The sequence below is a fragment of the Taudactylus pleione genome, unplaced genomic scaffold, assembly GCF_031769625.1.
Source record: "Taudactylus pleione unplaced genomic scaffold, aTauple2 ptg000305l, whole genome shotgun sequence".
NCBI lineage: Eukaryota > Metazoa > Chordata > Amphibia > Anura > Myobatrachidae > Taudactylus > Taudactylus pleione.
The window spans coordinates 3,922,163-4,066,341 of NW_028284706.1; the positions used below are offsets into that span (position 1 = coordinate 3,922,163).

A 144,179-nucleotide genomic window follows, 5' to 3' on the forward strand; every position below is an offset into this window, starting at 1 on the left:
AGGTCTTAATCCAATCAATCCTGAACACATGATCCAACTTCTCCTTGAAAAAAAACAAAAAAAAAAAACAAGAGGGGTGCTCCGTCTGGATCCAATCCTGGAGAATGGTTTTCCTACCAGCTGCTCTGATTACCAACAGTAATTTCTTACTTCCCCTAGTAAATCTCAGAGTAATGGAAAAAAAAACAAATACTGTCTACTTGGAACCAAAGGGAACATAATTCACCAGTTGATTTTCAACGTGATTCTGTACCAATAGCCAGAAGCGTCTAAAGGACACTCCCATAGACAATGAAAGAGATATGCCTCATTATGAGAACATTTTGGACAGTAATGATATTCTGAGAGCCCCTTCAAGAAGTGTCTCCTTTATGAGAGGTATGTATAAAGGAGAATATGGAGAAATTCAGGGAACATGCTGGATGGTAGACATTTACAAGAACAAAAAGAATGAACCATTGAGAATAGAAAGGGAGAGGAAATGATGCAGCCACTCCCCTGCTGTGCTTACCCCACGGGGATGCACATATTATGCTTATATTTGTGGGTCTGCTTCTCTAGGTGCAACACAGAGACCCACACTACAGGTTTTCCTGATTGACTCTCCACTACAACTGGTAGCTGTTCACCCCTCCTCAGCATGCTCTCACAGCCATGAATATGCTGACATTTGTAGCTATACAAGTGCCAGGATTCTCAGGAAGCTTTAGACCAGGGATTCCCAACTGCGGTCCTCAGGGCACACTAACAGTCCAGGTTTCAAGCATAGTCATACTTGAGCACAAATGTCTTAATTAGTACCTCGGTTATTTTGATTTAACCATCTTTGCTCAAGTGTGGATTTCAATAAATCCTGGACTGTAAGTGTGCCTTGAGGACTGAGGTTGGAAAACACTGCTTTAGGCAGTCAGGGATTGTTGGGACCAGAGATATGTGTATAAATTGTAATCAACTCTCTAGCTGTAGGTTCTCCGTTTAAAGTATCAGCAGGCCAGCCTAGATTATGGGAATACTAGAAAGTATGGGATTACGGCAGACTTATAGTGAGTACTACATTTGGAAGTACTAAAGTGTTAAATGATGGTAATACAGTAGCAGATTATTAAACTACTACAGTAAAGTAGTAAATTATTCCTTGCCTGGAATCGGTATGTAATGCTGGCTGTCGGGATGCCTACTGTCAAAACACCGACAGCAGCATCCTGAAGGTTGGCATTTCGACAGGGGTCGGGTAAGTATACTTACCCTCCCCCTAACCCTTCCTTCTTGTAGCCCAAGTCTCCCAGTTAGTGCCTAAACCTGTTTCCCCCCTTCATGCCTAAACATAACCCCTCCCCCTTCTAGTGCCTAACCCTTACACCCCCCCCCCCTCTCCAGTGGTGCCTGACATTAACCATCCCCCCTAGGGGTGCCTAACCCTAACCTTCCCCCCAAAACCTAACCCCGCTATGCTTTCTAAACCTAACCCTCCCCGGCTAACACTAACAGCGCCCCGGCTTACCTGCATTCGGGCTGTCGTCCTCCTGGATTCCGGCGTCGGGTTTAAGATAGGCATCGGTATTTCGACACCTATCTTAAGTTCCTTGTCAGGCTTCCAGCATCGGGATTGAGACCGGCGGCATCGCAGACGCCAGTCTCATAACTACATCCCCCCTGCCTATCTGAAAGTTGTATTGTTCTTTGGACAGAGTATGCAGCCTCTCATGCAAAGTTCTAAGGTGACAGTCTTTGCCCAGAAGTTACAGTAGGTGTTACATACCTGTCTGATATTCTAAAAATAATATCTTAAAATTATTTTCCTAAAATACAAGCAATTAACATTAGTATACAATATGTATAAACACACTTTTTGTACATAAAACAATATGCTTCAAAGTAGTTTATTTAACAGAGATTAACAAAATAACCATTTTACATCTAGAATAAATACAGATTCCAGGTGCAACCATGTGGGGAAAGTTCTGTAAACATGTTTAAGAAATGTGCCTCATTGTCTTTGCAAATGTTCATGGCTTTAGACACTATTAGTTGTCACTTAAGGCACAATGCATTCGTATTAAGCCATGGTTTCCATCTCCATGCATTGCAGCCACATGGTACAGCAATCTAGCACATAAGAGAAAACATTCTGTGGTACAAACCACAATCCTTAATGTTCCAGTCACTGTGTAATACAATTGTCACCCATATCTTGTGCATAACAATCACTAATGGTGGTGCGTAGTTCCTCAATGTCTCTCTTTAACTGGACAACTCCATTCAGATATCTGTCAAGAGAGAATAAGTCCAGTGTCTCCTCCTGATCATCCAGAATGGGACCAGCTATGGAGAACAAATATATATGAATTAGTTATTTCTCTATTGTATCCATATTAAAAGATATAAAAACAGTAATTGGCTTACTCGGTCAATCACCTCTACAAAGAACATATCAAAATTAGATGGAGACAAGTTTCAACATAGGAGATAAGGGATAGGTTGTTCTACTCAACTATTTTATTTTTTTTCCCTTTAGGCCAAAACAATTAAGTTGAAAGTATGTAGAAGGATTGCTGCAATAGGTTATCATCAGAGCAAATGCAAAACAGGATCATCTGATAGCCTCAGTTAGCCAATATAGCCCATGTGATTAGAGTTTACCAGCAAAAGCATAAACAAGATTATACTCTTAATTTCTCATGCCTAAAATGATTGACTCACAGTGTATTCCCAGTAACATGGACAGGTTGGGGTCTGCACCCTGTACTCTCTGACTCAGCAGACTGCAGATTGATCTCAGATCCTTCTGGCAATGATTCATCTCTTTATATAGGGTGAAAAGTTGACTGGTTTCCACCTCTGCAGGCTGTGCCTTAACAGAAGCAAGATGCAACTTCTCCTGCAGTGTGACATTGCGCTCCATCAGCTCCTGGTTTTGTACGGCCAACTGAAAGAAGAAAATACTTGTAAAATTGCAACAAGTATAGAGTGCAAAACAGTATTCATACTGTATTTCCATTACAAGACGACCTCTGATGAAACTGCCCCTTCACACAGGCAGAGAAACAGGTCAGGACGATTATCCTCCAGAATTTTTAACATTTGACTCCGTTCCTGAAAGAATTTGTGATCTGCGATCTCATTGCAAAGCCAGGTCACTGTGATTGCCGTAGCTGTGGGTGGTCTCCCACATCTTTGCGAGCGGCTAGAGAAAAAAAAAAAAAAAGACACCCACAGACCTCGTGAACGGCCAACGGCTGCAAACGGGTCTGAATCAGGGCCTGTTTCCCAACTTTTTACCTTGAATTAAAGATTTTCCTTATCTTTTGGCAGGAGGTGCGAAAAAAAAAAGAAGTTAATTTCCTCTGATAAATCAATGCAAGTTTAGAATTGGATTGCAAATGTAATTCATCGTGCGAGTTCACCGTGAGAACGGCTTGCAGGACCCAATTCACACCTAAATGGATTGAGCCCAAGTGTTGCACTTAAAGTTATATATAAAAAATAGGATACTTGCCTCTTTCACCGCTGCCTTTAACTGTTGCAGAGCAGCTTCTTTTTGTTGAGATTCTTCCTTTAAGGCCTGTCCCGTACCCTCTTCTTGAGAAACCTGCTCTTCCAAATCCTGCCATGATTTATCACAAGCAATGATACAAAGAAAACACATTACAATAGAATATTGCTTATGTGTCCATCCGTACATATCTAAGAGCACGGAAATGCATTACTTCTGTCTCTGCATACTAGGAGCAAAATATATTAATTGGTCTTATACAGATAGAAATGAACACATCACAAAAAAACATTTAACAAGTACAAGAAGCAAAATATCAGTTATGGATAATGACTGAGAAACGCAATATACATTTTAGAACTTTTTTGGAATAATAAAGATATATAAAGAGCTTATAAAATGGCTAACACCTTAAGAATGTAACAAAATAGGAAGCTTCTTATGGGCTTATTTCAAAAACTGTATTCAAAAATACAAAATTGTAAATAATTTACATAGGCAGCACAACTGGTTTTAAATATGGTGACACAATGCCAGTACCAGTTTGTACTGACAAGACCACAGTGTATCAAGGAAAATGCGTTTAAAACGCATTATTAAAAATATGTATCTAAAGTGGCACATCCGGTTTCATGTGGTTTATATAAAATTTCCCAGCACTTATTTGTGAGCAAGCACTAAAACTTCTAAATAGAAGGAAGCCAATTGGACAGGTGGATGAAGAACATAAGTGAAAATACAGGGTAGACTGCTTACTAGACTAACAAGAGGAAGGAGTTAGAGTGTGTGCTTGGTATCTTGGTATGTTTTTTATAAACTTGCACAATTACTTATTTTATCCCTGTGTAAAGAGTTTGTTTGGAAGGGGCATCCAATCAGAAGCACAAATAATTGTTCTGTATTCCTAAAACAAACTTAACGCATCTGTAGGCAGTGCTGCGCATGCGCTGGTTTTACAGATGTAACAGCGCATGCGCAGCACTGTTTCCAGATGCGATAAGGTAGTGTAGGCAGGGAAAAGTATCTATTTCCCGAAAAGCTGTCATCGCAAAAATGACAGCTTTTTGGAATAGATAGATACTTATGGAGAGGTGGAATGATGAATTCCACCTATAATTAGCTAGAACTCCATGCGAGTTCTAAACCTAATTATCTCCATCGAATTTTTAGGTTTAATGAATAGGCCCCTCTGTCCTGAATACATATACTGTGATTGCCATCACCATTTAATAAATGGATGGTAATACCAGCTCTTGATATGAAACAGTGATATAACCTTTGGCAGGAAAAATGGCATGGCTTTCATCACTACTTTATTTTCAAACATATTCACACAAGTTTTTTTGGACCATGGTGCCTGAAACACTAAAACTCTTCTTACATATGTAATGGCCACTAGACACAGTACTTTTAGGGGCATATGTATCAAAGCTTGATGCGAGATAAAATAGTGAAATATATAGCACCAACCAATCAGCTCCAAAATATCATTTCTTAAACACAGCCTGTAAATTGTAAGTTAGAAGCTGATTGGTTGGTGATATATATCTCACAATTTTATCTCACATCAAGCTGTGATACATATGCCCCTTAGTGTCATCCAAGGCAAATGTCCCTAAACATTCAAAGATCTAAGGTACTAATTCAATAATTAGTGATGTGCTGCCAAAAGCAGATAGCCGCCTATTATAGTAGAGTCAACATCACAAGTTTTCCTGCGCACCTCTATGGAAGTGCAAGAAAATATTTGCAATGTTGCTGCCCACAATTTCTGGAACAGCACATCATGGCCGAGCCTCTAATTGAATTGACATTTACAAATGTGCCCTTATACATCTTTGCTGCAGTTGCGCTGAAAAGACCCTCTTGGCGCGCCAGGTCCAGTGAGACTCTGCTAGTGCCAGTCATCTTTTTTCCCAAAAGTGCGCCAAGACGCAATGTGACGTGTCTAGGACGCACCAGCAGAGACTGCAGATTAATTTGATATGGGACACTTGTATGTGTGTGCGATTAAGTCTCTGAATCTGCATACGAAGTGCTACAATGTAACGGCCGCAGCGTTTATCATTCATTCATTCTGTTGTGGTTCATATACAGACTCCGGTGCACACAGATATACAAGTGTCACATATCAAATTAATCAGCATAGTCTGCTGGTGCCTACCAGTCATATCGCATTTTGAAAAAAAAAGACGCCCAACACTCCACTGGACCTGGAGCTCACTCACACCATGAAAGTCGAGCTGCGTGACGTATTGAGGCTAGATGTATGAGGGCACATCTGTAAGTGTGGATAAAGCAAGCCCCATACAGAGTCCATCCTGCAAAAAAAATTAGATTACTACAAGCTGCCACTTTATTGGTGAAAGGTTAAACCCTGGGAATAATGGCTTAGATGAGAAGGTAACACTGATTTTCCCTGCGCCATACCCAGGTTATTGTAAAATGTAGGTGCTGTAGAAAAAAAATATAATAAATATTATTCTGGGGACTTCCGGTGGGCGCTGCATTGAGCATGGCCACAGTTTAAACCTGCTCCGTCTTCACCATCTCCATCTACCTCCATCGGCTTCAGGTTTCAGCTATTCAAAAGCTGCTATTCAAAGCTGTGCTGTGCATCCTACATACACCCCAGATCAGTTCTACATCTTTGGAGAGGTGGTGCGGGGCTATTCCATCTCCACCGGAGTCCGGCCCAGTAACGGGACCTAGGTGCGGCTGCTGCATTCCATCTTCCCGCGTAATTGTCAGGACCTGTTGCAGATCATTGGAGTTACTCGCAGGAAAAGCACATCCTTTGCCTGGCGTGTGACATTTGCTACCTGCTCTGGTGATCCTGTTGTTCCAGCCCAGTTAACCCTTGCTCAGGCACCCATTGTGAGGATTACATTGTGACTCAGGGGGCGGTTTTTGGCGGACCTTTGTACTTTATCTGCAGATCCTGGTGCTTGCAGCTTTGCCCGTGGTGTCATCGGCTTGTACTATTCCCTACCCCTTCCAGGACACCCTTCCTGCGGGAGTGCTTCCTCTGATGTGAACCTGCGGCCAGGCTTTCCCTTCCTCTCCACCTCCGTGGAAGCAGTGAAAGACAACATCAGGCTTGATGGTGCGATCATTCTAGTGGCGCTGAGACTGGATATTGTCCTGATCCTGTGTCCGTGGGACCCTGTGTCACCTGCCGAGGCTGAGCCGTGACGGTTAAACTCCCGGGGAACTTCACTGTTGCCTCCATATTAGTGTGCCTCATCGTACGGATATCGCCTCCTTCACCTCACTGGAGCGGTGGCTTTGGCAGTGTCTCTCCCCAGTTTGTTCTTTATCCCCTTCCCTTGCCCCCAATCTTAGGGGCATATGTATCAAAGCTTGATGCAAGATAAAATTGTGACATATATATCACCAATCAGCTCCAAACTATCATTTCTTAAACACAGCCTGCAAAATGTAAGTTAGAAGCTGATTAGTCGTTTTTCACAGGTGGACTGCACACTGGTCCCATAGCAATAGGCTTATCTGGTCACATTTCAGATAAGGCTTTATCATTTATTTCTGTACCATGTGTATTCTCCCTGTATTTGTATTTTTCTCCATGCTACTTTAGAATATACAGCCACTATTTAGTGATATTAATAGCTACCACCTTATATCCTTTCTAACTTAGATTGTAGACTATATTATGTTATAGTTTATTGTCTATGTTCATTCTACTAACGAGTAACAGAGCGGATTTGAGAAGTTGAAAGTTTTAAGGCTGTCTTTCCAATGGCTCAGTTCCTATCTTAGTATATCTATAATTGGGTGTTCTCTGCCATCTAGTGGTTGAAACATATTGCAGTGTCCTGGGCTTATTCATTTTATTCAGTTCTTTGAAAAAGTTCCCACTGCTGCTGTAATGTGATCTCTCATTATTTAAAGGGGGCCAGCTTATTGGGACCTATATTATGTGAATGGTCTATTTTTTGTTATCTCTGCCTGAGATACCTCACATATACTACTAGTAACCTGTATTATTTTGTATTGCATATTCTGCATTGAGTATGGATAAATATGTAGACAAAGTCATGCTGCCTAAACAGTCAGCTTCCTCCAATACAACTGTGAGACAAAAGGCTTGATAACGCAGGGATATGTGGATGGACATGTTCCTTCAGCATGCTTATGTTACTTTCTTTTTTTACAGTGTAATTTAGAGTATATAGAAATAATTAGAAATATATAAATTAGTTGTGTGAGTTGCAGAAGACTGCATTTGTTGAATGGCCTCAGGCCTAGAGAGGATAAGGCCTTGTTTATTATTTTAGCAATAAGATTAAAATGTGTCAGTGTGTACAGAATGGCAGATAGCAAGTCTCAGTTTTTATAAACAAAAAGAGTTAGATCAAGATAGCCTTTGTTTGCAACATGGGAACAGAAAGATAACTCCGAATAGTGTCAATATTATGGTTAAGACACCCATAACCAATTAAGGCTAGCACGTATGAATATTAAATAAATTAATAAATTAATATTCCCCATTGAATTAACTGGAGCTATAACCAGAATGAAGTTTAAAAACTCACCAGAGAAAGAGGGAGGGGGGAGCAGTCGGAAAAGAGAGCACACAACGAGGGTCTGGGGGTGCTGGTGCCGATGCTATACGTATGTATGAAATTGGCTGACTGGTATTTCTGCACTGGGTGTCACAAATTTATTTTACAAGTATTCCCTACTGCTGCTGATCTAATCCAAGTGTTTTTGTAGTAACTCTGCATTGGCAAAATACATGTATAATTAAGCTGTCTTTAAATAAAAGCATTGTCAATTATTTTAGAATCTGTATTTGTGTGAATTATTTAATTTCTCTTTGTGATGGAACATATCACGTTATCAGGCTACTTCCCAGAAGTCTGCCCCCTCCTCCCCTACTCACCCTGATCCTGAAACCTCTGATGCTCCAACAACTTCTCCACGCCCCCTAACTGCAAAGGAGATCTTTGACTTTGATGCCTCTTATGGATAAACTATTTGATGATCTCCAATCCCGTTTAGAAGCAGGCCTGGCTAGAATAGACTCCCATGCGTCTCACATCACTGCTTTAGAGATCAGACTCAGTGATGCAGAAGATCGCATCGAAAAGTGCCAGACCAATGTAGATTCTCAATCCAGGTTCTCTCAATTACTCCAAGATAAGATCGATGACTTGGAAAATAGATCACGCCGCAATAACCTGCAGTTCATGGGGATCCCTGAGTCAGTCACTAGGGATAACCTGTCTTCCCTCCTCACTACCAATATTCCCACAGTTTTGGGCATAATGAGGGAGATTGAGGTATCGCATATTAAGAGGGCTCATAGAATAAGTATGGAACGAGAGGGTGCATGACAAATCTCCCGTCCTATCATGGGGCGAAATTCAATTCAACGCGATGTTGAATAGCCGCAGGAGGGAGTTCCCGCAGCTATTCAATACACCGCACTGTTTGGGCGCGCTAAGGATTTCTTCTCGCACCCCCCTGGGGACACGAGGAGAAATCCGACCAAAGTGCCGGGCACGCAGCTGTTTTTCTGCTTAGCGCGGCGCTAACAGCTGTGCGCCCGGCACTTTGGTCAGAGAATGCTGGTTAACTCGCTTTAACACCCTTAAGGTGCGATAACCGTCATTCTCCGACCACATAGCACACTGAATTGAATAGCGCCGGGAGCTTGCTCCCGGCGCTATTCAATTCGCGTTGAATTGAATTGCCCCCATAGCTAGATATCTAGATTACAGGACCAAAGAAAAAATTCTCTCTGCATACCGCAGGTTACGTGAATTGCTAATTGATGGGAGCAAAATACTTATTTTTCAGGATTTTTCGGCAATGGTTACCTAGAAACATAAGGAGTTTTCAGAGCTTTGTATAGATGATGCCACTGTATGCATAGCTCTACGGTATCTCTATTTTGAAGGGGCTCACTCCTTGGGCAGGGGAATTATTCTCTTTGGCCTTCTCCTGATGGCTGGCCTCCCCCATCTCCCCCTTTTTCAGGCATTACTTCAGCCTGGTAATCTAAGTATTTCATTTTAATTTATTTTTGGTGCGCACCTTTAGACCTAGATGGAGCCCAGTCTTTTTGGTTTCTAGGAAAAATTTTGAAAAGGGTGTTGTGAGCCATATGTTTCTATTTTAAGATTACACATTTGTTTCATATTTTTCTTTTACTGCCAGATGTGCTATTTGTTGCGAACGTCAGATGGAGCACAGAAGCTTTGAATTCGTGGGAGGTCATCGACCTTTTCTATTTGAACATATACTGCTGGTCAGCCTGTCCCTCAAGGGGGGGCGAGTAGTCATGTCGTCTAAAGGCGGGTATCCACTACACGAGAAAAATGAACAATTGAGCAATTACGACATCGATAATTAATTTTGCAGTAAATATGCCGGCAACGACCAGCGATGCTCGCTCCCGATGGACGTTGTCGGCATTTGTCATCATCTGAACATGCAGGCCAACCTGTCAATATCGACAAGTTGTGCATGTTCGGCAATGAGGGAGGTTGCCTGCACTGAATGACATATGATTCAGTGTGGGCACATTATCCACTGCAAAGGATGATGAACGATTACAATGTTGTAATCGTACAGTGGTTACACTCTCGTGTAGTGGATACGCACCTTAACACATCCTTACCCTCTGGTCCCTTTGCTCCCCAAACTGCTCAAAATGGTCCCCTAGAATGTTGGCGGAGAACACCTGTCAAACGCAAAAGGGTAACGCACCTTAGAAATCCGTCCAGACATAGTATTTCTCCAGGAGACCCATTGGCTTTCAACTGGGGAGAATACTTTACGAGCAGCCTAAATAGGCTCTTGTGCCTCGGCTTCTTTTCATAAAAAAAAAACAAGAGGTGTGGCAATTCTTTTTAAGAATCTCCCTTTTACGATCTCCCTTTTACTAATCTTTCACGGATAACTGATCCTGACAGGCGCTTTATAATACTAGATGTAGAGGTGTTTGATGTGCGCCATACACTTGGAAATTTATATGCCCCTAATGTAGGTGCCCATTCCTTAATACAAGACCTTTCTAATGTTCTCTCCTAATTTTACTTTTATTTTAGGGGGGGGGGGGGGGGGGGAATTTTAATATGGTAGATGACCCATTGCTAGATAAACGTCCTCCTGTTTTACGGCTATTGAATACACATTGGAGGTCCCTTCACTCCCTTAAAAATAATTGTACATTTATCGGATCCTTAGAAATTGTTAAACCCTACTGATAAAATGTACACTTTACACTCTATGGTTCATAGGTCTTTTTCTCATATTGACAATTTACTGATCTCAGATGAATTAGTCACCCATTTAGCATCTGTAGACATCTCTGACCATGCCCCAGTCTCTATCGCAATTACGCACCCTCATATTCACCACACGGATCACATTTGGAGATTTCATCATTATTTAACTTAATCAGATGATTTTAAGCCTCATCTGATATATCACTGGACAAACTATGTAGATGATAACTTGGCACACTGGGACAATCCTGTTCTTTATTGGGATGCCTCTAAGGCTGTTGAGAGGCCACATTATCAGCTACGTAGCACGCAAATAGAAAGAAACTGCAGCTACATATAAATCCCTACAAGCTGCTGTATCAGTCATTTCAGGCCTATTCTGCCAATCCTACAGATGAAGCCTTGAAGACTTACAAACAGGCCTGTCAAAATTTAGAAACTTATTTAGCAACTCAGGCAGAGCCATGGACATTGTTAGAAATAAATACTATCAATGGGGTAATAAGCCTGGGAAACTGCTGGCTAATATGTCTCCCAGACAACGCAACTCTGTGGTAGCCTTAAAACACCCCACAACAGTGCAGATTATGACTAACTCCCTGAACATTGCCTCCCAGTTTCAATTGTATTACAAAAAACTTGTTTCACTCTGTGCCAAATGACCCTGATTTACAAACAAAACTATTACACAAAGCTAATTTACCTGGCTTGACCTCCTCTTAGCAAGAGGCTCTAGCGTGAGAAATAATGGAGATTCATGCGGTCATTACAGGCCTCCCCCCTAATAAGTCTCCTGGCCCAGACTGTTTGTCTGGAGAATAGTATGGATTATTACACTCTCATATTCTCTCTAACTTGAATTTTATAATTCCATCCATAAATTGGGTTCTCCATATCCTACTTTTAATGAAGCGCATACGACACTAATTCCGAAACCTGGTAAGGATCCCAGTCTACTGTGTTCGTATAGACCTATTGTCTTGTTAAACGTAGACTATAAACTTCTAGCCAAAATTATGGCCTTCAGGCTTCAGACAATTCTTCCCTCAATCCTAACCATCAGCTTGGCTTTGTGAGAGGGCATCATGCTGTGAAGGGTAAATGGACTGCACTTTCGGCAATGATTGCCTTTGGCTATTGAGTTTAGATGCTCACAAAGGCTTTGATATGATTTTGTGGTCTCACTTGTTCAAAATACTGGAGATGCAAGGATTTGAGGCAGATTTTATTAATCTCATACGCTATCTTTATCATGACCCATTTACTTCCCTGCTGGTGAATGGCATGGTAGGGGATCGGTTTTGTCTGGAGAGGGGTACACATTAAGGGAGAAAGGGGGTAGCCCTATTATTTAATCTGGCATTAGACCCCTGCTGCGGCTTCAAGATTTGCCATCATTTCAGGAAATTAAGATAGGTCGTCGTGAAATAAAATTAACGGCATTCACAGACGACATTCTTTTATTTATAGCTAACCCCATGCAATCACTTTCGGAAATATTTTATCGGATTGCCTGCTTTGGCACTATTTTTGGCTTCCAGATAAATGTAGGAAAATCCACTGAATTATTGTTTCAGGATCGCTCTGTCCGTCCACAATGGGCTGTTCACCTTCTGTTGCAGTGGGCTAAATCAGAATGACCCTATCTAGGCAGTAACCTACCTAAAAACCCCTCTGAATTATATGCATTAAATGTGGGTAAAGCCATCCGATCTCTAACTGATGATATGCAGCAATGGGAACACCTCCCACTGTCCTACAGACGAGTCCACATACATCTAGCCTCCTGGCGCGTTAGACAGCACTTCAAGGCGCGCCATACCATGGTGTGACTCAGTAGCGCCGAGCATCCGTTTGTGCGTCTTTTTACCTTCAAATGCATCTTATTCGCACAATGATGCGAATAGATAGCACAAGCAGCTTCTGCTGATTAAAATGATAGGTATGCTGCATATGTTCTTTGTGTGACTGCAGGTGTATCTGCATGCTAAACACTACGTTACTGTGTTACAGCCGCTGACACTAACATAGTGTTTAGCATGCAGATACACCCGCACTCGCTCAGAGAACTTAGGCATGCTGCATATCATTTTAATCAGCAGAAGCTGCTTGTGCTACCTATTCACATTGTTGTGCAAATAAGGCGCATTTGAAGGTAAAAAGATGCACAAAAAAACACTCAGCACTACCTAGTCACACTGAGCTCTTGCGTTGTGTGTGGCGAGACTTGTAGCGCACGGAGGATAGATGTATGTGGGCACATCTGTACCTTGGCCTTGCTAATCTGGTTAAAATGATCTAATTTCCCCGCTTAATATACCCTTTACATTCCCTTCCAATTATTTTAACTAAAGCAGATGTCCAACGGATCAATGCTGTGTTCTGCAAATTTGGAAAGGTGGAAGATCCCTCATCGCACTGCGTAAACGGTCTCAGCCTAAATCCAATGGTGGTATTCATTTTCCAGATGTAGCAACTTATAATTATGCAGTATTATTGCGTCATTTACGCATCATTTATGCTTTCTAGGGGATACTGCTTTGATGTGCGTAAGAAGGTTGAATGAATTTATCCTTCCGTCCTTGAGGCTAAAAGTATCTTCCCTCAGAATACTTATGCATCAGGATAGCTAGTTTTTCTACAAAAAAGATCCCTTCATACAGAAAATGACAAGCTGCATTTAAGACTGCCTACCCTTTGACAACTTCTTGCTCCCTGATAAGTAGCTTCATCTAATTCTGCACACTTCCAGTGACACCGCCACTTGGTCTGACCATGCTCCAATTACTTTGACATTACAGATGTCTCATCACCACTCTAAAATGTACCAGGCGCTTGCATGAGCAGCTTCTCCCTGAACTGCAGGCCTCAGCTTGACAGATTATTTTGAGGAGTCCCCTGAGATGTCCAATATCAGTTAGACTTTTCTTCTCAAAAAATAATAAGGTGTGTCCCAAACAATTAAGTTTGCAAAGACTCCAGAGTCCCTGGAATTGGCACATAAGGCCTCCCTGTCAAGAGCAGATCTTGTGTAGCTGACTGCGAAGATGGTGGAGCTCAACAAATTGCTTAACGGTAAAATCAAACTGGTCCATCTTTGCAGAAATAGTTTCTTTCAGTAGGATAACCCAGGGAGGTTGTTGGCGAGAGAATGCCGTGCCCTATAATTAAAGATGCCAGTGGCCGAGAATGCAAATTAATTTCAGACGTAGTCTCAGCATTTAATTCTGATTATATCAAGCTATATCATTTGACTGACACTAAGGGCCAGATTCAGAGCCGCTCGCAAAAACCGAGCGCTTGCTCTGAATCAGGGCGGCCGCTTTGTTTTAAATAACCCGGCCTTCTGGCCACTCGTTAAGCTGTGGGTTACCACCCACAGCTTAAGCGAGCGGCCAGGTGACGGTCGCGACCATCGGGCTTGCGACGAGATCCTTGTGGTAAGGTCTCGTCTGCCGCAAGCCCCAGTGAGCTTCCGGCTCTAATAGAGCCGGAAACTCACTACTGACATCAGTGGTGATGTCAGTAGGGCCGCCCACAAACATCAGGCGTTCCTTCAGGAACATTTCCGCTTGTCCAGCCACCCCCCCACCCAGCCTACAAAACGGGGTGAGCTGTCGATCAACATCGACAGCCGCCCCGTTTGTAGCGTGCCCCGGAGTGAGAGAATTTCTCTCTCGCTACGGGGCTTGCGCTCGCCGCGTGTGCGCAATGCCCCACCATCGACCCGCTTGCGAGCGTGTCTGAATCAGGCCCTAAGTTCCCAAGGCCGTAACCACCTTTCAAGAGAAGGTTTCAAAATATTTTCAAGACATGGCCTATCTGACTTTTTCAGAGGAAGATTGGGCAATCAATCCATAACCTTTTGCCATCACTGATCTGGAAGATGCTTTGAAGTCCACACCCATGGGGAAGAACCCGGGCCCGCATGGTTTTACTAGTGTTTACTATAAGACTTTCCGGAACATACCCCTTTCCAAGATGCTTTTTAGCATTTAATAAGATTGATGATAAACATGTTTTTTCAAGTCATTCACTTGATTCACAGATTACCGTTATCCACAAAGAGGGAAAAGATCCAAGCTCAGTGTCCCAGTTAAAGGCCAATCTCGCTCCTCAACACAGATATGAAGCTCTTTGCCAAGCTCATTGCCAAGCTCATTGCCAAAAGACTTAAGACTCTCCTGCCCATGCTTGACCATTCTGACCAGGTAGGGTTTGTGCCGGGATGCGAACCACCACCACTAAGGTCATTGCTCTTATGCATATGGCTTCGATGAACCATACCTAGCTGCCTTATTGTCAACTGATGCCGGAAAGGCGTTTGATAGGATACAGTGACTTTTTATGAATGGGCTCTTTACACATTTAGGATTTGGTACGACCTCTTCATACAATTCTAGACCCTTTATGCGCCTCCTTCAGCCACAGTAAAAAAAATTGAGCACTTTCTGAATCGGTGAATATCAGCAATAACACCCGACAGGACTGTTATCACCTATTATATTTGTACTATGTATGGAAGCCCTGGTCCAGGCGATTAAACGAAACTGATGACATCCGATTGGCGATTGTGAATATAAGGTAGCATTGTTCACTGATGACCTTTTAGCCATCTTGACTATACTGATTGTGTCTATCCCTAACTAATGCTGTTGCTGTTAATTTGAAGGCATCTCAGTAGAAAGTCTGAAATCCTCTTTTGCATTCCTCCTAGTATGCTTCTAACCTTAAATATGTAGACATCACATTCAATTGTGCTTCTTTCCCCTATCAGAAAATCCACCTGGCTGCCTATCCTTCCCATCAGTTGCCATTTGAAACAACTTGCGAAGACAAACATTATTTGGTAACACTGATTTCCCTCCAGGTATGTCCACCTCCTCCTACCACCCTTGTATATGGGTGGGGATCTTACATGTCGACTACATGGTCTCTGTCTGAACCTTAGATCTGGCCTTATCCTCACATTAAAAACGTTTTAATATGAGTCCAACCATTCACGGACCTTGTCATAGGCCCCTGTCTTTGAATTATTTTGTTTAGCCCCCACTAGCCCTGCTCATTTTCTTTCCTAAAGTTATAAGCTTCTGATTGAAGATACTTTCTATTTTTCCCCCCAAGATCACTACAGACTAGAAGCAGGACCTCAATCTCCAGCTGGATCCAAGGGATTGGCATAAAATGTCCAAACCACATTTTCCTGTTCGTGAGCTACTCTTTCAGCGAAACGCAGTTCAAAGTGATATTGTGCTGGTGTAGATACCTTAGCGTGCTTGCACAAATGTTCCCTGGCGTCCCTAACACCTGTTTGAGATGCAACACTGCCATAGACATCCTTCTTCACATTTGGTGGGACTACCCAGCCCTACGTCCCTTCTGGCACTCCGTCCTGAGAAAATCAATGGAGATGATGGGACAAGATGTTACTACAGACCCATTCTTCTGGATCCTAAATAAGATTGGGGGCTCTATATCTCTCTATAGGAATTAATTCCTTAATTATGTAAACAGTGCAGCCAAGGCTGTTATTCCAGTCCACAGGAGGTCCACTTCACCACCAGTCACAAAAGTTTGGTTTACTAGACTTGATCATTATATGGCCACCTTCTTATGCTGGCCACTGACAAACATGTAGACTTTAGTACCATCTAGTGCTCTTGGTTAATATTTAAAGAATCTAAAAGTTATACTACTGAATGCAACAGACTTCCTGCACCTACCTGCCCATTGCACCTTTGATTATGGTAACTTCTGTCATTAGCTATTTCTGTCTTTCGGTATCTCAACTTCCGCCTTAGATTGGTGCTTACTACCCCCCCCCCCCCCATGCCATATTCCAATTTCTAGTGTTTCTTTGCCTTGTTACTTTTTGTCCACTCTACTTTTGGTTAGTTGTGTTTTGTGTGTACAAAAACTAACATTTATGGCCTGGGCCCCCGACTACATTGCCAGCTTTAAAACTTCCTCGAGATTTACACCCATTTTAATATTGGATTGTATCCTTGTTTTCTCATGTTTTATGTTTTCTGTCTTGCCATGTTTAGAGTTATATTTTTTCTGTTCCGTGTATATTTCCCAAATTAGGCTAAATAAAAACATATTTCGCAAAAAAAGACTGACTACTAGGGAAGTAGCAAAAGGTAACGTTACAGTAGAGATGGCTGAAGAAGCAATGTTGTCCAAAGAGGCCTCACGCAAGTAGTCAGTGACCCTTTGCATAATACTTGGCATCTTTAGTAGGTATCTGCAATTCCCCTTGCCATAACCTAAGATCTCTAGACGCTTTGGCAAATAGAATGTCATGTATTTTTTGGTAAAGAATTTAATTTTCATGGGGTCTTCAATAGACATCCCTCCTCCTAGAGGTGCAGAAGTAGTTCAGATGCATCTTTTTTATGGTGCATACACACGGTCAGATTTTTCTTCAGATCTGAACGATAACGATTTAAAAAATCGTTCATATCTGAAGGAAAATCTGACATATCTGTCAGATGAACGATTTGAACGATACGCGTTCCCGATGGTCAGATAACGATATCTGACATCTGATGTGTTTGCAGTCAGACTTGGACAATTCCATTCATTTTAATGCAGTCAAAAATCGTTCAAATCTTTGGTAAAATCGTTCATCTGACAAATCTGACCGTGTGTATGCTCCATTAGGGAGCATCGTCTATTTCAATACAGCCTTATAAAAAAGTTCCATATGTTCCAATTTTTAGCACATGATGGATATTGCTCAAATTGTGTCCACTCTTTATCTAGTAAATATGCAGGAAAACCCTGTATTTGTGGCTAGGCTCCTCAGGCAGGTATTCTTGCACAGATGTGACTAACAGTAAAACCTAAAGGCATTCCACTTGATCTAGTAAAACATTTCTAGATATTTCTTTCAATCTCTCCACATTCTGAATATCTGAAGAATTTCTTTACCTAATTGGAACATTCAGGGGCTAATTCTGGGTCAGAAGCAGTCACATTCGTGAGTTTATTGCTGGTCGCCCTTCTGCAACTTTATACAAATGCGCCACTAAGCCCTTCCCTGGTGTACATCCGTGCTTCAGTATGTGCAATGACTTTAGATACACCATTGAAACTTCTACCAGCCCTATGGCAAATGCAGTTTCTCCATCCAAGTATTGCCTCCTATGTGGGTGGTTGAGTGTCTGTGCATGCAATTACTTTCACCAACACACCTGTGACGCCCATACCGCCATAAGGCAATGTACGCGCTAAGTCATCTCCCTGTCACCGCCCACTACATTTTCAAAATACTTCTGACACCAAGCTTCTCCCGTGCACCTCAAACGCAAATCTGACTCAATCAGGCGCCCGGTCTCTTCTTCTGCCTGTGGTGAAGACCTGGATCTTTAATCCCTTTATAATTTAATGAATACATACATCATCCAGCAAATAAACTCCTTAAAGAGATCTGGAGGCTGAACTTTTACAGGTCGGTTAGCTCAGTAAACACACATGGGTACACATTTTCCTCCTGGTCTTAAAGAATTGTTATATGACATGCAGTACATTCCTTCTAGGAAGATGGCCTTTTTTTCAGAACCTCCATCGGACTAAGAAACGCAGTCTATTACTATCTTTATGTCCAATATGCATAAAAGAAGGCCCCCTAACTTTTATTGGCTTACGGGAAGTGGGGTGCACATTTGTTTTTTTGGGCTCCAGCTGCCTTGGTATTGTGGCTTCCGTGTGAGACTGTAATCCAGAAACTAAACAGCAGTAGTTCCGATTTCTTCTATAAGCCCGGCCTGTCCGCTATAAGGCTTGCACACATGCACAGAAGAAATGGTTTCCTGAGCCATAGATTCAAATCCTTTTTTGCTGCCAGGAACATCTGTTAACTTGGCATACTGAAAGCGCTCGGGGAGCCAACCCATCCATTGGTTAAATAATATAAAATGTCTTATTTAAAGAGAGAGAAGGTAAATGTGTTTTCTTAGCACAAAGCAAACAAAAAACAATACCTGCCTGCACTAACTGGCAATCCGCAGATTAGCACAAATAGTGTTGTTTTGAAAGGTGCTCTAGAAACTTAAGGTATGATTTAAGCTAAAAACAGTTACAGTGTGTGAAACTGTATATGCCTGACATAAGCAGGGACAAGAGAGTTGTAGGGAGAACCATCACTAATTCATCTAATACTCACTTACCTTCACTTGATTGTACATCTGCTCCATCTTTTTCTTTTGGCTTTCAACCACCTACAAATTAAACAAATGTGAGTATGCGACAAGCTTTATCTGGCGAATGTCCAATAAAGGGGATATTCTACCTTTTTCAAGCATTCTTGCTCCTTATGTAGAGTGTTCACTTCTTGATGTAAAATGTCTGCCTCTTCAGTAAGGCGCTTTTCCTCCTCTCTCCAATATGTGGTTTCCAACTTCTTTAGTTCCTTCTGCAAGCTGCAATGGAAAGCTTGGCGTTGAAAACTTGGCAAAAGTAAAATTCTCAAATATTATTATACTGTATATTACACTCCATTATATGCTTTTCCAATGGGTACCTTTCAATAGTATTTAAATACTCCTGTCCTCTGAGTTTCTCTGCCGCAAGCTGTGCATCATTTTCCTTGCAGTTTGCTCTCGCTTCCCCCAGTTTTCTCTCCAGATCACTCATTTGCTCCTGCAGGAGGCAGTTCTTCTCATGCAGTTCTTTTATCTGGAGGAAACAATGTGTTTCTTAAAGGACAACTATCTCAACTTAAATGACAAACTTATGAGGTTGTTTTTATTTCCCAAATCACTGAACATAAATTGTACACCACTGCTTCCAACCACCCTGTTGTGCTGTGAAGAAAAACTGTTGCACCACTTGTAAAGGGGAGCCCACCTTCAGTTATGTGTGCAAGTGTGGCTGACCAGTTTAATGTGCTCACAAATAAAATCGGTTAGAAAAAAATTTGTCTTCATCAAGTGAAATGCATGCTCAATCAGTTTCAGGTCAGGGAATTGACTTGGCCATTGCATAACATTCCACTTTTTAGCCTTAAAAACTCTTTGGTTGCTTTTGCAGTATGCTTCGGATCATTGTCCATCTGCACTGTGAAGCGCCGTCCAATGAGTTCTGAAGCATTTGACTGAATATGAGCATATAATATTGCCCGAAACACTTCAGAATTCATTCTGCTGCTTTTGTCAGCAGTCACATCATCAATAAATACAAGGGATCCAGTTCCATTGGCAGCCATACATGCCCACGCCATGACACTGCCACCACCATGCTTCATTGATGAGGTGGTATGTTTTGGATCACGAGCAGTTCCTTTCCTTCTCCATACTCTTCTCTTCCCATCACTCTGGTACAAGTTGATCTTTGTCTCATCTGTCCATAGGATGTTGTTCCAGAACTGTAACGACTTTTTTAGATGTGGTTTGGCAAACTCTAATCTGGTCTTCCTGTTTTTGTGGCTCACCAATGGTTTACATCTTGTGGTGAACCCTCTATATTCACTCTTGTGTAGTCTTATCTTGATTGTTGATTTTTACACATATACACCTACCTCCTGGAAAGTGTTCTTGATTTGGCCAACTGTTGTCAAGGGGTTTTTCTTCACCAGGGAAATAATCCTTCTGTCATCCACCACAGTTGTTTTCCGTGGTCTACCAGGTCTTTTTGTGTTGCTGAGCTCTCCGATGCTTTCTTTCTTTTTAAGAATGTTCCAAACAGTTGATTTGTCCACACCTAATGTTTTTGCTATCTCTCTGATGGGTTTGTTTTGATTTCTCAGCCAAATGATGGCTTGCTTCACTGATAGTGACAGCTCTTTGGATCTCATATTGAGAGTCGACAGCAACTGATTCCAAATGCAAATGTCACACCTAGAATCAACTCCAGACCTTTTACCTGCTTAATTGATAATGAAATAACGAGGGAATAGCCCACACCTGTCCATGAAATAGGTTTTGAGTTGAAAGTCCCATTACTTTTGGCCCCTTAAAAAGTGGGAGGCACATATAGAAAACCGTTGTAATTCCTACACTGTTCACCTGATTTGGATGTAATTACCCTCAAATTAAATCTGAAAGTCTGCAGTTAAAGCACATCTTGTTTATTTCATTTCAAAGCCATTGTGGTGGTGAATAGAGGCCAAAATATGAAAAGTCTGTCAATGTCCCAATATTTATGCACCTGACTGTAACTACACATTTGTATTTAAGACAGCCAATGGGGAAAACTAATACCCCTTTTCCACCTAAATTCCGGGTCTGACCCGGAGTTGGAACAAAGTTCCTATCCGGATCAGACCCGGAATTTTGCCGGCGCCGACTCGGGATAATCCCGAGTCAGCCCCGCTCACTCCGCAGTCGGGTCTGCATAGACCCGGCTTTTGAGAGTGAAAGCGGTCGCTTGGAGATGACGTCATCTCCAAGCGCCACTGAAGCCGGACCAATCGGACGGCTAGCAGCGCACTCCAGGTCATTGTGACCCGGAGTGCGCTGTTCTCACAGCAGGGTTTCACGGGCTACGCCCGTGTTAAACCCTGCAAGTTACCTGGGTTGGATTGCCGGGTCACTCGACCCGGCGATCCAACTCTCTCCCCTTTTACACCAATGAGCTGCCCGGGTTAACCCTTCAAAAACCCGGGTTTTAGCTCCGGTGTAAAAGGGGTATAAGTAAGAATAAACAAAAAGTACTACAGCACAACTAGTCTTGTGGCCTGGAGATCTATTACTAATCGGGGAAGTCCTTAATCTGAAAAATCTATGCTGGTTTGAAAAAAAACAAAAAAAACTTTGACAGTGGCTTAAAGACACAGATATTGTGAGAAACACCAAACCTCAATTAGTATTCGGTTTTATGGTTTCATTTATTGAAGTACAGCCAAAACAAAGTTAATGCTTTTGGTGTGGAGGAGCAGCAAGCTGCAGTACACAGAGTGGGAGAGATTACCTCCTGGAGCTGCCGCTGGTGGTCCTGCACAGTGGGGAGATCAGCCAGGTATCGCTCCAGTGTCTCAATCCTTTGCTGCTTTTCTTTATTCTGTTCTGCTTCTTTCTGACATTTCTTTTTCAAGGAATTAATATGCCGCTCTCTTCCTTTTACCTGCCACAGACAGTCATTACTATACTTTCAGAGCAAACATTTTTTTAGGTTTTTGGACTGGCAAGAACTTTTTGGAAAAATGAGACAAGCCCTTTGGAAGAATGTATAATATAAACTCACTCGCTCCTCCTGCTTTTTCAGTTCCTCTGTGTGCTTTTGGGCTGCCTCCTTCATAGCCTCTCTCAAGCCTCTACTCTCAGCCTCCTGCGAGCACAATTTCTTCTCCAACTCTGCTTTTTCTTGGTTAGACGAATCAGTCTTATCTGCAAACTGAGCTCGCAGGAATGTAACCTCCCGTTGCAGATCCTGAAAACACAGATTAAATGAGCATCCTAAGGTCTGGTTTATAGAAACCGAGGAAGGAGGTAGAGTTTACTGCTCTTAAACAATTACCTGCAACCTGATCATACACATGTCATTGTAAGGACTGGATTGGCTCAACAATGTGCTGTGTATCTGCACCTCACTCTGCCTTAGTCTCTGTTCCAGTTGTGAAATGTGTTGTCGCTGCCTGCAATCAGAATTATACATAGGCTCCTTTAACTTTGTTATTTTTAGTTTCCCATATACAGTGCAGCAAGGATGTTTTTGACAAAAATACATATTTTAAGTTTAAAGTTATTTTTAAAATAAGAGATCATCTACTAAGTTTTAAAAATATCCACACTTCTTTGATTCTGTAAAACAGTAATGGATTAACAAATATATAGATTTAATACCCAAGTAGATCAACAAATACATTCAATAGCAAAACATATACCACTACATAAATTGCAGGATCACGTTTGGCATTTAATGGCATACTCCTATAGATTGTAAGCTTGCGAGCAGGGCCTTTCTACCTATATATCTGTCTGTTATTACCCAGTTTTGTTCTATCAATGTTGACAATTGTAAAGCGCAACGGAATATGCTGCGCTATATAAGAAACTGTTAATAAATAAATAAATACTACCATGAAAAAAAAGTTCTTTCTATATTAAAAATTTAAGTGAATAATAAAATTTCTGATAAATTAAAAAATGTAAATTTATACTCACCCCTGTACCAGTGGCCACCCGTAACACTTCTCTCCTGCCCAATACCACTGGGCGCTATATAGCAGCAAATCAGGCAGGGAGAGAGAGCAAAGACTGCTGTGCTTCTATATAGCGGCCAGCTGCAGTGGGAGGAAATAAGTGTTATGGGCGATCACCCCTGCCCTGTGCTCTCTACCAATCTGCAATCCGTAAGTGCAGGATTACTGTGGGCCTCTTTTAGAGCTAGGAGCAGAACAAATAAAGTGTGCACATTTGCATCTGGATAAACCATGTTGTGAGGCAATAGGTGTAAATGCAATATATTGGCTGCTTTTGCACGTAGTACAACTTTATTTTTACACTGCAAGAGATGAGCTAGGACATGTCCGCTCTGAACTGTAAGTCTATCCACACATTTTAAACTCTCCTGTCCAGTGCAACATGCATAACTAGGATTTTTGTACTTACTGAAGGATGACCCACAGTATGAAGAGACTAAAGTATAAATAAGTAACAGCCACAAAGCTCGCAATACCACCAACAGATGCCCACAAACCTGGGAAAATAGAGGTACTGGACACTGAAAATCCAGCAAGGTAAGTTACTCAATAACAGACTAGAAAAAATATGGTCAAGAGTCCAGAAAAATCCTGTCAGAGTGAACAACAGGAGTAATGGACCAAACTATCAGCCACCATACAAGTATACGAAAGCAAACAGTGCAGGTTCCTGAATGAAGAAGCTCCAAAAGTTGGCAACCAATTTGAGAAGCTGGAATCCACCACCACACCTATCAGTAAGAGCAATGGCAACAGCAAACAGTAAACCGAAGGATAACGAACCAAACATAATTAAGCCGCAAATAGACCACTGCCAAGACCTAATTTGATGATATATACACACTAAGCAATGAAGACGCCTTTGTACAAAAGGATGTTGTAGTAGGGCATAGAATCCCTCCTGAAGTGGAGAGATATACCCAAACCCTAGTGGTCCATAACGCTATCAAGTCCCCCAATATACCCTATGTTGGAGCCAAATATCAGAGTAGCCAAGGCTCCCACTCCAGAAACCACTTGGATCAGGCTCTTTGCTAAGGTACCCTAGAGAATGGCTGAGACTCAACTCTAGACCTCTTGGTAATGAGGGACTAACATGAAAGAGCCTGCCAGACCATAATGTGGGTCCCAGAACAGAACAGTCACAACCAGCCTACCTGGATGACCAACTCCAGAAAACCAAGGTTAGCGCCACCCCAGTCTCAGCAGAGAGCATCCCAGAGAATTACACTAGAACAGTTTACCAATCCCTGTTGCTGAAGAGAAACCCCAGAAAACTAACCACTGTATGCAAAGTGGAGCCTACAAGGAGTACAACCGACAAGATCTCCAAGCGGAACAAGTACACAGAGGAACTGCAGGATGGATGGCTTTGACAAGGACCAACAAAGAAATGGACATCCCAACAGGGATCGACCATGGCTCTGTTCAGCCACCCCAGCTGAAAGGCCACTTAGAAGTCCCAATGGAAAGAACGTTTCAGGGTCATTAGGTCATAAACTATGGGTCCCCTGGAAAAAGCCCACAATAAGCAGACGTGCTTCAAATCAGGCTATATTTAAACAACTTTGTTGCAGTCGTGCAAAAATCCCCTGATGACGTGCCAGGTACCGTGAGACACTGCTAGCACTTGGCGTTTTTTTTTGCCAAAAACGCATCTAAGTCGCAATACGATATGACTAGGACGCACCATCAGACTGTTCTAATTAATTTTATATGCAACACTTTTAGATTTGTGTGTGACAGAGTCTCTGAATCTGTATACGAAGTGCTACAATGTAGAGGTCGCAGCTTTTTCATACCAAGTTCCGCACTTCATATACAGACTACGGTGCACACAGATATACAAATGTCATATCAAATTAATCAGCACAGGCTGTTGGTGCGTCCTAGTCACATCGCATTGCAAGTTAGATCCATTGTCAGCAAAAGACAAAAAAAAAAAAAAAAAGATGCCCAGAGCTAGCAGAGTTGCATGGGACCTGGCGGCTCACTCGCACCAGGCAAGCCGCGCTTTGTGGCGTATTGAGGCTAGATGCATAAGGACACATCTGTAACAAAAACCGGTACCATCCCGAGATTCCTGGACAGAACAGGAGAGACTGACATGCAGAGTCCTTGCCACTGCCAAATCAGATCCACTACACAGGAGATAACCCACAACTGCAAATTTGTTGTGGTACCAGGACCACCGCTGATGAGTAAAGAACACAGAACCCTGACATAGCCCCTCTTCCCCCAAAAAAGGAGGAAAACCAAGGTTTAGAAATTACAATCTATGTATGTTGGCCTAGGCATTGGGGGGAGGGGGGGAGTAGGATCTAAGCACTCATAGCCCAGGAACATTAGTCCCCTAAGGACGATAACAGAGAACATTCTGGGCTATATCCCAAAGGATATACACATGGCTCAAACCAGTCCATTGTACGACAGATCACTATGAAAAAAAACCTATCCAGGGCAGCCCCAAATCCAGATGTGTCCCCAGCTTCAGTATCTCGGTAGGTGCTGCAATCCTTTTGACAGCATCTCAGGTACACTGTAAAGAGTCAAAGGCAAAAACACTCCTGCAATTCAAAGTCCAGCTTTGGGCAAGACTACCCCCTCCTGCCACAGGACAAGGACAGTATGAGGAGTAGAACATTCTAAACACTCTACTCGTTGAAGTAGGAAAAACAATATCGGCCAGGAAAAAGCAGGACAAACATCAGGGTACTTGAACAAAAGTTGCCTTTTACGATCAGACCCTCCACAGAGAATACATTCGGTCATACCCAGGTAGGCCTGAAGAATAGGAAAGGCCCCATGATACTGGTCTTCCCACGTGTTTTCAAACCCTTAGCTTGTCCAGCAATGGAGAGAATGTCACAATAAAATCTCACCCAATAGGCAAAAGAGGCTGTCCAAATAGTAGGGCATCTAAAAAGGTATCCTGGGAAATTTACTGGGTCACTTCAGTGTCTGAATTTTGGGGAGGACCTACTGTCCTCCTACAATAGGAGAGGCAATGTTAAAGACACCACTAGGGAAATGTGGCAGACAACCACCCAGATCATCTGGATAACTTCCCTGCTTGCACTGACCATTGCTGCAGCATGCCGAAAAAGCACCCCAACAAGTTTGTTGAGATAACTTTAGGCATGTCTCTCCTGTGGCCATCAGGTTACTTCCAGGTAGTTAATAAATTCACGCCTACATATAAGAAAGGTAAAGTCACAGTTAGAGACAACCCATGATCTCAAAACAGACTGCATCATCTGTTAAAAAATAGGACCAAAAAGAATAGCTGTACCCTCAAAAACAGCACAGTCTGACTCTTTACACCATCTGCTCGCGAGTGAACCCAGAGTGGAAGAAAGGACCAGAGATCCCATTATTCTATACGGTTGTGACACAAACAAAGTCATGCCTTATTAAGAGAAAAACCACACCAGACTAGACAGATTATAAACTCTGTATAGGTGAGATAGCACTGGTAATACTTAAAAGAACAATATAAATGCACCCCCAATAATAAAGTGGTTGTCTTTTATACTCAGACTTCCAATTAGGTTCCATGATGTTTAAAGAATCATATATATTTATAGACGTTTTTGCTGAGCCCCTCTTTCTTTGGATTCTCATACGATGTATTTTATATGGAAAACAAAACACAGAGGAGGAACTGGTATTACATAAAGTGGTTAATTAATATCTGTAGGAAATTTTGCTTGAATAGTTAGATGGACGTCGTACCCACTCACAATAAAACAAAAATGTGAGATAAAGTATATATAAAAGGTATCTTTACATCCTGTGGCGGACTTCCGTCAAGACAACAATTTAGATGCGCTTTTATCCACAATCGGGACGAGGGTCACAACAGCTTATATAACTTTTCCCACAATCAAATCAAGGGTCAAAAGTGCTGTACGGAGAGTCTTCCATAACAGAAGTAGAAATCAAGTACCCTTACTTACTTCACCCATGTGAATTAGAACAACGCATACTTACATACCGTACATTCTTAGGTGCTATGCACACTTGTGCATCACCTACAGAATGTCAGGACAGACTCTGTCGAAGCTCCCACAATTAGATCTTGCACAAACCACATTACATAGACTCCCTAAACTGGCCAACTTCCAGACATGAAAATGTAGAAGAATCAGTGACAACCCCCACTGTAAAAAGCAATCATGACCCCCAAAACTGAGGTCTGTTAGCCTTCATGCTTAAAAGACTCGCTGATTCCGAACATTTTCGTGACGGACTCACGGAATAGAGATTGTACAACATGTGGATTTCCGTGATCACCCTGACACCAGCAGAACAGGAAGTTGGGGCAATCCATTGCAGATGTAGAGGCTCCATTACCAAAAGGGTTTGGCTGCAAACAAGGAGCCCAGTTATGTGGAGGAGATGGGAGAGGTTATGTGCAGCAGGCAAAAGATCATACTGTGACAATAACCATAGTCAGGTACTGGTATGCAGAGTATACGGTGAAAGAACCACAGACAGGTACTGGAATACACTGTGCAATAACCACAACATTGTAGAAGCTAATGTGGGCCATTCATCTGCGGCCTGATTCCCTGTTCTGCCAATCCGATAGGTGGTGATCAAAAACACAGATCAGTGGACATTGATCGGCCATCAGTCTGGGAATTTCAACATTTTAAAAATCCCTGACTCCCCAATTCTGGCCATTTTTGGGTCGGAAATGGGGAATAGAAATTGTCCAACATGTTGGATTTCTCTGATCTCCCGTTGTCGGCAGAACGGAGAATTGCCCGGATACAGGCTAGATGTATGGGCCTGATAATACTCAGCAGCTGCAGAGCAGTGAAGACTGTGTGGCAGTAGCTGCACAGCCTGTTGAGTAGGGTCCCTTGTCCACAGTAGTTGCAAGGAATGGCGTTTTCCATACCTCCTTGCCAAAGGGACTGTCCTGGACTCTTCCTCTACAGTGGGGAGTTGTGTTTCAGAACAAGATCCACCCCTGGGAAAGTAACCAGGGTGATCTTTCCCAGTAGGACAATCACCCGGCATCGCCCGCTTCACGGGCTGCCTGTGGTGCACTCACATGTGAAAGAGGAGAGCCACCGCCAGAACACCACAAGATGATGTCCGCCATTCTGGACTCCACAGTTGCCATCATCCTCTAGAAGAGTGACAGCGCTGGCCAGTCCCTCTGTCAGGAGAAAGCCTACCAGAGTACCAGAAGAGTGAATCTTGTTCACTCCACTGCAGGTCAGCGCACACTCTGAGGATTGTCGCACTCCAGGTCTCACAGTGGTGGCTGCCACCTGCCTTAGAAGAGCAGAACACATGTATCTCACGATAAAGAAGAGGTAAATCAAACATAAAACTAGAAAAAAAAAGCCCAACTCCTAAGGGCACTTAAAACACTGAAAGACAAGGGACTGAGAGTCGCAGAGGGGAGGAGCTTCTCTCTTAAAGCTATAGTTTGTATTAAAGGCCAACTCCTTCAGTCCCCTCAAGCAACCCCATGGCGAGCAATGTCCCCCAGATTGAATGAGTTATAAATTGTACCTTATAGCTGGATTACCACTCTTCGTTAAGTACTGTGGGCCCGATTCACTATGGATCTCAATTCTGCTTGTACGAACACAGCGCAGTTGCTAATATTAGAGGTGCCATTTAAAGGTTTGCATTCACATTGCGAACACAGGCAGACATAAGTACGCCCACTTCCCCTTACATCCGTATACTAGGGCAACATAGCGAAATAATCGGTAACATCGGACCCATATACACACTTGCACAACCATCTTGCACCTTACTCAGAAATTGCTAACAGCCATGCACGCTATCAGTGCTATGGCTGCTTATGGACACAGTGGCTAATTTATGCATGCCCCTGCAATGGCGTTCGTCCAACCAAACCCCCACCCACCCCCCCATCACCACCCACAAACGGCACTTCTTGTCAATCACTGTACTCTGGGTCTGCGTACCCTATGCAATCGCAGTTCGGAGCGCTTTTGCTAGTTTGCCCACTGCGATGCATACACAGAACGCAACTATCGACCCATTGCGTGCGTATAAGTAACTGCGTTACCTGCTGAATCAGGCCTTGTGTCTACAGAATTCTTCTACAGCAGGCAATTTATGTAATATGACTTGGCACACCTTTTATTTATTACTGCCATAACATATGTGATCATGAAAAAGACAACCACCATTTTCAAAACATCAATCCAAGTCTGGAGTACAGTCGTTGATTTCTAATATAGTTACGGATACTAGGGTATTCCTTCAGCCAGAGCAGAAAACTTATACTAACAACCTTGGGGAATGACTGATCCAATAAAGGATTGATAAGGGTTTGACACAAGCCACCTATCAAGGGTTATGTTCTGAAATTCAATTGCTACAGTGTGAGGGCAGCAAAGAAATTGTGATCTTACTCATTGGCACATTTATTTTCTTTAAATTATTTTGTTTACAAGCAGTGGAACAGCCATCTATGGGGAGCCAGACTTCATACTACATAATAGAACAGAGAGTATGTATGACATCAGTGATGATATTTTGCTGGAATTTTATTAAAACACTTTGTCAACTACTATTTTAGTAGTTCATTTTAAAAAGTAGAAGTAGCTATACACAGTGCCAAACAGCAGCTGTAAAAAGTGAATACAATCCTGGGATACATATAAAAGGGGATATACACATTTAATGCAAACACAGTATTACCATTATGTAAGCCAATAATCAGACCACTGTTTGAATATGAGGTACAGGTTTGGGCACATCACTGTGACAAGGACCTACTGTAGGTGAATTATAGATGGTGGTTAACCTCCCTAAAGGCAATAGAACGGTTACATCATAAAGAGGCTAGAAAGACTAGGTTTGTTTATATTGGAAAAGTAGCTAAAAAGCAAAGCAGCATAGTTTCAGGCATACTAGGCTTGATAAAGGACAGAAGTTCGTGTTCGTCCTAGAGGGGCACAGGGGCTGGGTGCCTTGATGCAAAAATAAGAGTTATGGTATAACATACCTTTGTTAACTCTTTCTTCGAGGTCCATGGGGTCCACAGCTGAAACGTTGGGGTATAAGATCCAGTCACCAAATAGTTAAAACGAGCTCTCTGCTCCCAGGATGCACCGGGTCCCTCTTTCATATATCCCGCCCCCGGCCATAGGTAGCCAGTTTGTTACCAAGCTCAAGCAGGCGAGAAAAAAAAAAAAAGCAAAAAGAAAGAAGAACCAATGCTCTCTAGACCATTCTCTCATAGAGAAAGGAAATATAGACACACCCCAAAACCACAGGTGCATCAGGGTGGGTGTTCTGTGGACCCCATGGACCTCGAAGAAAAAGTTAAACTTTCTTCTTTGGGGTCCACAGCTGATACGTTGGGGATATCCCAAAGCACTAACCCCTAAGGGCGGGGACGCTCCTGTGTCTCGGAAGAGAGGAGAATCTTACGCCCGAAGGAGGCATCCTGAGAGGCGAAGGTGTCAAATGCGTAGAACTTGACAAAAGTATGGACGTAAGACCATGTGGCTGCCCTGCACAACTGTTCAGAAGAGGCGCCCCGACGGGCCGCCCATGAAGGTCCCACTGACCGAGTAGATGCGCCGTTACAGATTCCGGCACCACCAGGTTCGCCTGTGCGTATGCCTGAGAAATTGCCATCCGAATCCACCTGGCCAGTGTCTGCTTATTGGCTGGATAGCCACGCTTATGGCAACCATAATGTACAAACAGGGAATCAGACTTCCTTAAGCTGTTGGTGCGCTCCACATAAATCCGCAGCGCACGGACAACATCCAAGGAAGCCTCACCTACCGAAAGGCTTGTGTTCTGAAAAGCTGGGACCACAATCTCTTCATTCATATGGAACTTAGATACCACTTTTGGAAGGTATCCCGCTCTAGTACAAAGTACCGCTCTATCTTGATGAAAAATTAGAAAGGGAGAGCGGTAAGACAGTGCAGCTAGATCAGAGACCCTGCGCGCAGATGCAATAGCGAGAAGAAACATGGTCTTCGCTGTCAACCATTTGAGGTCTACCGACTTCAAAGGCTCAAACGGTGAAGCGTGTAAGGCCCTGATAACTAACGACAAATTCCACGGGGCCACCGGGGAAACAAAGGGAGGCTGAACCCTTAGCACCCCTTGAAAAAACATCCTCACATCTGGCATTAGAGCGATCTTCCGATGAAACCAAACCGAAAAGGGCCGAAACCTGCACCCTCAAGGTGGCCAAGCGGAGCCCCTTTTCCAAACCAGTCTGAAGAAAAGTAAGCAATCTAGAGACCCGAAAACCCTCCGGTTCATATTTCCTCAGTTCACACAACTGAAAGAATGAGTGCCAAATCCTATAGTAAATCCGGGCTGAGGCTGGCTTACGCGCCTTCAACATTGTCTGCATCACAGACTCAGAAAACCCTTTCCTCCTCAAGATGGAGGCTCAAGAGCCATGCCGTCAAAGATAGTTGAGGCAGAGAAGGGTACCAGCAGGGACCCTGTATTAACAGACCCTGTATTAACCCTACCACAAGGGTCTCGTCGCAAGCCCGATGGTCGCGATGGTCTTGACCATCGCGACCATCTTCCTGGCCGCTCGCTATAGCTGTGGGTGGTCACCCACAGCTATGCGAGCGGCCAGGAGGCCGCTCCAAAATTAGGAAGGACGGCCCTGATTCAGAGCGAGCGCTCTGTAAGAGCGTCCGGCTCTGAATCAGGGCCTCAGTTCCAAAATATTTATGGATAGACTACTTTCTGCCTCTGTCCATTTCCCTTGAAACGTGTGTAAACCAGTCATCGCTCCCCAGCCCTGAAGACTGGCATCGGTCTTGAGAGGTGCCCAATCCAACACCCAAAATGGGCGACCCTGACTGAGATGACTTGTTCGCAACCACCATGACAGGGATAACTGAACCTCCGGAGAGAGATTAAGTATCTGGGACTTTATTGCACGGAAATCTTTGTCCTTACCCTGTGGCCTAAAAACCCGAAAGGACGACCGTCTAGATGCGGCCACCGTAGCCACAATTGTGTCCAATTCTGCCCCAAAAAGAATACCTCCCGTAAATGGAAGGGATTCTAGTGCCTTTTTGGATCCCGCATCCGCCTTCCAGTCTTTCAACCACAGGACTCTGCGTGCGACCACCGAAACCGCCGATGCTTTGGAAGAAAGTATACCAGCGTCTAATACCGCGTCTCCCAGATAAGACGCTGCTTCCTTCACAAAGGAAATAATCTCCGGCTGTTCCTTATATGCATCTGGCAAAGACTCTGCCAATGTTTTCATCCATTCTTCAATGCCTTGGAGACCCAAGCTGTAGCCATAGCTGGATGAGTGGCCATTCCTGATAGCGAGAAAATTGCTTTAAGACAACCTTCCAGCATTCTATCCGTGGCATCTTTAAGTGAGGATGCAGATGGAATAGGTAGAGTGGTACCAGTTGTGCCACATGCGCATCAACAGATGGCGGAATTTCCCATTTTGCACATTCCTCTGACGGAAAAGGGTACAAGAACGCCACCCTTTTCGAAGGATGGATTTTCCTACCTGGACAACCCCATGCTTCCCCCACAAGCTCAGACAAATGTTCTGACTTGGGGAACTCCGCCTTGACTACCTTCTGGCGTTTAAACACCGGCGCCTTTCTACGCGGGGGCTCCCCTTCCTCAATATTCAGCACAGACTTGACTGTCCTAATCAAAATGGGGACGTCAGCAACTGAAAAGTGATCCTCATATTCTTCGGAGATAGACTCCTGAGAGGAATCATGTACCTCCTCCTCTTCTGAGGATGTACTGGAGTACTCACCCCCTCTGTTGCCCGGCCTGTATGAGAAGCCGAACGCCGTCTGGTCTTTGGCTGCATTGGTCTGGCGGCCTACAGCAGTTGCTGAAAAGCTGCTGAGGACGATGCCAAGCCTCGACCAGCACACATGTCCATCCATGATGGAAACAGAGGGCATAACCATAGGGGGCTGCATCTGCTGAGGGTATCCCCAAACTGGGGGTGCCGGCGCAGCCAAAAGCTCCGCCACTTGTGCCATAATCTGGGAAAAAGAAGCCATGGGGTTTCTGGTCCAGAGGCCGGTAAACTCGATTGTTGCGGGGACTGCAGTTACCACACAATCCATTCTGTATAAAATCCTGTGGGTATAATCCTGCCTTGCAGGCCATACAGGATACCAGCACAGGGGCTTCTGCCACCTGTCTTACAGACTCCTTAGACATAATATTACTCTTTTATGTCAAGTTTCTGAGAACACATGTGATTACTGATTCAACCCAAATAGAGCAGAGGGGTCAGGGGAGAAATACAGCAGTGATAGGTTACACACTGACAGTTATTCAGGCATAAAAGGCAGTACCATACACAGCAATTCAAATCACATGCAATGCATAAAACACCCTTATGAGCATATGCAATATTAAGCTCTTGTCACTACGAACAGCCCTAGGCTTAGTAGGATAGAGAGCACTGTAAAAACCTGTTCACCGTAGGAGAGGTATACAGGGAGACTGATCCAGCCTATGTGGTGTACACACCAAACAGGAAACAAATGGCTACCTATGGCCGGGGGCAGGGTATATAAAGGAGGGACCCGAAGCATCCTGGGAGCAGAGAGCTCATTTTAACTGTTTGGTGACCAGATCTTATACCCCAACGTATCAGCTGTGGACCCCGAAGAAGAAAGGGCACTTTTGTGCGTGCCTTCAGGAGTATGTCCTTGTGACGCACCCCATAACATCACTGTGGGGGCGTCCCCAACACTTACGGAAATGCTGGGCTGCCCCCAAGTGCTCGTGCAGTGTGAACATATCAATTCATCTGGCGGTGATTGTTTCATTGTAACCCATGCGGGACACTGTGGCCTGCGGGTGGTGACAGCACCTGGTAGGCCGACTCAGTGGAGGGAGGGCCCCATAAGGGCATGGCACATTTTACCATTTTTAAATCTGGCAGGGCATGGCGGCCCGCTAAAACAGCCTAGCAGCCAAAACATTGCCACTTTGTTTAGTTAATATACTATAAGCCTAATAAACAGTTTGTTATTTTCTGAACTTTTGGAGTGTAAGCATCTTTATCTGATATAGATCTTTAGCCATCTATTTATAAATAGTATTCTATTGTCCAATCAGCATGGGTAGGTGTTGTTTACACTGAGGTTAGTTGAGCGGTGGAATTCCTTACCACATGTGATGGTGATAGCAAATTCCCTAATTAAATTTAAAACTGGAATACATTTTGTACCCAAAAGAACCCCGTAGATACAATTAGGAAATTATATCATGAGGCTGACTCATCTTGGGATTACACTATATCAATATATGGTCCAAAGGGACAGCCCCACATGAGGCGTACAGAAAAAAAAATATTAACTGGTAACACTAATTAACTGAAACTAATAAAGAAAGCTCTCAAGTTAAATGAAGCTATTATGTAGAGCAACTAACTCCAACACAATAAAACCAAAAATACTGAATTCTGTGCAGAAATGTATATATTCTGAAACCAAAAGCTTACAGACTGAATGCATACTTTAAAGGTTTGATAATGGAGGATTTACATACACTTTTGTGCACAGCATAATAGAACGTTCCAAAAAGTAGCTTTCTGAAAGTCATCGCTTTCTGGTACATCCATAAAATAATGCAATAGTGCACAATTTACTTGGCCACCTAACAGGAATAACATACTTTAGGTTTATTGATCCAAATGTGTTCAAGACAGGTTTTATGTTGTATCATATTACATGAACACTATTCACCTCAGACATGCATATAACATTCCCTAAACACCATTTCCCATCCCACCTCTCCAACAGCATCTCCTTTTCCAGAATAGTCTCACTAGCCTTCAAAGCTCTCTCCCACTCATTTGGAACCTGGTGAAGTCCCACAGGATACGCAGGGGTTGTGGAGAAGTCTCTCTCAAGCTAAAAAAAAATTGGATATACAGTGAATGAATAATTTCAGAGAAAGGAATGATATGGGCAAGTTTAGATTACAGTATCCAAGAGTGCAGACGTCTACATTTGCCCTTTATTATATCAATTTGGATTCTAAAGCTGGGTACTACAGACCTAAAAGATATATCTGCAGATCGACTGATCTGCAGAAGGTTGTTCATACACACTGAACAACCATCATCTGGCCGGGGGTCACTTCTCGCCCTCCTGCCTGCAGTCTCTGCAGCATGTGTACAGGCGGTCAGCTGACAGCCCTTATACACAGCACGATGAGCAGATATATCTGCTATCAGCTGTGCTCCACAGCCAATGCGATATGTCTGTGAATGACATCGTTCACAGACATATCGCTGGTACACATTGGCTGACGCACACACGATATATTAGCTGATCAATTGATCGCCCAATATATCTGCCAGTGTGTACCCAGCGTTAGCGTTGCTAGATCAAATGCAATCTATAAAGTTACCTGCAGTTTCTCCATCCTCAGTCTCAAGTGCTCTGTATACTGTTGCTGTTGGAGCTTCCAGGCACTGTATTCAGCCCCTGGTTGCAGACTGTATGTATCTGGTCTCCACCCCTGACTCCGGAGATTTGTGGAGGCCAGGGTCACAGTCCTGCAAGTGTGATCCCTTCTTCCAAATTCCGTGCTCTCAGGAAGGCTTCTGTATGGTTCAGTCTCTGAGTTTATGGTTCCTGTAGGGACATCGTTTCTACTCTCTGGGCAGAAGGCATTTAGCAGAGCAGATTGGTTCAAAGTAGGTTCAATATTGGGCGTTTCAAACCTCCTATTGTCTTCAACTGTGGAGGGGTCGGACATTGGTAGAAAGGGAAAACTACATAAAGCAGATTCTGTAGAAATAGGGTCTTTTACATGTATTTGCATGTTACTGGAAGAGGATGCCAAGGTGGAAGGTACAACATGAGCTGTGGGGATGGTGACCTGTCTTCTAATTGGCTGAAAAGAAGTACTACCGCTGGCATTGCATAAGCCTACAAAGATAGAGTTAAATACAATTAATGATATAAACATGTATATTGTGTCAAGCAAAAGGACAGACAATAATAAATATAACAAAGATACATTTTCTGTTAATCCTTATAACTTGTGCCATTTTTAAATGCCAGGGTTCATGCACTATACTGAACTGACTTATATAACCCATCTCAAAAGGATTAAAGTTGCTGTATGCTTACAGACAACCGCTCTGTAAGCCAATATGTCCACCCCTCCTGCATGAAACCTGACAAATCACCTAAGAACTTGCAATTTATCTGAGAATGCAGGTACAGAACAGCAACTGAAATGTTCATATGTTAAGCATGAACAATAAATGCTAATCGGAAAAACTAAGTGCAATGAAGAAATGTTTCCACCACAATCTCCAAAACACAGCTCTTAAGACAATGAATAAAAAAGCATCCTATAAATGAAGACATTCAAACAGGTCTGCTGTCTCTGTACAAATGTCATTTTTGCATGGGTATTACCGGTGTAACTAGTGTTAAAAAAGCAGTCCAGGGAAACCTGGATATATGGGAGTCCACAGCCATATTCTTGCATTACTGGATCCATCTAACTTTAACACTGTGTTTGGTGCTGTGCAAGACTGGCACACTATGTTGTAACACAAATTTGTGCTTCATGAAGCACAAGTGAGTTTCAGGATTTTTGGTTGGATTAGAGGCTTTGGGCCTGATTCAGAGCCGTTCGCTATTTGCGGTCGTTCGTTCAAAAACAAGGGGTGGCTATTCAAATGATCCGTTCGCAAATTGTAGTCTGTTCACGCCTCTAAGTCTGAACGAGCGAGCAAAAAATACGCTCGTTTATTTGTTAAAAACGCCCCCTGGCCGCTCGCATCCTACGTCATGTCCGCTATTTATTAGATTAATCGAGTACATCGACCAGCGTATGAACTGCTCGCTATTCTTGTGGTTGGTGTTTGCTACCACAAATTTGCGAGCAGTTCTGGCTATAAAATAACCCAGTGACGTGGTCAATGACGCTGCTGAATTAATTATGCACACCCATAATACGCCCGTTTTGACCTTTAAGCACGCCTGCGTTCGGATCTCCACTCATTTTCAAGCACCTTCCCCTGTTACCACCCACATACGCCTCATTCTGTCACTCAAAATAGCAGGCACTCGCTATATAGCGTACAAACGATTTTTGGCCGCACTGACTGGTTCGCGCATGCGTACTAAAAACCGTACGCATGCGCAGATGTGCAAACATCGCTCGGAACGAGCGTACTGCCGCTAACGAGCGGCTCTGAATGAGGGCCTTTATTTTGAGACCTGCATTTTTTCCCTTTTCATTTTTATACATGCAAAAAATAGACAATTCAATAAATAAATAAATAGATGCACTTGTGTGACTTTGCCACCTTCTTTCCCAAATGAACAACTGATCTTATTCTGCAAAAACGAAAAAGGAAGAGTGACTGCGCTACGCCTAGAAGTTGATATAATATAGGTTGCAGAGGAAATATTAGAAGCCCCACCTGGCTTCATTTGAAACAATAAAAAAATATATATATATATATCAGCACATACCTTGTCTTAAACTAAATAAAGGATAAAATGCAAATCTGTTTATTGAACTTCTATAGGTTTAATTAAGGAAAAGGGTGTATACAACCATCAATATATGAACAAATAAATAATTCATAGCACTTGCTATCGGTAGTCCTATAGGTAGTCTGTTATAGTTGTGCAAGCTGATACTGGTATACACGCACACTACAACAAAAAAAAAAAAAGTATATAATATAAAAGGCTATTTCAGTTAAAATCCAGGTATTGGAGAGTATGGAGAATCTGCCCTGGCATTTTACTTCCCCTTAGGCTTCTTATATAGTGTTCACTCTAGGTCCGGCGCCGAACCTAGAGATAGGGCACATTTGAAAAGTGGGAGTGTCTAAGACACGTCCTCTTTTTGTCACTCTTGGGGGCTTGCCCGGCACATTTGGACATACCGGGCTGCCCCCAAGCGCTGCCATCAGTGTGAATGCACATGCGCCCAGCATCCATTCACCGGAGGTGACCACTACACTGCAGTTTTCCCCGCCCGCAGGACACGGCGACCCACGGGTGGGGACGGCACCCGCAAACTGTTTCAGCGCCGCGCCGGAGGGCAGGGTGCTTTTTGCCCTTTAGAAATAGGGCAGGGCGCGGCGCCCCACTAAAACAGCCCAGCGAGAACACTATTATAACCATACATAAGCATCCCAAATCGTAAACATAAAGTGTGCGTAAAGTATGGATAAGGTGCAGCATGTAATCTTGTAAATCTGCTTGTTACTTACGATAGTTCTCTCCCTGAGAGCTAGCTTATTTTTCTGATGCAAATAATGTTCAATGTTTATAAAGTGCTTCATACAGTCAACATAGCTGTGCTGAGAAACAGTTCTTTCAATCAGTTGAACCTCCTGGTATGTGCGGGAATCCACGTGTAGTATAGATAAGGTACACTGTCAATAGTATATTTTCATACCTTACTGCTAATAGTCAACGCTGATTGTGTATGGAACCCTCACTCCTAAGCTATGGGCCCGGGTGGCTTCCGTGTCTGCCAGCAGACTCTACCGTACAATCGTGTAAACAATTCACGGTCTGTGCGGGATCCAAATCGATAAATCTGTGATCTACGCGTTTCGCCTAGCGTGGCTTCCTTATATACCACTCTACTTCCTCTTTGACCTGGCTCCCTCCTGCCCCACCAAAGCTTGCCTGCACCAGCCTTTTCCCTCCTAGACCCTCTGCAATCAGGTTGCCACCATCTACACTTAACAGAATGTCCATACTAAACTCACAGTTAAGTTGAAGGGTCACTTTTTCCTATTCATCCTACTTGACCTCTCTGCTTTCAATAGTGGACTACCCTCTCCTCCTGCACAACCTCCACTCCCTTAAGTTTTGCAGCACTGTTCTACTTTTAAAAAATGTTCCTTCAATGCCTCTTATTTTGATATATTTACCACTCCCTCCTTCAGGACCGCTCATACATCAAGCATCACTACGCCACGCAGCGCGACTTGCCTGGCGTGAATGAGCTGCCAGGTCCTGTGCAACTCTGCTAGCGCTGGGTGTCATTTCTTGCCAAAAATGTGTCGAAGTCGCAAAGCACCAGCAGACTGTGTTGATTAATTTGATAAGCAACACGTGTATATATATGTGCACCTAAGTCTGTAAATGAAGCACAATGGAACTTGGAATGAAATAAGCTGAGGCTGCTACATTGTAGCACTTCCTACAGTCGCACACACATATACAAGTGTAGCATATGAAATGACTCAGCACAGACTGATGGTACTTAGACGCATTTTTGGCAAAAAAAAGATGCAAACAAGACGTCTGGTGCTTGTAGAGTCTAACTTGAGCTAGTGCACTGAGAGAGGCTTTTTAGCACAACTGCAGCAAAGATGTAGAAGGACACATCTGTATAGATGACACCAGAATCCACTTCTAAAGCCTAAACAATAGATCCCAAACTCGGTCCGTAAGGCACCTTAACAAGACAGGTTTTCAGGACATCTATGCTTGAGCAGAAAAAACAAATCGTAGAAAATACGGTCAGATTATCGAGAATGCCCACACACTGATTGATATCAGGACCTTTATGTCAATATCTTCTGCCAAGTCTGACCAATTCGATAATCGAAGGAAAGCGTTTTTCGGCGAAATGCTCATGCCTACACAATAAAACAGGCCAATCAACCGATAATTGCATAGTGTGCACCTAGCTTTAGACTACTCTTGTGCTCACTTATGGAATTCCCTAACCCATGATTAGAATCCCCAGCAACCATCATTCTTTCAAAACCCATCTCTTCACAATAGCCTATCATCCTGCCAACTTATACAATTGGTCTAAAAATGTGAATGCAACTTGAAACATCTGAACGAGAATCATTTAATATATAACAGTGGCAATCATTTGTAAATAATGTTTCTTGCAACTTTAGTGTATTGCTCTTAAATGGATTTTAATGTATAGCTTTAATGCGTTTTGCTCCTTTTTATAAACCCAGCTAGATAAGTACATCAGTTTTGCAATTGCTCACCATCACTGCTGTTGGCTGAAGGTACAAAAAGAAAAAAAATGGAGGAAGTCAGAGAGTACTGGCCAAACTCCTGCTTAATATGTGAATCGTAACTTGACTACTATAAAGACAGAAGATCCAATGGCCATCTCTACTACACACCTACCTGAATAGTTGCTTTAACAGATACGACAGGTTGGGTTCTGCACAGATGAAAACGTCTCTCCTCCCTGCCAGGATTACTGTGGGTTTCGAGGCAAAATTCCAATAACTGTGGTCTTGTTGGTAGGGTGCCCCAACCAAAAACTATGCAGCAAGGTGTGCTTAACTACAGATGTGTCCACATACATCTATTCTCCATGCACTACAAGTTGCGTTACACATAACAAGTGAGTGCCATGTGGCTTGGTAGTGCTGAGTGTCTTCTCGTGCGACTTTACCTTCAGATGCGTCTTATTCACACAATGATACAAATAGGAGTAGGCTGCTAGGCCGTTTAGGCTGCTAGGTGTTTAGATGCTGAAGTGTTTAGATCTCAAGTGTACTGAGCATTTAAAATCAAAATTAGCGTTATACCAGCGTTCTTGTTAGCTGAGAAGTGACTGCCATCTTTCATCCCACAGGTAAATTGTCCACTGACTACTTCCTTCATATGCAACTGATCTATGTTTCATAGCATAACAGCAATTACATTGCATAGGTAATATTAGTTGCTGTAAGTTGTTTTAAAATTGTAGTATGTTTTTTAAATTAAATGGAATTAGAGTGATATACTGACCTCACTATGCACAGATTTAATTAGCACCTTCTGCTGAGGGTGGAGGGCTGTTTGCTAGGGGGTGGGGGTAAATCAGCATGCACATGTTTGTAGCCTTATATATTCAGTTCAGAGTAGGCTGCTAGGCATTTAGATGCTGAAGTGTTTAGATCTCAAGTGTACTGAGCATTTAAAATCAAAATTAGCGTTATACCAGCGTTAAACCAAAGGAAACCAAACTACAAGCCAGCAAAACACGGATGGACTACACTCAAGCTATTCAGTGAGTCAACATAAACATCAAACTACCTCCTGCAGTCTGCATAACCTGCACTCTTTACAATGATCTCCCTGGTTTGGACACTGCAAAACTTTTCTCCTTAGCTGCAGCATCAAGAATTTAAATTTCTGTTTCTGAAACACATCTGAATGCACATCCCAAACAATGTCATTTGCCTTATATACACATGATTGCCCTGTCTAAATGTACTTCTTACCAGTGTATTATTTACTATTATTCATTTGACTTTTATTTCTCCTACACTACTTACCTACTCTCTTCCACTACCTCACTGCCATAATACACTGCCTAATTGTCTACCTCCCCTCTAATACCTGCATCCTCTGCTGTGCTTCCCTGCCTACAGTACCACCTATTTGCTCACTTGTCATCCTTTGCTCTCCGTCAACCCTGTGTCAGCCACTATGCCGCCTCACCCCATACCAACCATCTCCACCAGCTTACACCTTCCCCTTAGATCTAGCCCACACCCTCTCACACACAACCCAGACAATCTCATCCACATATCCCCCGTCCCCTCCCTCCCATTTTCCTGTGCCCTCTGGAATACCAGATCCGTCTGCAATAAACTGCCCGCTATCCATGACCTCTTTATTTCCCACTCTTTACATCTTCTCGTTATCACTGAAACCTGGCTCTCCTCCTCTGACACCGCCTCCCCTGCTGCGCTCTCCTATGGGGGCCTTTCCTTCACCCACTCTGTCAGACCTGACAACCGCCAAGGTGGTGGATTTGGCACCCTCTTATCCCCAAACTGCACCTTTCGCATTATCCCACCTGAGCCCTTCCTTTCTTTCTCCACCTTTGAGGTCCACTCTATCAGTCTCGTCGACCCCATTCATCTCCGTGTTGCAGTCATCTACCGTCCCCCCAGGCTCCCCCACCCAATTCCTTGACAACTTTGCCGCCTGGATTCCCCACTTCCTCTCTGCTGACCTCCCCTCTATAATCCTTGGTGACTAACATCCCTATTGACATCACAAATCCTGCATCCACCAATCTTCTTGCCCTCTCCTCCTCCTTTGGACTTTCTCAATGGACCTCCGCTGCTACCCACTGCCTCGGCCACTCCCTTGACCTCGTCTTCACCCATCTGTGTGTTCTCTCTGACTTCTCCAACTCTACCTTCCCCCTCTCTGACCACCATCTACTCTCCTTCACTCTCTCAAGTTCTCTACTCCTCCCCTCACCCAGAGCCACCATCACCAGACGCAATCTTGAGTCTCTCGACCCTGCTGTCCTGTCTTCCTCATTTGATACTCTCCTTTCACCTCTATCAACCATGGCCTGCCCTAATCAGGCAGCCTCCTTCTACAAGATCACCCTCATTTCTAAACTTGACTCCGTTGCCCCCTCCTCCTTTGTCCCCCTCAGTCAGTCCAAACCCCAGCCCTGGCACTCCAAACTGACCCGGTTTCTCCAAAAATGCTCGCGCACAGCCGAGCGCCTCTGGAGGAAATCTCGCTCTTTGGCGGACTTCCTTCACTTCAAGCTTGTCCTCTCTTCCTACAGCTCGGCCCTCTCCCTCGCCAAGCAATCCTTCTTCCAGTCGCTCATCTCCTCTCAGTCCTCCAATCCCCACCGCCTCTTTGGTACTTTCAACACTCTCCTCCGCCCCCCACCTCCACCCCTTCCATCCTCCCTCACTGCATTTGACTTTGCCTCCTTCTTCTCTTCCAAAAATTGAGGCAATTCGTCACAGTATATCCTCCAATCTCCCTGCTGCAACCCCACCTCCCCCACCATCCGCAGCCCCCGGCCACCCCATCTTGTGCTCCTTCAGCCCCACCACGGGTGATTAGGTCCACTCCCTAACTTGTCCTCTCCCCCCTCCACCTGCCCCCTTGACCCCCTCCCTTCTCGCCTTCTACGCTCCCTCTCCTCCACTGCCTGCTCCCACCTTGTTCACTTTTCAACTGATCTCTGTCCACCGGCATCTTTCCCTCATTGTTCAAACATGCTCTTGTCACACCTATTCTTAAAAAACCCAACTTCGACCCGTCCTCACCTGCCAATTACCGCCCCATTTCTCTTCTCCCTTTTGCCTTCAAACTACTTGAGCGGCTTGTCTACAGCCACATCACCAGCTATCTCTCTGACAACTCCATCCTTGATCCTCTCCAATCTGGCTTTCGCCGTCACTCCACTGAAACTGCCCTGGCCAAAGTCACCAATGACCTACTTGCAGCCAAATCCAGGGGCCACTTCTCTCTGCTCATCCTCCTGGACCTCTCTGCAGCCTTTGACACCGTGGATCATACTCTCCTCCTTCGCACCCTTCAGACATTTGGCATCTCTAACACAGTCCTTGCCTGGTTCACTTCTTACCTCACCAACCGCTCCTTCTCTGTGTCTTCCTCCGGCTCCACCTCCCCCCCCTTCCCGTTGGTGTCCCACAGGGTTCTGTCCTGGGCCCACTGCTCTTCTCCCTGTACACTTCTAAACTAGAACTCATCAGCTCATTTGGCCTCCAATACCACCTCTATGCCGATGACACACAACTATACCTCTCCTCTCCTGAACTCTCCCCTTCTGTCCTCTCTCAGGTAACCAGTTGCCTCTCCGCCATCTCTTCCTGGATGTCCGAGCGCTCTCTGAAGCTCAACATGGACAAAACTGAACTCATCATCTTTCCCCCTAATAGAGTCTCCACTCCAACCAATCTCGCTATCACTGTTGACAACACAATCATCTCCCCTGTCCCCCAACTTCGCTGCTTGGGTGTCACCCTTGACTCCACTCTCTCCTTCACACCCCACATTCAATCTCTGGCTCAATCCTGTCGACTCCAGCTACGCAACATCGCTCGTATTAGGCCTTTCCTCTCCCAGAATGCTACCAAACTGATTATTAATTCACTAATCATTTCTCGGCTTGACTACTGCAACCTTCTCCTTACTGGCCTCCCACATTGCCATCTTGCTCCCCTCCAGTCTGTTCTCAATGCTGCAGCTAGACTTATCTTCCTCTCCCGCCGTTCCACTTCTGCCAAAACCTGCACTGGCTCCCATTCCCCTACAGAATCCTCTTCAAACTCCTCACCTTCACATAGCCCTCTCTTACTCTACTGCTCCCTACATCTCAAACCTCATCTCCTTACATACTCCCTCCCGCTCACTTCGGTCTGCCAATGACTGTTACCTCTCCTCCACCCTGGTTACTTCATCTCATGCTCGTGTCCAAGATTTTGCCCGTGCAGCCCCCCTCCACTGGAATGAGCTCCCTTGCTCGATTACGCTCTCCCCAACCTTGCAGAGCTTCAAACATGCACTGAAAACCCACCTGTTCATCAAAGCGTACCCTTCCAACACATAACCACGTCACCAAGTCTCTGTCCCTCCTGCCTCAGCCATCTCTACCTCGCCTACTTCCTGCACTCAGGTCCCCCTCTACACACTCTTGCCTCATATCATCTGTCAGTCTCCCCTCTCCCCTAGATTGTAAGCTCCTAGAAGCAGGGTCCTCCTCCCCACTGTCTCACAGCCTTCTTCTCTAGCAGTTCTATGACAGCCTTCACCTTCCCAGCTGTATTGTGTATGGAGAATTGTGTTGCTATTTGTTACTTGTGCTCTGTTTATAAGTTGGTTACTGTATTGTAATGTAATGTTCTGTGTACCCTTTACTGTATGTACGGCGCTGTGGACCTCTTGTGGCGCCCTATAAATAAAATGTAATAATAATAGGATGCACATGCAGCTTCTGCTGATTAAAATGATACGCACCATACTTATGTTCTGTGTGTGACTGCGAGTGTATCTGCATACGAAATGCTACGTCAGCGGCTGCAACACTTTAATGTACCATTTCGAACGCAGATACACCTGCAGTTGCACACAGAATATAGGCATGCTGCATATCATTTTAATCAGCAGAAACTGCTTGTGCTAATAAAATGAATTTGAAGCATAAAAAGTTGCACAAAAAAAGATGCTTGGTACTACGAGTCACGGCATGGCTCAATTAGAAGGCTGTTTAATTTGCAAGGAGGCTAGATGTATGAGGACCCATCTGTAGCAGTGGTTGTACATGCTACATACAAGATAAGTCGAGTGTTTATTATGAATGCTCATGTGAGCACATTCTCTACTGAGATTGATGTACGCTCATGCGAGAGATTTGTAAGCCGTGTAGGAAGGCACTATGAATCAATGGACACATGGAAAGCACCTGTGTGACCTTAACTCACCTGGTTCAGTTTCACAACAGAAATTTTCTTCTGGGAAGCGACCACCATTTTTGATCATTTGAGCTACAGCAACTCGACGAAGGGATTTTCCTGACACTTGAGGAGTCTGCCAATCTGTGTACGAAGAACTCCCAGTATGTTGAGGTCCAGTGGCTGCACCAAAAGAAAACAGAGAGAACCTACAAAGACACGACTAAGATCCTATCACAATGGACAAATGAATGTGTGAGAGCAAATAGGGGTGGGGTTCAAACTCACTGACCCCCTGCCTCCCTTCAGATTTTACTACTTGTAACAAGTTGTAATAATGGTACAGGATTGATTCATAGGGAACCAGACAGATATATGACAGCAGTATTTCTCTGTCCCATGTATATGTCCTCAGTGTTCTCCACAGAATTAATTTCCAGCCGGGTGGCATCAAGAAGTAGCCGGGTGGGGACCTTCGCAATTAGGCATGCGCCACGAAGAGGGATATCTCCCTTACCATTCCAGCCCAACAGGTCTCAGGCTGCTCCCCCACTGGCTCTCAGCCAAAAGTGCCCATTATGCAGTGCCCCCTGTATTTGTGCCCTTTAGGCTCTGGTTACTTCAGAAACCAGCGTTCCACAGCAGGTGTCGGTGGGGAAAAGTGCCGGGCGGTAGGCTGTTTCTGCCGGCCGATGCGCCCACAGAAAACAGCCTGGGGAGAACACTGGTCCTTACTTAAGTGTAACCCACCTTTTGTCAGAGAAGTAATATAGTTTGGCAGTGTATGAAAATGGTTTAGCTGCAATCTGCATACCCTTTCACACATAGGCCAGTATTCAATTATCCGCGAAAAAGTATCGGCAATTGCAACTGTTCGCCTGTCGAAAAAGTATCGCCGTATTCAATTGCGTATGTGAAAACGCAATGCAATAGGCGAAAAAGATTCACCTCTGAATAGGTGGAGAAAAAAAAAGTGCAAAAATCGCTATTTTGGGGTGCTAAGGTGGGGAAACCACTCAGCACCCTTGGGACAGCCCCCCAAAGGGTAACTGAGTCAAAAACCCCTTTAAAAAATTGAGGAACATCCCAAAAAAGCACTTTGAAAACAGGGAGCGAAAAAGTGCAAATTGGGGGTACCAACTTAAAAACTAGCTAAATAGACTTTTGGGTGGTCTGCAAATATGGGCAAGTTGTTTTTTGGATTACAGGTGCTTGCTTCAGGTGCGTTTTTCACCTTTTTTTTAAACTTTACATTAGCGACTTTAAATCATGCTAGCACCCATTTTTAAATACCCCAAATTCAACAGGACTACTTTTTTTCCCCCCAAAAAAACCTGCTTAATGCTATTTTTCACCACTAGTGGAAAGATGCTAATTAGAAGAAAATGACACACCTTAAGTACCCCAAATAGCTTTATTAGGGCTATGCGGGGGCATGTACATTGATCCCCAATGTTAGTGTATCTTTTAGGGGGTGACAGGCTAATTTCCCCAATTCTGTCAGCACTTTTCGCCTGGTTTGCGTTTGCCGGGTTGGGTTTCACGTCTTTTGGAATTTAATAGTGCGAATCACGGATAAACGCGCGATAAGTTTCCGCGGCTAAAATACGCGATGTAGATGGAAAGTCCGGCAGGCGAAAAAGTATCGCGGGTGCGAAACTAATTGAATACGGCCCATAGTTTAAATACCCAGGTCGGAGTCCTGGGTCTGCCACTCTGCAGCAGGGTTATTCCCGGGTCCGACCCAGGTGGCCTCTAGTCTGAATGACATAACCTGTGACTTGATGACCCGGGTCATGCCTAAAAGGCTCCGATTGGCCGGCTCAGTGGTGCTTGGAAATGACATCTCCAAGCGTCCACTGCTACCTGACGGTAGACCAGGGTCTGGTGTGAAGGGTGATGATCCAGGAATAACCCGGGTTGTCAACCATATGTAAAAAGGCTAGCCCGGCTTCAACTCATGCTTGGTGTCCCGGGAATTTATATCTGAAATGGGTATTAGTGACAGAATCAGCTCCTAATTGAATTGATCCCTATGAGTGCAGAGAGCAGATTACTAACCTGTTCTGCTGGGCTGTTGTAATCCCAAATCTTTGTACCTATCCATAGAGGTCATGTTGTTCTATGAAGGAGACAGATAAAAAGGCAGATCTGTTAGGATTAAAAATACATTATGAATAATAATAAATAAATACAATAGATACAGGAAAGAGATTACATTATCTGAGTTCCGCTAATTAAATTCTGATTTCTAAAACGTTTTTGCTTTGTTTTCGAGCTCAAGTAAATTAAAATAAATACAGGTAAAAGCAAACAACATGCAAGCGGCGTTTAAATCAGCATAGAGACCGAGAGTACAGTCTGACACTGCTAGCTTAATAAAGACGACAATAACGAAGCAGCTATAGAGGTCAGAGAGCTCCGCCACTGTATAGAATGTAGAACGGGCAGCTATGCTGCGGCCTGTACCTGCTGTCAGTAACGGATCAACCATAGACGACGACGGCGGCAGCTGCAGCAGAGACCCGGAAGCGGGAATAGATGGATGGAATCCAGCTTCAAACCGTTTCCCCGCCTCAGCTAAGCACCCGCCTACCCCCCGCTCTCCACCAATTGCTGCTGGGCGTCTATGCTCTCTCTGTGCGGATGTCGGGAGAATGACCCTGTCACCAGGCAACCGGGGAAACACAGGAACTTACTGCTTGACTCGGCACAGGAATTGGTTTTCTCACAGGGCTAATGCTTCCTATTTCCTAGACATTACAGAAATAATTATTGCTGTCAGTAGGATGCAGGAACAGGAAGAAGTATCGGCTTTATGTAGCCTGGAGAGTGTTTTGTTGAAGGATTTTTTCTTATGACGCTTTGGCACAAGTTTAATTTATTTGATTACTGAGTATTGAATTGGTGGCTTGTGTAATAAAATGGTAAAGACTAGTTCCACTTCAGTTATTGTATCTGGAAGTGACATGCACTGAGGGCGGAAGTGTAGTTTCCTGCCCACACAGTGCACCAAAATAAGAAAGTTAACCCTTCGCGGGGTCGCTTAGCTCGCCACGCTTCGGGCACGGTGGCTCGCTATGCTCGCCACCTGGTTATATTCTCCCTCTATGCCTACTTGGATTGTAGGGAATGACGTTGGACACTGCTGATGACGTCATGATCAATCTACAGAAGGGGATCTAGCTGTTACCGTAATAAAATACACAGAGGGTCTGATAAAAATCTGCACATGCGCAGATATTTAGTGTTCTCTCTCGCAGTGTCCGAACACTGCAGCCTATTGACAGGCTGCAGCCGTATGAGGGTGACGCGATGGCGACATCAAGCCGCATCCTAGAAAAGTGGGCGTGTCGCCACCATTTTCTGGGCATGCTGAAGCCAGTGGCTGCTTCCTTTGGATGCAGCTTCATGGGCTTTAGCCATAAAACGCCTGCTGTGGTATTAGCACATTTTTGCTCAGTAGCGGAGTCCAGAGATGCAACTGCTGTGCCATAACGTATGTCAAAGTCAAATAATTGGTTACGATAGCTTTACAATTATCTGACGATATAGTCGTCTATAGTCTAATGACGTGTTACTAGGACGCTACTTTGCGTCGGTTTGCAATCCGATGCGCTAAAATGCGTATTCATAACACAAATACGCTGATGCACATAACGCACACATATATACACACAGACGCTCATACGCGTATTCACATACACATAGACGCTCATCTGTATATATTCACGTACATACACATAGAGGCACATTTGCTATTTCAATACACAGATGCACATATGCGAATGCATACATATGAATTGGTCCCACACATTATAGTTAATAACCAGAGTTATTAAAGGTATTTGTTAGCTAATAATTATGATGTGAAATGTACTTAAAGGAGATCTAAGGTTCAGAATGCAGTGGACATCTCATGTTTGGTATCATACTAAATCCCTGTTTATTTGCAGACATTCGTTTATCGGCAAAGAAGTCGCATCATAGGGACTTATTGAATAGAATGTTATTACTAGTATGCAGTGTTGTAGCCAGTTTTAACCAGTTGTTCGGCAGGAAGCTACACAATGTGACCGTTGGAGGACTGAGCCATACCCCTGCTGACACCATATGAACTGACCAATGACCAGATTGACCAGAAGCAAGAACCAATGAGAACATGTGAATTTGTCCCTTTGTTAACTCTGAAACCTGTAAGGTATATAGGCTGTGTCCTGACCTCAGTGTACACACATCTTCTTTGCGACCACAGACTTCTGGATTGATGACTGTATACTGGGACCAGTGCACACGCCTATGTATCGGCTGTGCTATTTTATTGCTTTTTACTCTAATTGTTAACTCTTATTTCGTGTTATCCCTTTTACATAAATAACTTTTTGTGCTTTGGAACCACACGATTGGACTGGAAAGCAATTCTTTCTTAAGCGACTTGCAGCGCTAAATAGCGACTTATAGGAATCATGAGATGGGGGCTCATGACTGTTATCACGCTACCGGAAATTACGTAAAGCGTACAGATTTCGGTTCCTCAACTAAGGGCGGTGGACGCTTCATATACGGGTAATAACGCAATCTGTTTAAAGCCTGTTTATTACTTTATGTTGTGAAACCGAATATCCATTTTTGTGTAATCTAAGGATCGCTGATTAGAATACAGGGACGAGAGAAAAGTCAGTTTCTTTTATTGTCACTTTTGCGCTGCAAGAGGTGATTCACAAATAGCGTATGCGTCTTCCCTGTAATACTGCCACATGTTTGAGCAATTGTTGTGATAGATAGTCTTGTATCACTTGTTAAAACCTCTGAATAGGTATTGTCATGGGGGAAAGCATTTTTTTGGCCAGAAAACAAAGGTATATGAATGTGAACGTATGCTTGTGATGTGAAAAGAAAAACGGAGAGAAGGTTCTTGCTTTTTGAACTGTTGAAAATAGGCAGGGCCGGCAAGGTGTCCAAGAGGCGGGTAGGACAGCCGTAGCAGTATACACAGCAGGTATAACTGGGCGAGAAACCAGAGGTTGTTTCTCGGTCGACTCCCAATTGTAATCGCAAAGTCCATTGATAAGTTAGTGTCTCTGGGCAATGCGATCGCACCGCATGGTTGTGTGAACCGTGATTGTGAATTGGTTGTGGTGGAGGAAATCACTGGCAAGGGTGTTATTGGAATACTTAAATTCTACCAGTTGGAGAGTAACTCAAAGTAGGAAGCTAGCGGACCAAGCTTGTTTAAATTCGTCCGGTGAGCAGGGTATTAGCATAGGCTGAATTCTGTTTCCTCGTTGTGTAAAACTGACAAAACGTGCTTAGCGGTCGTATGTGCACAGTGGGAGGAAGTGAGTGGACGCAGCTTGTTTAATTCGTCCACAGGCCGAAATCTCTAGCAAAAGTAGCCAAAGCGTTGTCCCAGATGGGTGCTAAGCAGTTGCTAGGGATAGTCGATGAGGTGCTGCTTATCAATGGGCCGACTGGTTCGGCAAGGTATATAATGAATGTGAAGTATGGCGCGTACGCTACAGCGTACTGCGACATATGGGTCAAGATGACCAAAGGATGTATTAAACCCTTTCCCAAAGTTGGTAGTTTCGATGCAGATGTACTAAGTATGTTAGAGATAACATATGTTTAGTCAAATCTTTGAAGAAAAGAGTAAAGTATAATGATTGTTTAAAGTTGTGGCAGGACGAGGGGAACACGTGGCAAAATAGCTGGCTGCAAAATAGTGTACACATGTGGCAAAGTACCACGCTCTAAAACAGCGTACTCATGCCGCAAAGCAGCACGCCGCCAGATAGTGTACCCATGCTGCAAGCTAGCATTACTGCGCATAAAGAAGAGAGCGCATGTGCACCCCGCCGCTCTATGCGGCCGCAGGTGAAAGTACAGCCGATACCAAAAACAAAAAATTTGTAAGAAGTAACTTGTACCCTATTTTAAGTCACCTTAAGGAAAATGTTGTAGAAGATGATAAACCCACTGTAATTTCAGCGATTGCACATGCTGTTAATATACTAGATGTTCCACAGAGAGGAAAGGCAGTGATTCAACCAGCAGGGGCAGCAGCTGAAATTGGTGAGAGTAGTGGAGACCGTGGTAGAAGAGGTAACATCCATAGTACCAACACAATAAGTCTACTAATTAATCCTGAACATAGTGATGTGGTAGGTATATATCCTGTCCGTACAATAGCAGTTCCCAATGGGAAACCGGACAAAGATGGTATAGTTCCTATCGGGAATGTAGCAATGCATTGTCCATGGACAAGAGCAGAGTTACATTCAATTATGTCAGACTTCCCAGACCCTAGGAAAGAGCCAAATGCCAGAAATTTGTTAAAGATTTAGGTAGTGCACATGAGGCAACTAATAAAGATTGGTGAGTGGTGTTAAGGGCCTGTCTCCCTTCCAATACTGATGTACAAAAGTTTATTAAGGATTGTATAATGGAGGAGGATGAATCCTTAACGGATGAGGATAAACAGGTAAATATAAAACGTATAATCACACAATTGGCCATATATTTCCCAGTGGTAGTTAACTGAAGTAAAATATTCACTATTAAACAAAAAGATAGTGAATCTGCAGCAGATGTCACCAGGGCGGTAGCTGTTATGGTACTAATTGATGGTCTCAAAGATAATCTAAAGACCAGGGTGGAAACCTCTCTACCTAACTGGAGAGGAATTACTGTAGATGCATTTAGAGAATCTGCCATAGAACATGATAAGAACATTTCCAGGAAGAAAGAGGCACAGAGTGAGAAGTTAATGGCAGTGAGCATTCAGGCTTTAGAGGGATTACGTACACAGTCACATAACTACAACACATACCAGCAACGAAGTTAAACAGTAAGGTTATAATTGCAATAAAGAAGGACACCTAAAGAGGGACTGTAAATCAAGAAATTGGGGGCCACCTAAGAAGGGAACACCTAGGTACACTCAGAGAGGGCACTCACAAGATTCAGAAAATTTCCAGCGGTTACCCGCTCACATAGTGACAGCAAATGCTCTGCTGGTGGATGATAGGTCATACCTGTAGTCTACAGCCATATATATATATAAAAGAGATGTTATTGCAAATACCGGGTTCCCTCTGGACCAAAGATGGACAGGACACTGGATTGATGGCAAATGTAGCCACTGTGATGGTTAACTTGAAGAGTGGTAGGCAGGCTCCAAAAATCCCTCAGTACCAATTAAAGCCTGAGTTGGAGCTAGGGGTGTTTCCCATAATTGCGAGGTTATTGCAACAAGGGCTTTTAATTCGTACAGCTAGTCCAGCCAACAGTCCCATTTTTCCAGTGAAGAAGACTGGGGGGAGGGGCTATAGATTAGTACAGGATCTTAGGGGGGTTAAAGTTGTTGAAAGCCAATTCCCCATAGTGCCCAATCCAGCTGTCATCCTCATGCAGCTGCCACATTCTGCTACTCATTTCACTGTCCTTGATTTATGTTCTGCTGTCTTCTCTGTTCCTCTTCACCCTGACTGTCAATATCTATTTGCTCTCTCCTACAGAGGGGTACAATATACATGGACATGATTTCCCCAAGGTTTCATAGATAGCCCTCAGGCCTTACACGACTGTTTGCAATCTTTTCAACCAAGCCATGGGTCTGTCCTCATTCAATATGTAGATGATTTGTTGTTGTGCTCTGATTCGTTTATGTCATGTTTAAATGATACTAAACTGTTGTTGCTTCATCTTTCACAAACAGAGCACAAGGTTGCAAAGGACAAATTACAGCCATGCCAGACTAAGGTCAAATACTTGGGACACTTGTCGAAGTCGAATGATTGCATGCGACCGCAATTCAACTGTTATCGGATGATTTGGTCGTCTGCTGCCTGATTTATGTTGATACAATCCACGATGTAACATTGCGTGCGCATGCACCCAGTGTGTGCACGTATCCACACATTCGCACAACACTAAATAGTGAATAATATACAACACTCTCACACTGACAAACACAATATTCATGCAGGGTTTAGTTAGTAACAAGAAATAGCTTCTGTATACATGTCTGAGAAAAGTAATTAAAAAAACAATACACCAGGATACTGTGAGTGTTTTACATATAAATTGGGAAGCCCTGTATATAAACAAGTATGGCTGTGGAAATTGAAATATAACCCAGACATTGATATGCACAATTGAATTTGTCTGAATTAACAATGGTCAGAAGTTTTGCTTACCAGATGCAAAGGCAACGACATTCGGCTCTCAGTGTGATTACAGTATTCAGTAATCAGTTAGGCTTATTTGAGCACTGTAATTGAACTGCATAGTTTTGGCTAAATTGTAATTGTGAACTGATGAGAGGGTGGATGAAATCAACTGGAAAACAAAGGGTAGATATTACCCCCTAGCAGTTGAAAGGTAGTCAAAAAGGGATTTCTGCGTGGAAGCAGCTTTTCTTCCATAGGTGAGTGGAGGCGTCTAGAGGTCTTCCATAGGGTTTGTGGATACGCCCTTTTTCAAAGACGTCCACAGGTAAGTGAAAGTGTCTTGAGTGTCTTTCACCGGTTTAAATCTTTATTGAAAAACGTAGGGGTTGTCCCAGGATGTGAGCCACGCGAACAGTAGAGATTTTAGACAATGATGTGCTGCTAATGGAGGCGCCGCTTGGGTCGGCACGCCGTATTATGCATACTAAGTACGGTGCTTATGCAATTAGGTACTGTGATGTATGGTTTAAGATAACGATGAAGAGTGTAAGACTGTTTCCCAGAATTGGTAGCTTTGATAAGGATGTTTTGAGCAATGTCTGAAATCACATCAGTCTGGTGCGTTCTCGAGTGAAAAAGGTAAAATATAACGAATGTTTAAAATTATGGCAGCATGAGGGAGATGTGTGGCTTAAAGGTGTGGAAGCGATGCAAACTAGCGTTGCGAGCATGTTACCGGAAAGTACACCCGCAGCGCTAAATTGCAGTGCGTGCGAGCCGTGAGATGGCGCGCACGTGCAGCAAGGTAGCGTTGTGGAAGGTAGTGCCAGTGGTTTACGCGCACCACCGCCGCCCTATGCTGACGGGGGTGCAGGTACAGTTGTTGAAAAAAAATCCCATAAAAATTTAACAAGTAATTTATACCCTCTCTTAAGTAACCATAAGGAAAATGTTTATGATGTGGATGATGAGCCTATTGTTATGTCTGCTATTTCCCATGCTGTACACATGTTAGATGCTCCACCACGGCAAGCACAAGTGGTGCTGCCATCTCCATCAGTGTTAGTGCTGGAAGTGTTAACATCCACTGCACCCGTAGAGGAAGTTGTTAACCCTATACGTAGCAGTAACAGACTAAACCCCCAGCCAGGTAATAAGGTCAAAAGTAGCAGTGCGGCCGGTCTGCATCCCATCCGGACAATAACTGTTCCGAATGGGAATACGGATGCGAACGGTGTAGTGCCCACAAGGGAAGTAGCAATGCATTGTCCTTGGACAAGAGCGGACCTAAATTCCATAATGAATGATTTCCCCGATCCCAAAAAGGAATTAGCCAAATGTCAAAGATTTTTGAAAACTTTGGGTAGTTCTCACGAGCCAACCAACAAAGATTGGCGAGTGGTGTTAAGGGCTTGTCTTCCACGCAATACTGACATGACAAAACTTATCACAGATTGTGTATTGGATGGAGATGTTCCCTTAACAGACGAAATTAACCAAGGTAACATTTCCCGAATTGTAATTCAGTTGGGTGTATATTTTCCAGTAGTAGTTAACTGGAGCAAAATTTTCACCATAAAACATAAAGAGTGAATCTGCAGAAGAGTATTGTGACCGGGCTCTGCAGGCTATCACCCAGTACACTGGGTTAGAAGATATTAAAGATAGCACTCACCACAGGGAAATGATTGTCACTGTACTCATGGATGGTCTTAAAGAGAACCTAAAGACTCTGGTTCAGACCTCACAGCTTGGCTGGAGGGTGTCACTGTAGACACCCTCATAGAATCCGCAATTGAACATGACAAGAACATCTCTAAAATGAGAGAGATCCAGAGCGAGAAACTAATGGCTGTTAGAATTCAAGCTCTAGAAGGACCACCTGAACAGCTACACATCCTCACTAATCCTACACCACCGCAAACACAGCCCTACCCCACTTATCACACACAACCACCACTCCCATACTATCCGCAACCCCCATATCTCCCTCAATATCCTTACCCATACCCACCACCTTTCCCTCCTGCTCAATCCACACAACAATCCTTTCATCCACCCCACTCACGGAAGTGCTTTAATTGCAATCAGCCAGGACATGTAAGTAGGAACAGGACAATGAAGAGGGTAGGACCCCTGAATCAGAATGTACCTGGATATCCCCATAAGGGATATACACAGAGACCAGCAAATGTCCAACAGGCACCAGCTCCAATTGTGGCTGTTAATGCTTTATTGGAGAGTGGGAGTCAACGCTAGGGGTCAGGTCATACCTGTAGTCTACAGATAGTCAGGTTAACGGTAAGTACTAGGGAAGAACCGGTAATGATGGTTGATGGAGCTGGTACTAAATATCCTTTTCTTATAGACACAGGGGCGGCCAGGTCAGTAATAAAATCTCCAGTTAATTTACAGGTAACCAACAAGACAGTACCAGCAATGGGCGTAACGGGTAAAGTGCAACATTATCCTTTAACAAAATCCACAGAGGTCACTATCGGGCCATTGCATACCAGACATTCTTTTCTCCTGGCAGCAGCGGCTCCTACTAACCTACTGGGAAGGGATTTGTTATGTAAGTGTCATATATTGTACCCCTGATGGTGTATTTTTAGATATCCCACGCACGAGGTGAGGGATATGCTGGACACTCCCCAATGGATAATGTATCACTCTACCAGTTTAAGTGAGAATCCATCCCAGGTAGATCAAATGTTGTCCCAAATTCCAGATTCACTTTGGACCAAGGATGGACAGGACACTGGATTAATGGCAAACGTAAGTCCCGTAATGGTACATTTATAAAGCGGGAGGCAAGCTTCAAAAATTCCCCAGTACCCATTAAAACGAGGTAGAATTAGGGGTTTATCCTATAATTGAGCGATTGTTACAGCAGGGAATTTTAGTTCGTACAGCTAGTGTAGCCAACAGTCCCATCTTTCCTGTAAAGAAGAGTAGTGGGAGGGGTTATAGGCTGGTACAAGACCTTAGAGGGGTTAATAAGGTGGTAGAGAGCCAATTTCCCGTAGTGCCAAATCCAGCTGTCATTCTCATGCAGATCCCACCAAATGCAACCCATTTCACTGTCATTGACCTCTGTTCTGCTTTTTCTCTGTGCCTCTTCATCCTGACTCAGTACCTATTTGCATTCATATACAGGGGTGTACAATACACATGGACACGATTGCCCCAAGATTTCATAGACAGCCCCAGTATCTTTTCCCAGGCCTTACACGACTGTTTACAATATTTTCAACCTGCCAATGGATCTGTTCTAATACAATATGTGGACGATTTATTGTTATGTTCTGATTCGTTTATGTCATGTTTAAATGATACTAAACTTTTGTTGCTTCATCTCTCGCAAACAGGACACAAGTTGCCAAGGACAAACTACAGCCATGCCAGTCCAGGGTTCAATATTTGGGCCACTGCCTAACTCAGGGGTTACGACATCTCACAAACGACAGAATCCAGGCCATACAGAACACACTGCCGCAAAACCAACAGCAAATTCGTACCTTCTTGGGAATGTGTGGATACTGCAGAATGTGGATCCCAGGTTTTTCTATTTTGGCCTTGCCATTACAGGACTTAGGACCTCATTCAGATTCGGTCGTAAGCGGCTGCTCGGTCGTACCCAGCGTTGTTCGCAAAACAGCGCATGCAAAAGTTTCAAAATGCGCGTGTGCAAACTAGCTATTGCGATCGGCAATTTCTCTCTCCTTCAACTTGGCCAGGTCGTTAGTTTGAGTGACAGCAAGAGATGATTGTGGGTGGTAACGGGAAGGTGCTTGTGAACAGGGGAGTGGAGATCCGAATGCAGGCGTGCCTGACTATGCAAACGGCGTTTTATGGGACTGCATAAGTAACTAAGTAGTGTCATGGCACATGTGACATGGGAGGTTTTTACACTGACTTGATCGTAGTGCTTAAGAGAGGGTATGGTCAACCTTAAGCTCTACGACCAGCTCCGATGGTCTCAATTAATCCTTATATGCCCGGAGATGACATGTATTGTGAATGAGAAGGGGGCGTGTTTTTAGTCTTATGGCCGCATCCTCCCTCGTCCAGCTAACAATCTCATCTTAACGACGCAACTTGCGAGCGCTTCATTTGCATATCCGGCCCCTTTTCCCTTATGACCGAGCAGCCGCAATGACCGACTCTGAATGAGGTCCTTAGTCTCTTCCTCAAAGCCCGATCATGTCATACACACAGGAATCAGAGCAGGCTTTCCTTAATCTTAAGAAGAGTCTGACAAAAGCACCTGCATTGGGAATACCTGATTATGAAAAACCTTTTGATTTGTATTGTACGGAAGCTGATGGGTGTGCAGCAGGCGTCCACACACAAAAACATGGTGATGCCAGTAGGCCCGTAGTATACTACAGTGCACAGTTGGACACTGTGGCAAGATCATTCCCAACGTGTTTAAGAAGTGTAGCAGCAACTGCTCTATTGGTCAGTAAGAGTGAGGATGTAGTACTAGGCCATGATATGATTGTCTATACTCCCCATGCTGTATCTGCTATGCTAAACTCTGCCCAAACCAGACATGTCTCCTCAGCTAGGTTCACAAAATTGGAACTAGCCTTAATAGCACCTACTAACATCACCATCAAAAGGTGCAGTATGTTAAATCCAGCTACGTATTTACCATATGTGCAACATGATGCACAAAGGGTAGAGAGAGGTGAGCCATTGGCAGCAGGTGAGTTCTGCAGTTATATTGATGAACATGATTATATGGATTATCTGAATCAAACCTTTACTGCAAGACCTGACATATGGGATACACCTTTAGAAAATGTAGATGTGACATTTTACACGAATGGGAGTTGTCATAGACAGACTGACACTGGAGAATTATGTACAGGTTATGCTGTTGTAAATGACGAAGACATCAAAGAAGCCGAACCTTTTGGACCACCAAACTCAGCACAAGTGGTGGAACTGGTGCGCTAAAGAGAGCGTGGGAATTAGCGAAAGGTAAATCTGCTAATATCTATACTGACTCTAGGTACGCCTTCGGAGTAGTATATGATTTCGGTGCCTTATGGCGTCTGAGAAAATTTATGACAGCAGCAGGCACACCAATAGCACATTCCAAACATATAAAAGGACTATTAACAGCAATCCAATTGCCAAAGGCAGTGGCAGTAATTAAGTGTAAAGCCCATACATGTGAAGATGATCTGGTGCCATTGGGCAACAACAGGGCAGACAAAGCTGCAAAATGGGCAGCAGGGTTAAAAATGAATGTACCAACTGAACAAATCATGACTTTCCAAACAATTGATATGTTGAAATTATTTGAGATGCAAAATTTGTGTTCTACCCAGGAAAAGTCAGTCTGGTGGTCCAAGGGATGTGAGCAAGAGTCTCTGGACTCTGGAGGGACAGACAAGGTAAGCCAGTGGCTCCCAAGACATACTACCCCAGCCTGGCTGAGGCAGCGCATGGTCTGACTCATCTGGGAAAGCAAGGTATGTGGAAATTGGTGAGAGCATACTGGTGCGCACCGGGTTTCTCTTCTCAAGCAGAAAACAGAGCAATGTCCTGTCTGACCTGCTTGAGGAAAAACATTGGGAAAACAATCCCTACTGAACCATCTCACATTCCTCCGACTTATAGACCTTTCCAGGTAATACAAATTGATTTCATCCAATTACCACCCTGCAGGAATCTCAAGTATGTATTAGTGTGCACTAACGTGTTTTCCAATTGGGTTGAGGCATACCCAGCTGCCACTAATACTGCGTTCACTGCCAAACTAATTGTTCAGGAGTTTGTGTGCAGATACAGTATCCCTAAAATTATCGAGAGTGATGGGGTACGCATTTCACAGGTGTTGTTTTTCAAAATATGTGTAAGCTGATGGGTATTAATAGTCGACTTCACACCCCCTACCGACCGCAAGCCAGTGCCAAAGTGGAGAGGATTAACGGAACTATTAAAATCAAACTAAGTAAAATCATGGCAGAGACTGGACTAGGATGGCCAGAAGCATTACCGTTGGTCCTACATAGCATAAGGACCACTCCTAGACCCCCTCTAAATCTGTCCCCATTTGAAATACTGTTTGGTAGACAACCTCATTTGATTATAAGCCCACAGGAAGATTTTAAAGGTAACAACAAGGTAACTGTAAAGTATCTTATATCAATGAGTAAACAGTTAAAACAGCAACAACAGAAACTGAAATTGTTCCATGATATGCCTGAAACAAACTGTCATGATGTTTAACCAGGAGAATATGTTATGATCAGAAATTTCTTGCGTTCAGGTTGTTTGACTGATCGTTGGGAGGGTCCATATCAGGTGTTGCTGACTAGTACCACATCTTTGAAGGTGGCCTAGAGAGATACCTGGGTCCATTCCGCTCACTGCAAAAAGGTCAACCAACCAGTGGAGAAACAAGGCAGAGATGAGGCTGATAACGTGGACCTGTCGATTGCAAGCTTGTCCCAGGAGGGTTAAAAGGTTGTAGTGAGATACCTGAGCTAAAGAAATTTGCAGGTCCTTGCTGCGGTGATGGACCGGTCTGCTGTGTTCATTTTTATATTCTCTTCCAGAGTTTCCATCATCTTGGTCTGTTCAGGGATTTCTGGTTTCTGTGACGGGGACCGATAGAGGAGATGGGAGCTGATGGCAGATTTGATGGAGTAGAGTCGAAAGGAGGAGTGCTATGCCAATCAGGGGAGTATTTGACCAAACTCAGTACAGTAATTGTTTTTGTTATTTGGGAAGAATACTCCCAGAGATTATGATCCTCACACATGCTGAAATGCTTGGTATTCATAAATACACACCATCACCATATCTTCACACACAGTATGAACACAGAGACAAAAGAAATATGATACCTGGTGATGTGCATAAAGCCACACAGTTAATTAGTGAGACAATTGGCTTTCAAGTTTTAGTAGCATTGGATCCCACCAGGATCGCTCGGGGTACACTAAATTTTAGACATATCCAACATCTTGCTAAATTAATAGATAATATCACCGAGATGTATGATGACACATCAGGTATACAGGTAGGGAGTTGCAAGCATACAAGAAAGAACTAGTGCAACACAGACTAGTGTTAAATTATTTAACAGCTGTCACTGGAGGGTATTGCGTAACTTTGGCCACCCAATTTGGTGTAAAGTGTTGCACTTAGATTACAAACGATAGCAGCGACCCTAAGGAGGTAATAGACCACAAGATGGATGAAATTCTGCAGCTAAAATGGGAGTTTCGAAAGACTAATGCTTCAGTGGCATAAGTAGAGGAGAAGGTAGAGGAATGGATTTCATGGTTGAACCAAGTGAAATGGTTCTCAGGTCTAGGAGAGTGGATCCAGGAAATGATCGCAAGCATAGGTAAACTCCTGATCCTCATACTGGTTGTCATCATAGTAATTGGCATATGTGTCAGGTGTGTTCCTACTGTGTTGAATTGTGGAAAATGTAAAGATAAGGTAAACCGGAAGAACGAAATTATGATGGTGGTCAGTAGTGACAATATGAATACTGAGGTAAATGTAGAACTGCATTACAACCTTGAACTAGGAAATACCATCATGTAATGGATTATATTTAGACATGCATAAAATGTATTGTTAAAATGTTATTTTAAAACATCCCAAATAATGTAAGTCCCTATTCCCTCTCAAGACTTCCTTTATAGGATTGGTGGATCCCCACATCTTTCCCATGATCTCCCAAGATCCGCGGTGTGCGTATAATGGTAGTTTTATGTCCCCTCCTAGAGACACATTATTGATGGATTAAGAACCACCTTGTGCCATCCCATAATATAACATTAAAATTATATGTCATAATGTAAGCCTAAATTAATTTTAAAATCAGAGTATGATAGCATGTTGATTGGCTATCAAAGGAAGTCGAATGATTGCATGCGACCGCAATTCTACTGTTATCGGACGATTTGGTTGTCCACTGCCCGATTTATGTTGGTACAATCCACGATGTAACATTGCGTGCGCACGCACCCAGGGTGTGCACATATCCACACATTCGCACAACACTAAATAGTGAATAATATACAACACTGACAAACATAATATTCATGCAGGGTTTAGTTAGTAACAAGAAACAGCTTCTTTATATATATATATATATATAATCCATCATAAATAGACTTACATGCATAAAACACACATAGACTGCATAAACACCGCACATTACGCACAGTTGCGCTGTTTCACTCTACAAATAAATGCACCACGCATATTGGCAACTTTATGCAATTTTCTCTTACACTTACACATACACTAATTACATGAAAGGTTCCCTAGTATTAAAGTGTAATATTCAAGGTTTATTCAGTGATTATTAATGTTGTGTAATAAAGGTTATTTGATATCTAAGGTTTAGTACATGGTAAGCAGACCGTGTCTGGTGTTGTACTGATCCACTGTGTCTCCACAGATTTCTGGTACCATCGGTGAGAAGATCGGAACCTGCGTCTGCAAACTATGCAAAATGTACTCTGTAATGTTATCAGCTTAGATTTGCATGCAGGGGGAAAAAGAATACAAAGGGCGGTTGGAGGCCATTGTGTCCATTTGAAATTGTCCAATAAATGATCCTGTAACCAAGACACCTTTAAGAAGAACCAATGGAATCATGCCAAACCTATCTATTGTATATCCAAATCCCTGCAAGGGTATATATGTGCGCTATCTGAACCCAGTCGGGAGTCTTTTTGCTGATGCTGTTGACGGAGGTTTCTTGCTGATACCGGTATCTGGGCCAGAGCGCGTGCGTATATAACAACTGTACCTTGGGTCTGTATGATTTATTTGCACTAATTGTCTTTAGATCACAGCGCGTAACCATCTGTTTTTATGTTGAATAATAACTTTTTGTGCTTTGGAAACACATTCAAAGTCTGAAGGCATTTATTTTACTGTGCGACTCATTACGCTAAATTGTGACAATTCTAGAAGGTATAGGCAGGATTTAGAAGGTAATCAGGATATAACACACTGTCTAACCTAGGGGCTAAGACACTTAACAACGGACAGAATTCAGGCCATACAGACCATGACACTGCTGCAAAACCAGCAGCAGATCCGTACCTTCTTGGGGATGTGTGGATACTGTAGGACATGGATCCTAGGTTTTTCTATTTTGGCATTACCATTACAGGACTTAGTCTCATCCTCAAAACCCGACTGTGTCATACACACTGAGGAAACAGAGCAGGCTTTCCTTAACCTTAAGGATAGTCTGACAAAAGCACCTGCCTTGGGAATCCCAGATTATGAAAAACCCTTTGAATTATATTATACGGAAGCTGATGGCTGTGCAGCAGGTGTCTTTACACAGAAACATGGTGATGCTAGCAGACCTGTAGCATACTACAGTGCACAATTGGACACTGTGGCAAGATCACTCCCGATGTGTTTAAGAAGTGTAGCTGCAACTGTTCTTCTGGTAAATAAGAGCGAGGCCTTAGTATTAGGGCATGATACAACTGTCTATACACTGCATGCAGTATCTGCTTTGTTAAATTCTGCCCAAACCAGACATGACAGGTGATGGCACCTGCAAATATTACCATTAAATGGTGCAATACGTTAAATCCAGCAACGTACTTACCATATGTGCCTCAAAATGCACAAAGGGTGGAGGAAGGTGAGTTTCTGGTCGAAGGTGAGTTTTGCAGGTATGCTGATACACATGATTGTATGGAATATTTGAATCAGACCTTTACTGCAAGGCCAGACATACGTGACACACCATTAGAAGATGTAGATTTGACGTTTTACACGGATGGGAGTTGTCATAGACAGACACAGGAGAATTATGCACAGGTTATGCTGTTGTAAATGACAAGGATGTTGTAGAAGCTGAACCACTTGGTCCACCTCACTCAGCCCAGGTGGCTGAACTGGTGGCATTAAGGAGAGCGTGTGAGTTGGCAGAAGGTAAATCAGCTAACATATACACTGATTCTAGGTATGCCTTCGGGGTAGTAGATAATTTTGGGGCTCTTTGGCATCTTAGGAACTTTATGACAGCAGCAGGCACACCAGTAGCACATTAACAACACATAAAAGGACTTCTGACAGCAACTCAGTTACCGAAGGCAGTAGCTGTCATTAAATGCAAAGCCCACACAAATGCGAAGAAGACCCAGTGTCGATGGGCAATAACATAGCAGATGAAGCTGCCAAATAGGCAGCAGGGTTACACATAAATATACTAACTAACAAAGTGATGGTCTTCCAGACAGTAGACACAAAAATGAATTGAAATGCAAGATTTGTGTATCCTACAGGAAAAGGTGGTCTGGAGATCAAAGGGATGTGGTCAGGAGTCCTCAGGACTCTGGTGAGATGGACAAGGTAGGCCTGTTGCTCCCAAGGCATACTACCTAAGCTTGGCTGAGGCCTCATGGTCTGACTCACCTGGGAAAAGAAGGTATGTGCAAAGTTGGTCAGAGCATATTGGTGTGCACCAGGTTTTTCTTCTCAAGCTGGAAAGAAAGCAATGTCCTATCTGACTTGTTTGAGGAAAAATGTTGGGAAAACAATACCTACCGAGCCATCCCATATCCCTCCGACAGATGGTCCTTTTAAAGTAATACAAATTGACTTCATTCAATTACCACCTTGCAGGAATCTCAAGTATGTATTAGTTTGTACTGATGTATTTTCTAATTGGGTAGAGGCATATCCAGCTACCACTAATACTGCTGTTTTTTGCTGCTAAGAAGATTGTTCAGGAGTTTGTATGCAGATACGGTATCCCTAGAATCATAGAAAGCGATAGTGGTACTCATTTCACTGGTGATGTTTTCCAGAACTTGTGTAAGCATATGGGAATCAATAGTAGACTTCACACCCCCTATTGACTGCAAGCCAGTGCGAAGGTAGAGAGAGTGAATGGTACTATTAAGAATAAACTGAGTAAGATCTTGGATGAAACTGGATTAGGATGGCCAGAAGCCCTACCGCTCGTCCTCCATAGCATCAGAACCACTCCCAGATCTCCCCTTAATCTGTGCCCCTTTAAGATACTGTTTGAGAGGCAACCTCATTTGATTATAAGTCCACAGGATGATTTGAAGAGTAATAGGTTACTGTGCAATATCTTATAAAAATGAGTAGACAGCTGAAACAACAGAAACTGAAAATGTTGTTACCTGATATGCCAGAAACAAACTGTCATGATGTTGAACCTGGTGAATGTTATGATCCAAAATTTCTTTTGCTCAGGTTGTTTGACAGACTGGTGGGAAGGACCTTACCAGGTGATGATGACAAGTACCACATCTTTGAAGGTAGCAGAAAGAGATACCTTTGGCCCATTCCACTCACTGCAGAAAGGTCAACCACCCGAAGGAGGTACAAGGCGAAGTCAAGACAGATAACGTGGATGTGTCAATTGTGAGCCTGTTCCGGGAGAACTAAAGACTGCAGTGAAAACACCTGAGCCAGAGATTTGTACAGATTACTATTCCAGCAATGGAGTGGCGATCTGCTGCTTTTTCTTGTTCCAGGGTTCTTCTTATTCTTACTTGTTTCAGAATTTCCTATTTCTGTGATGGAGGACAGATGACAGAGAGGGAGGCTGATAGTGATGTCGATAGAGTGAAGTCAGAGGAGAGAGCAATAGGACGATCAGGGCAACCTATGGTCAAACTCAGTTCAGGGATTGTTAAGAGATCTGTTAGCCATGGAATTCGGAGACAATGTGAGGGGCTATTGTCTGAGGAATATTGTATCTGTGAGTACTGTGGATCCCTAGTTGATGAGAGATGCATCCAACAATGCCAGTCCAAGAGTAATCTGTATTTGGGTGGGCATCCTTTAGAGGATTACCATTCCTTAGTGGGTAAGGTCTTAAACCAGACTGAATGTTGGGTGTGCACTCACGTGCCTCAGGGACAACATAATGTAGGATTAGTACCATTCCCATTAAATTTCTCTGAGTTCCTTGAATTTCGGGGAGGGAGATCCATAGACGGGAAGTATAACATCACAAGGTCCCCTAATTTAAAGCTCCACCAATACTCCATAGATCGGTCTTTGCTGTGTCTAAACATATCATACATAGAAAGACGGGAGAATTGGAAAGCAGACTTAATGGATCAGACAATGACTCGCCACACCAATAGTGATGAACCCCAGAGACGAGGACATAAGAACAAACCGAATGTGGTATCTATTGGAAAAGTTCCTATAGGTTATTGTAAAAATATTATTCAGGCTGAAATGTGTCTTGAGCAGATGAGGACAATAGGCATAGGTAGTTTTGTTAAAACTTTATGTGATATTGTGCAAGATCATACTATACCTTATGTCCTCCTAGATAATGTATACTATGTTTGTGGAAGAAGGGCTTATTGGTTATCTCCGAGTTCCAAGGGTTTATGTTTTATAGGCAAATTGGTCCCAGAGGTAATGACCCTTACACATGATGAAATGATTGGTATCCATAAAACTGCACTACCTCCATACATACACATGCAGTATGAACATTGTGACTAAAGAAATATGATCCCTGGTGAAGAACATATAGCCACACAGTTGATTAGTGAAATGACTGGTTTCCAAATTTTGGTAGCATTAGATCCCACCAGGATCACTCGGGGAACTTTAAATTTTAGATATATCCAAGACCTGGCTAAATTAATAGACAATATCACGAGATGTATGATGACACTTTCAGGTATATGGGTAAGGAGCTACAGGCTTATAAATAGGAATTGGTACAACATATTCTAGTGTTAAACTTCCTGACATCTATTACTGGTGGATATTGTGTGACTTTGGCCACCCAATTTGGTGTCAAGTGTTGCACATACATCACCAATAATACTAATGACCCTAAAGAGGTGATTGACCGGAGAATGGATGAAATCCTAAAACTGAAATGGGAATTTCGGATGGACCATAATACTTCCTTGTATGAGACTGAGGTAAAGGTAGAGAAATGGGTCTCGTGGTTAAACCCTGTAAATTGGTTCTTTGGTCTGGGAGAGTGGGTACAGGAGATGATTGCTAGTATAGGTAAGCTCATTATTCTTATACTTGTTGTCATCTTAGTAATTGGTTTATGTGTCAGATGTGTTCTTACTATTTTAAAATGTGGAAAATGTACCACCAAGGCAAACCGTGAAAATGAAATCCTAATGGTGGTGAGTTGTGGTGGTATAGGTACTAAGGTTGATGAAGAACTGCATTACAGTCCTGAAATTGAATGTACCATCAGATAATAACATTTGAATAGGCTTGGTCATGTATAATAAAATATATTGTAAATGTTCTGTTAAACATCATAGATAATGTAGTCTCAAAGCCCCCAAACTTCCTTTATAGGTTCGATGAGGTCCCACATCCTACCAATGGTCCCCTATAGATCCGCTGAGTGCATATAAGGGTTGTTTTACCCTTTCCTGAGGCACACTATTAGTGGTTCAATGACCGAATTGTGTCATACCGTATAGAACATTAGCTAATAATTTATTATGCAATACTAAGTAGGTTAAGAATAGAATGTGATAGTTTTTTGTTTGCTATCAAAGGGTGGACTGTCACAGTCAAATAATTGGATACGATCGCTTTACAATTATTATCTGACGATATAGTTGTCTATATTCTGATGACGTGTTACTAGGATGCTAATTTGCGTTGGTGCAATCCGATGTGCTAAAATGTGTATTCACAACACACAAATACGCTGATGCACATAACGCACACATATATACACATAGACACTCATATGCATATTCACAAACTTACACATGGACGCTCATATGTATATATTCACATACATACACATAGATGCACATATGCTATTTCAATACACAGGCGCACATATGCAAAGGCATAGATATAAAATGGTTCCCACACATTATAATTAATAACCAGAGTTATTAAATGTATTTGTTAGCTAATACTTATGATGTGAAATGTACTTAAAGGAGATCTAAAGTTCAGAATACAGTGGACATGTCATGTTTGGTATCATACTAAATCCCTTTTTATTTGCAGACATCTGTTTCTATTAGCAAAGAAGTCGCATCATGCGTCCGCTAGTTATGGATGGTAGGGAGTTATTGAATAGAATGTTTTTTCCTTGTATGCAGTGTTGTAGCCAGTTTTAACCAGTTCGGCGGGAAGCTACACAATGTGACTGTTGGAGGACTGAGCCATACCCCTGATGACACTGTATGAACTGACCAATGACCAGAAGCAAGAACCAATGAGAACCTGTCAATTTGTCTCCTTGTTAACCCTGAAACCTGTAAGGTATATAGGCTGTATCCTGACCTCAGTTTACACATATCTTTGCGACCACATAATTCTGGATTGATGACTGTATACTGGGACCAGTGCGCACGCGTATGTATCGGCTGTGCTATTTTATTGCTTTTTACTCTTAATTGGTAACTCTTACATCATGTTATCCCTGTTACATAAATAACTTTTTGTGCTTTGGAAAGACACAATTGGACAGGAAAGCTATTATTTCTTAAGCGACTTGCAGCACTAAATAGCGACTTATAGGAATCAATACGTGCAACTCTAGATTAGGCCAAAGGTGTATTGATACTGACCACAGTCGGTTGATGGTTTTGTCATCAATGGTAGATATGAGTCCAATGTTTCTATATATTTTTTGACCAACAACAGCTTCATGTCACACAGTTTAGTCCCACCTCCTTACCTTATTGGCCTGCCCCCTTCACAGCACTGATGCCCATCAAACTATTGAATTCCTGCCATCAGGGTAAAGGGATGATGGAATGGTGAACCATTCAATGACCATCCCTAATTGTTATTTCTACTTCAGGGTCCATAGGGGGTCCACAGGGTTGACCTTGAGGTATAGCTGGATCTGGATCCACGGGCACCACGCAGTTAAAGCTTTAGCTGCTCCCAGGATGTTCTTGGGTCCATCCTCCTCTATACCCCGCCCCCAAGCCACAGGCACCTCAGTTTGAGTTGGTGCCCGGACGGAGTCGGGTCACCCTGCGCAGGGGGGCTGCAGGAGCAGCCCCCAAAAGCTTTTTATTTAAAAAAAAAAAAAAAAAAAAGCTTGTTAGTTTTTTTATGTTTAACAGGGGCTCTCCAGCGTGGCAGCGAAGGGCTGTCTGTACAGACGCCCACACTGCCGCTCTTACTCCCCGCTGGTGCCGCAATGCCAGTATTGCACTGGGGATCGTGGCGGGAGGCCAGAGTCCATACTAGCCGGACTCTGGGTACCTCCCTGGACTGCTGCCAGAGTTGCCGGGGAGAAGGTGAGCCGCGAGTCGCCGATTAGCGGTGGCTCGCGGGTCTTACTATAAATGCAGTCATTTGCCCCCGGTTCTAAGGGACAGACCGGGGGCTGCTAGCGGTGGCGGCGGGCTTCCCATCCAGTGGAGGAATACTCCGTCAGTCCACTAGACTACCAGGGTTATTTAGCGGCAAGCGGGATGCCGGCAACCCGGGGGTTAATAGCTAGCCAGGGAAGGAAGCCTTCCCTGTTTAGCGGCTCCTCCCCTCAGCTCAGTGCGCCTTTCAACATGTAGTCTGGCGTCGCTGAGCTGCAGTTACTCGGCCACTCCTCCTCTGAGGTCTCTGTGGGCCATTTTCTCTGTGGCAGCACAGATACTCTCAGGGAGCACGTGGACCGGTCCCCCTGTGTACCTCTCCCACAATCAAGGACAGTGTACACTGAATCTGGGAGGTTGATTGTAGTGGAAAGGTGCAGTGAGTATATCTTCTCTGCATGGTATGTGACTTTTGCTAGTGCTGCCTGTCTGTGCGTCTTTCTACCTACTGTCGGCTTATACCTATCCCTTTACTTCTCCTACAAGCCCTACAGGTGTGTGGGGGAGGGGTGTTTCTACAGACCTCACCTATATAAATCACATATTTGTGAAGTCCGTCACATACAGTTGTGTGCTACACAGTACCATATTGTGGGCTGTTGTTCAGCACACTGGTGAGTGCGCTTGATTCGGCTCTGTTGCCAGATATATTTATTTATATAATATATTTTGTCATGTCGGACGAGGAGATTGAGCACTCCGTGGCTCCGGTGTTGGTCTCCTGCGGACGCTGTTCTGCAGGAGTGGATAGGGAGGATTTGTCACAGGATGGCCTGTGTAGACGGTGCCAGGTGGTTCCTGGCTCATCATAACCTCCTATGATACAGGAACCACCATGGGCGATGTTTTCTCAGGTGCTGGTGTCTATTGCGAACCGTCTGTCGGTCCCGACTGCTGTCCCTACTAAGGCGTTGCCCCAGCCGGCCGTCCCCCCATTCCCTGGGTGTTCCACAATTATTGCAGAGCCCCCCCCCCCCGGGTCTCAGTCTGTTGGTCCTTATGCGGGGTTACCTATGTATCTATATATAGGCTTCCGCTGTGACGCAGCAGTCTGTCGTGCCCTTTCAGGCCCCTGTGGTGACTCCTCCATCCTGGGTGGATGTGCTCTCCAACTCAGTACAAAATTTGGCGGCCGTGTCTTCGGCTTTTCAGTCAATGTTGCAGAATGACATGCCTTCTAGGGTGTCAAAACGCACACTAATGGCACAGGTGGCGCATGTATCGGACTCTGAGGGGTCCTCAGATGATGGGGAGGTTCATGATGACACTGACTCGGACACATTGGTCCAGGAAGTGGATACCACGTCATCCATTAATGTGCGAGTGCTGGTTAGGGTGGTGCAAGCCATTCTCCTAATAGAGGATGAGGCACCAGCTCCTAAGTTGAAGTATCCTAGTTTCAAAAAAAACTAAGGTGGCTTCTGCGGTGTTTCCCCTGTCTGATCAGTTGACGGATCATATGGCGGTGGCTTGGCAGGCGCCCAATAAGAGATTCCTACCACAGAAGTGGTTGGCTTCTAATTACCCTTTTCCTGAGGCACATTGTAAAAAATGGGAAACTCCACCGGTGGTGGATTCCCACGTCACCCGTTTAATAAGGAGCGCTACTTTGCCATTACCGTCTATATCCTCGCTGAAGGATCCCACAGACAGAAAAGTTGAGACTTGCTTAAAGTCAATTTACACCCTCTCAGAGGCAATGGCCCGACCGTCCATGGCCATCTCCTGGGTGGCCAAGGCCATTGACGGTTGGGCCAACGCATTAGAGGATACCTTTCCGGACGATGCCCCGGATGTCCAGAGGGCATTGTTAGGACAGATGAGAGACGCTGCTTCCTACATTGGAGAAGCCTCTTTGGATGCTAGTCTGCTGACTTCTCGAGTATCGGCTGCAGCAGTGTCTGCCCGCCGATCCTTATGGCTTGCGTCCTGGAGAGCGGACTCCGATTCAAAGAAAGGCCTGGTGGCCTTACCTTTCAATGGAGGATTGCTATTTGGTCCGGACTTGGACAAAATAGTGGATTCCCTGGCTAAATCCAAGTCAGCTTTCCTCCCTTCAGCAGCAACGCCTGCCAAGGTCCAGAGCTCGGCCTTTCGTTCCTTTCGGGTTCAGGGTAAGGCAAAAGGTCAGTCCTTCCCGAGGCAGTCGGCGGCTAAGACCGCCTCTAAACACAAGAAGCAAGCCTGGAGTGCTCAGCGCCCTTCTTCCAAGCAGGAGGATAAACCTGCTGCCTGAAGGGACGGGTCTCCCTCTGGGGGACCTCAGAATGGGAGGCTGGCTTCTCCAATTTGCCCAGTGTTGGCACAATGCCACCACGGATGCCTGGGTTTGAGAAGTAGTGTCTCAAGGGTACGCCCTGTCTTTTCGGGTCAGGCCGCCCCACCAGTTTTTTTGCACGAGTCCTTCTCTGGACAAGACCAAAGCTTCCCAGATTCAGGTGGCTATACAATCCTTGCTACAAGCAGGAGTCATTGTTCCTGTTCCGCAGTCTCAACACGGGACGGGGTACTGTTCTACTCTGTTTCTGGTACAGAAGCCCAATGGTTCTCATCGCCCTATCCTGAATTTGAAGTCTCTGAACAAATACCTCAGAGTTCCCAAGTTCAGGATGGAAACATTATGTTCCATCATTCTGGTGATGGAACCCGGGGATTACATGGTCTCCCTGGATATCCAGGACGCCTATCTCCACGTGCCCATAGCACCAGAACACCAGCGGTATCTGAGGTTTGCTATCCTGCAACATCACTACCAGTTTCAGGAGTTGCCTTTTGGCCTTTCCACGGCTCTGAGGGTGTTCACCAAGGTGATGGCAATTATGGCCGCCCACCTTCGGGGCCAGGGTATATGGCTGCTGCCATATCTGGACGATCTTCTGCTGGCAAGCTACCCAGGTGTATTTCTTCGACATCTCCACCTGACCATTGCGGGTGGTTGATAAATTGGATGAAGTCATCTCTGATCCCATCACAACGGATGGTTCATTTGGGAGCCCTTCTGGATTCTCGTCAGCAAAGGATTTTCCTGACTCCGGAAAAGGTGTCCTCCCTACTACTGCGGATACACAATTGCTTGAGCAGTGCCAGGGTGTCAGTAACTCGGCCATGAGAGGCCTAGGGTCCATGGTGTTGGCATTCGACATGGTGGAATTTGCCCAGTTCCATTCCAGGCCCCTGCAGAGGCAGATTCTATCGGAATGGAACGGGTTACCTCACCGGATCCGATCCCAGACACTGGTCTTGTCCTCGGAAGTGCGCCAGTCTCTAGCTTGGTGGCTTCAGCCAGCTCATCTCATCGAGGGTCACCCCTTTTGGATCCTGGACTGGGTTCTGCTCACAACAGATGCCAGTCTCCGGGGTTGGGGGGCAGTGATCGGCTCATTGTCTCTTCAGGGCCGTTGGTCTGTGGAGGAAGCAGTTGTTCCCATAAACATGCTGGAACTGCGGGCCGTGTACAGGGCTCTGCTGTCATCAGGCACCACTCCTCACGGAAGGGCAGTTCAGGTGCATGGACATTTCACCTAGCGTACCTGTTCCCTCTGATCTCCCTGCTACCTCGGGTACTAAGAAAAATCAAACAGGACGGGGGCACATTTCTGCTGGTGGCTCCAGCATGGCCCAGACGTCCTTGGTACTCTGATTTCAGGAGCTTGTCTGTAGATGCCCCGTTCCTTCTACATCAGCGTCGGGACCTGCTGTCTCAGGGGCCTTGCCTTTACCCAGATCTGGGTCGGCTGTCTTTGACGGCGTGGCTCTTGAGACAGCCGTCTTAAGGTCCCGGGGTTTTTCAAGCTCTGTCATCAGTACCATGCTGAGGGCACGTAAACTTGCCTCTGCACGGATTTACCACAGAGTGTGGCTCACTTACTTTCAGTGGTGTGAGTCCAGAAACCTTGATCCTCAGGTGTTCAGGGTTTCTAGAATTTTGGCATTTCTACAGTCAGGTCTTGACCTGGGCTTATGTCTTGCTTCCCTGAAGGTGCATGTATCGACTCTGTCTGTGTGGTTCCAACGTAGAATCGCTACACTGCCTGACGTTCACACCTTTTTCCAGGGTGTTCTTAGAATCCAGCCTCCCTTTGTGCCTCCAGTGGCTCCGTGGGACTTGACGGTGGTTCTTCAGGTCCTGCAGGGACCTCCTTTTGAACCTCTTGAGTCGGTTGACCTCAAGTGGTTAACACTTAAGACTGTGTTTCTACTGGCAATTGCTTCGGCCAGGAGGGTATACGAGTTGGGGGCACTTTCCTGTAGTCCCCCCTTCTTAATTTTTCACCAGGACAGAGCAGTGCTTCGCACTTGTCCTGAGTTTTTGCCTAAAGTTGTCTCTAAGTTCCACATCAATCAGGAACTGGTGGTGCCAGCTTTTCAGTCCCCTGATCTTACAGCTGGCGAGGCTTCGTTGGACGTTGTCCGTGCTCTCAGAATTTATGTTGATCGGATTGCTTCTGTTAGAAGGTCCAATTCGTTGTTTGTCCTCTTTGGTTTTGTTGGCAGGCCAAGAGGGGTTGGGCTGCCAACAAACAAACCTTAGCCCATTGGCTTTGTTCTGTTATTAGGGAGGCTTATGTACAAGAAGGTTTACCTGTTCCAGCCTCTGTTAAGGCTCATTACACTCGGTCTGTTGGTCCTTCTTGGGCTGCTAGACGTGGTGCCTCCACTGTTCAGCTGTGCAAGGCAGCCACTTGGTATTCCATTCAGACGTTTTTGAGGTTTTATGGGTTTGACACCTTTGCCTCTCAGGATGCATCCTTTGGGCGCAGGATTCTCCTTTCTGCACAGGAGCGTCCCCGTCCTTAGTTGAACTGCTTTGGGACATCCCCAAGGTCAACCCTGTGGACCCCCTATGGACCCTGACGTAGAAATCAAGAGATATGGTAAGAACTTACCTTTGTTATCTCTGTTTCTACGAAGTCCATAGGGTCCACAGGGCGCCCGCCCTGATGCACCTGGCTTCAAAAAGGCTGTGTTGCTGGTCACCGGTTTTCCATCTCCCTTTTCTGTGAGTATGGTTTTCTTGTGTGTTCCAGTCTTCCTTCTCTCTGTTTAGTCTCGTCCTCCGGCCTGGGCTGCTTACCAACTAAGGTGCCTGTGGCTCAGGGGCGGGGTATAGAGGAGGATGGACCCAAGAGCATCCTGGGAGCAGCTAAAGCTTTAACTGCATGGTGCCTGTGGATCCAGATCCAGCTATACCCCAAGGTCAACCCTGTGGACCCTATGGACTTCGTAGAAACAGAGATAACAAAGGTAAGTTCTTATCATATCTCTTGTTATAACAGGATGGCGGCACTCTGTAATAAACACTCTACAGCAGGGTCGGTAATCAATGTTTCAATGTTTACTTCTACATCGTCATCAGGATTTAAACATTAGTACAAAAAATACACTTACTTTATACCATCACCATCACCTGTGCACACCAACACGACTTCCGGTTCCGTCTGGCAGAGCCTCACAATGACATCACCGGCGTGCCCTGGTCGTCATGGTAACTAGACCAAACATGTGACATAATTATTAAAAATGTCCCTACATTATAACAAATATAAAATGTATTTTAAACAACACATCCCATATAGAGATAAATAATGTTAAATCATAGCACTTGTGTATTTGGCATAATGTTAAACCATAGCAGAAACTCAATCACATTACTTAACCTGAGCCTTATATGATGCAATTAACACTAAGCAATACTTCTGCCAAATACACAAGTGCCGGTGACGTCAGTGGGAGGCACCGCCGGACTGGACCCGGAAGTCGTGGGGGTGTGCACAGGTGATGGTGATGGTATAAAGTAAGTGTATTTTTTGTACTAATGTTTAAATCCTGATGACAATGTGGAAGTAAAAACATCAAAATGTTGATTACAGACCCTGCTGTCGAGTGTTTATTACAGAGTGCCGCCATCCTGGTATATATGTTGGAGCCCTGTATGGGCGCTTCTGTGGAGGGCACCTGGATTATTTATATTTTACAAGGGAGTGCCACCTGCAGTGTTCTATTGTATTGAGCTGATCTGGAAGGCAGGAAGGATCAACTCTAGGTACAGGCACACTTAATCAGGCTTTTGACTTGTACCACATTTACCATCATTTGGACATGTTTGGATTGTTTTTAATTCTGCTGGCTATGGCAGAAGGAGGTCCTGACATGGAGGATGAAGTATGTGAAGCCATTAATTTGGCAAAACTTACTCAGGGACAACAAAAGGGATAAATTATACTGCACTCAGCTAATATGTGTACTATTTATGACCAGTTAAGCTAATTACAAATGGTGTAAGTATTGGCTGATGAAGAATGCACCTGGGGGGATCTAGAATATATCCAACACAACACCTTATATCAAATGATAATGGGTCACTGGTAACCATGCATAAATTATACCAAAACATAAACAAAAGTATGGGAAAATTTATTAATATGTAAAAAATTTTAAACCATAAAACAACTGGAAAACCTGCAAATGATTTGCGCTCAAACCTTGGTGGGTGAAAACATGCACTAAATTGATCAATATGAATGATCTAAGCTAGTTTGAGACAGTTGATATATTGTTCATAAAAAGTAGTGAGGATGGGTGAGAACCAATGTTAGGTGGAAGGGAGCTTGGCTCAAAAACTAAGTACTGTATTGTCCAAAGGCCAGAATAAATATTGTGAATGAGTCTCAATGTGGAGGATAAAGTCTTGATAAAAAAAGAATATAGTTATTGTCAGTGGCGTCCCACTGACATTGATGTGTTGAGATGATGCGCTATGTAGAGATGCCTGGGATGTTCTTGGTATTAGGATGACCTGATGTAACGGAGGTATGGCCCTGAGGTATGGCCGTGTGTCGCTGACAGCCGCCGGCAGCGCATGCTGACATGAGTGCTGCTGTCTGACAGGAGGAGATGTTATGGCAAAGACCGCTCTGCTGGAGCCGTCTGCTGTGTGTCTCCTCCTGAGAGGGGGTAACTCACCTCTGACACTTCACGGGCACCGCTCCTGCCCCTGCGGTGCTTCGGCACTTCCTGTGACATGGCTGGATAAGTCACGTGACCGTGTTGGGATAGATGGTTCCTCTGTCCGCGGGTGGAAGGGGGTATTCCAGGATGAGTAACCAGGCATACGTGGTTCTTGGTTATAGCAAAAAAATGGTAGGGGGAATTATCTTCAACGCGTTTCAGCCACATAGGCCTTTTTCAAGGAGTGGAGGTAATGTTGTTTCCTCAGGAAATATAAAGGAGGAAGCGCTCTCATTGATTGGTGTTATGTAAATGAGATGTGCTATAATTGGTCTATTCTCCCTAAATTGGTGGCTGACCAGTCTCATATAAGAAAACTAGAAAAAAATTGACTGAGAGGATGGACTGAAGAAAAAAAGGGGGGGAGGTAGAGTTGCAGAAATAACAGTAGCTATATAATCCTAGTGATATAAACATATTGGCTGCAGCAGAGATAAAGATTAAAAAAATTACTGATGATACTATAAATATTAGTAATAAAATTATGTACATAGTTGAGTTACTATGTGTATAAATCCAGTATCCACATACACCAGATCTGGTAAAAACTTACAGGATTGCTTAATGCGTTCGTCATGATAACGAATTGATGACAAATAGCCAGAAAATCTTGAATTGAATAAACATAATATTTAGTTATTTCTGTCTACATATGATTGATTTGATCTCATTATAGAGGTTATGTCCTCGGGGTGTGAACGTCCTCAGTTCGTACATCCATTTTAATTCTTTGGTATTAATTGTGTGGTTGAAGTCCAAACCTCTCCAGTTATGTGTGACTTCTTCCAAACCTACAAATCTGAGTGATTTGGGGTCACTGTTGTGGTAAATCTTGAAATGATTTGACAGATTATGTTCGTCATTCCCTCTCTTGATGTTTCTAATATGCTCACTGATGCGGGTCTTTAAAGGTCTTGTTGTCCTCCCTATATATTATTTGTTGCAGCTACATTCGAGCATGTAGAGAGAAATAACTAAATATTATATGTTTACTCAATTCAAGATTTTCTGACTATTTGTCATCAATTCATTATCATGACGAACGCATTAAGAAATCATGTAATTTTTTACCAGATCTGGTGTATGTGGATACTGGATTTATACACATAGTAATATGCTCACTGATGCAGGTCTTTAAAGGTCTTGTTGTCCTCCCTATATATTGTTTGTTGCAGCTACATTTGAGCATGTAAATGACATATTTGCTGTTATGGTGCATACACACGATCAGATTTTTCCTTCAGATATGAACGATAACGATTTAAAAATCGTTCAATCGTTCAAATCGTTCAAAACTTTGTTAAAATCGTTCAAATCGTTCAGATCGTTTAATCGTTCAATCGTTCATCTGACAAATCTGACAAGTCTGACAAATCTGACCGTGTGTACGCTCCATTACATGTAATTCTGCTTTTTATGGGGTATTCCTTACCCGTGGAACATGAAGTAATAGACATGGTAGGCTTTGTTAATCTATATCCATGGTTGGCACATCCCAGGCACGTGCCACAGTAGTAGAAACCATTTTTCACACTGCCTAAGGTTGTGTACTTTTTTTGCCTCAAATCAGGTGCTTTTTTGTAGATTATTCTGGGGTTTGCATGTAGATGTTTTGCCAGTATATCGTCACCGAGTAAAATCGGCCAATGTTTGTTTAGGATTTGTCTGATTTCTTTGGCTTGTATTGCGTAATAAACATGACTTCTTCTCTGAACTTATCCTTTCCTGCATTTGTGTTTTTGTATTCCAGCAGATCTTCCCTTCTATAACTCTCTACCTCATTGAATGCCTATTGTACGACATCTTCTTTATAATCTTTCTCAAGAAATTGTGCTGCTAGTTGTTGGCCCTGTATCTTGTAATCACTAAGCTTGGAACAATTCCTCCTGAGTCTGAGAAATTGTCCCTTGGGGATGGTGTTGAGCCAATTGGGGTGGTACCAACTGTTAGCTAGAATAAAACTATTAACATCTACTTCCTTCCTGGAGGTGTTGGTATGTAGTCTTCCTCTCTCAATAAATATATTGAGATCTAAAAACTCTACTTTGTTTTTACTATATTTGGCTGTGAATTGTAATTGATTATCGTTGTCATTTAGAGTGGTCAAAAAGTGATTAAGACTAGCTTCATCCTCCCTACCAGATGAAGAAAACATAATCTATATATCTCTTCCAGAGTATGAGGTTTGCCCCAAGGTCCGCCCTCCCCCCAGATATGGTGGTCCTCCCACCAACTCAAGAAAAGGTTGGCGTAACTGGGGGCAAACCTCATACCCATAGCGGTGCCTATAATTTGCAGGTAAAAATGATTATTGAACCAAACATAATTATGTTTGAGTATAAATAAAATGCTGTCAATGATGTCGAAGTCAAATAATTGGATATGATTGCTTTACAATTATTATCTGACAATATAGTTGTCCATGGTCTGATGACTTATTACTAGGACACTACTTTGCATCGGTGCAATCCAATGTGCACAAATGCGAATTCACACACATACACTGACGCACATAACGCGCATATATATATATATATATACACACACACAGACGCTCATATGCGTATTCACATACATACACATAGACGCACATATGCAAACGCATACTTATAAAATGGTTCCCACACATTATAGTTAATAACCAGAGTTATTAAAGGTATTGTTATCTAATAATTATGCTGTGAGATGTACTTAAAAGAGATCTAAGTTTCAGAATACAGTGGATGTCAGGACTGTGACTATCTCAGTATGAAAAGATAAACTACATTTGCCAAAGTTCGATTGTGCTCGTTGGAGGAGTTATCCTGGTTTCTTGGATTTCCTTACATACAGGGGATAGAGAGTTAAAATGATCATCTGTCTCAAAGGTGTTGTCAGGTTGTGGGATTTCTGATTGCTTATTATTTCAAACCTGACTCCATTTGGGTCACATGTTCTGAACTTCCTATGGATCACAGACCCATAGTATAAAGCCTGTTACTAACTGTGTCTCAGTGTCTGTGCAACATTACTTTCAGGTCTTTCTTGGACTCCTGCCAGATCCCCGCTGTACCTGTGGTTTGCTGTGGACTTTGCTATATCCCTGCCCGTGTTCCGGTTAAACTTCTGATACTGGTTACCAGCTGTACTATAGAGCTCAGCTTTGCCATTGCCTAAGTATCGTTATCCTGCTCCATTGCTGTGCTTGCATCCCCTGCTGGATTATTTACTCTGCCTGTTGACTTCTACTTCCATGGACATTGAACTCACCTCTACTACAGTTGTCAACTGCACCATTACAGTTATCATTGCCGGACCCTTCGTGCATCGCGGGGCTCAACCCCGCTCTGGATCCCTGTCATGCCACAACTCTGCTCCAGAGCCTTACTACATCACAGGGCTCAACCCCACTTCGGATCCTCATCACACTGCAGGGCTCAATCCTGCTCCGGACCTTTACTGCATCACAGGGCTCAACCCTGTTCTGGATTTTCATCACACTACAGGGCTTAACCCTAGTAACATCCTTTATACCATCCTGAGGTCTTAGCCTCATATTGGACTCGGAGTTCCCCACCACATTAGTATCAGAGACTTTATTTACATATATTGACATATACATATATTGACTACTGCATATCTGAACTTCTGTGTTGTTGAGACTTTATGTGAAACGTCGCTATATATTTCCTTTAGAATAAATTCTATTTACTTTTATTCCATGTTACTGAGATTCCATGAACAGGTAATTCCTAAAGCCACCTCAGTTTATAGTGCCCAGTAGGCCTGACTCCTTCCAGGAGTCTCAAGTGTCGGCAGCCATGACAGTTTACACAGACCATAAAATGAATCTGGATCTGGAACAGGCTACTGGGGTACAGGTGCTACAAGGTTTGACTGCCCGTCTGGAAGTACAAGTTTTGCAATGTTTACAGGATCTTTAAAAACGTCTTGATAAACTTAACATTCCTGTTACAAGTACATCAGGAGTTTCTGCTTCTCATCTACATTTACCGACTCCTACCTCTTATGATGGTAGTCCAAAAACCCGTAGAGGATTTCTCAACCAATCTGAGATTCATTTTGAATTATTACCCCAAAGTTTTACCACCTCTCATGTTAAAGTGGCTTATATCATGTCATTATTGTCTGGTGTTGCTCTCGAGTGGGCCTCTCCTTTATGGGAGAGAAATGATGCTTTAATGCCTAATTGCCAAGCTTTTCTTTCCACTTTTAAAAGGATATTCGACAAACCTGGAAGATCAGTGGCCGCGTCTGTGGACACTTTACGAGTAAAACAAGGAACAGCTCCAGTTGGCCAGTATGTGGTTCACTTTCAAACTATAGCGGAAGAACTTAAGTGTAACAATGAGGCATTAAGAGCAGCATATTGGAATGGTCTCTCTGAGAAACTTAAAGATGAGTTAGTGACTCGGGATCTTCCTGAGAATTTGGATTAGTTAATTTCATTGACTATTAAAATTGATCTGCATATATGAGAATGAGGGGTTCAGAGGAATCGCACTGAGTGTTCTAAAAGTTCTCTTCCCCAGTCTCGCTCCCTTCATGGTACATCTGATGATCCTATGCAAATTAATAAAGCTAAGTTGTCTGAAGTGGAGAAGCAATGTAGGAGGCATTGTAATTTGTGCTTGTATTGTATATCGTCAGAACATTTTTTGGCTAAATGTCCAGTGAGGCCGGGAAACGGTCATCCCTAGTTGATGGAGGGGAAGTCAAACTAGGGGTGCTTTCAAAAGTTCTCCCCAAAAAGGATTGTTTAATCTCAGTGGGTATTCCTGATTTTGGGTCTCCGTGTCAAGAGTTTTCTGCATTGCTAGATTCTGGAGTAGCGGGCAACTTTATTTCATTGTCATTGGTTCAAAAATTGCAAATTCCTGTTGTCAAATTAACCCATTCTCTTTCCCTTTCTGCAGTAAATGGGACTAGAATTTATCACAGATCTTCCTGAGTCTAGGGGGTGTACGGTTATTTGGGTAGTGGTGGATTGTTTTACCAAGATGGCCCATTTTTATCCTTTGGCTCGAATTCCATCAGCCCCCAAATTAGCACAAATATTTATTAAAGAGATATTCCATCTTCATGGACTTCCTTCTGAGATAGTATCTGACCGGGGTGTCCAGTTTGTTGCTCATTTTTGGTGGGCCTTATGTTCATCATTGCAAATTAAATTACAGTTTTCTTCTGCATATCATCCTCAGTCAAATGGACAAAGTGAAAGAGTGAACCAGGAGTTGAAGACCTTCTTGAGAATGTATATTTCCTCTTCTCAATATGATTGGATGGATTTTTTGCCGTGGGCTGAGTTTGCCCACAACTTTCATTATTCGTCTGCTACAGGTATAAGTCCTTTTTTCACCAACTCGGGTTGGCATCCTCGAGTTCCTGAGCTTCAACCAATTCCTACAGTGGACGTTCCAGCAGCTAAAGCTACTCTCCAAAATTTTTCTGGAATTTGGAGACAGGTACATAAGTGTCTTAGGAAAGCCTCTCATAGTTATAAAATTTTTGCTGATAGAAAACGTTCGGCTGTTCCTAAATATTCTGTTGGGGATCGTGTTTGGTTGTCTACTAGAAATCTCCGACTTAAAGTATCTACTATGAAGTTTGCTCCCCTGTATATTGGGCCTTTTCGTATTGCAAAAATTATCAACCCAGTGGCATGTAAGTTACAGTTACCTCCAACCATGCATGTACCTAACTCCTTTCATGTCTCCTTGCTTAGACCATTGATTCTTAATCAATTTCACGACAGCTTGCCTAAAGTGCCTCCCATAACAACTTCTCGAGGTGTGGAGTTTCAGATCAATAAGATTCTGGATTCACGTAAGCATCAAAATCAATTGCAAAATCTCGTAAACTGGAAGGGTTATGGCCCGGAGGAGAGATCTTGGATTAAAGACTCTGATGTCCATGCTCCTAAATTGATACGTCATTTTCATGCTAAATTCCCTTTGAAACCTGGTGGGTGTTCAGAGACCACCCAAAAAGGGGGGGGGGTTACTGTCAGGACTGTGACTATTTCAGTACATAAAGATAGACTACTTTTGACAAAGTTCCATTGTGGTCGTTGGAGGAGCTATCCTGCTTGCTGGTATGCTTCTCATTCAGGGGATAGAGAGTTAACATGATCATCTGTCTCAAAGGTGTTGTCAGGTTGTGGGATTTCTGATTGCTTATTATTTCAAACCTGATTCCATTTGGGTCACATGTTCTGAACTTCCTATGGATCACAGATCCATAGTAAAAAGCCTGTTACTAACTGTGTCTCAGTGTCTGTGCAACGTTACTTTCAGGTTTTTCTTGGACTCCTGCCAGATCCCCGCTGTGCCTGTGGTTTGCTGTGGACTTTGCTATATCTCTGCCCATGTTCTGGTTAAACTTCTGATACTGGTTACCAGCTGTACTACAGAGCTCAGCTTTGCCATTGCCTAAGTATTGTTATCCTGCTCCATCACTGTGCTTGCATCCCCTGCTGGATTATTTACTCTGCCTGTTGTCTTCTACTTCTGTGGACATTGAACTCACCTCTACTACAGTTGTCAACTGCACCATTACAGTTATCATTGCTGGACCCTTCGTGCATCGCGGGGCTCAACCCTGCTCCAGATCCCCGTCATGCCACAGGGCTCATTCCTGCTCCAGAGCCTTACTACATTGTGAGGCTCACCCTGCTTTGGATCCTCATCACACTGCAGGGCTCAACCCTGCTCCAGACCTTTACCACATCACAGGGCTCAACCCTGTCCCGGATCTTCACTACATCACAGGGCTCAACCCTGCACCAGATCTTTACTACATCAAAGGGCTCAACCCTGCTTCACATCACAGGGCTCAACCCTGCCTCAGATTCTCACCATGTCTCAGGGCTCAATCCTGTTCCGGATCTTCACTACTTTGCAGAGCTCAACCCTTTTCTGGATTTTCATCACGCTACAGAGCTCAACCCTAGTAATGTCCTTTATACCATCCTGAGGTCTTAGCCTCATATTGGACTCGAGGTTCCCCACCACATTAGTATCAGAGACTTTATTTACATATGGGGGTTTACTCCTATATTGACTACTGCATATCTGAACTTCTGTGTTGTTGAGACTTTATGTGAAACGTTGCTATATATTTGCTTGTGAATAAATTCTATTTACTTTTATTCTGTGTTACTGAGATTCCATGAACAGGTCATTCCTAAAGCCACCTCAGTTTATAGTGCCCAGTAGGCCTGACTCCTTCCAGGAGTCTCAAGTGTCGGCAGCCATGACAGTGGACATGTCATGTTTGGTATCATACTAAACCCCTGTTTATTTGCAGACATCCGTTTCTGTCGGCAAAGAAGTCGCACTCATGCGTCCACTAGTTATGAATGACAGGGAGTTACTAAGTAGAATGTTATTACTTTAATGCAGTGTTGTAGCCAGTTTTATCCAGTTTTAAGCAGTTCTTTGGCGGTAAGCTACACAATATGAGTGTTGAAAACTGAGCCATACCCCTGATGACACCGTATGAACTGACCAATGACCAGATTGACCAGCAGCAAGAAACAATGAAAACCTGTCAATTTGTCCCTTTGTTAACTTTGAAACCTGTAAGGTATATAGGCTGTGTCCTGACCTCAGTGTACACACATCTTCTTTGCGACCGCAGACTTCAGGACTGATGACTGCATACTGGGACCAGTGCGCACGCATATCTATCGGCTGTACTATTTCATTGCTTTTTACTCTAAATGGTAAACTTACATCGTGTTACCCCTTTTTACATAAATAACTTTTGTGCTTTGGAACCACACGATTAGACTGGAAAGCAATTCTTTCTAAAGCGACTTGCACTGCAAATTAGCGACTGTATGGCATTCATAGTGATGAAATCCCACTGTATGTCTGTCAGAAGTTCGTCTTTATCAAGATGGTATTTAATGCTGGTAGCTCTCTGAGTATGGTCTATGACCGAATATAAGAATGTAATGTCAGTCGTCACCAGCCAAAAATTATCCTCCCATTGGATACCATTAAGAATATTTACAATTTGAGTTGTATCTTTAAGATATGCTGTTTGTTTCAGAACATATGGTTATAATATGGTGTCCAAGTACACGGATAGGTTAGATGTAAGTGATCCTATCCCTGATATTATGGGTCTACATGGTGGTTTGATTCTATCATTATGTACCTTCGGTAAAAAATAAAAAACAGGAATCACTGGGTGTTGCATTTGAATAAATTGATGTTCATGTTTGGTTAGTATCCCTTTATGGATACCTTTTAGTAAGTGAGTGTTCAGTTCTTTAGTGAATTGTTTGGTGGGGTCATTGGTAAGAACTCCGTAAGTTGTTGTATCATCTAGAAGTCTCTGTGCCTCTTCTATATAATCTACTTGGTTGAGGATAACTATACCCCTCATTTGTCTGCAGGTTTTATGATGATAGAGTGGTCCTCCTGCAATTTCTGCAGTGTTGTCCTTTCTTTCCTTGTCAGGTTGTTTTGTTTGTTATGGATGTGTAGGTTTTCTATATCTTTCTCGACCAATTTGGTGAAAGTCTTTACATGCGCTCCTTTCAGATGCCTAGGATAAAATGTGGAGTGTGGTCTGAGATCTGTGAGTTTCGTGGTGTCGGCTGTGTTCCTCACTTCTGCTGGGGTTATTGATGAGAAATATTTCTTTAATGTAAGTTTTCTAGTGAACTTATGGAGGACTAAATATGTTTGAAATTTATTTATGTTGTTTGCTGGAACGAATTTCAGACCTTTGTCTAAAATTTTGAGATGTTCATCAGCCAGGGTTATGTCACTCAGATTGAATATGCCTCATCCTGGTGTGTCTTGGATGTCTCTTTTTGCCTTTATCCCCCCCCTACAGCCCCTTTTTGTGAATCTAGTTTTCTTTTCCCTGGTTTGGGATATATGTCGTGGGGCCCTAGTGGTGTCTTGTAGAGAGACTCCTCTAAAAAAACTGCTGGTTGGGAAAAACATTCTTCAGAATTGATCATTTTGGGTATTAACTTGGGGAGTGGTAATTCTTTGTTAGCTGTTTCTAATGTGGTAAGGTTGCTGGTGTTACAACCTCTACTTAATGAAGTCCTTGCTAGATCTTCATAATGGGGATCTTCTTCTATCTCATGTATTGAGAAGGATAGTTCAGTTGATGAGATGCATGTGGATAGCTCAGGTAAATGTTCAATGTCCTTATCTATTTGGGACTGCTTAGTCTGTGGTCGAAAAATCCTACTTGTCTCTGTCTTATGCAATCTTGACATATACTGTTGGTACGTCAAATTGAGTTTCTGATAAATGGGTGTTCTTGGATGAATGACTCTGGGTGGGCTCGAATGCTTCCTATATGTCTCCTTGTTTGATACTTTAGTCTTAACAGTTTGGGATGTCTTGTGTGGATTTTTTTTATCCCAAATTTATCTCTGAGTATTTTACTTTTTTTAGTTTCAATCAGTTTGGTTTCTCCTTTTATGACTCTATTCAGCGTGAGGTTGGATAGAGTGATGAACGCTTCATCCTCTTTATATGGGTTAAGTGAATGATCTAAGGAATTAATTTCAGTGTCCAGCTTCTGAAGTTGTTTAGTATGATCGTCTATAAGTAATTGAATAAGATTATAAAAGCAATCTGCTAAGGTGTTGTTCCAATTGTTTGTAAACTCTGAATCCTCTTTGTTATGAGTGGGTATTTTCTTAATTAGTAGTCCTTTCGGTATAATCTTATTATGTAAATACCATTTTAATGTGTGTGTATCCCACCATAGTTTTGTCTCTCTGGTAATTAATTTTTCTATAATACAAATAATGTTGCAAAATGTATCCCCATTATTAGTAGGTGTAACTGGTTGTCAAGATCTGCAAAAGTGGTCTGTGCCCTAACTTGTCTGTTGATTCTTTTGTCTAGAAGTCCTATCTAGAGTCTCTTGCTGCTAATACGTGTCAGTAAAGAACTTATGAAGTAAAACGGGTATGTATTAGTGCACTGAGACAGAAGGGAGTGGGTCTGACTAAGCGAGCTGCCGTATCGGATAGCTGACACTATCTTAACAGAATGCAACAAAAGGGATAAATTATACTGCGCTCAGCTAATATGTGTACTATTTATGACCAGATAAGCTAATTACAAATGGTGTAAGTATTGGCTGATGAAGAATACACCTGGGGGGGATCTAAATTATATCCAACACAAAACCTTATATCAAATGATAATGGGTCACTGGTAACCATGCATAAATTATACCAAAACATAGACAAAAGTATGGGAAAAGGAGATATTTATTAATATGTAAAAATTGCTAAACCATAGAACAACTGGAAAACTTGCACATGATGTGTGCTCAAACCTTGGTGGACAAAAAAACATGCACATGCACTAACTTGATCAATATGAATGATCCAAGCTAGTGTGAGACAGTTGATATATTGTTGATAACAAGTAGATGAGGATGGGTGAGAGCCAATGTTATGTGGAAGGGAGCTTGGCTCAAAAACTATGGTCTGTATTGTCCAAAGGCCAGAATAAATATTGTGAATGAGTCTCGATGTGGAGGATAAAGCCTTGATAAAAAAGAATATAGTTAATGTCAGTGGCATCCCACTGACATTGATGTGTTGGGATGGTGCGCTATGTAGAGATGCCCGGGATGTTCTTCTTGGGGCTAGGATGACCCGATGTAGCGGGGGTATGTTCCTGACAGAGCATGTGTTGCTGGCAGTTGCAGTGCTGGTGGTGTGCCTGAGTGAAGAGGCAAACACCGGCAGCACGTGCTGACATGAACGCTGCTGTCTGACAGGAGGAGATGTTAAGGCAAAGACCAGTCTGCTGAACCGTCTGCCGTGTGTCTCCTCCTGAGAGGGGGAACTCAACTCTGACACTTCACGGGCACCGCAGCTGCCCCCGCCGGATGTTGCTCTGAGTGATGACTGTTTGGTGCTTCGGTACTTCCTGTGATGTCGCTGGATGTGTCACGTGACCGTGTAGAGATAGAGGGTTCCTCTGTCCAAGGGTGGAAGGATGTATTCCAGGGTGAAGTAAACAGGCATACGTGGTTCTTGGTTATAGCAAAAAAATGGTAGGGGGAATGAACCTCAACGCGTTTCAGCCACATAGGCCTTTTTCAAGGAGTAGAGGTAATGTTGTTTCCTCAGGAAATATAAAGGAGGAAGCGCTCTCATTGATTGGTGTTATGTAAATGAGATGTGCTATAATTGGTCTATTCTCCCTAAATTGGTGGGTGACCAGTCTCATATAAGAAAACTAGAAAACATTGATTGAGAGAATGGACTGAAGAAAAAAAGAAGGAGGGGGGGAGGCAGAGTTGCAGAAATAACAGTAGCTATATAATCCTAGTGATATAAACATATTGGCTGCAGCAGAGATAAAGATTGATCTCATTATCGAGGTTATGTCCTCGGGGTGCGAACATCCTCAGTTCGTACATCCATTTTAATTCTTTGGTATTAATTGTGTGGTTGAAGTCACCACCTCTCAAATTATGTGTGACTTCTTCCAAACCTAAAGGCCCCCGTAATTTGTCGATACGTGTATTGACTGACATAGAAATTGGAGTACTATCAAAAGGACTCTCGTATGTACCGACGGTGCAATTTGACAGTTTCTCATGGGAAGTTGAAAAATATAAAGGTGTGAGATAAAAACGTTTGGATGTAGATAACTCTGATGTTCCGTCTGTTATTAGGAAGTTAACGCATAAATCTGTCTTTGACCCGAACTCTAATAACCTTGGAATAAGGACATATTTAAATATGGTGAATAATGATGTGAAGAGCTCACTGGGTGATAATAAGTTGCATATTTCAAAAAATTTGAGTAAAATTTAATTTGATGCATTGCGAAGGTTGTCCGCCTATGATGATATAGCGATACGACCCTCTGATAAAGGTGTGTCGGTGGTAGTACAGGATCTCTCTACCTATAAGGAGGAGGCTTTAAGACAGTTGAGCGATGAAACAGTTTACTTGCCATGAGATAGTGATCCAACTGTCCAGTTCAAAGGTGATTTGTTAGGTTTTTTGGAGTGGGCAGTAAGGGATGGCCTCATTTCGCAGGAGCTATGTCAATCACTAGTGCCCAAATTACCATCTATACCAATCTTCTATACTTTACCAAAAGTGCACAAGTGTTTAAATAACCCCCCAGGATGGCGAGGGGCTTTCTGTTCCAATTAGTATCCATCTACCTTGACACATTATTACAACCTTGTGTCATGGGCCATCTGAGGTTCTTACTGGATACAACCTCATTCATTAACAAACTTACAGCATTGGGTATGGTCCTTCCTTCTTCAATATTATGTAGGATTGATGTGTCTAATTTGTATACCGTGATACCCAATGATGGAGGTATAGAGGCAGTACGCCTGTTGTTGGAGAGGAACCCTCTATATATTGGACCTAGAGTTGCATTGATTTTAGAGCTTCTGCAAATGATTCTAACACATAGATTTTTCTCTTTTGATGGGAGGTTGTACTTACAACGCATTGGCTGTGCGATGGGGTCCAATGTGGCCCCACCGTACGCCAATGCATATATGTTTTGCAGAAGAGGAGGAGGTATTCTTTTCATCTGGATCTTGGTTGATAAGTTCTATACAAGGTATATAGACAACATTTTTATTTTTTGGAGCGGAACTAAACAAGCATTAGAGGAATTTATTGAAGCTCATAATGTGTCCTCTAGTCCGATCAAATTTACATACGATATAGATGACAAAAGGGTTCATTTTCTCGATGTTGAAGTGAGTCTGTGCGAAGGTAACATCAGTACTTCATTATATAACAAACTTACAGACCACAACACATTACTACATGCGTATAGTTTCCATCCCAAATCCTCAAAATATACCTTATTCGCAATTTATACGGGCCAAACGCATCTGTAGCAGTACTGAGGATGCGGAGAATAAGATGGATGCCATGCGGCCGGCGGTATTTCATACCGATTCCCTATGATCAATATGGTCACAAAGAGGCATTGGCCTACAATACAGAATGACCCTGAACTCAATTTGGTGGATACTAGTCTGATGCCCTGCTATACACGAAGGAGGAATATCCATAGTTGGGTGGTGAAAACTGACATCAGTAAAATTGGGAAGAAGAAAGAAGTGCATTTTTTAGCCCAGAAAAACAGCTGCTTCAAGTGTTTAAATTGCCTTATGTGTAGGTATCTGATGACTGGGAACAGTTTTACACACCCACATAGTGGGAGACGTTACTCAATCAGACACAAATTGAGTTGTACTACTAAATTTATTATATATCTTATTACATGTCCATGCGGATTAAGTTATGTGGGCAAAATGGACAGGAATCTAAGGGACAGGATGGCACTACATAGGTTGGCCATAAGGGCTGCTATTAGCTCTGGCACAAGTGATCAGCCTGTGGCCAGGCATTTTGTGCAAGCGGGCCATAGTCTAGCAACATTGCACTACATGCTTATAGATCATGTCCATCCTACGATAGAAGGGGTTGATAGATCACTGAAATTGCTTCAGTGTGAGTCAAGGTGGATTCACCGATTAAGGACCCTAACTCCTAGGGGTCTGAATGACAATCTGGGTCTCCACTGTTTTTTGTAAAGGTCCTCCGATTTGGTGACATTATGAGTCGAATACGGTATCATCGTGTGTGGGCATATGTGTAGTAAGATAATCTTATTTAATCAGATTATGCAGTATCTGGTAGGGAGCACAGTGAGAGTATCCGTACTTGTGTATTTGGCAGAAGTATTGCTTTTTTGTAAAGGTCCTCTGATTTGGTGACATTATGAGTCGAATATGATATCATCGTGTGTGGGCATATGTGTAGTAAGATAGGCTTATTTAATCAGGTTATGCAGTATCTGGTAGGGAGCAGTGAGAGTATCTGTACTTGTGTATTTGGCAGAAGTATTGCTTAGTGTTAATTGCATCATATAAAGCTCAGGTTCAGTAATGGGATTGAGTTTCTGCTATGATTTAACATTATTTATCTCTATATGGGATGTGTTGTTTAAAATACATTTTATATTTGTTATAATGTCGGGACATTTTTAATAATTATGTCACATGTTTGATCTAGTTACCATGACGACCAGGGTGCACCGGTGACGTCATTGTGAGGTGCCGCCGGACGCGACCCGGAAGTCGTGGGGGTGTGCACAGGTGATGGTGATGGTATAAAGTAAGTGTATTTTTTGTACTAATGTTTTATCCTGATGACGATGTGGTAAACATCGAAACGTTGAATACAGACCCTGCTGTCGAGTGTTTATTACAGAGTGCCGCCTTCCTGGTATATATGTTGGAGCCCTGTATGGGCGCTTCTGTGGAGGGCACCTGGATTATGTATATTTTACAAGGGAGTGCCACCTGCAGTGTTCTAATATATATATATATATATATATATATATATATGTAAACAAGGTGATTAGGTCAGAGAGCCTTAAAGTGCTAGGAGTGCATAAATATAGGTGACTGTTAGAAATTCAGTTAAAATAACAGTATAAAGTGCAAAGTACGATCAGAATTATATAAAAAGATATTTAATGAAAACACATAAAAGACATGACTTTAAAAAATACAAGAATAACAGCAATGGAGATACAAGCATCGAGAATGGATAAAGTGCAAAGAATAGAATTTTTCAATAAAAAATATATTTTCAATAAAAAATATATAAATAGCTGGATGTCTTATCTTAGTTCAAGTGTACATGAAGATATAGACAGGCAGGGTATAGGCTCCCAATGCGTTTAGTCTCCAACGGACTTCTTCAAGGGGATAGAGTTCACAACAGGCAGGTAGCTCTATTTATACCCCAAATGGTTTAGGACAATTTAGTGCAGATGGAAACAAACGTGGCCACACTTCCTGTGTGGTCACTTCCTGTTTGTAAAATCGGCAAGGCACTACTTGTAATAAAGCGGCTAATCAAATAACCAATGATTTAGATCCCATATATATACGGAGAGAGAGCTAAGAAAGAACATGGTATGGAAATGTTTCGCTTATAAGTTCCGGATTTCCATTTTATATTTATATTATGTCTGCCCCACTTCCTGTTAGCATGTCTTGATATCACAGTGTATTCTGCCCCACTTCCGGCTGCTGCGTCATCAACCCTCGCGATCACTGCCCAGCGTCCACGTGCTTTGTTGGCAAACAACGCTCTTTGCTTCCTGCTTTGCGTCAAGCCCCGATGGACGCGAGACACGTCATATCCCTTTCACCGGAGCACGGAAGTGTTTGTCGATATCTCTGGAACGCGGAAGAGGGAACGTGGAACGCATCTCAGCCTCCATCTTAGATGGGATAACATGTACGAGTCTCCGCCATTTTCTTGAAGTTTCTAGTGGGTTTTAACTCCCTCATATTGCGGTTCACTGAAAAATAAATAATGTTTCATAAAAGGGAGTATCTAATATTAGTATTATTTGTACACAGTACCTCCTCTATTTATATTATATGCCTGATTTCAATGACATTCACCCTTTCAGATGCCCTGCTCACTCTGCATCGCAGCCCGGAGTCCAGGGAACCCACTTCCGGTTTCGGGAGCTCTGTCCACCGGAAATGATGTCACCCTGCCAGGACAGCGACCGAGGGGAGCCTGGCAAAAACCATAAAGTGACAAACCATTAAAAAACATTAAAAAACGTTAGAAAACACCTAGGCATTCATATTGTGATTATGTTGAGTCACCAAAAGGTGATCAATTACCATTACCATGTGTATTGAATATAAAAATGTGTTCGTTTAAAAAAACCAAGGTAATGTTGATATAAATTGTGCAATGGCACCATCTAGTGACCAAGAGTGAAAATGACATGTATAAAACATAAAAAATCAATGATATTATGTTGATCATCTGAAAAAATCCCTCCAGACGATTAGTTTATATGATAAAAACATATAAAATATGTGTAATGTCCGAATGACACAAGACTTTGAGTGTAATATATAATTAAAGTGCTTAATGTGTAAATGTATAAAACATATCCAAAAATCTATAGTCCTAAAAACATATATCTCATTATGGGCTATGTGACGCTCAGTGAGTAATTCAAAAATTTGATCCTATATCTGTACTACTATAAAATTCAATGAAGAAGTCATTTGCCATAACGACTGAAAAAACCCAATTGGTTATAAAAGCACAATTCATTTACAAGAAGCAATTAAGACCCAATGTTTCGTTAAGTCCCCGTGGAACCAGGGTATCTAACTTATGGATCCATCTGGATTCCAGTTGTAGCAGCCTCCTTGAACGGTCTCCACCCCTAATGGATACTGGTACATGATCCACTATTCTATACCTTAAGGTTGCCATGCCATGTCTCTTGAGGGCAAAGTGGTGAGCTACGGGCTGTTCACTACTGCCACTTTGTAGGGCCGCCCTGATGGCCGATCTGTGTTGTGCCATCCTTTCTTTAAATTGACGCTCCGTCTTACCCACGTAGTATAACCCACATGGGCAAGACAGAGCATATACCACAAATTTGGACCCACATGACAAATTCCATCTGATATAGAACTTCTTCCCTGTATATGGGTGTAGGATGTTATCTCCAGCTATCATGTAGTTACATGTAGTGCATCCTAAACACTTAAAACATCCCTTTCTCCTCTGTAGGAAGGATGATGACGCCTCCTGAGTAGCGAATCCAGTTATATCAGTTTTCACCAGAAGATTTCTAATGCTACGACTGTTGGTATAACTAGGTCTAATGCGAGTGTCACGTAAAAGTGGTAAATCTTCATCAGTGGAGACTAGTGGCCATAACTGTTTTGCTCTTTTGGTGGTATAATTACTGCCCGTACTGTATTGATTTACCCATGTGATGATGTTATCAGTACTCTTTAATGGACTAGGTAGCAGGAGATCATTTCTGCTACGTGCCAATGCCTTACTTTTTGCTATCAGCAAATCCTTCAGAGGGTACCCCCTTTGCAGGAATTTGCTGATCATCTCTTCCAACTGAATGGCTTTCTGATCTTCATGATTGTTGACTCTGCACACCCTGATAAATTGTGAATATGGCAATCCTTTTATGGTTGCCATTGGGTGGAAGCTGTCATGCCTAAGAAGCGTATTTCTGTCAGTTGGTTTTGCATATAAAGTGGTGTTAATCCTGCCATCTTCAATTTTTATACTTTGTGATCTCTTCTTTATTGAAAAACAGGTCACGCTCAACATCCCAAAGTATATACACCTATATTATAGGTACATAGATGATCTTCTTATTTTTTGGACAGGAACGGCAGAAGATTTTGATCAATTGATATATACACAAAATAATTCTAATAGCCCGGTTAAATTCACCATGACTAAAAGTCAAAAAGAGATACATTTTCTCGATATCAGTATTAAAATTGAAGATGGCAGGATTAACACCTCTTTATATGCAGAAATGATCTCCTGCTACCTAGTCCATTAAAGAGTACTGATAACATCATCACATGGGTAAATCAATACAGTACGGGCAGTAATTATACCACCAAAAGAGCAAAACAGTTATGGCCACTAGTCTCCACTGATGAAGATTTACCACTTTTACGTGACACTCGCATTAGACCTAGTTATACCAACAGTCGTAGCATTAGAATTCTTCTGGTGAAAACTGATATAACTGGATTCGCTACTCAGGAGGCGTCATCATCCTTCCTACAGAGGAGAAAGGGATGTTTTAAGTGTTTAGGATGCACTACATGTAACTACATGATAGCTGGAGATAACATCCTACACCCATATACAGGGAAGAAGTTCTATATCAGATGGAATTTGTCATGTGGGTCCAAATTTTGTGGTATATGCTCTGTCTTGCCCATGTGGGTTATACTACGTGGGTAAGACGGAGCGTCAATTTAAAGAAAGGAATGCACAACACAGATCGGCCATCAGGGCGGCCCTACAAAGTGGCAGTAGTGAACAGCCCGTAGCTCGCCACTTTGCCCTCAAGAGACATGGCATGGTACCTTAAGGTATAGAATAGTGGATCATGTACCAGTATCCATTAGGGGTGGAGACCGTTCAAGGAGGCTGCTACAACTGGAATCCAGATGGATCCATAAGTTAGATACCCTGGTTCCACAGGGACTTAACGAAACATTGGGTCTTAATTGCTTCTTGTAAATGAATTGTGCTTTTATAACCAATTGGGTTTTTTCAGTCGTTATGGCAAATGACTTCTTCATTGAATTTTATAGTAGTACAGATATAGGATCAAATTTTTGAATTACTCACTGAGCGTCACATAGCCCATAATGAGATATATGTTTTTAGGACTATAGATTTTTGGCTATGTTTTATACATTTACACATTAAGCACTTTAATTATATATTACACTCAAAGTCTTGTGTCATTCGGACATTACACATATTTTATATGTTTTTATCACATAAACTAATCGTCTGGAGGGATTTTTTCAGATGATCAACATAATATCATTGATTTTTTATGTTTTATACATGTCATTTTCACTCTTGGTCACTAGATGGTGCCATTGCACAATTTATATCAACATTACCTTGGTTTTTTTAAACGAACACATTTTTATATTCAATACACATGGTAATGGTAATTGATCACCTTTTGGTGACTCAACATAATCACAATATGAATGCCTAGGTGTTTTCTAACGTTTTTTAATGTTTTTTAATGGTTTGTCACTTTATGGTTTTTGCCAGGCTCTCCTCGGTCGCTGTCCTGGCAGGGTGACATCATTTCCGGTGGACAGAGCTCCCGAAACCGGAAGTGGGTTCCCTGGACTCCGGGCTGCGATGCAGAGTGAGCAGGGCATCTGAAAGGGTGAGTGTTATTAGTTATACACTGTATTTGCACTGTTTTGTTATGTTGTGTATCCTGAAGAAGGGATTTTAAAGTCCCGAAACGTAGATTAAAAGCACAAAGTTTTGCACTATTTCTACAAAAGTCTCCTGAGTGCTGCCAGTTCTTTATTTCTATATTGTGGGGGATTCGTACCTCAGTGGAGGGCACCAGGAGCAAGCTGTCTGCGGATATTGGAGGGGAGTGCCGGGCTGAATTTGGACATATATATATATATATATATATATATATATTTAACCACATACAAGATGTGTATATATGATCTAGACACTAAGGATCGGGGAAGAAAGAGCACCCGATACAAATTAAATCAAGGGTATGCCAATATATACGTATAAAAAAACCTATCTAGGTGTTCAGACATGATCTAAAGATTCAACCAAATGTTAGAAGCGGAATTTACATACATTAGCACAAAACTTTAAGGTTTAGATTGTTAATTCTAAAAACATACATAAATAACATCCTCCAGGACACATCAAATAATTAAATATATTCAAAATGAGAAACAAAATAAGTAACTGAAAGACTCTTAGTATGGACCGGTCACATTATATCAAGATTATTCCTAATGAAACTAAGATATATCTATATCACATAGTAAGTCCAATATTTCATATCTCCCAAGTCTTCAGAAATGCAAGACCAAAACATCAGTTCAAAAATTCCAATTTTTGTTCGAGAAAACGACAGTGTGAAAATCTTATTTTACTGATAATATATATTCCGGGTAAAGAAAGTATTTTAGTATTTTTATATGTTTTTGGTATTGCACCATCACCATCCAATCGAGAAGCCCAGGTTTTCTATTTTATTTTTTGTTTTGTTGATACAAGGACAAAAACTACAGTACCTGATCTTCCCGATTGGTCTCCCAAACAGTACTGGTCAGGCTCACACTGTATAGCTTCCAAGATCGGACGCGATTGGGCATATGCAGTGTGATATGACTGTAGAGAGAAACCTTTAAAAGAAACTCCTAGGGCTTTCAACATAGGCTAGGTGTATATACCCATACTTCATATAAAAGGTGCTATTTCATAGCTGTCGTTAAACCCCCTTGGGGATAATGTCTGTAGTTCAAAAATCCAAAACATTTCCTTTTTGGAAAGTTTATTGGAAAGATCTCCTCCTCTTTCTCCCAGGGAGATCTGTTTGATGGCTTTAAAAGACATATCTTCCGGATTTGATGCATGAACTTGGGTAAAATGTTTATAGACAGCGTGTCCTTCCACTTTGTTTTTTATGTTTCTTATATGCTCTTGTATTCTGAGTTTAAGAGGTGTTTTCGTTTTCCCAATGTACTTTATCCCGCAGGTGCATTCTAATAAATAAATAATGGAGGTGGAATTACAGTTCATGTGTTGTCTTATTTTGAATTCTTTGGAGTCATTAAAATTCTTGAAAATCTTCCTTTGTGGGTGCATATATTTACAAATGTTGCATCTCCCACATTTATAACATCCTGGATATTTAGATAAAACACTTGGTTCTTGGATATTATGTTTTTTTAACATGCTGGGAGCAAGCAGATCTTTCAAATTCTTTGCTTTTTTGAAAACTACTGGTGGTTTGATTGGTAGAGACTCCTTTCAAATTGGATCCATCTGTAGTATATGCCAATGTCTGTTCAGTGCTTTTTTGATTTGCGGTTCTTGTGCACTGTATGTGGTTATAAAAGGAATAAAACCATTCTCCTGTTTTACTTTTTCTTTGTACTGAAGAAGACTATCACGTTCCAAACTTTGGACCTTATTAGATGCTGTTTCTATGATATTCTCAGGGTATTCTTTGTCCCGAAACTGATGGTGCAATACCAAAAACATATAAAAATACTAAAGTACTTTCTTTACCCGGAATATATATTATCAGTAAAATAAGATTTTCACACTGTCGTTTTCTCGAACAAAAATTTGAATTTTTGGACTAATGTTTTGGTCTTCCATTTCTGAAGACTTGGGAGATATGAAATATTGGATTTACTATGTGATATAGATATATCTTAGTTTCATTAGGAATAATCTTGATATAATGTGACCGGTCCATACTAAGAGTCTTTCAGTTACTTATTTTGTTTCTCATTTTGAATATATTTAATTATTTGATGTGTCCTGGAGGATGTTATTTATGTATGTTCTTAGAATTAACAATCTAAACCTTAAAGTTTTGTGCTAATGTATGTAAATTCCGCTTCTAACATTTGGTTGAATCTTTAGATCATGTCTGAACACCTAGATAGGTTTTTTTATACATATATATTGGCATACACTTGATTTAATTTGTATCGGGTGCTCTTTCTTCCCCGATCCTCAGTGTCTAGATCATATATACACATCTTGTATGTGGTTAAATATATATATACATATGTCATTGAAATCAGGCATATAATATAAATAGAGGAGGTACTATGTACAAATAATACTAATATTAGATACTCCCTTTTATGAAACATTATTTATTTTTCAGTGAACCGCAATATGAGGGAGTTAAAACCCACTAGAAACTTCAAGAAAATGGCGGAGACTCGTACATGTTATCCCATCTAAGATGGAGGCTGAGATGAGTTCCACGTTCCCTCTTCCACGTTCCAGAGATATTGACAAACACTTCCGTGCTCCGGTGAAAGGGATATGACGTGTCTCGCGTCCATCGGGGCTTGACGCAAAGCAGGAAGCAAAGAGCATTGTTTGCCAACAAAGCACGTGGACGCTGGGCAGTGATCATGAAGGTTGATGATGCAGCAGCCGGAAGTGGGGCAGAATACACTGTGATATCAAGACATGCTAACAGGAAGTGGGGCAGACATAATATAAATATAAAATGGAAATCCGGAATTTATAAGCTAAACATTTCCATACCATGCTCTTTCTTAGCTCTCTCTCCATATATATATGGGATCTAAATCATTGGTTATTTGATTAGCCGCTTTATTACAAGCAGTGCCTTGCTGATTTTACAAACAGGAAGTGGCCACACAGGAAGTGTGGCCACGTTTGTTTCCATCTGCACTAAATTGTCCTAAACCATTTGGGGTATAAATAGAGCTACCTGCCTGTTGTGAACTCTATCCTCTTGAAGAAGTCCGTTGGAGACGAAACGCGTTGGTCGCCTATACCCTGCCTGTCTATATCTTCATGTACACTTGAACTAAGATAAGACATCCAGCTATTTATATATTTTTTATTGAAAATATATTTTTTATTGAAAAATTCTATTCTTTGCACTTAATCCATTCTCGATGCTTGTATGTCCATTGCTGTTATTCTTGTATTTTTTAAAGTCATGTCTTTTATGTGTTTTCATTAAATATCTTTTTATATATTTCTGATCGTACTTTGCACTTTATACTGAATTTCTAACAGTCACCTATATTTATGCACTCCTAGCACTTTAAGGTGCTCTGACCTAATCACCTTGTTTACATTTGCTATAGAAGTCTTTGACCTAGACTGATTTTTAGATTGGGTTGAGCAGACACCCCGTTATTGTGGGGCAGAAGGCTATTTAATACTGTGTGTGGCACATCTCTAATTACTGGCGTGCTAGAAACCTTATAGACATATATATATATATATATATATATATATATTGTGCTACAGTATTTAAACAGGCTTCCAGCAAAGTAGTGGGTGGCGGACAAAGGCTAAAATGTATACAATACCAGCAGTATAGTCTTGTTGGAGGATGAATTAAATAAAAACTGGCACTGTGCTGTGGAGCTAATGTCCAGATGCCCTAACGTGTTTCTTCCCGTTTGGGATTTCTTCATGTCCCTACGTAAGTAATTAAGAAAAACCTAGCCAAGGGAGGGAAAAGCAGGTTTTGGGTGACCCAGATGAAAATGAAAACCACAAAAGTCTCTTTGAGGGCTTAAAAAGAAAACAACTTCATTCCGTCAGGAGGCTTACGGCATTTGCTTTCCCGAAACAACTCGTAGGAAGCAAGTTGACAACTTCCAACAGCCTAACTGCTTTATGGAGTCAATGGAAGAACCCAACACTGTCGCTGCTAAGAATGAGTACCATACTGCTCAACCGGCAAGGCTAAAGTAACAATTTGAATAACGGAAAGAGGTCAGCATGGATAAAAAAAGCCCTGTCTTTCAGAAGTAACTTGCATAAATGCTTGGTGCTGAATGAAATTAATTCAACGACCCCCTACCCCATTGGTCCATTTTAGACCTATGAAACTTACACAAAATCAAATCCGATGTGACAATAACATTAAAATGCAATAGTCCAGAGTTCTTGGAACTTTTGTTAACTGCCACAAACTCATCAACCCTAAAGTCCCTGAAAAAGGCTAGCATGTCTGATACAGTAGAGTTCAAGCCCCTTAAAAATCCTATATCAAAAGGCTTGCAGGAATCCCCTAGACCTGCTTGCTCCTGAGTCCAACCCTTCAGTGCCTTTAAAAGCAGGGATGACTTTGTCGGATCAGCTAAGCCGAATAAATGCAAAAAGTAAGATGTGGCGGCCAAAGCAGCAGACACCGCTGCTTTAGAATGGGCCAGTTAGGGCCATCTCCAAAACAGTGTTATGAACCGTTTTACACGCCTTACCGTTCCACAGAAGGAAACCCTAATAAGTCTAGAGTGTACCCGGAGCCAGGCCCTTCAAGTCAAGTTCTTTAATGCTGGTCTGATGATTGATGATGATGCTGATCTGCCAGACGTGGCAGGGACAAGATAAACCAGATTAAATAGCAACCAAAACTAAACCCATTGAAAATGAGAAAAAGCATCAGCTGTCTCGTTCTCGACCTCTGGAATGTGACAAGCCCTAAAAATTCCTATGCAGGCAAAGCAGGGTTAGAAACCTTAGTAACCTTAAGGTTGGAGTGGATCCCGCCCTTTGGTTATTGATAGCTTGCACGATGCCCAAGTTATCACACCAAAATACAATGCATCGGTCGCTAAGCCTAACTGTTGTTAATGATAAAATAGCGGTTAAATAAATCAATCTGAATTGTTTATAAATTGTTTTCACTGTGTGCGATGCGATCGTAATTCGCAGACACTATTGATTGAATGTTACCGCAAATGCGGTTGCATGTAGTTGCTTTGCAGCAGTGAAATGTGACTGCATTGCTTGTATTTATATCATTGTATTCCCATAGAGACTCATTGTACAATAGGGTGTGAGTGGGCATTGCTAATGATTGACATAGCTTCCATTTATCAAAATGGTCTAAGGACAATGAGAGTTGCTCAATTGCAATCAATACCAATGCAATACTGACTTTAGACATTAGATATACTTACACTGTACCAATTTTCATTTACTGAGTCCTTGTTCAAATTCAACATAATCTTGGGATGTCAAGCAATGTTTATTGCCCCTCATAATTAATTTAACATTTAATTGGTTAGTAAACAATTCTCATTGTCTGTGCTAAGTTCATTAGCTCTTATCCTATTTTCAACATTGTAGCAATGAACATTGGGCCTGATTCAGAGCTGGACGTAATTAGCGCTCGCTCGTCCAGAAAATAGGGGTGGCTATTCAAATGAACTGTTCGCTCTTTGCGGTCTGTTCATGCCTCTAGGTCTGAACGAGTGAACAAAACTTGCGGTCGTTTTTTGGAAAAATACGCCCCCTGGCCGCTCGCATCCTACGTCATGTCCGCTATTTATTAGATTAATCGAGTACATCGACCAGCGTATGAACTGCTCGGTATTCTTGGGGTTGGTTTTTGCTACCACAATCTTGCGAGCAGTTCTGGCTATAAAATAACCCAGTGACGTGGTCAATGACGCTGCTGTTTTAATTTTGCACACCCATAAAACGCCCGTTTTGACCTTTAAGCATGCCTGCGTTCTGATCTCCACTCCCCGTTTTCAAGCACCTTCCCCTGTTACCACCCACATACGCCTCTTTCTGTCACTCAAATTATCAGGCATTCGCTATTTTGCAAGCACATGAATTTCGACCGCACTGACTGGTTCACGCATGCATATAACGATCCGTACGCATGCGCAGTTGGGCAAACATCGCTCGGAGCGAACGAGCGGCCGCTTACGAGCGGCTCTGAATCAGGCCCTTTGTCCTGGTATGTAAAGGTGGATACACACCTGAAAGATATATCTGCAAATCGACTGATCTGCAGATGATGGTTGTTCATATACACTGAACAACCATCACTGCCATCTGGCCGGGTATCCCGCTGCCCGGGGGACGCGTCACGCCCCCCTCCCTGGAGGCCTGTGCAGCTAGTGTAGGGGCGGTCGTCTGAGGGGGGAGTGCACACATTAACAGCAGCCAGAAGGGAGGAGTACACATATTAACTGATGCAGCTTCTGGCATCTCATCAGGAGGCAGCAGAACAGTAGAGGGGGCACCCCCAGCTCCTGAAGCTGAGGGGGTGGCAGAAGCAGTTCAACCTGACACTTAAAATGGTAGCCGCATTCCATGGGGGCAGGGCTGGCTGCAGGAGGCGGGGACCAAGAGGCCATGCAAGGGGTGCCAACATTACAGAAACCAGGACTGTAGCTCAGAAGGGCAATCCAACTCCTGTATTGTCCTGCTGTAGCATGCCAAAACAGGCTGCACGCTGTGCCTGAGGGATGTGAGAGGCCTGGAGACCTCCATTAAGCACCAGGAGGGGGCATCAGTGCATTGCATTGTGGACTGGGCATGGTTACTGCGAGCAAATATGATGGGATAAACAAATAAAGGAGAAAAAAATGAGGAAAAGGGTAAAGGCGGGTATCCACTAGACGATTTTGACAGGCGATTGCACGGTAATGACATCGTTATTGTGCAATCGCCCGCAAATCGGGCATGTAAGTGACAAAAACGACTAGCGATGCGTGTGCCCGCTGGTCATTTTTGCCATCTATCATTGCCCGTACATGCTTGTCAACCTGACGATCCCGTCAGGTTCAGCATGTACAGGGATGATGGATGTGCCTGGACTGAATGAGTGAACGTTCAGTCTACGCACATCACTAGACATACAAACAACAGCACGATTGCAATGTCATAATCATGCTCTCGTTTGTATGTCTGTAAGTGGATACACACCTCAAGGGAAATGAAGGTGAGAGAGGTGAAAGAGAGACGTAGAGAGAAACGGATAAAATAGACAAGGAAAGTATATCAGCAATGCTAAAATATGCTAATGCATCAGGAGGCATCTTGTGTAAATAGACACCTCTTGTCGGCTTCTGTGATCAGCTGAAGCCAGTGAAGCTTCAAACAAGGATGCAGCCATTGGCTTCAGTAGGCCCAGAAAACATACCCGTGGTTTTTGGGACTTTGCCTGACATTGCCCCTGCTCTGCCCCCAAATGGCCATAGTCTGTCAATCAAGCTGCACTATGAGCAAGCTCGCACACACTGACTGGCACATGCACAGTACAGATCTTGCGTATGCACTGATTGGCCACCATTGGAATTGTACAGAAATCATTGGGTTTTACGTACAACTCTGAATCAGGCCCAGAGTCAAATAGAAAAATTTGAATTTGAAGTGTTATTCCTGGGTTATATTATATTAGCTAGTGGTTTCTCCTTGGATAGTGGTAAAGTTAATGGTATCCAGAATTGGGTGACACCACAACTTGAAGACTCTTCAAAGATTTATTTGGTTTGTCAATTGCTAGAGGTGTTTTCTCCATTCATTATCTGTATTTTTTACCCCACTTACTGAAATGACTAGAAAAGGGGCCGATACCACTAAGGGCCTGATTCAGCACGGATTGCAACTGTGATCGCAGCTGCGTAATTGTACGCAATGAAACTGCGAAAATAAGCTAATGCCTGACACAGCTCAGCCAGCATAGAGACGTTCACTACTGCCTTATCACATCCGTAAGACTTCGCAGTCCTGCGTATACATCAGTAACATCGGCCCGTCATTCACAATTACAGCAGGTCTGACCTGTCTCAGAAATTGCAAGTCTCATTGGACGCAGTGAGTACTCAAGTTGCGTAGGCAATTGCAGTGGCTAATTTATGCACACCCATGCAACTGCATTCAAATGGACAGACACGCCTGTGTTTCACCAACCCCATCCCTGTCACCACCCCCAAAAGCTCACGGCCTGTCACTCACTCTGCAATGGATTCCACAGTGTGTCTATAATCGCATTGGGATCGGTGTGCAGTGCGGTGCATATGCAAGCACAGCACACAACAATCAGCCGATATGCATACGCGGTTGCAATTGCGATCCATGCTGAATCAGGCCCTAAGTGATCTGTAGAGCTTTTTCTGAAATTAAAGGAGGTCTTTAGCTTCACATCAGTTCTTCTTCATCCGGTGGAGATCTTCCATTTATTGCTGAGGTGGATGCATCTGATGTAGGAGAAGGAGCCATTTTATTTCAAGTCAACATTGCGGATTATAAATTGCATCCCTGTGCTTACTTGTATCATAAATTTTCCTCTGCTGAAATGAATTGTTGGCTATAAAATTGCCATTGTAAGAGAGGCACCATTGGTTGTAAGACTGAAAGCTTTATGTTGTGTTTATTCATTGATCATAAAAACCTATTGTATATTGAAACTGCTAAGAGACATAGGGGGAGATGTATCAAACTCTGGAGAGATAAATTGGAGAGAAATAAACAGCCAACCACTCAGCTTCTAACTATCATTTTTAAAACACAAGCTATAAAATGGCAGTTAGAACCTGATTGGTTGGTACTTTATCTCTCTCCAAGGTTTAATACATCTCCCCCTTAAGGATCGTAGACACCTCCTTCAGCAGTAACATATTTACACATTGCTGCTGTGTCCTGTGTCCATCTCTAAATCAGGCCCATAGTTTCTGATATGAGTTCCCAGGTTATTGCACATCACACACAGACAAATGAAGAGACAGAAAAGGTCAATAAATCCCTACAGCCAGGGCCAGATTAACAATGGGGCGGATGGAGCTGATAGGCCCATCATCATGACAGCATGATGTTGGACTGGCCATCTGCTGTCCACAAGGTCAGCCATAAATCATAAGTAGTAAAATTGTATTTCTAGTTACCTCACAAAATGAAGCTTTTTTTTCTATTACATATTTAGGGAGACATTGGGGCTGATAATGTAGGGTGTGCAAGCTCCCACATGGCATTGGTCACACCTACACAGTAATGATCACACCTCCTCTGCTTCTCATAATAGGCCCTTGATCATTTTCAGCTCCAGGCCCATGTGGCCCTCAATCCGGCCCTGCCTACAGCAGTAGGTTACATTTAGGTGTTACATTTCACAAACGCATGACAATTGGGCTGAGTCACTTCATTGGGCATGGTTAGCATAAAATTATTCCACACATACTACATCAGGCACATCTGCATTATTTGTGTCTAATTCAAAGGCTACATCTTTCTCTGATGTTCTACTGAATATCCTGAAATAAGGGGAACTTTTCACATTTAAAGAATGTTCAGGCGGCTCTTTCTTGAGCAGGATTACTGGTCAAATCTGTTTTTGTCCGTTGTCAGGGACCCCAATAGGATCCCGGAGTTGGCCCTGACTAGGTCAAAGCCTATGACTGTATAACCCTGACTGGTACTATTCTAGGATCAGGACTATGATTGCACAGATCCCCAAGTCCTGATGTAATGAGGCAAAGCCAAATATAATACTCACAATTAATATTCTATCTCTCTGCCACCACCTGTGGATCAAACACAAAGAGGCTGCAGGTCCCCTAACACTATCACAACTGTGCAGGCTCAGAGACATAAACTACCCCTCAGTTAATTGCTCTCTCTCTGCTTCTAGCAATAAATAATAGTTCTAACAGTGGTTCCCAAACTTTTTTGAATCATGGCGCCCTAGTGCATCAGAATTGTTTTCACGGCACCCCTAAGCCAAAAGTTTGTAATTGAGAAATTCTGAAAAAAATTGTAGTGAAGTAGTACAGTGAAGTAAATTGTGTTTACCTGTCATCCTTAGGTTTGGTTATATAGTGGTGGACAGGTTTGTGCTTCTGCTTGTGCACATATTTACATTACATTGAGCATAAAGAATTTGATTTGATGCTGGATCACCAACTTGAGGCACCCCTGCAAGTGTCCCGAGGCACCCCAGTCCAGCATACTGACTTCAGGTATTTTTCTATGATTTTTGGAACTCCTAGCTGGTATAGAAATATCAATTTAACTTTAAAACAGATACAATACAGTTACATATTGGATTTTCCCATGTGACTCCGCCTCCACCAATTCAGCATCCTCAATAAAAGGATATCTACTGCAGTAACTAATTGCCAGTGCAACAGGACTCTTAGAAGAGAAGGGAGAGAAAAGAATGTCCTCTTTGTTGGCGCACTATTAGATCATTATAAAATGTAACTTTCATTATTAGTATTAAAATATTTTAATATTAATAATAAAAGTTACATTTTATAATGATCTAATAGTGCGCCAACAAAGAGGACATTCTTTTCTCTCTCTTCTCTTCTTTTCTAACAGTGATTTAATATTGTCCTCAGCAGCAGCCCCTATTATTGCATTGTTAAATACAATTGGTGAATTTTTTAATTTGGGGTTTATACATGAGCCATAATAAAGTATACCAACTGGTGCAGAAGTCTTCCCAGATTCCCTTTTCCCCTAACAATTTTGTCAACAGGACTCTTAGCCTTGTCTAGTGAGCTCCCTTACTGTGCTCCTTCTAGCATCCAGTCATCCTCCATTATACCTGGAGTCCAGTTACCCTCCAGCCCTAACAGGAGTTCCAGCCGTCCTCCATTATACTTGGAGTCCAGTTACTCCCCATTCCTAACCAGAGTACCAGTCGTCCCTCAAGTTCCATTCGTCGGCTCCTTTGTCTATTTGCTCCTTCATGCACAGGAACTTCATCAGACCCAGTCTTCTCCAGAGAGCACCCGAATCTAACAAAACAGATCCAAGACCCAGCCCAGGAACACAGCCTCAAATCCCTTTGTCTATGACAACCAGTTTGTACTGTAAATGCGGTTATCATTTGAGCAGTTAATTAGATATTTTCATATCTACAATGCTCTAACCATCACAACTGTAATAAAATAAGTGTGTAGATTAAAAATTATTATAGATTGCTTATCAACAAACATTTGCAACACTAGATTGATGTAGTCGTCTCTGAAATTCAGTCTTAAGTATATTGAGCCCTATAAAATAGTTAAGAAATTGAATCCTGTATGTTATCAGTATCAGGACTGGGGATTCAGGATTTTCTGGGTGAGACCCATATACACTCGCTATAGTAACTCGATAGATCTGAAGCAGGGAAGGACATATGTAACACTTTCTCATAGGTGGTGTAGCTGATAAGTGTTCAGAGAGAATGGTAATGGTGACTGCAGGACTGGATATGGGAACTGGAATGAAACACAACTGGAACCGGATCGGGACCGGACTTGAATATAACTTAGACCGGATTGGGACCGGACTGGAGATCAAGTGGTATCGTTTTGGCACTGGACTGAAGCACAAGCTGGAACCAGATTGGGACTGGACTGTAGCACAAACTGGAGCCAGATTGGGACCAGATTTAGCACAAACTGGAGCCAGAATGTGACTGGACTATAACACAAGCTGGAGCCAGGTTGGGACCGGACTATAGCAAAAACTGGAGCCGGTTTGGGACCGAACTATAGCTCAAACTGGAGCTGGGTTGGGACCGGACTGTAGCACAGACTGGGGCTGGGTTGGGACCAGAGTAGAGCACAAACTGGAGCTGGGACCGAAGTATAGCACAAACTGAAGCTGGGCTGGGACCGGGGTAGAGCACAAGCTGTAACCGTATTGGAACCACAGCAGGAACCACTGGTAGATGGCTAGTCAGGGAGCTTGAGCCAAGAACATCTAATAGCAACAAAGCTCATGCATTGAATGCTTGTCCGGAATGGATATTTATATCCTGGGTCCAGAGGTGATTGGATGATGTGGTCAGATCAACATTAGCCCGGTTGCAATTGGGGATTAGTGGTCAGCTGACTGGGACCAACATGGCGGCAATGTCCGGACCCGGCGGGAGTGCCACCAGAGCTCCAAGCCCCTGAGACCACCACCACGCTGGGACCCTGCCATTAGCGCAGACCCCAGAGACCCTGGGACAGCCCTTTCAATCAATGAGATTTTGGAGACGACCAAAACGATGACAAGAATCCAGGATTTGATCAATTTCAAACTCTACGATTTTCTTCGGGAGATCATGGAGATGAAAAATCTCACATATGAAGATGTGTGCCAACTGGGGTGCAGATGGAAGACTGGTCAAAGAGATAAAATGTACATATACAATAGTCTGCGCTACTGCTAAATAATGTCCCAAAACACATAAATATGATTAATCAATGTAATGAACTACAGAGAATATAAGAGTACCTTTCCAAAAAAATGTAAGTAAAATATATAGAATTAAAACAAATGGGACAAACAGCACTGTCCTATAATATAAAATGAAGATAGATAGTGTCAATTTAAGAATGTAGTTAATTGACCAGCTTAAAATTACCCAGCATTGCACATAGACAATGAACAATTAATAAAAAATGTTAAATAGTTTCAACCGGGTCGATGGTGGCCCAGAGCGCATGCACACGATGGATGCGGCTCCGCCGTGCGCATGCGCGAGACCCGGATAGCGAAGGCCAAGCCCCCTCTCCTGGTCTCACACCAAAGGGGGCGTGCTGTCAATGTTGAGTGACAGCACACCCCCTTTGGTGGGCGGGCCAGGGGGGTGGCTGCCCAGATGGAGGCGTTCCCATGAGAATGCCTACCGTCTGGGGGCGGCCCCACTGACATCACAAGTGATGTCAGTAGGAGAGCTTTTGGCTCTGTTTGAGCCGAAAGCTTTCTGGGGCTTGCGGCAACAAGACCCTACCACAAGGGTCTCATCGCAAGCCCGATGGTCACCATCGCGACCATCTTCCTGGCCACTCGCTATAGCTGTGGGTGGTTACCCACAGCTATGCGAGCGGCCAGGAGGCCGCTCTAAAAAAAAAAAAGACCGGCCCTGATTCAGAGCGAGCGCTCTGTCACAGAGACCGACTCTGAATCAGGGCCTCTGTCCCCTCCCCAGGCTGTGAATTTACAGTTTAACTTCACAGCCTGGGGAGGAGACAGAGTGGAGAGGAGACAATCAGGGCTGGCAGGCAGGGTGGCCCCCCTCCTCCTCCGTGACTTACTTACCGCCACCGGCCATGGCACCTGCTCCTCCTCTGTGGTGCTTGTCTTGCGTATGATGAACAGCAGCACCTTCCCTGGGTGGGTGGGGACTTAAAAGGAAATCCTGGGCGCTTTACTAGGTGTGACAAGCAGCCGACGAGCTGCCTGTCATGCAAACACAGGGACAGTCTGTAACGTGATTCAGGGGGGCAGGGCCACAGATCACAAGCAGCCCCACAGACCAATTGGCCCACCGGGATTTATCCTGCTGAAGATAACGGCCAATCCGCCCCTGTCCCTAACCCAGTGGCAAACGCAGGATTTTGAAAGGGTGGTTTCCAAATTCTTGGTTACCGAAAAAACATCTAGCCACAAATAATATATAGATGCCCCTAGTAATGCCCCATATACAGTGTACTCCAGTAGTGCCCCTTTTACAGTGCCTCCCTATGTAGTGCCCGCAGTAGAGATGCCCCTATGCAGTGCCCCAGTAGTGCCCCTTATACAGTGCCCCCAGTAGTAGTGTCCCCTATACAGTGCCCCCCAATAGGGCCCCTTATACAGTGCCCCCCAGTAGTGCCCCTTATACATTGCCCTCCAGTAGTGCCCCTTATACAGTGCCCCCCTATGTAGTGCCCGCAGTAGTGATGCCCCTATGCAGTGCCCCAGTAGTGCCCCTTATACAGTGCCCCCAGTAGTAGTGCCCCTATACAGTGCCCCCCAATAGTGCCCCTTATACAGTGCCCTCCAGTAGTTCCCCTTATACAGTGCCCCCTTATGTAGTACCTGCAGTAGTGGTGCTCCTATGCAGTGCCCCTTATAAAGTGCACCCAGTAGTAGTACCCCCTATGAAGTGCCCCCAGTAGTGCCCCTTATATAATGCCCCCTGTAGTAGTCCCTAATACTAACTTTTATAATAAATTGCTCTACAGTGTACAACTCCTACAGGTCCTGATCTGAATCTCGCCTTGCTTTTCTCACTTCCCTCCCTTAGCCTACACACATACTGACACAGACAGATACACACACACATATACACACACACTGCCAGACACACTCATTCACACAAACACATACACTAACACAGACACACACTGCAGCACAGCCAGCGCTTACCTAAAAACACGAATGCAGACTTGGCCAAATAAATACTGTCTGGCACCACCCCTGCCCGCCCGCCCGCTCAACCCCACCCCACACACCTCCACCTATGGCGTGCGGCTCTTGGACTCGACAGCGCTGCCAGCAGTTGATAACACTGTGTCACCCTGCAGCAGGCGCGCTCTCACATGCCGGTTACGATGGTGCCCCTTTGCGCGAACTGGCTGGAAGGGGCTTGCGCGCTGAGCTCCCCCTACAGCCAGCCCAGGCAGTTTGGGACTCTTAAAAAAAAAAAAAAAGAAGGTAAAATTGTTCTGCTGCTCGGGCCAGCGGCGAATGGAGCAACGGGCAGGGGGGGTTTCTAGGTACTCGGAAACCCCCCCTGCGTGCGCGTGTGTATCCCTAGCCTTAATGCTAACGATAACGGTAACCTTAACCATAACCCTAATGGAAATGTTGACATTACGACAATATTGTAATTTTCAATGTCAACATTCTGTCAATGTATGTCGACATTAGTTATGTTGACATTTTAACCATGTCAACATTTAATCAATGTTGACCTGCTGCCACATTGTGAATGTTGACCCTATTATCAGCGACATTCTGACTGCACACCTTCATAACATTACAACCATACTTTTTCTTTTTGGGGCTTACAGTCTAAATACTCTAACTCACAAACACACACACACATACACAAATTACAGTACGGTCTACTTGACAGAAGCCAGTTGTATGTTGTATACTTGTATGTTTTAGACTGTTGGAGGAAACTGAACAGATAGGGCTTGATTCACAGTTGCACCCATTCTCACTGATGGATCTTGCAAAAACTGTGCAAGCATCTGGGTCTGTACACGCAGGTTATACTGTAGCATATTTTAGCAATTCTGAGATGGCCGAAACTGGGTGTTATAGGATGGCAATGGGACATTCTCAGGCAGAAGCAGCATCCTGTAGGTGTGCATACAGAATTGCAGGCTATTCAGAAGTGAGCTTAAGCAGAGGCTGATGCAAATGCAGATAATAGTGATCACGGCTACTCCTATAAGCGAAGGAGAACAATTGCATACACCAACTGACTCAAAATACTCGCAGATGTTCTTATTGAATTCTGATCACTGAAAAAGGTCGGAATTGTGACTGCATTATGTGCAACTCAGAATCAAAGGGGTTTTTAGAAGTGGAGTTGTTGCCCATAGCAACCACTCAGATTCTACTTATCATTTATCTAGCACCTTTTAGAATATAATAGCTAGAATCTGATTGGTTACTATGGGCAACATCTCCACTTCCGAAAATCTGCACTTTAGTAAATATACCCCATAGTGTTCATGATGCAGTCAAACCCATTGCCCCATGGCTGCAGCACTGTGCCAACCACTGGTACAAATGTTGTGACTAATACCTATTCACAAATACATAATTTATGCACAAGCAAGCAGTTTTTAAATGTATTTTTATTTATTTCCACTTGAAAACATGTCAAGTTACATTCATAGAACACCAGGCTGTGCAAATTAGGGTCACTGTCTATTCATCATAGTATAAATATTACAGATAAAGTTGAGATCCACCAGCAACTTAATTTAATTTTTGAGTTGGGCTCAAATAAAATCCTGATCTGGTAGCTCCTCTGAGTCCTCCAATGAACTAGCACTGATCTGCAGTATGCAGTCACATTTACAGTGGGAAGTTCATATGGACGTAGATAAAATACAGCTGCCTTCAGAAAAACGAAAGCTGTGGGTGCATACAGCAGAACTGGTTGAGTGTTAAGAGAAACCACCGGATTAGGAGATTGTCACAATGCAGGTATGTGTATCAAGTATACTATAAACCTGTGTAATTTATCATACCATAGTGAACTTCTGACACTCATTTCAAAGTTCCTCTGTTAATGTTACATGCTGCTCTTTGTTTTTTCATGGCACTATACTGTATATAACTCGGTCAGAATACTTTGGTTGCTCCCTCTTGATTGGATAGTAAATTTATTTCTTCAATATGTCAGTCTTTTTGTGGAATTACAATAGTTTTTCTGCAGCAAAATGATAGATTGCAATGGTAGGCAGATGGAAGGCATGGTTAGACAGGTCAGTGTGAATTTAACTGGATCCCGGAGATTCTTTGATTTTGAAATATTGAGGAATATGCAAAATTAGTTAAATCAGCTGCAAATGTAATTTGTCGCTTCTTAATTAAAATCTTTGGTACTATGATCCATTATTCTTTTCCTTGTATTACATAATACACCATCTATATGACCCATGGCTTTTCTGGTGCTGGTGATTTATCACAGTTAGCTCAAAATCAGGAAGATGCTGAATAATCCTTTAAAAATAGAACATAATGTATTTATTTATTATTTATTATCAGTTATTTATATAGCGCACACATATTCCATCTTTACAGAGAATAATTAGTCATTCACATCAGTCCCTGCCTCAGTGGATCTTACAATCTATACTTCCTACATCATACAAACATATACACTGTGGTCAATTTTTGGATTGTGTGATGAATCCAGAGCACCCAGAGGAGCTTCCACCATGCACTCATTAACCACCATGTGGCTAACACATTCATGTTTGTCACTAATATTTGAACTTCCAGTGATCAAATGCCAGTGTGTACCCAGACAAAGACTTTCAGTGCTCCCCACAGGGCTAGCATTGTCCTTCTTAAGGTACATAAACATAGGCACTTCATCAAACTAAAAATCACCTATGGTCTATCAGGCATTTGGGAAATAATCAGTGTGTACAGACATTGCATTCTCTACAGAGAACAATTATCTCTATATTTGCAGCTGCACCTACTTTGTGGAATACCCTCCATTGTATAACAAGCCTCTGACCCCCAAACCAACATTGCTGTGTTACTGGATTATATGTTTCCCATTGTATTATGACTGGACCATTGCCTATCAAGTATCAAACTGCTATTTTTCTATATACAGTATTGGAAGCTAGTGGGTCTCGTACCTCATTGTCTATCTATTATTAACCAGTCTTATTTTACTACAATGCTTATCCCAAATTTTAAGGGTCTGCAGAGTACACTTGTGTTATATAAATAAATGTTCAAAATAAATATTGTTGTTTTAGGATTTCATTAAAATCTTTAAAATGTTGGTGATGCTTTGTATGAATGTTTATACAATGTTCATTTTGTTCACATTGCCTTTACTGTTATGTTTATGGTATAAAAATTCATTATAGTCTCTAAATTTGTATCAATTGTTATATAAATAGTGGAGAGTAATATGAGCACCTATATGTGTCTGTAAAGTAAAAAACGTTGTGGGGTGTATATATTACATACATACGTGTTTGTGAAAATAGTGACACAACTTATCTGGTGATGTAATCTTCAGTCAAATGACCCTCATTAGATTCATGAAATATGAAGTGAAAAACAAAAAGTGCACCATACAGTACTGTGTACCATTTTCAACATTGCATACTTAGCACATGTTTTGCGTATAACCTTTTTAGGAATTTATTAGTTCCATAAATAATCCACAATCATGTATAATAAAAGGTACAGGTAAACAAAATTAATCCAGCAGTGACGTAAATGGCTAAAAAACACACGTACAAGATGTAAAACATAAAAGAGCTTATCTGTCCATAAAAAGGGGTAGAGGTACAACAAAGAGTCAACGCATTTCATCCTTCAATGGTCAGACTTCATCAAGGGGATAATGGTTATGATCCAGGGAGCTATACCTACATAGCCAATTAAATATGGATGCTTATCAGGGTGCACATTGATGACGTCACATCCTATGGCAAAATCTTAAAGTGAACTAAATAACTTTATACTAAGTATAACAATGTCAGGACCTATACAGTGGAGAAGGTCGTCACCTCTGAATAAGAACCCTGAGGATTAGGGGGCTTAAAAAATGGTGCAACCTTTTAAAAACAGCAAGAAGCGTCGGTGAACCGCATATGGAGCGCACTGCCGTCATATCCGGTGGTGAAATGCTCCTGGAATGCACTGCCATATTGACCAATTACATCACCTCCACCGCTGCATACAGCATAGCTGCGATGTGGCAGACAGTAAAAAACATCAATTAACGTAGTGGCGATGGTGTAAATATGTGAATCAAGCAGGTAAATCCAGGGTAGGGGGAAGTTGAATATCGGAGGTACCAATCTGTAATAGGGGACAGCCAGAACAAACTTGAGCTTTGGCCATGTTCTTGGAGGCCTGTTTTCATTCTAATGACGGCGGCCATTTTTGGAGGGATCCATAGCTGTACCATACAAATTGCCATGTAGTGCTTTGGCCCTGTTCTTAGAGACCCATTTGTAGGTGGCCATTTTGAGAGAGATCCAGTATAGATTATATATATTTCCATACTGGAGAAAAAGAGGGAAATCTTCAGTAATATATCATAAAGTGACCTAAGCAAAAAAGTGACTGGTGCAAGAAGGAGGGGAAGGGGGAGAAATATAAAATATTTATGTACTGACAAAATATAAAAATATATATAAAATTGGCTAACACCAAGATTTAAAAAATCAGGAAACAAAAAAAAAAACACATAAAAAACATAGAGGAATCGCAATTAGAAGAGTTTTAGAAGAGTTTTAAAGGAATGGGCGATCTCAAAACTCTCGTTGAAGTCAAGTGGTGACATAGTTTGTAACTTGAAGATCCAGAACATCTCCCTTCTTGAAAGTATGTTAAGAATATTTCCACCTCTGTCTTCAAACTTGACCAGCTCAATTGCCTTAAAAGTAAGGTCTTCTGGATTAGAGTTATGATTTTCAGAAAAGTACTTAGACACTGCATGAGTTTCTACTTTGTTTTTAATGTTCCGCATACAATATGCTCCTGAATACGTATTTTGAGGGTTCTTTTTGTCTTACCCACACACTTGTATCCACATGTGCATTTGAGCAAATAACTCATCATCATGAAGTTACAATTAATGAAATCTTTAATGAAATACTCCTTTGAATTGTTAAAATTAGAAAACTTTTTCCTATTTGAATGGAGAAATGTGCAGATGTCACAGCATATCTGTATATAAAAGGTGTCTTGCAATTTAAAGAAGTTATGACTAAGGATGAATCCAATAAACTCACATGTTCCATCTTTATAGGATGCTGACAAATCCGGGTCCCTGTAAATCTAAATTAAAAAATAACTTTTATTAAATATGCATTAAAAAGATACCTGCCATAATGTACACATACGGTGTGGATCATGACAAAGAACATAAAAAAACAGAAACAAGAGGATTAAAGGTAATATCACAAGTTTAGACAGGTAAGTGAAATATTACAAGGTGGTACCATATATACAGAAATGGTCTGATCACCGATTACAGGGTAGTACCAGAGATACAGTAATGGTGGGATCACCAATTTAACTTATTTTGGATATATCGTATGTGGTATTATAACCACCTTGATAACTGTACACTGTTTTGGTTAGAATACCACATACGATATATCCAAAATAAGTTAAATTGGTGATCGCACCATTACTGTATCTCTGGTACTACCCTGTAATCGGTAATCAGACCATTACTGTATATTTGGTACCACCTTGTTATATTTCACTTACCTGTCTAAACTTGTGATATTACTTTTAATTCTTTTGTTTCTGTTTTTGTTTTTTTGATAATGTTCTTTGTCGTGATCCACACAGTGTGTGTGCATTATGGCGGGTATCTTTTTAATGCATATTTAATAAAAGTTACTTTTTAATTTAGATTTAATTATCCAGTGCGGATTCTCCCCCTCTCTGGTATACACTTGTGTTATATAAATAAATGTTCAAAATAAATATAGTTGTTTTAGGATTACATTTAAATCTTAAAATTTTGGGGATGATTTGTATGAATGCTTATACAATGTTAATTTTGTTTACATTGCCTTTACTGTTATCTTTATGGTATAAAAATACATTATATTCTGTAAATTTGTATTAATTATTACCTGTACTTGTTGAAATGATCGCAGCAGAGTTAATGACCGGTGCTAAAAACAAAACAGGATATACAGTAATTATTTAGCACTTAAAATCAAAATACTATATGTTTACGTTGTTGGTGGGAGAAGACTTGAATATTATTTAATATAGAACTTGCTGTGTTAAGATAACAAACAAGATAATTCTACCCCCCTCCTTCTGAAATGCACCCGCAGTAGTAGTAACTCATGGAGTTGATAGTCTGGACTCTAGTGCAGTGTCATACTGAGATTATATACATATACATATATATATATATATATATATATATATATGCCATCTGGCACTTCTGGCAAATGCCAGAAGGGCCGATGGCCAGATGTTCCGGTCCGGTGTTAAACCCTGGCCAAGTAGCTCTGCCTCCCACCACTCTGCTAGGTCAGCATACTGAAAGACGGTGGCGTGCCACAAGGCCAGGCCCTTGTGAATCGTGGCATGCCCCTGTGAGATGAAACCATGCCCCTTTTGGGGTGTCCACGCCCTGCACCTAAAGCGCGCAATCAGGGGGACTGCCATGGCTGATCAGCAGCCCCAGTCTGTCCCTGTCCAGGCATGGCTTCAGGTAATGGTGGACCTTCCTAGACATGGTATTTTTTTATCTAATGTACATGTTTGTTCATGCAGAGATGTAGCCACTGCGGTTAGAATCCCGGTGCCAGAATCCCAACAGCACTCTGAATCCTGGTTGTGAAATCCCGAACGCTGACATACTGAAGGTGAGAATTAGGGTTAGAGGTTAGAGTTAGGCACTAGGTGGAGGGTTAGGGTCAGGCTGCGGTATGGGAGGGTTAGGATAAGCTTTGGGATGCCGCTGTCGGGATAGTACAATACCATATACAGTGGTGCTTGAAAGTTTGTGAACCTTTTTGTAAATTTTCTATATTTCTGCTGAAAATTTTCCTAAAACTATCACAGATTTTCACACAAGTCCTAAAAGTAGATAAAGAGAACCAAATCAAACAAATGAGACAAAAAATTAGATGTGCTCATTTTTTTTATTGATGAAAATGATCCAATATTACATATCTGTGAATGGGAAAGTATGTGAACCTTTATGCTTAGCCGATAATTTGAAGGTGAAATTAGAGTTAGGTATTTTTAATCTATGGGATGACAATCAGGGGTGAGTGGACAACTTGTCTTTTTAAAAGAACAGTGATCTATCAAAGCCTGATGTTCACAACACATGTTTGTAGAAGTGTATCATGGTATGAACAAAGGAGATTTCTGAGGACCTCAGAAGAAGAGTTGTTGATGCTCATCAGGCTGGAAAAGATTACAAAACTATCTCTTAAGAGTTTGGACTGGTAGTGCATGGTGTTGAGCTGAATTGTGATATTGGGGATGCATTCATAATGTCCACATTTGCAATGTCAACAATCATAATGTTAACACCACAATGTCGACAGTTATGATGGCGACAATGAACATGTCCACATCTGTAGAATGTCGACATGTTCACAATGTTGACATGTGAAATGTCAACATAGGGTTAGGCCATGGGAGGAGAGGTGCAAGAGAGGGTTGGGGATACGAACCACCAGAACCATTGCATGATGAGCAGGAGGTCATCATTACATTACCGCTGGACCCAGAAAACATCGATGGGGCCTCCGGACCCATCGTATCAGGTAAGTCACCACTAGACCGCCAGGAATGACTTGTCAACATTCGATTCATGTCGGCATTTCATCAGTGTCAACATGCCAATTATATCGACACACCGAGTATGTAAAAATTAAGACCATGTTGACATTCACAAAATATACCACACACTGATATTGAAATCTCACCATAACAACATTTTGTATCATTGTTAAACCTGAGATGGCTAGGACAACATAGGGATTCTGGGAGCAGACAAATGTCATCATTTATGCAGGGTTCTGATCCACTCCCACTGCCTTCCAAGGAACAGGAGCAGGTGTCTCCACTGCACTGCTTGTTAGAGCAACTGGAGCAAAGAGTGTCTGTGAAAGCAAAAGATAAAATACTAGACCTTATATGTTTATTCCCATTTTACTTTATTTCACCTCTTTCACCGAGCATATTAAGACAGCAGAGAAAATGCACATATAGAGCAAAGTTGCAGGGTTAGATTCACATATATTAGAAATTAGAATAGTTATCTAGTTTAATTGATATGTGTTCTAGTAGCCCCTCTCCACGTAATAGAGTGGCAGGAGTTCCTGCCATTTGGGAAATTCACTCCTGGGGTAAATTTACTAAGGATAGATTTTCAGTTCCATTCTATTTTGTGGTGATTTTGACAATCAGGCATTTACTAAATGCAAAACCAACTCAAATTCCCCAGAAATCCAACTTCACACACAAGTAGAACTTCAAATAGACCATCGGTACTTTCCCATAGCCATCAGCAGAAAAAGCTTTTTTTTTCTAACAGTCGATTTGAGAATCGACCAAAAATCACCTCAAAATCAACATTTTCAATAGAACCATCAGAAACAGTTCTATTTGATTTTAAATCATGTAGTGTTGTCTTAAAACTCAATATGATGGTAAAAAACATGGGAGAGAGCATATGAGGCACTCTGGTTGTATAAATCAGGCACTTAAAGGCATAGCAATGATTTAAATTGCTATGTGCTAATTAGTACTGTGATGAAAGTGTTTGTGGGTAATACAGTGCATATGACATGATTTGGCCAATAAGAATGCTTTTGCTTAATTTTGGCTCGATTTTGATGAACAGAACGCATTGAGAACTTCAAATAGAACTTCAAATGGAAACCAATGCACCATTGAAATCAGAATGGAATCCAAAAACACTGTGGTTGATTTTGTGAAGATGTTGGTTCTATCTTGGTTGATTTTAAATGGAACCAAAATCGACTTTTAGTAAATTTACTCTCTAGTGTTTCTAAAGGCAAAATATTCTGCAGTTTATGGGGAATATTAAAATTCCAACACACGGATCTGATATATCAAGATCTTTGACAAATCAGTCACTGAAGAAGGTCTTATCTATAGGAAGCATCCCACAGTAAGGTGCCATGCAAGTGATATGAGAGAAATTAAGTGTAATTCTGGTCCATTCATCTAGGTCAACTATCATTTCCTTTGTATTCCCATCTTAATTTAAAGCATTTTGTTTTATCAGGGGATGTTACCATGTTTTCTATATAGTAGAAGTGAGTTTCGTAGTGTAGTGGAGTGATGAAATAGACACAGCCATTACATTATCAACCTCCATCTGGAGAGAGAAGTTGTCATGGAGTACTAGGCAAAGTGACAGATCTGGAGGTATTGGTAAAACTGGTCAAGTGAACTAAGTATTTGTGGAATCTAATATTTCTAACTGGTCAACAATCGAAAAATTACAGGATTAACGCAGTGCACTGAACAGCAATTGCAACAAGCTTTCAGTAGTAACCATAATGTTCCAAACACCTTATGACCCCAATGGATCTGCTCACCATATTCCTTGTTCTTATACATCATCACTGATGCTGGCATTTATCAAGTTTATCCTATGGTAGAAGGACACTTTCTAATCTCTTTCACAGAAGGTATATTGGATATCCAGACAGTTTACAGTCCAATACCCAATATCCAAATATACAGTTTGCTTTTGTATTTACTTGTATTGCTAAGATACATCCATCATCCTGAGTGGCCCATTTGTCAACACATTTTATCATACGCAACAAGTTTTAAAACTCGTAGCGTATGATCATGGTGCTCCAGCCAATCCACTCCCAACTGTTGTCTGTTTGAAAAATGACAGTTGGGAGTAGATTGACTTGCGCACCATTTATCATATGCAACGAGAAAACTTGCGTATGCTAAAACTTATTGATAAATGGGTCCCTTGGTCTTAAAGGTGAAAAGAAAGGAATTACTTTAACTTATTTTACTTTGCGATAGTCTTACTCTACGCTATCATAGGAGACATTTGCCATTTATTTATTTGTTGACATTCAGAATGTCAACATAAATATTGTGGAAGTCAACAATTGGCATGTCAACATAACATTTTTAAAATTCAACATTCTTTTATTGATTTTCCCATACACAAAAAACAAAACCAATAAAATTCCCCCGCCCCGCATCCCCTGCCTAAACCTAACAAACTACTAAATGGACACATTAGATAATCTAACTCTGAGAAATTTGTGAAATATTTTGAATTGAGCCACATCAACATACTTGGATTCCTCTTGACTGACCAAATATGAGTACTTCTTGTGGGTCAGGGTGGTATCAACTAATGATATCCATTGTTTAACCACTGGACCTTCCTGGGCCATCCAAGTACGGGCTATACATACTTTAGCCATGCTGCATAAATTCATAATATATTGTTTAGTGTATCTATTCAGACCATTTTCATGAGTCAGTAGACATTATATGCTTTTTTATACAGGAGTCAATAATATCTGGGGGCCCCCCCAAAATTTGAGCAGACAATGCATGCCTTAACGGAAGAAATCTAAATAAATAAGCAGTGGGAATGCCAAACTCTTGTTGTAGCTGAGAATGATGTAAACACCCCTGAGGAGTATAGTTGACCCACTGAAACCACTCCCCACTCACTCCAAACATCACCGACTTGAATTCCCTCTAATTCGGGCAACATATTAGAGTGCCAAAGAGGTGTATCTGGATCTAAGCCCCCTTCACCCAACAGCTTCATAGCAAATTCCCAAACTCGAGTCGCCATGGGTAACAAGAGGAATGTTATTACGAAACAATTTACCACTTAACAACATCTATAATGGTGTATGAGATACTCTCAGTTGTGCAACCATTAATTTAGGCAATGCTAACGGATCCCGATCTCTAATCCACCACCATAGGTGAGCCAACTGGGCAGCATAATAATATAGATGAAAATGGGGTAGGGCAAGTCCACCCCGTTTTCTAGGCCTTGTCTGTATGTTAATCTTTATTCAGGCACACTTTTCAGCCCAAATCAAAGACGAAACCAAACTATCTATCTGTCTAAAAATTGCTATTGGGAGACTTAAAGGAAATGTAAAAAGTGTAGATCTCTGTGCTATTATAAATTTCTAAGAAGATCGATGTGAATGAAACACAAATAACACAATGTATAAGAAATGAATTGTACAATATAAATAGAACAATCACAAAAACTAAATTATTGTCAAATTAGTTACACATATTAAACCAATATATTAAAAACGGATCACTGGAGGAGGTGGATCCAAAAAATTGTAAGATAATAATATCATCCAATTGAAAATGTGGGTTATTCCTTAGAAATCCACACCTGCATAAGGTATATATTCATTGATCTCACCAGGGGTTAAAATGTCTTGTGCTCAATTGTGACGTGCTCCGTGGAGCTTCATATTCTGAGAGACAACATCATGTAAAATTCAAATACGTGTTTTAGGTCCACATCTGGGTGAATGTAAGAGTCTGCAGGTATCGGAGGAGGCTGATGTGCTTGGAGAGACAGGGGTAAAGCGGTTAACCTTGTGGAGAGGTGATGTTATTCCAGCCACGACTCGATCCTAGCCTCCACTCTGACTGCCAGCATCTGTCCACTGGGATCGCGGGTCCCGCGCCTCGGAATGCAATTATGTAGCAGGTGCTCAAATGGATTTAAGTTATCCCAGCAGGTCCAAAAGTTTTCTACTGACGCATTTCGCTTCACAAATCTGGGGCATTATCTCAGGATATGAAGCTCCATGGAGCACATCATGATTCAGCACAAGACATTTTAACCCCTGGTGAGATCAATGAATATATACCTTATGCAGGTGTGGATTTCTAAGGAATAACCCACATTTTCATTTGGTTGATATTATTATCTTACAATCTTTTGGATCCACCTCCTCCAGCGATCCGTTTTTAATATATTGGTTTAATATGTTTAACTAATTTTACAATAATTTAGGTTTTGTGATTGTTCTATTTATATTGTTCATTTATATTGACCGGCCAGCTGAACAAATATTAGTAAAATTAATTTCTTATACGTTGTGTTATTTGTTTTTCATTCACATTGATCTTCTAAGAAATTTATAATGCCGCAGAGATCTACACTTTTTCCATTTTCAGATACACCTGGTATCCAGGTGTCTATTTGTGCTTCCACAAGCACATCGAGTTCTTCTGCTGCTAATTTAATGTGGTTACTATGATGATTTATACTTCTTTTTATATGAATAAATACCTCACTTATAATCATATTTAAACAGCACTGGGTTTTGTTTCTTCTTTATTGGAGATTTAAAGGAGAATGACAGAAAACATACATACAATCATTTTGGGTGTATCACAATCTTGACTAAATTAACTCGACCCATCACAGATAAGGGTCATTTTATCCAGCTTCTCGCCTTTGTGTTTACATATTCCAATTGAGTTTTAACATTCAACTGAATGTAATCTTGAGATGTGTTTGAAACCCATATACCCAAATATTTAAATTTGTCTACCCACTGTACTTGGATGGTAACTAAGGGATTAGCAGAACATGTACCCCTTAGTGGAAGGATACAAGATTTATACCGATTTATAGACAGGCCTGACAAACTACCATATTGATTAATAAGAGCCAGGACTATGGGCATAGAAAACTGATAATCCTTAATAAACAGCAATAAATCATCTGCATATACTGCCAATTTATCTGTCCTGGAGCGCAAATCAAATCCCTGTATACCCTGATGCATAATAAGCAAGCTAGGGGCTTGATTGCAATGGCAAACTGTGGAGGTAACACAGGATCGACATAGCATTTTTGCGCATTTTGAAACCTTATCCCAACCGCAGCCTAGCTCTAGTCCTAACCCTAAACCTAACCATAATCTGAACACTAACATAGACTGTTGACATTGTGTCTGTTGACATTACTCATATGACAATGATGACATTATGTCCATGTTGGCAATGTGAATTGTGAATGTTGACCATGTAGACATTCTAATGTCGACATTATAAATGTCAATATAATGACTACATACATTGGTTTTCTTTCCATAGGGTAGCTGGTTTAGGCCAACCTCAAAACGTAACTTAAACTGTCTGTCAAATGGAAGGTCAGGGTACAGTGGTGCTTGAAAGTTTGTGAACCATTCAGAATTTTCTATATTTCTGCCAAAATTTGGTCTAAAAATACCTCAGATTTTCACACAAATCCTAACATTTGATAAAGAGAACCAAAATAAACAAATGAGACAAAAAAATTAGACATGCTAATTTTTTTATTAGGAAAATGATCCAATATCACATATCTGTGAGTGGCAAAAGTATATAAACCTTTAGTTTTAGCAGATATTCTGAAGGTGAATTTAGATTCAGGTATTTTCAATCTATGGGATGACAATCAGGTGTGAGTAGACAACCTGTCTTTTAAAAAGAACAGGGATCTATCATGGTCTGATTTTCACAACACATGTTTGTGGAAGTGTATCATGCCACAAAGAAAGGAGATTTCTGAGGATCTCAGAAGAAGAATACTCATTAAGCTGGAAAAGGTAACCAAACCATCTATAAAGAGTTTGGACTCAACCAATCAACAGTCAGACATATTGTGAATAAATGGAGGAAATTTCAGACCATTATTACTAGAGATGAGCGGTTCGGATTCTGTGGAATCCGAACCGCTCCGAACATTGGGGATCCGAGTCCACCCGAACCCTGTTCGGGTGTTCACCGCCTGACTCGGATCCCCGTTCGGGGCCGAACGGCGGCCGCCTGATGTCAGATTCTCACTAGAGAATCCGACATCAGGTCTCCTCGCGTGTAGGGCAGAGCGCAGTGATAGCGCTCTGCCCTACACAGACACAGACACACAGCCGCCAGCGGCAGCTGTGTGTTTGTTACAGCAGCCAATGAGAGTCACACAGACTCTCATTGGCTGCTGCATGGAGGGAGCCGGCTGGAGCTCACACATGAGCTCCGTCTTCCGGCTCCCTCCTCAGCGTGTGACAGAGCGGACGGCGCGGGAGCGGGGATACAGGTAAGTTTTATTTTTTTTATTTTTTTACTTGTCAAAGGTCCGGGGGTGCTACTGGGGGGGGGGGTCTGCACTACTGGGGGGGTCTGCTACTGGGGGGGGGCTATACTACTGGGGGGGCCATACTACAGAGGGGCCTGCTACTGGGGGGGCTATACTACTGGGGGGGGTCTGCACTACTGGGGGGGGGTCTGCTACTGGGGGAGGCAATACTACTGGGGGGGCCATACTACAGAGGGGCCTGCTACTGGGGGGGGCTATACTACTGGGGGGGGGTCTGCTACTGGGGGGGCCATACTACTGGGGGGGATCTGCACTATTGGGGGGCCATACTACAGAGGGGCCTGCTACTGGGGGGGGGGCTATACTACTGGGGGGGTCTGCACTACTGGGGGGGTCTGCTACTGGGCAGGGCTATACTACTGGGGGGGCCATACTACAGAGGGGCCTGCTACTGGGGGGGGCTATACTACTGGGGGGGGTCTGCTACTGGGGGGGCCATACTACTGAGGGGCCTGCTACTGGGGGGGGGCATACTACTGGGGGGGCCTACTACAGGGGGGGCCATACTACAGGGGGGGCCCATACTACAGGGGGGGCTACTACTGGAGCAGCCTACTACTGGGGGGGCCTGCTACTGGGGCAGCCTACTACTGGGGGAGCCATACTACTGGGGGGGCATACTACTGGGTGGCATGCTAATGGGGGGCATACTACTGGGGGGGCCTGCTAATGGGGGACATACTACTGGGGGGGCCTGCTAATGGGGGGCATACTACTGGGGAGCATTCAACTGGGGGCACTGCATAGTGGACCGTACTACTAAGGGGACTGCATAGGGGGCACCACTGCTGGGGGACATTGTGTAAGGGACACCGCTACTGTGGGCATTGTGTAAAAGGGTCACTACTGTGGGCATTGTGTAAAAGGGGCACTACTGTGTGTCGTAACATAAATAAGAGACACTACTTTATGGTGTAATGTGAATCAGGCCCTATGTGCGGTGTAATGCTAATAAGATTGTGCACTGTGACTCCTAGGGCCGTAGCCCACTTTGTAAACAAGTACTGTGACTCTGCTGGCCGTACCCCACTGGGTGGGTGCACTACTTTTCATTTCTGCCACTGCTGTGTGGCAATGTGTCATAGATGTGCTTTATACTGTGGTGTCTGTGTCGTTGTGCCGCTGCTTTGTCGCTTAGTAACCAGTCAGCTCACTGCAACCTTTGGCCAATAATGTTGAAAACAATATTATAAGCTGTGATATGGTCTAAATTGACTGGAAATTAATGTTATTGAGGTTAATAATACTCTAGGAAGAAAAAAAAGACCAATTTATGTGATTTTAGCTTTTTTTGTCAATTTTTGTAAAAAAATCCAAATCCAAATCCAAATCCAAATCCAAAGCCAGTCACCGCAGTTTGGCAAATCCAAATCCAAATCCAAAGCCGGACGACGAATTAGAACCAAATCCAAATCCAAATCCGGCAAAAATGGTCCGGCGCACTTCCCTAATTATTACCCTCCTCAGGAGTTGTCGACCAACAAAGATCATGCCAAGGCATCTAATAGTTCTCAAGGTCACAAAGGAACTCAAGGTAACCTCTAAGCAACTGAAGGCCTCTCTCACATTAGCTAATGTAAATGTTCATGAGTCCACCATCAGGAGTACACAGAGCAACAATGGCGTGTATGGCAGGATTGCAAGAAGAAAGCCGCTGCTCTCCAAAGAGAACATTGCTGCCTGTCTGCAGTTTGCTAAAGATCACCAGGACAAGCCAGAAGACTATTGGAACAATGTTTTGTAAACAGATGAGTCCAAAATAGAGCTTTTTGATTTAAATGAGAAGCATTATGAGAAAACTGCATTCTAGCATAAAAACCCCATACCATCTGTGAAACAAGGTGGTGGTGGTATTGTGGTTTGAGCCTGTTTTGCTACATCTGACCCAGGACGACTTGCCATAATTGATGGGACAATGAATTCTGAATTATACCAGAATATTCTAAAGGAAAATGTCAGGACATCTGTCCATGAGCTGCATCTCAAGAGAACGTGGGTCATGCAGCAAGACAATGACCCAAAGCACACAAGTCATTCAACCAAAGAATGGTTAAAGAAGAATACATTGTAAGTTGTGGAATGGCCAAGTCAAAGTCCAGTTCTGAATCCAATCGAAATATTGTGGAAGAACCTGAAGCAAGCAGTTCATGGGAGGAAACCCACCAACATAACAGCTGTTTTGCATGCAGGAATGGTGTAAAATTCCTCCAAGCCGATGTTCAGGATTAATCAACAATTATGGGAAACATTTAGAAGCAGTTATTGCTGCACAATACCAGATACTGAAAGCAAAGGTTCACATACTTTTGCCACTCACAGATATGTGATATTGGATCATTTTCCTCAATAAAAAAAATTAGCACATTGAATTTTTTAGTTTCATTTGTTTGATTTGGTTCTCTTTATCTACTTTTAGGACTTGTGTGAAAATCTGGGATAGTTTTAGGCCAAATTTCATCAGAAATATAGAAAAGTCTGAAGGGTTCACAAACTTTCAAGCACCACTGTATATTCTGTACTGTGCAGTTGGAGCCAGGAACATTCGAACAACATTACCACATTGTTTAAACATTTAGATACTGCAAATATTTAGCTGAAGAGATTGTGCCATTTCTCGTTTCTCTACAGATCTCAAGGTTCACTTATCAATAGAGTGCTGATTTGGGTTTGGGGGGCTATGCTGAATTTTTTTAGAAATTGATATCATCTAGATATGTTGCCCTTGTGGGACATGTTGAGACCTGTCCAACTTGCAAAAACAATGAGTGGGGTTCTGGCTTAGGGCTGGATTGAGATAATGAGCTGTCAGATCTGAAGAAATGTATAGAACTCCTGCTTTGGTAGTTCAGACCATTGGAAGAGGTCTCCAATATTATTTATTCCCACATTCTGCACATGCCCCAGTTCCAGACTATGCAAATTATGCTTGAGAATGATTAGAGAGAGGATTTGTGGAGGAAATGTTGAAAGCGAGTACATCTTTACTGGTGCATCCCAGAGGTCAGAGAATACTTAGATGGTGGAGCAATTGTAATATTTATGGTGTTCTAGAAATGTATTGATGCAGCTTGCATTCCAAATCCATCAAAGTTCTATAGTAATTCGAAGAAAACCAGAGTCTGATTTTCCCCAAATGTGCACCCCATGGTAAAATTACATTGCGCAACCCCTCCCCACTCTTGGAAAGGTATAGCTGGGATATACCTGTTTTGCAATTGTTCCCTTTCTGAATACTTTGAAATTAATGACTGTGGTGATGCAAAGATTGGATTTGGAGAGGTCTAGTTCCTAATAAATACAGCATTTGTGACACTATCATCATTTCAACTGAAGCTATCCTGACTAGCTAGTAGATTTCTTAGGTGAACCATGGGTGTTTATCATAAGGTTAATTTAGTAACAGGGGGAGTTTAGTTTGTACAGATTATTATGTACTGAAGAGACATGATTGCCCAGGTACATAGCTGTGATGTTTACCATGTATAGAGAAGTGTTCTCCTCAGTGTGGTGGGATGATAGAGTAATAGCTTTGAATAAGGTTTCAATCTTTGTTGTGATTAATTTGAATTATGAGACAGTGCTTGTCTATACTGTAATAACTCCTATAGGGTCAGCTGGAAAGATTCTGGGTTGGTAAATGTTGGAACAAGAGCATTATAACAAGTTCTCTTACTATCTTGATATGCTTTTTCTCACATTTGCTCATAAATACTTTTGGCTGATGCTGAATTATGTCAGTAAGTTAACCCTTTTGAAACTAAGAAATTTGTCAGACTGGTGATACTATTGGGTGCTTCACCCATTGACCACACAAATGTAATGATCATTTGGTAATTAATGTAAGTTTTGAAACCAAAAGCCAGATGTGTGTGTTTCTAATACACCCAAAATCTTATTATGATGTTATATTGATTCTGTGGTGTGCTCTGATATTGTGTCTGGTGCAGTGGGTGTCACCCTCATTCTACAACCAATAAAACATACAGACATTATAACACATAAAACTTACAGGCATTATAACACATAAAACATACAGCCAATATAACACATAAAGCATACAGACATTATAACACATAAAACATAAAGCCAATATAACAAATAAAACATACAGCCAATATAACACAAGTGCTGAAAATGATGCTACTTGGAGGACTGCTGTGGATGGAGAAGCAAAGAGAATGCATACAGTTTAAAATTAAGTGTAAAAAGTAGTAATAAGTAAATTCATTAATCAGGCTAGGTAGGCACCTATTCAGGGAAAAAAAAGCCAACACAACAGTATGATGATATTTTAGCTTAGCATTAGCCTCAGTCAGGTGCTACATAGAATACAGCTTATACTAAGGGCCAGGTGCATAATGATATATACTGTATACTGTATACAATGATGAGCCAAAATATGACTACCTGCCTAATATACTGTTACTTCTCTGTTTGCCACTAAAATAGCTCTGACCCGCCGAGGCGTGAGGTATATTTACTAAAGTGCGGGTTTTTAGTAGTAGAGATGTTGCCCATAGCAACCAATCAGACTCTACTGTGCATTTATCTAGCACCTTCTAGAAGATAATAGCTAGAACCTAATTGATTGCTATGGGCAACATCTCCACTTCTGAAAACCTACACTTTGTAAATATACCCCACGGGGGTATTCAATTCAGGCTTGCCTACCCTCCCGATTTGGCCGGGAGCCTCCCGATTTTCGGGTGCCACTCCCGGCCCCCGGAAAGGCAGGCAAGCCTCCCGGAAGCTTGCGACCCTCCCAACCACCCCCCTGAAAAAAAACGGAAACCCCCGCAGCGGAGGGGCCGGATGACACGATTCGCGCAGAATCGCGTCATCGTGGCCCCGCCCCCTGCTTCACAATGCTGAAAATAACAGCATTGTGAAGAGGGGGCGGAGTCACGATGACGCGATTGTGCGCCCCCGCCCCCGTCCCCGCCCCCAGTGTGCCACCAAATGGCCGCCCCCGCCCCCGGCTCTGCCCCCAATGGCTGGCCCCGCCCCCTGCTATTAGTCGACAATCAGCTCCCTCCCGGAAGGCTGGAGCTGATTGTCGGCAAGTATGATTCAATTAGGTGCGAGAATAACAAAAAAACTGCACCTGCTGGGTTTTTCCTGCCAGTGCTGGATTTTTGTTATTCACTTAGGTGCAGGGTTTTGTCATTATTTGGTCCTGTCTTCTCACTCCAGCATCAGGACTCTGTTTTCTGCAGCATTGGTGTGTGTAATTATGTTGTGTGAGTGTGCGTAGTATGAATGAGTTTGTAAGTATGTGTGAGTGTGTGTGAGTGATTGTGTGAGTGTCTGTGTGAGTGTCTGTGTGACCCCCTGTGTGAGTCCCCCCCGGAGGCAGTAGCAGGAAGAACTACATTTTCAAGCAGCCACGTCTCCTCCAAGCAGCCTCCTGGCCTGCCAGCAACCCCGCGCACTCCCAGCAGCCCCCTCTCTAGTGTAAAGGTGGAGGCAAGATGACCAGGAGCCATGGAGGCCACCAGAAACCACCAGAGCGGTAAGTAGGTTTTTTTTTTTCCACAATTTTTGCAGAGAAAACCTTGCTCCCAATTGAATACCCCATTGACTCTACAAGACCTCTAAATTAGTCCTGTGGTATATAGTACCAGGATATTACTGCCAATCTTTTAACTCCTGTAAGTTGCTTCATATGGGAGTTATCATAATGTTTTGACTCATAGGTGCAGATTTTATGTTATAAATGAGGACACTCGTGTTTGTAAATATAGTCATCAAGCTATTGCTGACAGATCATTCACAACTATAAAAACTGCAGTCACTTACCCTGTGGAGCTAGAGGAGAGAGAAATAGAGAAAAACAGCACTTTAACACAGAGAAAATAAACAATGGACATATTAGGAACATATACTGTACACCAATCAACTTACAGTAACTGTTTCCTTTTTCACCAGAATATAGTAAATCTACTTTCATAAGTACTATTTACTAAGCCTTGGATGAAGATAAAGTGAACTGAGATAAAGTCCCAGCCAATCTGTTCCTAACTGCTAATTTTCAAACCCAGCCTGTGATGTGGCAGTTAGGAGCTGATTGGCTGGTACTTTATCTCAGTTCACTTCATCTTCATCCAAGGCTTAGTAAATAGACCCCTTTGTGAGGGCTTTACGGCTTTGAAAAGAAGGTGAAGTGCCCGGGTGTTACCATTTATCCCTTCATGCCCTGCGGTTGCAGAGAGGATTTATTTGCAAAGTCATTTGTGTGCGGTAATGGGGGGGAGGGGAGGTGGCAACTCATATGCAGGCCTGCCGTGGTAATTTATTTGAGAGGTGTGTCACAGTCTGCAAGTGTGATGCTGTATGCAGGCTCTGGCATCTTAGTTCCATTGGCCATTCTGCACAACCATAGAGTTACTCAGAAGTCTGATGATCGATCGAAGTGCTTAGATGATTGCGTCTTTGTGCGCACCAGTGGATGTCTGCTATGCCACCAGTGGATGTCTGCTATGCCACCAGTGGATGTCTGCTATGCCACCAGTGGATGTCTCAATACAAATCCCTGTGTTGTGACATTTGCATATTTTCGCACATTTCATATGTACAAACAAAGACACAGTCATGACAGGATTTGCATTCGTGACCGTCTATTTGAGCTGTATGTTTAAAGTTTGTATGCTCTCCCTGTGCAAATGGAGATTTCCTCCACATAGCCAGGTTTCCTGATGTGATCCAAATACATAGTGATAGGTAAACTGGCTTACTGACTATAATGGCCACAGTGTTGGACTAATGTGCCTAAAAACAAACAAACCAGGATTTTACACTTATTACCATTGATACTATAAAAATATAGATAATATTAGTACCTGAGCAGCCAGTAATACCTGAAAGAAAAAAGTAACACATATTAGTGAAATATTGATGAATTAAAGCACCTGAGACATTTCTGCACTGTATAAATGTCAGACAATATCTAGCCCCATGGTTTGATACTCCTATAAAGATTTACTAGGTTATATTACATTGACTAAAGAGAGCACAGACTTTCTTACAGCAGATCAATTACCCAGCACCATCCCCAGAGCTTTACATAAACAAATATACCATCTATAATAATAAGCATTATTAGTATTAGGGCGTCTGCCTGATGCAAACAGGAAACTTCTCTAAAATGGCCTTTTAATTCTATTTGGTAGATTATTTGGTAAGATTCATAGTCGGTACAGCAAATTCCATTTATTTTCATATGTTAGGAATGCTAAAGAGTATACAATTACTAAATGACTATGCTGTGCTAGATACAGTACGTTTTTGGTGTTCATTCATCATTGCCAAACTTTCTTGTTCACAGGTTATTGATTGTTTCAATTTAAATATGTATTAAAATGACAGTTCTAATTCTTTAACTAATATTATTAGCTGTGAAATAATAAAGAACCTAGTGAATAGCCCACTCTCGTACAGTCACAGAATGAATATCAGTTAAATACCTGTGCGGATCCAGCAGCAAGAAATGAATAAAATGCACAGTATCTTCATGTTCCTCAGTGAAGTTGTCATGCAGTGGTAAGATACTTGGTCTCCATACCCCAGATATAGGAAGGCGAGTAGTGGGTGGAGTTGTTTGAGAGTAATCTGTAATCTTGGAAACAGGCTCTTCTTACACCTGGACAATCTGTCCTGCAAACATACAAGTCCATGGCAGCAAGATTACCATAAAAAGACTTTGTGATTAACATTTAACAAATTGGTGAGTCTTGTGAGCTGCCATCAAGTCACGTGACTTATTCTGATCACTAATTATATAGGATCACTTATTTTGTATTTTTTATTTAAACTCATTAATGGTGCATACACATGGTCAGATCTGTCAGATGAACGATGAACGATTTGAATGATTTCAGACAGTATTAAAATGAATGAAATCATCAAAATATGACTGCAAACATAGACAATGTCAGATATTGTTATCTGACAAGCGGGAACGTGCATCGTTCATTGTTGCAGGCCCACATTTCAGATTTTCTTTCAGAAATGAATGATTGAACGATTTTTAAAATCGTTATCGTTCATATCTGACAACAAGTCTGACTGTGTGTATGCACCATATGTCAGCAAGAAACATACAGATGTAACAAATACGAGGGTTGATTGAAAAGTAATGAGATTGATTTTTTTATTCATAGTCAGATGACTCCACAGGATCTGAACATTTTTCTTTTTCAAAGTTTCGCCCTTCACATTCAATAAATTTTTTGCAGTTTTTAAACAACTCTTCAAAGACATGCTGTAGACAGTTTTGTGAGATTACTTTTAGTGTTGCAGCTGTGGCATTTTTCACTTCATCATCTGTTAAGAACTTCTTTCCACGCAGAGGTTTTTTCAGGGTTCGGAATGCCCAAAAATCATAGGGCCCTAAGTGAGGGCGACAGTATATGGATTGTGTTCCAGTGCTGCCCCATTAATTTCAGTCAGTGCTGCCAATGCAACAGCAGCAACATGTGGTCAGGCATTGTCTTGGAGCAAAAACCACTGTTTCTTCAGCAAGTGTGGTCTTTTCTGCCTCATGGCTCCACGTGAATGGGTTTTCAGGATGTTTGCATAGTAGTTACCATTAATTGTTTGTCCACGGGGGATCATACCATCCACTTCAAAGAACAGCAGAAGCATGACTTTACATGCCGAAGGAATCACATAGAATTTTTTGGGCGGAGGCAAAATTGTGTGTTACCATACACTGGACTGTTGTTTGGATTCCAGATCATAATGACGAATCCATGATTCATCACACGTCACAATATGCCTCTCCGACATATGAACGGTGTTCTTGCACAATTCAACTTGTCATCACATCTGCTGTTCTGTGAGATTTCTGGGTACCCACCTGGCACACACGCAATGCATTTTCAGTTCCTTTGTCACAATGTGTTGAACCCTTTCGAATCAGATGCCAAGTGAAGCTGAAAGTTCATGTAAAGTTAACTTTCTGTAATTTTGCAACATCTCCATAGCTTTGGCATTGTTGACATCTGTAACCAGGGTGAATGGTCTCCCAGCAGAGCCGTAACTAGGGTAGTGCGACCAGTGCCATGGCACAGGGCATCGCAGGGCAGGGTGGCGCTGTATGGGCCTGTCAATTTTCCTGTTTATTATCATTCTTACTTGTAGCTTCCTCTTCTTTTATCCCCAGCATCTTCTGGCTGCCAGAAGTACCCCTATCTCTTCCCCAGGCCCTTCCCCATGAATCCATGGCCCTTTTTCAGGTGCACTATTTTATGTCCTTACTTAAAAATGGAGGGGGAGTGCGCCAATGCTCTCTCTGGCACAGGGCACCAAAAAGTCTAATTACGGCTGTGTCTCCCAGAATGCACTTCATCAGTCACTCGCGTAGTCCAACCATAGTTTCAGACACATCAATGTATGAGTTTCACAATAACTAGCATAGCGTTGCCACGTCTACCTATGGGACAAAAAAACAGAGGCAGTCTCATTACACTCAATCAGCCCTCGTACAATAAAAAATAGTCATAAATTTGTAACAAATGTCTAGCACAAGTAGATAGAGAACACTTTTTCGTCAAACTTAATTTGACAGGTACCATGCCCAAAACCCCTCCCCTAACTCCTCCCCCAGGCACGCCCACTTTTCCTCCCCTTTTGATATCGTTTAATATGCATTTTATATGAATTTATAGTTTTTAATATTAAATGAATATAAATTTGATATGGAATGATATCTTTTTGATAGGGTTTGATAAATAAATCTAAATCAAATGTATATAAATGTGATAGGGCTTAATATAATACGAGTGCACTGTTTAAACAGGCTGTACTGTTGTTAAACCTTCGTGATAGCTATAAAAGTAAATACATCTTTATTTAGCAGGCAGCCATGCCTACGAACAAAAGAAACGGTGCGTTGCACCGCGCCGCTAATCAAAAAAAGCGGATGAAAAAGGCGTATTACACGGTATTGAACCCCGGCAGTTATAGCGGCTTTGATAAGTATTATAAGGCCAATAAAGACGCATTTAAAAGAACGGAAATTAAAAAATGGATGTAAAAACAAGACGCGTATACGTTACATAAACCGGCTAGGAAATCCTATAAAAGGAACATGATCTGCGTATCCGATATAAATCAGCAATGGCAATGCGATTTGGTATCGCTGATAGACCCTGCAGAGTACAACGATGGTTTTAAGTATATATTAACTATTATCGATATATTCAGTAAGAGAGCCTGGGCTGTAAGCCTAACGTCTAAGAGCGCAGCAACCGTCGCTAGCGCTTTTGAAATAATATTTCAGCAGGGCTGCGTGCCAAAGAAGCTGCAAACAGACCGCGGTAAAAAGTTTCTAAACAAAATCCTAAAAAAACTGTTAGAAAAATACGATATACATCATTTTACAGCCAACTACGACGTAAAGGCAGCGGTTATAGAAAGATTCAACAGGACTTTAAAAACACGGATGTGGCGCTATTTCACAGCGCAGAATACCTACAGATGTATATATGTTTTACAGGACTTCATATACAGCTATAATAACACGTATCATAGAACGATTAAGTGTACGCCGTGTGATGTGAACGCCTCTAATGCTTTGAGCATTTTTAAGACGACTTACGGCGAATACTTTAAAGCGAATAAAATACAGCCTCAATTAGCCGTCGGTGCGCATGTACACATCTCCAAATATAAGGATATATTTCAGAAAGGCTATGAACAGAATTATTCTGAGGAAATATTCGTCATACAGGCTGTGAACAGCAAAGGACTTAGGCCGCTTTATACGTTGGCGGATCTGTATGGCGAAGTTATAACTGGCAGTTTTTACCCCGAAGAACTTCAAAGCATTCCCAAAAACTAATACAGAACTTACAAGGTGAAAAAGATTTAAAAAAATAAGACGGTTGGTGGTCGGAAATACGCGTTGGTCAAGTGGCGCGGTTACCCCGCAAAATTTAACAGCTGGGTCGCAGCATCTGAGATAAAAGATATATAAAGCGCATCACACTCTAAACAGAGTGAGAGATGGATGACAAGTCGTTCTACATAACATTGCCCAGTAATGCGTCAGCAGACACATTACCGCAAAATCAGATTTCTAACTATACAACAAAATTTGCAAAGCCAATACACTTAATCGGTGAATGGTAAGTTGCTCTTACAGAGATACAATACCCGCACACGTGGAATACAATCGATATACGCGAATGTGTGTTGAAAATAACAAGGTGGGATGGACCGAACATGGATGTCACAAGGGTGTGCATTAAACCCGGTTTTTATGAAACAGTCGAGGTGCTGGTCGAAGCATTCAACGCTGAAATTGAGCATCATAAACTGGATGGAGGATTAAAATTATGGTACGATCACCTCGAACGCGCCGTATCCTTTCGACAATAAGCCGATGTACCAGATCACAGCCGGTGTTAAGATGACAAGAATACTGGGTTTACAACCTAAAATTAGGTTTTTAAAGCCATGCGCAGACATCAACGGGGGGGCAATATAGGTTGTACGTGTACACAGACATTATCGAACACCAGAGGGTCGGTGATAGTTATGTACCATTGCTACGGACTGTTGAAATTAAGGGGCATAACAACAAAATGGTCACAATTCGATATGAGAAGCCAGATTACGTACCTTTGTGCAAAGCGCATTTTGACACAATTACCGTAGAGATAAAGAACGACCAGAATGAGAACATAGCATTCAAGTTTGGGAAAGCGATCGTAAAACTACACTTTAGACGTCGCAAAAATGATTTTTTTTAACCGGGCAGAATGGTCGCTGTTAAAAATTATGGCGATCCGGCGCTGTATGCGCAATATTATAAAGCGCAAGCCGGTAACGGATTACCCGGTTTTCACGGCAGCGCTTACATGTACGGATGTGGTTTAGGCGGTATTTTTCGAAGCCTTTTCAGAAAAGCGGTGCCTCTTTTCCGGAGAGGTCTAGAGTTAGCTAAACCGCACGTGAAGACTGCGGCGCGCAATATCACGAAAGACGTTATTGGACATGCCATAACGGCGGTGGTGAATAAAATAGAGGCGAACCAAACCAATCAAGTTGGTTCAGGAGTAATATATACAAGAAAAGGCATCTCTAACAGAAAACGGAAGCGCACAATAGCGTTTCCGCCTTGGGGCATCCCCTTTTTAAATAAAAGCCGGAGACACCGCAACTTAAAGAAGAAGAGAAAACCAAAGTGCGGTGCTGGTGATAGTTTTTAAACAGCATGTCTTTCATACACTCTAAGTCCGTCGAATGCGCAAAAACAGAGCTGGATCTTTTTGACGTGCCCCGACACAAACTAGCGTAGAGAAAAGTCTATATGTTGAAGTTCAACCTTTAGCGGCATTATCTGACATAGCGCCGCTTGAATTTCATATAGCGGCCAGCGGCGAACACTACTACGATCTGAACAACACCCTGCTGTACGTGACGTGCAAGATCGTACGAACCGATAATACGGCAATAGCCCAAGGGACCCGGGTCGCCCTTATTAATTACCCCATAGTGACATTATTCAGCCAAGTGGATGTTACTTTGGGCGACAGACTCATATCACAATCCAACAATCTTTACGCTTACCGCGTGTACATTGAGACTATATTGAATTATAGCTCTGACGCTTTGTCAACAAAGCACATCACAGGATTATTTTATAAAGATGTGGCTGGAGAACAACAGGGTTCTGGACGGGCCTAACACTGGTTTCAGAAAACGAGCAGGAGTGACCGCGTAGAGTCGCACGGTTGAATTGCTAGGGCTGCTTCACTGCGACCTTTTCCACCAGCATAAACTAATTTTAAACGCCGTTGACCTGAAGATTAAACTCACCAGAAACAAAGACTCATTCTACTTAATGGCGGCTGAAGTGGATGCCTTTAAAATACAGATCGTCGCAGCATCCCTTTTTGTGAAAAGAGTGCAGGTTTCACCGGCCATGCACATTGGGAACGCGCAGGCGCTGCTAAGCGGCAACGCGAAATACGCGATTGACCGCGTCGGAATGAAAATCTACAGCGTACCCACAGGCAGTAGAGTGTTTAATCTAGAAAATCTATTTTTAGGTCAAGTGCCGAAAACGGTCATAGTCGGGTTTGTGGACAATGAAGCATTTTCGGGTGCCCTTGATCGGAACCCCCTTTGTTTTGAACATAAAAATGTGAACTTTGCATCCCTTTATCTGGATGGAATGCTGCATCCGGCAAAACCATTTCAACCAGACTTTGAACACAGTAATGCTGTAAGAGAGTATATGTCGCTCATACAGATCACAAACAAGCAGAAATCTGATGCCGGAATACTGATCGACCGCGAAGAGTACGTCAATGGCTACACGCTATTTGCTTTTGATCTGTCGCCGGAGCAGGACTGCGGAGAGCACCTTTCCCTGATAATAACGGGCAATCTACGCGCCAAATTCCGCTTCGCGGAAGCGTTGGATCGTACAGTTAACGTGATCATTTACGCTCTATTTGATAATATCATTGAAATGAATCAAAGGCGCGATGTGTTGTATGATTACCTATAACTGAAAGAAACTATTTTAATATTTTATCGAATCTTTTAATGATTATCATTACGTGATAAAAATAAAAAAAAAAATCACAAAAAAAAGAGAAAATGAACACGCTACAGATAAATTGCATTATCTACACGGAACCAAGCATGCGCCGTTATTTTAAAGGAACCTACGCATGCGATATGTTGCCTACCGATAAACTGGCGCATTACCCCTGCGCGTTTGTAATTAACACGCATAGTAGCGGCCAGCCCGGCGAACACTGGTTAGCCATTTATTTTAATGAAGCGGGGGTTTGTTATTTCTTAGATTCTTACGGCCTTGCGCCGGACAACGTTATTTTCCCAAAGAATATCATAAAGTTTTTACATTTTAATTCAAAATGTATGCGCTATGTACATTAACCACTGTATGGCCGGTGTTGAGTAGCGCTTCTAAGTCTTATGATAGTTATCGCCCGGTACAAGCGCCAACGTGTTTTCCTTTAAAAATTTACACCGGTACATGGCCATACATACCGACGCTAATGTGGTAAGTTGAAACGGTCAACGTGCCTCTTAACAATGACGGGCCCATTTTTCTTATATACAATTATGTCCCTTGATGTCATTGCTAAAACGGCGTCTTGGAAGGTCTTACAAGCCCTCTGTAGTATTACCATATCCTGCTTGCAATAGCGTTTAAAGTTCATCCTGGAAGTTAAATGGCATATGCTTGTATTTCTCATACAACTCTTTGAATTCAGCTAACTCTGATTCCATCATATATTGCATGCCGAAATGCTGCGTATCCGGCATGATGCCTATATAATTTTGGTTAGCGGCGGTGTTAAAAAAATGCGGGAAATGGCCTTTTGAGTCCTCAAATCCCAGCACATAGATTTTAAATTTCTCCTTAATCAGTTGGCGCATTACAAAGTACCCATCATAACGACTGGCATTATGGGCTATGAATGTGTACCCCTCAAATTTTGGTCTCATTAATGTTTTTACAAAGTCTTCTTCTTGAAAACAGAGATCACAAATTTCAACTCTGTATCAATTAAAACCTCAGAATTACTTTGCAGCGTGTTTGTTATCTGATTCAAAAAACTGACGGCATCTAATGTATCATGCGGCCTGCGTTGTGAATAAATCGCATTGCGTAAACTACTGCCCTCCAACCTTAACTGCACACGGTCATTAGGGTCGACATTAACCATGTAGCTGTCGAGCGTAGTCTGTATTGCGTCGTGTATTGCCCTCATAGCATCTACAAACGATGTAACCCTATCCAAATTGACAAACCGGAAATGGTGGTGGATTTCAGACGCCCTGAAATTGGGGTGATTTCACTCGTATCTGTCGATGGATTCTAAAAACACAGGGTGCATCTCCTCGTTATTACCAGGAGATTCCGGACCGACAGGTACGGGTGATGCTATGGCATAGTCCATCTGTGATGATCGTCTATCTACGCGGCGCGACGCTGAGTTGTCATTCTGGCCACTAAATCTAAACATGCCATGCTGTCCTAGTCTAAGCTGTTTCTGTCTTGCGTTTATTAAAGTCTGAATAGCACGCTTTACTTTTAAATGTCTGTATGTATTTTTACAGTGCTGCGCTCTACGCGCTGCATGGCGGTTCAATCCACGACCCGTCATAATTAGTCATTTCTTTTTTTTTACCAAATGCATGGGCCTGTATGAATGCATTAGTTTCCCTACCTAATCTGCCCTGTTCTGTTACACCGTCCATATAATGGTTAATAAATTCAAAAAGCACGCACTGGTCATATTGTCCGCCATGCATTATTTCATCGTGTCGTGTTAACAACCCCTCCGCTATGTGTTTCACGCATGTGAGCTCTCTAAAAATCATGCCTAACAAAGCCTGATATTTTAATTTTGATAGTTTGCTCGTGCCTTCTGCCCTCACTGGTGTACCTGTAGTGGGTTGTCGACCAACACCCGCACCTGTCGATCCTACGCCCGATGGACCTGCGACAGCTTCGTCCAGTGTGTTCTGCGGCGCTGAATGATGTCTACCACCGACGCCTGGTGGCCCTGCAACAGCATCATCCAGCGCAGCAGAAGGCGGCTCATTCACAGACACACTGACGCTGACGCTCGGGGCGCCTGAAACACCACCTTCCTCATGCACGTCTCTTGATTCTACACCTGATGCCCAGAACACCTGGGCATCTTGATAAGAATCAACATCATCCCGTATCAAAATGGGCTCTACCTGTGTGTCTGGGATGATAATTGCTTCAGATTGGTTGTCTGATATTGTAATAGGACTGACCCGTACAGATGGCAATATTATAACATTATGTTCTTTTGTATGCCTGCTCTTTCTTTTTGAGGTGATATTGCTGACCTCTGTGGTAGTGTTAACGCTGGCGCAGGGCACTTGTTCATCATGCCTGTTGACCCTCTTAACCTTTGCGCAATCTGTGCCAGCGCTTACACTAAGGCATGGTGATTGATCATCATCATCATTATCACCTGGTAACACCCTGTATTTCTTACCACCGTTACAAACTTCTGGTACACTTCACAACGGCGTCAATCACCTTCTTTTAGGGACTGATTCATCAGTATAACTCAGTCTCCTCTTTAATCGCTTTTGATTTAATGGTTCATGCACCCAATGCATTGTGTGTGGCAAAGCTCTCACCCGTCTGTTTGGCTTGATTTTATTGTACAATTGGTTCATTATCAACGGTGTAGAACCAGCTACATGATAATGGCGGTTCAGAGGCGCCGGTGTGCATTGGTTCTCTTTGTCAGCATCGGACAATTGCGGCGTTGTTATTCCATCCGCTGTTGTATGGGCCTCTGGTTCTTCAGGCGATTCATCAACCATTATTGCGCAGCAATAATCCACCGGATCCATATTATATAGCGCATCTACATCGAACGCTAAAATAAAAAAAAATAAAAAAAAAGCATTTAGATGTGCAGCTGTGGTATACATTTTGCTCTGTGGAAAAATTATCATTTTAGATGCGTGTAATGAACGTATAGCATCGATTAATTAACTTACCCTCGATAGAATGCCCTCGGTACAGTTCTGACGCCGGCGCCAGTGTTGAACACGCCGGTGCATCGCGTAGAAGATTTTCAATGGCTGATTGCCCACATGGTATGGTAGGACTGTCTGTGGAATACAGATGCATAATTTAAAAATATATCGCATGATCTACTTACAGGCATTTTGTATTGTTGTTAAAATACCCATGGATACTTACAGCTGTTTTGTAATTGCGGTGATGATGCACACCACATGTAAGGATTCTGGAACGTTCCAATATCATCCCCAAATGCGCATTCTGCACCGTATGGGTCGGCACTTCTCAGGTCTTGACCGGCCGTTCCTGCATAAGATTAATTCTGATTAATTATGCACAAATAAACATTTGTAAAATAAATTTAAATTATGCGGCAACCGTTGAAGACATATTCACAGGCTTTAACATTTTATATAACTTTATGTAGGCGTCGTTAAACAATATATGACCACTTACGGGTTAGAGGTCGATATACATGATCTTCCTCATATTGCGAAAGGCACGTGATCAAATCTATAAGATGTTCTGGCTTGTTGACTGTTAAAACAAAATATTACATTAATATGCAAATCGTTTATATTTTTTACCGTTAATGCATATTTTTACATGATAAAACTGTGTTGTACATACCTCCATTATTATTTTTTCTAAGGGTGTGCCTTGGAATAAAAGTTATGCTGAAAGACAAATTAAAGATATATATTTTAATTACGCACGATGCTGCTAATCATCATATTTACACAACGCTTGTGAACCACAAAATTTATTGTAAATTTAATTTTAATTAAGCTAAAACACAGCACCCTGTAATTGTGATAACCTATTTTAAATAATGCCATAAAAGGTTAATTCACCATTAGCAAAAGAAATCGCAAGCTAATAAAACAATGTACAAACATAAAAGCGCCACCATATATATATTATTTAATTAGAGTCAGCTAACATGTCTGCTAACAGTTGCAATACCAAAATAAATAAATAAATAAAAAATAAACCACACTAAAAGCAAGTCATGTCAGCTAACATAATGACATTCCAACTGCTAATTCACACATTTTAAACAATATCAGACATATATATGACAATGATGCATTACTCTAATACTTGCAATACCAAAAGAAAACACTAGCTTAAAAGTATGCTATCATACAATTTATAATCACAGCATTAAGAAGTATAGTAAATATTTGTGTGTACAAGATGCCGCTCAAGTCATACGTAATACTTCAACACAAACATCAAAAGTATATAAGAAAATGATGGCATTATGAATGTGATATGCCTGTAATAACCATTTAATAAACCATAGTATATTAATTTTCTACACAAAATCAATCATATTTAATATTAAACAATGCCAGCATATATATATATATATATATATATATATGTTTAAATTACACACCATAATCAAAACCAACATGTACATACATCATGCCATGCATAGTATCAATCTGCAATACCAAAAAAGGCCTTGAAAATTTCAAATCCTATCCCGATGTTAGCATTGTTATATATGTAATAAAAACACAATTAAAAGAAGGTAATTATTTGTATAAACCAAAAAAAAAACCAACAAAACTAAACAAAACAAAAAAAAACAGATATGTGGTTTAACTACTATAAGCCGCACAGCTGCAATGCTCCACAATTATTTTAATTACACATGGTCAACACCCGCTAATCATCATAATTACACAACATGCTTTAAAATGAATCACATGCATATTAACGTATGCTAACACATGCTGTTAGATTAGGAATAACCACGCATATATTTATAAGACGGTTGTTATGAAACACAAAAATAACGATAACTGTTATAACCACAATGGTGACTTTTTTTTACATAAATCACTAACCTAATAATCTAATAATATATATATCCATATTTACTACAACTGCGGGTTATTAGATACAAAACAACTTTTAAGAAATATACTTCACAGAAAAGATAGTGTTAGCGGTGATAACCGCAGCTAGAACAATTTAAACAAACTGTATAAGAATATCAAGCACTTAGGGCGCGGTCACAATGTGGTCATTCTATGATTAAATTAATATTTCATACTGTGAGTATAATATAACTATACACAAAACATACAATGGGAGTTTACTAAGCAGAAATGTTAGTATGCGTGCTGTCACTAGAACATGAGTATATGCGCTGTAACTTCTATAAACCGCACGTCCGCAATAGACAAACTGTGCATTATATATAAAACGGTTAATACATATTGAAGACACATGCACCTCTATATACAGCTGATAAGTATTGTATAAGAATAGCTATGCAAAGAACTGATGATCGCACAGGTTACATGCAGTAAAAGAATATCGATCGCTTAGGGGCTTTGTCACAATATGGTCATTCTATGATTAAATTAATACTTCATACAGTTTTATAACGTAATTATACACAAAACAGATACAATGAAAAATGTACTGCTATCAATTCCAACATGTACATATATATCACATTTAAAAACAAGACTAAATGTTTGTATCTAAAATAAAAAAATAAATAAAAATATACACTTACTTCCTGTGGCCGTTTGCTCAACCTCAGATTTTTCAAAGTTGTGGTTCTCTGTCTCTTCAAAACAGTTGTGGATGTGTAGCAGTCCTAGCCTGGTGGCCCCCCTTATATTCCATGGCCAGTTACTGATGCATACAAGGTACAGCCCCCCAGTAGGCGTAGTTATAGAGGCGTGTGCTATTAGCAACTAAAAATTTATATTTTTTATTAAAATTATATAATTTTTCTATGGATAATGATATTCTAAAAATTTTTAGGTCTTTATAATGTACGGAGAATTATTTATCATATGAGTCTAAACAAGCCATGGTTTTACAAGCCTGCGGCAATTATGTTTAAATGTTTAATTGCCCTATATATAGTTTCTTTTTTTTTCTTCATTGATTTAAATGTGTTACATTAGATATAAACTGGCCTACAATTTAAAAGCAAGCACGAGATATTTTAACAAATGGTATTAAGTTATTTTATATATATTTTATAACAAGCACAAATTTAAATTAAAGACAGCCTAACAACGCGCTATTTCAATTTAATCATACCGGCTGTATAATACCTGCATTTAACAGCTTAATTTGAATCATGTTTAAGGTTCAGGACAACCTAATGCTTATATTGAATCATGATACTTATTTGAATATGCATCTTACTAACAATTGAATATGTGCTTATAATACAGCTATCATATGAATCTAAATTAAGGGATGTATCTATCAAAGGCTGCTGTGAAATAAAATCAAATCTTGATGTGAGATAAATTGTGACTATTATGTATGCCACTTTCTCAGGAATGCTGCATGTTATTCACCAGCTTTGTCAAGTGTGAAGGCAGAACAAGTGGATCACATATTCTGCCTTCACACTTGACAATAGTCCATAGTCCTGGTCCGGACAGAGCTGTAAAAACTTATACCATTCATCATATTCAACATCTGTACTCTATAAAAATAAACATAAACGTGACATGTCCTGACTTGTTCACATCCATGTCTTATGTAAGAATAACAGCGCAGGTAATCCACCCTGCTGTTTATGCAGGATATAGCCCTGTGGTAATTAGGCATGCTGACATGTTCTCACACTGAATAATGACCTGGTATGCCTGTGTACTTTGTATGGAAAACTTATACATGTGAACTTATGCATGTGTTTTTTCATAAGTTCATAGTATACACCGTTTGTGCCCTGTTCCCCTGATATACCAATCCATAGCATCATGATAGAAGTAAGATCATAACATTTAACATGAATGCTTCATTTGTAATCCGACTCATCAAACCCTGTCTAATATGACATTATTCCAAGAGACAAGGCGTCTTACTGATGTGCCTCATCTAAGGGTTAACAGCAATGCTGTCTATGGGACAAAACATCTCCCACTGCTGATGCTTCATCTAACAGCAGCACTGCTTGTTTAAACAGTGCACTCGTATTATATCAAGCCCTATCGCATTTATATACATTTGATTTAGAATTATTTATCAAACCCTATCAAAAAGATATCATTCCATATCAAATTTATATTCATTTAATATTAAAAACTATAAATTCATATAAAATGCATATTAAACAATATCAAAAGGGGAGGAAAAGTGGGCGTGCCTGGGGGAGGGTTGTGGGCGTGGTACCTGTCAAATTAAGGTTGACGAAAAAGTGTTCTCTATCTACTAGCACACACTTTAGAAACAAAATACTTTAACACAAGATGTGGCTCAGCTCAAGAGAACTAAAAAATATTGGGTATGATTCAAAGCTGCATTCATTGGTGATGTTTACAGAAATATGAGAAAATCAATACAAACTCCTATGGCGCATGCATTACCATGGCTCAAGGACCATTCGAGTGGAGCGGCCGCACAGAAATTTTTCAATTATTACTCAGTTATGATAGAAAAATCATGAGAGTATATATAACCCTTTGAGAATCTGGGTAGTTTGTTTGATTGTTGCTGGTGCTCCCAAGAGTCAAACAAATATATGTTACAAGGAGAAAAGGAGTAGACTCCATTTGCTGGGGCACACTTTGTTATATATGTTCAATAAAATATAGCTTTTAGGATAAAAGTTAATATCCTAGGAACCAATAACAAACAAACATTGTGATGATTAAAAAGTTATTAAATATTGCCACTGTCTGCAGTGTTAGGCAATGTATCATATATAGGGAGATATTCTATGATATAGCTTAGCAATAGATCAAACAATATCAGTGGGAAGAAAAATTACCTTCAAAAATAGAAGGCATCCAAAGCGCTTATTTAACAAATGTGCAAAATGAAAAAATATGACCATATTAAATCTCCAATGTAGCCATAAAATAGTCGATCTAAGTTAAGATTGTGTTAATAGTTCTCCCGGAAAAGAGTATAGAATA

The 144,179-nt window shown here is 42.2% G+C and overlaps 3 protein-coding genes across 3 annotated transcripts; 1 reads left to right on the plus strand and 2 right to left on the minus strand.

The window, feature by feature from the left end:
- Window positions 1-1,864: 1,864 nt before the first annotated feature.
- Window positions 1,865-47,847, minus strand: CEP85 (centrosomal protein 85). The gene is made up of 14 exons (XM_088442139.1): window positions 47,577-47,847; window positions 47,169-47,229; window positions 45,138-45,290; window positions 35,315-35,838; window positions 34,691-34,812; window positions 22,213-22,330; window positions 21,940-22,125; window positions 21,667-21,819; window positions 19,280-19,434; window positions 19,049-19,178; window positions 18,927-18,977; window positions 3,497-3,604; window positions 2,701-2,926; window positions 1,865-2,322 (listed from the first exon to the last, which is right to left on the minus strand). The coding sequence occupies exons 2-14, from the start codon at window positions 47,221-47,223 to the stop codon at window positions 2,162-2,164; spliced, it is 2,142 nt and encodes a 713-aa protein (XP_088298265.1). The 5' UTR covers window positions 47,224-47,229; window positions 47,577-47,847; the 3' UTR covers window positions 1,865-2,161.
- Window positions 47,848-64,864: 17,017 nt separating this feature from the next.
- LOC148511530 (uncharacterized) lies at window positions 64,865-65,800 on the plus strand. Its single transcript, XM_088442115.1, has one exon. The coding sequence runs from the start codon at window positions 64,865-64,867 to the stop codon at window positions 65,798-65,800; it is 936 nt and encodes a 311-aa protein (XP_088298241.1).
- A 44,394-nt stretch (window positions 65,801-110,194) lies between these two features.
- Window positions 110,195-130,295, minus strand: LOC148511531 (uncharacterized). Its single transcript, XM_088442140.1, has 5 exons — window positions 130,163-130,295; window positions 129,539-129,556; window positions 116,476-116,652; window positions 114,649-114,690; window positions 110,195-111,016 (listed from the first exon to the last, which is right to left on the minus strand). The coding sequence occupies exons 1-5, from the start codon at window positions 130,230-130,232 to the stop codon at window positions 110,985-110,987; spliced, it is 339 nt and encodes a 112-aa protein (XP_088298266.1). The 5' UTR covers window positions 130,233-130,295; the 3' UTR covers window positions 110,195-110,984.
- Window positions 130,296-144,179: the final 13,884 nt, after the last annotated feature.

Excerpts from the sequence above, each read along its gene's own strand:
- CEP85 (XM_088442139.1), bottom strand. The coding sequence starts at position 47,223 with ATGACCTCTATGGATAGGTACAAAGATTTGGGATTACAACAGCCCAGC. Across the intron at positions 21,820-21,939 it reads TGAAAAAGCAGGAGGAGCGA|GTAAAAGGAAGAGAGCGGCA; the intron begins GTGAGTTTATAT and ends TGTCTGTGGCAG. Across the intron at positions 2,323-2,700 it reads CATGTTACTGGGAATACACT|CTGGTCCCATTCTGGATGAT; the intron begins GTGAGTCAATCA and ends TGTTCTCCATAG.
- LOC148511530 (XM_088442115.1), top strand. The coding sequence starts at position 64,865 with ATGACAGAGAGGGAGGCTGATAGTGATGTCGATAGAGTGAAGTCAGAG.
- LOC148511531 (XM_088442140.1), bottom strand. The coding sequence starts at position 130,232 with ATGACAACTTCACTGAGGAACATGAAGATACTGTGCATTTTATTCATT. Across the intron at positions 114,691-116,475 it reads TGATACAAAATGTTGTTATG|CACCGGTCATTAACTCTGCT; the intron begins GTGAGATTTCAA and ends TTTTGTTTTTAG. Across the intron at positions 111,017-114,648 it reads GATCATTTCAACAAGTACAG|GATTATTCAGCATCTTCCTG; the intron begins GTAATAATTAAT and ends CTATTTTTAAAG.